Below are 144,179 nucleotides of genomic sequence, written 5' to 3'. Positions count from 1 at the left end.
GACCCTTGTTTAATCATATCCTCCCCTAATAAAGTGCATGTAAATTTGTGTTTACGTCCTGAAAAGATCTTTGATACACCATTCACAAGTATATATAAACATGTGAAAATTTCTCCCGTAGCTCTTTTTTGTTGCATTTAGTTTTCTACCCTGAAATTATTTTTTGCACATATGTCTCCCCCCACCGCCGCCGCCGCCACTGGGGTCGTGCTCTGTCACCAAAGCTGGAGTGCAGTGGCACAAACAGGGCTCATATCCTGGGCTCAAGCAATCCTCTGATGTCAGCCTCCCAAGTAACTGGAGCTACAGGCATGTGCCATGACACCCAGATAAGTTTTATATTTTTTGTGGTATTGGAACATTGCCATGTTACCCAGGCTGGTCTTGAACTCCTGGGCTCAAGTGATTTTCCCACCATGGCCTCTCAAAGTGCTGGAGTTACAAGCATGACCCACTACACCAGCCTGTGTGTCATTCTTTTTATTTTTTAAATTATTTTATTGTGCTTTATGTTCTGGGGTACATGTGCAGATCATGCAGGATTGTTGCATGGGTACACACATGGCAATGTGGTTTGCTGCCTCCATCCCCCTGTCACCTACATCTGGCATTTCTCCCCATGTTATCCCTCTCTGACCTCCCCCCCCGCTGTGCCTCCCTTGGCCCCCCCGCAACAGACCCCAGTGTGTGATGCTCCCCTCCCTGTGTCCATGTGTTCTCATTGTTCAACACCCGCCTATGAGTGAGAACATGCAGTGTTTGATTTTCTGTTCTTGTGTCAGTTTGCTGAGAATTATGGTTTCCAAATTCATCCATGCCCCTACAGAGGACACGAACTCATCATTTTTATGGCTGCATAGTATTCCATGATGTATATGTGCCACATTTTCTTTGTCCAGTCTATCATCAATGGGCATTTGGGTTGGTTCCATGTCTTTACTATTGTAAACAGTGCCACTATGAACATACGTGTGCATGCATCTTTATAATAGAATGATTTATAATCCTTTGGGTATGTACCCAGTAATGGGATTGCTGGGTCAAATGGAAATTCTATTTCTAGGTCCCTGAGGAAGCACCACACTGTCTTCCACAATAGTTGAACTAGTTTACACTCCCACTAGCAGTGTAAAAGTGTTCCCATTTCTCCACATCCTCTCCAGCATCTGTTGTCTCCAGATTTTTTAATGATTGCCATTCTAACTGGTGTGAGATGGTATCTCAATGTGATTTTGATTTGCATTTCTCTAATAATCAGTGATTATGAGCATTTTTTCATATGTTTGTTGGCATCATATATGTCTTCTTTGGAAAAGTGTCTGTTCATATCCTTCACCCACTTTTGGATGAGTTTGTTTGTTTTTTTCTTGTAAATCTGTTTTAATTCTTTGTAGATTCTGGATATTAGCCTTTTGTCAGATGGGTAGATTGCAAAAATTTTTTTCCATTCTGTTTGTTGCCAGTTCACTCTAATGATTGTTTCTTTTGCTGTACTGAAGCTCTGGAGTTTAATTAGATTCCATTTGTCTATTTTGGCTTTTGTTGCCAATGCTTTTGGTGTTTTAGTCATGAAGCCCTTGCTTTTGCCTATGTCCTCTGGTCTGTGGGCAGTGAAAATTTGTTTGCAAATTTGGTAGGCACTCAACCTCTGCATTGTTCTTGCTGGGAACTGCACTCTGGAGCTGTTGCTATTCAACCATCTTAGATGCTCCCTCCACATTTGTCATTCTTAATAAAACTTGAGCTCCCTAAATGCATTTGCTGTTCCTTAATTTTTGTTTGGTTAAATTTGTATAACCTGGTAGCTACTATTTATTAGATATTCAATAATGTATGTATATTGAATACATTATTCCAAGAGTAAATGTGAAGGAACTGGATTATTTTATTTTCTCAAACATAAAGTTTATAGAAAGTAGCTTACCCAATTTTATGGCAAAAAAACGACAACAGGCCGGGCGCGGTGGCTCAAGCCTGTAATCCCAGCACTTTGGGAGGCCGAGGCGGGTGGATCACGAGGTCGAGAGATCGAGACCATCCTGGTCAACATTGTGAAACCCCGTCTCTACTAATACAAAAAAATTAGCTGGGCACGGTGGCGCGTGCCTGTAATCCCAGCTACTCAGGAGGCTGAGGCAGGAGAATTGCCTGAACCCAGGAGGCGGAGGTTGCGGTGAGCCGAGATCGCGCCATTGCACTCCAGCCTGGGTAACAAGAGCGAGACTCCGTCTCAAAAAATAAAAAAATAAAAAAATAAAAAAAAAATAAAAAAAAAAATAAAAAAAAAAAAAACGACAACAAAAAAAACACAAGGTGAAAGAAAAGAAGACAAAACTTCACCAATTCTGATTTAATAATTTTTAGAGTTACTTTTCACTCATCTAAGAGCATTAATCCAAATACATGCTCAAAGTTACTTCGGTAAGTCCCCAACCTCTTATTTTTGTTAATTTTATTTATTTATGTTATTTTTTATTATATTGTCTTAGTCCACTTGTATTTCTATAAAGGAATACCTGAAACTGGGTAATTTATAAGGAATAAAAGGTTTATTTGGTTTTTGATTTTGTTGTCTGGAAAGTTCAAAATCTGGCATGTGGCAAAGGGAAGCCAGCTTGGGCAGCAAGGGAACAAGTGAGAAAAGGGACCAGATACCAAGTTCTTAACAACAAAGTCTCATGCAAACTAAAGAGACAGACCTCACTCACTCAACACTCCCCACTCAACAGGGAGGACATTAATCTATTCATGAAAGGTCCACCCTTGTGGCTCAAACACCTCCCATTAAACCCCACTTCCAACACTGGTGATCATGTTTCAGCATGAGATTGGAGGAAAGACACAAGCAAACTGTAGAATACATAGTATACTATGAATACTTCACAGTTTCAAAAGATAGGGTGTATTCTGAGAGGTGCCACATCTCTTTTCCCTATTCTTTCTCTACTTCTTCTACCCTATTCCACCAAATTCTAGTTCCTAATCCCTCTAGACAATTCATCTCATTCATTCTTTATTTATTCTCCTTGTGTGTGTGTATCTGTATATATGTATTTTCTCTTCTTGTTTACACAAAAAGAGCACTATACATATATATATACACACAATGTACAATGTACCTTATATTGTACTAATATATATTAATAATATATAATGTACTTTATATATATACATTGTATATACAATGTATATATATACACTGTATATATACATATACATAATGTACATTGTGTGTGTGTATATATATACACTGTGTATATGTGTATATATATATAAATGTACAAAAGAATACATATATACACACTGTGTATATGTGTATATATATATAATGTACAAAGGAATATTATATTCCTTTGTACGTTTTATATATATATATTTCTTTGAACATTTTATATATATATACACACATATACACAGTGTGTGTGTATATATATATATACATACAATGTAGCTACTATTTTATATATATATATATAGGTTTGTACATTTCTTTTTTTTCTTACTAATATAAGCTGGAAATCCCTCCATTCAGCTCATGAAAATATTATTCCTTATTTTACAATTTTACAGCTGGACAGTAATTCATTATGTGGATGAGCAAATCTTTTTCAACTATTCTTTTACATTTGGGCATTTAAGTCGTTTACAACATTCCAAAATTTACAACATTTTGGAAGCATAAACCTTATTTCTATAAATAATTTTGTTCAGATGTCTTTTTATATTATTGCAGTTGAATCTTCATGGCAAATTTCTAAATGTGGGTCAAAAGCTAAGCTTATCCATATGTTAGTTATACATCCTTTATATGGGTGTTCTAATTTACATTATTACTAGAATTATTTGAAAGTACTTGTTTTCCCATCCTTATCAACAATTGTAATATTTTTTATTATTTAAGCAATGTTAGAGATGAGAAATAGTATCTCATGTGTAATTGAAATTTTCAATTCTCCAATTATGGGATGGAATAACTTCATATGTTTAAGGGCTATTTTATATATTTTTCATGAATTGACTATTGACCCTTCTAATCTATTTTTCTACCATGAGCTCATTAATTTTTAAAGAATAAAATATTTAACCATCCAAATGACTTCCCATGGATTTTTTTAAAAAATCTCATTGTTACTTACATTTAATTTGCAAAGGTCTCTAATCTAGTAATCTCAATAAGCTTCCATTTGTAGATTCTGCAGGAGCTGTGTGAATTACTCAGTTTCATTTGCACTGCTGAGTACAGCCAAAGACCTCTTTATTAGTCAATGTATATTCAAATTTAGAGCTTTTCCAAATATGAAATATTTATATTGCAAACAAACACTCTTTGGGGAGACAAAACCATTAATACATTATCTATTTTAGATGGGCAATGAGACATCCATGTTCCAGTAATTCTGAATATGAATTAATAGGTATAAATATATTTATGTGAAATTTGAGTAATTCTGTGCATGTTAGAGTTCTGGCCACATCTGGAGTTAATCTTAGTTTAAGGTGTCAGGAATGGGTCCAGTTTCTGCTTTCTGCACATGGCTAGCCAGTTTTCCCAGCACCATTTATTAAACAGGGAATCCTTTCCCCGTTGCTTGTTATTGTCAGAGTTGTCAAAGTTCAGTGTAGATGTGTGGTGTTGCCCGCAAGGCCTCTGTTCTGTTCCATTGGTCTATATCTCTGTTTTGGTGCCAGTACCATGCTGTTTTGATTACTGCAGGCTTGTAGTATAGTTTGAAGTCAGGTAACATGATGCCTCCAGCTTTGTTCTTTGTGCTTAAGATTGACTTGGCTATGCAGGCTCTCTTTTGGTTCCATATGAAATTCAAGGTGGTTTTTTCCAGTTCTGTGAAGAAGGTCATTGGTAGCTTGATGGGGATAATGTTGAATCTATAACTTCCTTTAGGCAGCATGGCCATTTTCATGATATTGATTCTTCCTAACCATGAGCATGGAATGTTTCTCCATCTGTTTGTGTCCTCTCTTATTTCCTTGAGCAGTGGTTTGTAGTTCTCCTTGAAGAGGTCCTTTACATCCTTTGTTAGTTGTATTCCTAGGTGTTTTATTCTCTCTGTAGCAATTGTGAATGGACATTTGTTCTTGATTTGTCTCTCTTTAAATCTGTTATTGGTGTATAGGAATGCTTGTGATTTTTGCACATTGATTTTGTATCCTGAGACTTTTCTGAAGTTGCTTATCAGTTTCAGGAGATTTTGGGCTGAGAAAATGGAGTCTTCTAAATATACAATCATGTCATCTGCAAGTAGAGACAATTTGACTTCCTCCTTTCCTAGGTGAATACCCTTTATTTCTTTTTCTTACCTGATTGCTCTGGCTAGAACTTCCAATCCTATTATTAAATAGCAGTGGTGAGAGAGGGCATCCTTGTCTAGTGCCAGATTTCAAAGGGAATGCTTCCAGTTTTTGCCCATTCAGTATGATATTGGCTGTGGGTTTGTTGTAAATAGCTTTTATTATTTTGAGATACATTCCGTCGAAACCTAGTTTATTCAGTTTTTAGCATAAAGGGCTGTTGATTTTGTCGAAGGCCTTCTCTGCATCTATTGAGATAATCATGTCGTTTTTGTCTTTGGTTCTTTTTATGTGGTGAATTACGTTTATAGACTTGCGTATGTTGAACCAGCCTTGCATCCCCGGGATGAAGCCTACTTGATTGTGATGGATAAGCTTTTTGATGTGCTGTTGCAATCAGTTTGCCAGTATTTTATTGAAGATTTTTACATCTGTGTTCATCATGGATATTGGCCTGAAGTTTTCTTTTCTTGTTTAGTCTCTACCGGGTTTTGGTATCAGGGTAATGTTGGTCTCATAAGATGATTTGGAAAGGATTCCCTCTTTTTGTATTGTTTGGAATAGTTTCAGAAGGAGTGGTACCAGCTCATCTTTGTATGTCTGGTAGAATTTGGCTATGAACTCATCTGGAGCTGGGGTTTTCTTGGTTGGTAGGCTAATTGCTACCTCAACTTCAGCCCTTGTTATTGGTCTATTCAGGGTTTCGACTTTTCCTGGATTAGGCTTGGGATGGTGCAAGTGTCCAGGAATTTATCCATTTCTTCCAGGTTTGCTGGTTTGTGTGCACAGAGTTGTTTGTAGTAGTATCTGGTGGTGGTTTGTATTTCTGTGAAATCTGTGATGATATCTCCTTTATCATTTTTTATTGCATCTATTTGATTATTCTTTCTTTTCTTTTTTATTAATTTGTCTAGTGGTCTATTTTGTTGAGCTTTTCAAACAACCAGCTCCTGGATTCATTGACTTTTTGAAGGGTTTTTGTGTCTCTATCTCCTTCAGTTCTGCTCGGATCTTAGTTATTTCTTGTCTTCTGCTAGATTTTGAGTTTTTTTTATCTTGCCCCTCTAGCTGTTCCAATTTTGATGCTAGGATGTTGATTTTAGATCTTTCCTTGCTTGTCATATGGGCATTTGTTGCTATAAATTTTCCTCTACACAGTGCTTTAAATGTGTCCCAGAGATTTTGGCATGTTTTGTGTTCATTCTCATTGGTTTTGAAGAATATCTTTATTTCTGCCTTCGTTTCATTGTTTATCAAAGACCTAAACATAAGACCAAACACCATAAAAACCCTAGAAGAAAAGCTAGGCAAACCATTCAGGACATAGGCATAGGCAATGACTTCATGACTGAAACACCAAAAACATTGGCAACAAAAGCCAAAATAGACACATGGGATCTAATTAAACTTAATGGCTTCTGCACAGCAAAAGAAATTATCATTAGAGTGAACTGTCAACCAACAGAATGGGAAAAAATTTTTTGCAATCTACCCATCTGACAAAGGTTATATCCAGAATCTACAAAGAACTAAAACAGATTTACAAGAAAAAAACAAACAAACCCATCCAAATTGGGCGAAGGATATGAACAGATACTTCTCCAAAGAAGACATATATGAGGCCAACAAACATATGAAAAAATGCTCATCATCACTGGTCATTAGAGAAATGCAAATCAAAACTACATTGAGATACCATCTCATGCCAGTTAGAATGGCAATCATTAAAAAATCTGGAGATAACAGATGCCAGAGAGGATGTAGAGAAATAGGAACAGTTTTACATTGTTGGTAGGAGTGTAAATTAGTTCAACCATTGTGGAAGACAGCATGGCGATTCCTCATTGACCTAAAATAGAAATTCCATTTGACAGAGCAATCCCATTACTGGGTATATATCCAACAGATTATAAATTGTTCTATTATAAAGACATATGCACATGTATATTCATTGCAGCACTGTTTACAATAGCAAAGACTCAGATCCAACCCAAATGCCCATTGATAATAGACTGGACAAGGAAAATGTGGCACGTATACACCATGGAATACTGTGCAGCCATAATGATGAGTTCGTGTTCTTTGTAAGGACATGGATGAACCTGGAAGCCATCATTCTCAGCAAACTGACACAAGAACAGAAAATCAAACACCGCATGTTCTCACTCATAGGTGGGTGTCGAACAATGAGAACACATGGACACAGGGAGGGGAGCATCACACACTGAGGTCTGTCAGGGTGGGGGATTAGGGGAGGGACAGTGGGGTGTAGGGAGTTGGGGAGGGATAACATGGGGAGTAATGCCAGATATAGGTGATGGGGATGTAGGCAGCAAACCACATTGCCATGTATGTACCTATGCAACAATCCTGCATGTTCTTCACATGTACCCCAGAATCTAAAGTGCAATAATATATATATATATATGTATGAAAAAAAAAAAAAAGAAAAGTTTTGGCCACATAGCACAAATGAAATTTAGTATGTGATTAGGAAGTCCAATTAATCTTTTGAACTATATTCTTATGCTGTCATTCATAGCTTAACATTTTTAGTAGTAATTTCTGATTCTTTTTCATTGCATGTTCACAAAACTGATAGAATGATGTATATTTATTCTCTTAATCTAAGAAAATACTATATTTTCCCATATGACATCCTAAGGTAATTTTATATTTACCACATTTAAAATACAAAATCAAAAATATATGGTTTGGATTTGGAAATGTCTGATTCTTTACAATGTTACTAAAAATGTGTACCTACATTTTCTCTAAAATTGAAGTGTTTGAAATACCAGACTCATTTATAAAGACAAATGTAGAAACTGCCTCAAAATTTGAGCAAATAATACTTCCAGAGGATAAATAAAATGAATTTATCATAATTAGAGCAGAATTAGGCTTTTCTTTCTGTAGCTATATCGTGAGGGAAGCTATTTTTACTTTTGGAGAGGAACCTGTTTGTTTTTCTGGCTATTGACTCTTGTGGACAGTTGAACTTCAAGGAAAAATCACTGGTTAAAACTGTTAGCTCTGGATAGACTCATGATGCTGCTGATAAGATATTGTGTTGCTTATTAGTAGTTTGACACAGTCCTTAAGTTACACTATCTTTAGTTATTTTAATATGATTATATGTGCTTGCATTTGATTAATTCTATTAATTATGATTATAGATATTAGATAGTGTGATTTAAAATATAAGCTTCCGAGCTGAGTGCAGTGGTGCATGCCTGTAGTTGTAACTACTTGGGAGGCTGAGGATGGAGGATCGTTTGAGCCCAGGTGTTGGAATTTAGCCTAGGCAACACAGGGAGACCCTGTGTTTAAAAAATAGAATAAAATATTAGCTTTTGTAGGAAACCAAACTTAAGTGATGTTTTCTTTGTTAGCTACAAATATTATCACATACTTCCTGGAGTTTTGGATTGATTTAGATAATGTTTTCAACATGCTGGTCACATATGGACATAAATGGTAGGGATTATTATTGTAATCCTAAATATCAAGGTCATCATTGTAGTTTATAAGTTTTCAGGCACTGCTCTAGTAAAAATTTGGTCTCTAAAGAAAAGCAAGATGTATATGTGTAATATATATTTTATATAACAAATATTATCTTTAACATATCAAAAAATATATGTATTACACCATACCTGTTTTTATGCTAGAAGGAATGATTTTCAGATTTTGGTGGAATAGAAGAATAGCTGTAAATAATAGTTACAAATAGAAGTATGACTATAAGTAAATAATTAAATATAATAATTTGGCCACCATTTATAGCTCACAAATTTCAGGTTTTCACCCAAAAGATATCACTTGTTTTTCAAATTTTAATCATCTGAAATCCTCATATAGAGGATTATGAGAAAGCAGAGCTCATCCAAATGTGCTCCTGTGCTGTGAAATCAAGTGAAAGTAAATTTACTTCTCCACTGGCGGGCAAGAAGCCTGTGCTTTAACAGGTGATGCAGGCAGCTTTCTCTATGAATAGTCCTCTGGGCCAAGGTGGTCAGAGAGGTCTATTTGGCCTGCTAAGCAAATCTCTGAGGCACTGTTTTTCTGGCCCTGTTCAACTTTTTAAAAGAGTTCACTTTCATTTGATCCAAGTGAAGTTGCCTCTATGTAGAAGAAACATCCTGGGGGAAAGTCAGTACTGACTGAAATATCTTCAAAACTGCTTGCCTTCCTTGCTTTTTACTTTCCCTAGTCTCTTGTAAGGCTTTCCAAATTTCCACCCCATCTCCCTCAAACCCCTTTCATCCTCTGGCCCTGTTTCAGTTTAGCATCTTAGCTTGATAAACAGGTTTGTGACATTTCTGATTTAAATTTTTTCTTTCCTCTATGGTGTGGCATTGTTAAGACTTAATTATTCGTAAGAAACTCCTCCATTAAGCAAACGTTCAAGGTGATTATGGCAGCACATGAAGGAAGCCACAAACACAAGCAGGCATGTGTAGCCCTGTGGTGGACTACGGACACTACAAAAAGTGTGGAAGAGACAAGCTCTCCTATCAGACCTGTTAGTTGTGTGTCACTCATTAAATCCTCCCTTCTTCCTCTTTCAGTGATACAAAGGAAATACACATTTCTATAGAAAATATATGTTTAAAATCCTAGGCAATACCATTCATGACATAGGCATAGGGAAGGACTTCAGGACTAAAACACCAAAAGCAGTGGCAACAAAAAGCCAAAATAGATGTATGAGATCTAATTAAACTTAAGAGCTTTTGTACAGCAAAAGAAACTATCATTAGAGTGAACTGGCAACCAACAGAATGGGAAAAAAATTTTGCAATCTACCTATGTGTCAAAGGGCTAACTTCCAGACTCTACAAAGAACTTAAACAAATTTACAAGAAAAAAACAACCCCATCAAAAAGTGGGTGAAGGATATGAACAGACACTTTTCAAAAGAAGACATTTATGCAGCCAACAAACATATGCAAAAAGCTCATCATCACTGGTCATTAGAGAAATACAAATCAAAACCACATTGAGATACCGTCTCGCTCCAGTTAGAATGGCAATCAGTAAAACGTCAGAAGACAACAGATGCTGGAGAGGATGTGGAGATAGGAATGCTTTTACACTGTTGGTGGGAGTGTAAATTAGTTCAACCATTGTGGAAGACAGTGTGGCAATTCCTCAAGGATTTAGAAATAGAAATACCATTTGACCCAGCAATGTCATTACTAGCTATATTCTCAAAGGATTATAAATCATTATATTATAAAGACACATGCACATGTATGTTTATTATGGCACTGTTTACAATAACAAAGACTTGGAACCAACCCAAATGCCCATCAATGATAGACTGAATAAAGAAAATGTGGCAATATACACCATGGCATACTATGCAGCCATAAAAAAGGATGAGTTCATGTCCTTTGCAGGGAAATGGATGAAGCTGGAAACCATCATTCTCAGCAAACTGACACAAAAACAGAAAACCAAACACTGCATGTTCTCACTCATAGGCAGGTGTTGAACAATAATAACACATAGACACAGAGAGGGGATCATTACACACCAGTGCCTGTTGGCGGGTGGAGGGGTTAGGGGAGGGATAGCAAGGGGTGGGGAGATTGGGGAGTGATAATATTAAGAGAAATACCTAATGTAGATGCTGCACATGTACCCCAGAACTTACTTTAAGTATAATAAAAGTAAATAAATAAAAACAAAGTTAAATTTAAAAATATAAAAATTAGAGATCTATGTTAACTGTGTATGTGTGTGTGTGTGTGTGTGTGTGTGTGTGTGTGTTTCTTAGAGACAGGTTCTTGCTCTGTCAGCCAGGCTGGATTGCAGTGACACAATCATGGCTCACTGCAGCCTCAAACTTCTGTACTCAAGCATTTCTTCTGCCTCAACCTTCCGGTAGCTAAGTCTACAGGCCCATACCACCACTCATAGATACTTTATTTAATATTTGTCTAGAGACAGTATCTTGTTATGTTGCCCAGGATGTTATCAAACTCCTGGCCTCAAGTTATCCTTCCCTTGGCCTCCCAAAATACTGGGATTACAAGTGTCTCCTACCATGCACAGATAATATTGTAGCTTGTTTTGGGGGAGAATTTTTTACTGTCACAATACCAATATATGTAAAATAAAACTTAATTCACAAATTTTAAAGTGGCTTTTCTATAGATGAAGCTATTTCACAGGCTATTCTCATATGACTCCCATATGCTGTCTTTTGAGATACATATTCTCATTTTGGATTTCCTAGGGGGAAATCAAAATTCAGAGAGGTTCTGGAAAAAGACACGTTAACATCACATAAGAAGTAACTGGAGTAAGATTTAAGTTTTGGTTTCAGACACGAGAATAACTAACTTTGCCAGGCTCTCCCTTCATTTGTCCTGGCTTGCCTCCATGATTATACATATTGATCTAGAGTGGAATACCTAGCTACTACATCCTATCATTTTGGTAATGGCATCTACTCAAATTGCATATGAATATATCCTATTACTCTGGTGTTTTTAAATACAAATTAGTTTTCTTGGGTAACAGAACCATTGTCCAATTAGATCCTTTATCCCTGATTTCTAGTCATAGACTATTCCAACTAATATTTTGACTTAATATTTTACAGTCAAGTCAATGGCTTATATCAATATCAACATGCATTTTAAATATTTAATTATACAGTACATCACTTCTCTATGTAATGAATTTTAATTATATGTAGGCAGTATTCTGTTCCTAAAAAGAAATGTATACAATCATATTTGAAATAGACATTTTAAAGATCATTTGTTAATCTTATAATACAGTGTTTTAGCAAATCATCATATTGAAATTATATCCAAGAAGAGACAATTGAGTTTTCAGGCTAATTTTTGAATTAACATTTCAAACTGTGATACCATTTTTGAATATTCCTATGATTCATGTGTCAGCCAAGATGGCTTTGTTCAATTACTGAAGATTTATTTTGTTTAAAAGTTACCTAGGCTTTGAGAATTTTTAAAACCATTACATTTAAACCAGGAGTCAGCAAACTTTTTTTCTGTAAAAGGCCAGACAGCAAATATTTTAGGCTTTGCAGGTTGTAGGTATCTGTTATAACTACTGAAATCTACTGTTGTAGCTGGAAAGCAGCCAGCAAATTGGCTGTGTTTCCATAAAATTTTATTTATAAAAGCAGGTGGTGGGCAAGATTTACCAGGTTGCAGTTTGTGTACACATGATTTAAACAGTTCAGTGATCAGTGGAAAGTTGATTTCACTGGTATTAGGCAAATTAAAGCTGAGATGATATACTTAAAAACCCCAATTTTTAAGATATTTTAATCAGCAAATCAGCTTATTCCTATTACAAATTATTATTGTTATATGTGATACTTAAAATTGTTTTTTAAAAGCATGTAAATTTTGAATTTAACAATCATGATGAAATAATTTAAATTCCTCATACAGCTCAGGATTTGAGTCGGTCAGAGAATATCGTTCTCACACCTGTACCCAAAGGTGAGCATACAGAATAGCACTCATTCCTCTTCCATGCCCTGGAGTATAGCACAAAATCAAATCCGCCTCTCAAGATGATTTAGGGACAGGGAAAGCCTGAGAAGAATTGTAAAGTAACCGAATTTTCAGTCCACTTTTCCTTTCTATTCTCATCTCCCGACTTTTGGTGCATGAGTCTTTCCTCCCAGGTATATCTTCCCATTTGACAGCTATACCTCTACCATCCTGAGGCATTCTGATAGTGTCTGGGAAGCATCCCTTTCTATATTCTTTTTCTATGTCTTAAAAGTTTAACTTGCAACATCAATTTATGAAAGCGAGTTTTCCAAAAGAGCATTTAGTTATGCAATAATTATATAACGTGTTTGTGTTTTAACGAAGGGATTCCTTAAGTTGAAATTCTTGATCAAAGAAATTAGTCTATGTTCACTGATGTTTTATTACCAGTGAAAAGAAAAATCTGCAAGTGATTCATCACAAATCACACAATTTTGCTAGTATCTCATTTTATTTACGTTATATTACAGTCCCCTTAAGGGGACTGTTAGAAATCCAACCAATTTCCAAGATTCCCCTAACTACTCTTCCACTTCTCAGGGAGGAAAAAAAAGTTATAAACTACTAATCAGCCCAGAAATCAGTTTATTTATATGTTTATTAAACATTTTACTTTCTGATCATTTTCTAAACACGTGGGTCTAAACCTGTTGGTCATTTGCATAGACTCTCTGAGGGTTCCAGATTTATTTACCTTAATCTCCAGAAAGCACCTTTCTTTTCCATAAGAATGTTGCTGAAAGAACATCTGAATGACAAAGGAGGCCAAGGATAAGTGCAATTCTCAAGTCTTCTAAGAAATGTGTAGGAAAACGGCTCAGGAGATGGCACTGACATGCCTTCCTTTGCACAAGTCCCACACTTAGACTTGTGCAGAGCTTTTAGGAATAGTCACATGCTGCATAACAATGTTTCAGTCAACAGATATGAGTTTCAGTCAAGCTCTAAGAAATTATAATGGAGCTGAAAAATTCCTGTCTCCCAGTGACGTGGTTGCCATGACATTGTAGTCCAATGCATTACTTACTTGTTTGCAGCAATGCTGGTGTACATGAATCTACTGTGCTGCCAGCTGTATAAAAGTGTAGCACATACAGTTGTGTACAGTATATAATACTCGATAAGAAAAATAAATATGTTGCTGGCTTATATATTTATTATAATATACTTTTCTTGTTAGAGTATAATCCCTCTAGTTACAAGAAAAATAAAAATTAACTGTAAAACAGCTTCAGGCAAATCCTTAAAAAGGTATCACAAAAGAAGGCATTGTTATCATAGGTGATGACAGCTCCATGTGTGTTATTGTCTTTGAAGACCTTCCAACGGGTACAGATGCAGAAGACAAAGGCAATGATATTGATTATACTGACCCTGTACAGGCCTAGACTAGTGTGTGTGTGTTTGTGTCTTATTTTTTAATGAAAAAGTTTAAAAGCATAAATAAAGTTAAAAAGTTTTAAAAATAAAAAGGTTTGTAGAATAAGAATATAAAGAAAATCCTTTTGCACAGTAGCACAATGTGTTTCTATTTTAGGTGAAGTGTTACTACAAAATAGTCCAAAAGTTTTAAAAAATCAACTTTTATAAAGCAAAAAAGTTACAGTAAGCTGAGGTTAATTCATTATTGAAGAAATACATTTTTAAAATAAATGTAGTATAGCTTAAGTGGGCAGTGTTCATAAAGTTCACAGTAGTGTAATGTCGTAGGCCTTCACATTCACTCAGCACTCACTCACAAAGTCACTCAAATCAACTTCCAGTCTTGCAAGCTCCATTCGTGATAAGTGCCCCATGTTTTATAATATAATACTTTTTATACTATATTTTTATTGTACCTTTTCTATGTTTGGATTTGTTTAGATACACAAATACTTACCATTGTGTTACAGTTGTCGACAGTATTCAGTATAGTCACATACTACACAGGCCTGTAGCCTAGGAGCAATAAGCTATACCAGATATCCTAGATGTATAGTGGTCTATACCATCTAGGTTATGTAAGTACACTCTATGTACTTACAATGATGTTTTCACAATGATGCAATTGCCTACAGTGCATTTCTCAGATCGTGTGTCATCCTTAAAGGCATGACTTTATGAACACCAGAGGAGTAAACAGAAGTGTGAGCAATTGCTAGTGGAGAGATTGAGATCTCAGCACTTAATATATCTACACTTATTCCAGTTAGACTGACTGAATATAAGATTCATAACCTGAGAACATGGTCAGGCATTTGGCCCAAGGATACTGATAAGTTGATCTGGACTTGTCTCAGACAGGGGTCCCTACTCGACTTGCCTTTAGTTAAGGGCTGAACAGAACCCAAGAGTGAGAAATTTTAGGTAACATCAGTATCTCATTGTAATTCTAACTCCATTTTATCTAATTCTTATCACTTGCAAAACCCCTATCCTATGACATTGTGCTAGTTGATTTATATATATTGATGATGATTATTAACTATTCACTGACTACTTAAATAAAAATCACTGTGGGTTATGCTTAAAAGGAATATTCTTGCACACTGTTAAAATATTCTGAATTAGAATCTGTAGGAGCTGTAATCCATGTAATCTATATGTAAACTTGCTTGCCTCATGATTCTTATGAACACTACAGTTAAGAAATGACTGGTATATCTTTTATAAATCCTTTAAATAACTGTGTAAATAAGCTGTTATTTCCATTTTATAGATGAGAAGTTTAATGTTGTGAGTGGTAATATAATTACTTTAATGCCATTTCTTTAGTGAGAACCAATGCAGTTTAGAACATAGGACTGCTGTCTCAAAATATCAGGAACACTATGGCATAGTGGATGCTCAGTGTATTGTATGATACTTATGATACAAATGGTAAATTGCAAAGATATATACTTATTTTAATGTAGACATAAAAATTATGACTTTAAAAAGTTAATTTTATCTTTTTTTATATTTTCTGTTTATGTGTCACTTCAGAGTGTATATTCTTTATTACTAATCTTTTTGTTGACCTAATCAGTTTCAAGTTAAGTCTTCAATCAGATATTATTTATTAGAGATGAGATTCTTAAAAAGGTCCAACTGACAAGACATTTATCATCTGATGTGAAAGCACACATTTCTCATACAGGCAGGTCAGAAGTTGATACTTCAATGCATGTAAATCAACATAGAACAAAGCTATCCATCTACTTCTACCATCCTTAAAACTACTCAGGGAGAGAGGAAAGACAAATAATGTTTTGGAAAGACACGTAATTAGTCTCAGAACCAGCTGCTTTATGCAGCTTCTAGAATAAAACTGGCTGATAAAGCAGTGTTGGTGACAGTGGGTACTTCCTTGCCCTAATTGGATAGAATGCCAAGTGACTATTGCTACCACTTCAAAACTGTTTACCTTGAGACTAGGCAAGCGACGTTGAACAAGAAATGCAAATTATGTTAGAACAGAAGAAGTAACCTTTCCAAACATGGACTTAGGTTACAAAATATAAGGTTGAAGGTACTGAATTGGTAATTACCTGGAACCGAAGAAACATGTTCACTATGCTCCATACCCCAAATCTCCACTTCCCACACTGCAAAAGGCAGACGTTTCAGACAAGAGAATAATTTCCTTTGTGCATGGCTCTGCTCCAGGTTCACAGATAAACAATAATTATAGAACATTAAAGTTTCAGAATAAGATTTTCTTTTTAAGTTCCCTAGCTGAGAGTCAATAGTAATAATGGTTTAGCTTGGAATAAGTAAAATAATCTTTGATGAAGTCTTCTAGATGGCTTGCATCCATTTTGCTTGCTTTGTTTCCAGTTGTTGAGGCTGCCAAGAAAATACTTTTTGTTTGTTTGTTTGTTTGTTTTTGCAATATTAACTTCTTGATGACATGAAATGTAATTAGAGATAAAAGAATTATTTGGGCAAGTCTAATAATCACTGATCACAACATAAATTCAAGTTAAAAAGATCTGGCAAAGAAGGGAAACAGCCCTTTCATATTAGTAAACATCAGACGTTTGGAGTTGTGTTCATGTGAATGCTGATTACAGTAGTGAGCTTTTCTGCAATCACTAAAGAGAAGACAGCAAGGGTGCATCATTTTGATGTAGACGTTTCAGAAAATACACTATTTGTTCCTTCCTTCCTTTCTTTCCTCCTTCCTTTTATAAATCCTTCCTTCCCTCCCTTTCTTCCCTCCTTCATTCCCTCCCTTCCTTCCCTCCTTCCTTCGTTTTATTTTTCTTCTTTCTTTCTCTTTCTTTCTTTTTCTTTTATTGCATTTGTTAGAAATATTAACTTCATAACATCTAATGTTTATGCTTCATTGAATTTGTTTATTTTAAACCATGCTTCTTACTATTGTTAATGAGTGTTCTTGTGGAGACATCTGCCCACAACTCTGCGAGAAATACAGAGTGTAGGCAGAATATGAATAAATAAAATTTAAAAGGTAGATATAAACAAAATAACATAACTATCTCCACAGACCAGGAATTTGAAGTTAAAAAATACTAAAGTCATAATCGTGTCTTTATTCCATAATAGAGAGAGGCTGCCTTCTCCAGTATGGGACATCATAAAAATACAAGCAGAAATCTCTGATATTTTTGAGGCATCTATGAACAATTCCTGGAGACTCTTACAGGGTCCTATAGAATAAAAATCCCAAACTCTATACAGAAACCCTGGCCAGTCTTACTTCCTAAAATGGAGTTTAGACCTACAATTGGAAACAGGAATTAATGTAGCTTCAAAGCAATAGGTTGGGCTGTGGTGCCCCTTCTTGCAAATATTGGCTCTTTCTTAATTCAGCATCCAGGGTTGGTTATATAATTTGCAAGGCCTAATACAAAATGAAAGTGTGGAGTTCTACTTCAAAATATAAGAAAAAAGTTCTATTGTGTATATCAAAGTATAAAATTTTCCTTTATCTGTGATCTATTTTTCAACTTGTTATGTTTTTCAATTTGTCTGTGTTGTTTTTGTTTTGCTATTCAATGCCTTTCGATCTAAAAAAATTTAAAATTTAAATTACTGCAATAAATTTTCACATTCATTTTTATGTTGTGCAATATCAGTTTAAAATGCAAATATAAAAGCACTTAGCTTGTACATAGAATCACCAAAATTACATAATACTTCATAGTATTACATATCAAAATTATATAATATTTCATAGTATGTATATTTTGTTATTACCAACAGTAGAAACACTGCACAAAACTCACTCAACTTTTCTATTTAACATATCAATATACATATATTCTACCAATACTCTCTACCTAATGCTTGCAAATGGGTATATAAGGATCAAAAGGAAGAGAGACTATGAGTTGTTTTATGTTTCCCTTCTATTTTAGCATAAGTGGTTGGCTAACATAGGAAAGAAACTTCTGAGTAAGAAAAGATATGATACAACTTCTTGGTTGTTAATGTTTCTTAGAAATTTGTGGCCTTCAGTCCAGGAGCGATGACTCATTCCTGTAATCTCAGCACTTTGGGAGGTTGAGGCAGGCAGATCGCCTGAGGTTAGGAGTTTGAGACCAGCCTGACCAATATGATGAAACCCCGTCTTTACTAAAAATACAAAAATTAGCAGGGCATGGTGGCATGCTCCTGTAATCCCAACTACTTAGGAGGCTGAGACAGGAGAGTCGCTTGAACCTGGGAGGTGGAGGTTGCAGTGAGCTGACATTGCACCATTGCACTTCAGCATGGGGAACAGAAGTGAAACTCCATCTCAAAAAATAATGAAATCGGTTGCCTTCTTTTTGTGTTGGCAGTGAGTTTTGATTGGAACAGAAATTATGGCCTCTCAGTGCTATTAACAGCTCTGCTTAAACAGAACACATTTATCCTGTACTTTTGCAGAATTTTTTGGAACTACCACTTGCTTGGAGCACACAGGAACTCTGTGCTTAGGGGGCACCAGGAAGGCTGTATGTGCATGGGCATCAAGCAACAGAGACATGCGTATTGTACAAGGGTCCGCTCATATATGTGCTTCATTGTCCCTTCAGATTTCACTGACAAACACAAGTTCAAAGATAAAATTATTAAGAATATCAAGACTAAAATAGAAGAACATTAAACCAAGGAAAGGGCTCTTCTAAATAAGCAATACAGTGCAACATTTCATGTTGCTTGCCCGAGAATCTAGCCCAGCCACTATTGGATTAGGGTAGGATTTTGGAGCCATCTGCATAAGACCTGGTTTAGACGTGAGCTTCTGTAGGGACTGGGGAGAAAACTGAAAAAGGACTAGTAAAAAGGGAAGGCTAATAATCGAGATCAATACAGAGCCTAGGAACTAAAATTCTAAATACATAGGCGGACACAGGAAATTAACCTATATAATAATGTTCCGTAAATTTTCAAGATAAAAATAATAATAAAAATTTTGAATAATTTAAAAATAATTACATTTAGGTCCTCAAAAACATGGGGAACATTTATGTGCAGAAACAGGAAATTGCAAAATAAAAAATAACACAACAAAATAAAAACAGAAGGATGCAGAAACCTAAATTATTGGAAACTCTCAAAATACAAAATAAAATAATTTTTAAAAATCAACTGCAACATAAAAAATTGTAGAATGGGAATGATCCAAGCTAAATTAGGAGATTGGATGATAATAATATGAAGAAATACATAGACTGCAGTATTATGTACTTATACATACTGTATATGTATATATATCTCCAAAATATTAACAGAAATTATATTAATTCTGACTGATATTTTCAGTATAGATTTAGTATTTCCAGTTAAGTTTTTGACAATTTTATGTTATAAGGAAACTGAGTCTGTGTCATTGTGTAAAGAAATTAACCAGCAAAGTTATTACATGATATATTCATTTTGAAAAAACCCATATTGTATCTGGTAAAGTCTAATTTGTTATAGAGAAAAATAAAGACAATTGAAATGTCTGATTCTTGTTTTAGTTTCAATTTGTTACATGAAAGTAGATTTATTTAATTACCTCTATCCATAATTTACCTTAATCATGTCATTCTGAAGAGAGAATCTCATTGTGATAAATGTATTTTCATATATTTAATCTTCAGTATGCAATAAAATATTTGTTTTGGCTATCAACTGCTTTTACCAGCAAAATAACTCTTGTGATCCATAACTAGCAAATCTCTTCATTTTATTTGGCGTATGATATTTGTATGGACGAATAAAAACCAGCAGTAATGATGATGTACAATGTCTTCTGTACTTACAGAGCCATCTTTTTTTTTTTAATTCTCTTACTATTTGGAAATTAAATAAGTATAGAACATTGGTGTTCCAATCTCTTGAAAAATATCTACAATTTTAGAAAACAATCTATCAGGACAGAAAATGACACATCTCCTATTATTCATAAAATTTGCTGAAGGTTGATTCATTTTTGCTGATGAGACTCCAGGCAGGATATTACTGTAACAAACATACTTATCTCTAGAAACTTTAATCCCAACTCTACAAAAGACAGCACCACACAAAACTAGAGAGTAGTTTTTGTGGAGAAAAACTTGGAATGTAATGTTAAACTGACAATATGTTGGTAATATGTTTCTATGTTAGTTCAGAAGACAACCAAATAGTACTATTGTTTCCACCTGTGAAAAGTTTTACTTGCTATAATTTAAGAGCACATCATAATGATGCATAATTTCATTTTGTGTTACATTTTTAGTATAGCATTATTCTTATTCATTTATTTCTCTAGTTGTTGGGCCAGAATCTGTGAGCTTGTGTTACATGAACTTATGTCTGCTAGCAGTTATGATCTATAAACTCCAATTTTTGATGTGGATATTTTCATAAAATACCAAACCTTTTGCTGACATTTGAGAAGTCTTTTTAGAGTGTTTGCTCGTACCCATTTTTTTGCCTCAAGGAATCAAAATAATTTTTTAAATAAGATATATTGTTAAATTCTTATTTATTTTCAGATTTCTTATGACATATTTAGGGTAACATCAAGTGACAAATTGTATTACCCTAAAAGTATTTAAGGGTAAAAACAGAGAGAATGCCTCTAACCTGGTGTCCTGAAAGCACCTATGAAGACTTTAACCCTACCATGAAGAGTAGAAAGTGACATCCTAAAGGGAAGAGGGTGATTACTCATGACAGGAGGTCTCACTACGTTGCCCAAGCTAGTCTAGAACTCATGGGTTCAAGCCATCCTCCTGCCTCAGCTTCCCAAAGTGGTGATATTACATGCATGGGCCACCGCACCTGGCCTGGAAAATAACATTCTAACTGGATAATGTGGGATAGGTGATCAGTAGCCCATGATAGATGCTTTTATTTCTTCAAAGCATATTTGGGAAGAGTCTGCCATTGTTGTGCTTTTCCAGCTTGCATTATAAAACTCTACATCAGGTTTCTTTAATTACTTGATCAGATAAGGAAGACACAATCATGATCAAATCTGTCCTTTAGGAGCAGACTTCACACATGCTGGAAACCAGCATGGCTCTCCAATTTACACCAATGCCATAGCCTAATTATTTTCTGGACCTTTTAATAGAATTTTAATTTTAAGCTGCATTTTATTTGTTTATATTGTTTTTATTAGTGCTTATAAGAAACCTTTGATTTTCCACTTCCCTGTACATACATGATTATAAAACACACACCATATGCTAAGCATTATTTAAAATTGTTCTCTTGTGTGTGAATGCAAGGCATTAAGAATGAAAGAGCAGCTACTCAGTGAAGAGGAATAATTTTTACATGAATAAAAATCAGTGAATTCTTAAAATATCTCCCACTAAAATGATCAAATTCAATGGAATTGTTAAATGTTAAATATTTGAGCTCAGATCATTTCATCAAAGGCAAAATAGAATATGTCACTCTGAAAATCTAAGATTCTGGTAAAATAAATGCAACTTTTCAACTGTATTTATAAAAACTACTCATTATTATTGTTTTCTTTCAGTGATGTTGATGCTTAACATTGCAATAATCTTAATTATATTAAAGGGGCTCAATAGGTTATGTAATATTTTATAATTTCATCTGATTTTCTATTCCACTTAATATTTTAATTGAATGTGATATAGCATTGTACCTGTTATGGTGGATGTGTATCTTGCTCTTCTATATGTGTAGGTGCAGATTTGCCAAAAAGTTTTGTAGATTGAGACATCCAGCAGGCATCCTTGATATGCCTTTTTTCCTTAGTCCCTGGCTTTTCATCAGTCACCAAAGCATTGTAGTTCTGCCTCATAAAAACTCCTCACGTTTAGCAATTTATTTTGATTTCTACTTACCATATCTTTCTACAAGCCACAATTATTTCTCACCAGAACTACTGTAAGTTTCCAAACTAATTGCTGATGATGTGAACAATGGCCCCACTGGCAAATAGGCTGTGATAGAAGAACTTCTAATGGAATATAAATCACAACTTTAAAATATTACTGTGAGTCACAGAATAGAGAAACTATCAAACCCAAACATGCAAGGCACACTAAACAAAAACTTAAAAAATTTCTCATACATTAATGACAAGACATCAGACAAACCAATGTAACAGTAATTTGGCATGATTTCATGTGTTCTAAAGATAAGAACATTTACTATTCCAGCAAATCACTTAGCTTACAAATGATAACTAAAGCCCAACAAAACTGTGTGACTAACTGTAAACCCCAAATCCTCTAAGTTTACTTTTTAACACTTTCTTTTTGAGATGCTCGTAATTCTTCCAGGCTGCTTTCTATCTTGCAAGTCAGTAAAACTAACTTTTCTGCCAATATAACCCTGATGGTCTTTATTCAGTGGGATTTAATCAGTAGAGGTACCAACAGAATTTGGCAAGATCTTCAATGCTATGGAACAGAATCCATAACTTGGTTATGTATCAACTTGCCTGGGCTAAGGGATACTTAGGTAGTTGGTAAAACCTTATTTCTATGTGTGTCTGTGAGGCTGTGTCCAGAAGAGATTAGCATCTGAATCAGTAAAATGAGTACAGAAAATCTACCTTCATCAATGTGGGTCAGTATCACCCAACCTAGTGAGGGCCCAAATAGAACAAAGTCAGAGGAGGGGTGCATTCTCTTTTTTTGAGGTGGGACATCTGTCTTCTGCCCCCCAACGTCAGAGCTCATGGTTCTCAGACCATCAGACTCTGGGACTTATATCAGTTGTAGGGGGTGGGAGGTGGGGTACTAGAATTTTCAGGCCTTCAGCCTGGGTCAGGGAGTTATACCACCAGCTTCCTGGTTGTCCAGCTTATAGGTGGCCATGTCCTTGGGCTTCTGAGCTTCCATTATTATGTGAACCAATTCCCACAATAAATCTCCTCTCATATATTCTATAGGTTCTGTTTCTCTGAGAGTTCTAATAACATGGTAACAGTTTACACATCTGAGAGAACTTGAGTTTTTATTCATTGATGCCACTATGACGGTGACTATGAGGAGTGACTATGACTGACTTAGCTATTAATGCAAATTAAGGTAATAAAAATAAACGTTAACAATTATTGAACACCTGATACGGGGCAAACCCTGACCTAGGGACTTTACTGGTATAATACTATTTAACCTTCACAAGGACCCTATGAGGCAGAGACTACAACAACTATGTTTTACAAAAAAAAAAAAAAAAAAAAGAAACTGAGGCATAGATTAAGTAACATGCTGAAAGTCACAGATTTTCTTTTTTCAAGAGAAACATAATGATTTTGAGGATGGGATTTAGAGTCTTACAGACCTGGCTTTATGCCTTGCTTGTCCTCTAAGCACAGTAACTGTTATTTATCAAAGTGTGCCAAATGGCAGAGAAAACAGATTTAAAGAAGCACACAGGCCTTGTAAAATAAATAAGCAAGGTAGTCATTTATCCAATCTCTGAAAACACTCTAATGGAAGTTTAGAAAGTAATAGATGGATAGACACACAGACACATGGATGAATGAATGGAAAATAATGTTTTTTATTTTTTTCTTTTGGTCTCTCTTTAAAATACTATGCAAGTATTTTAAAGACTCATTCCTGGCACAAAATATTTGCAAGTATCTCTCCCAAATAATTATTAGCCTTTAATCCTGACCATTGACGATTACAAGGAAATTCTAAACATTCAAAATATAGTATAAAGACTGATTTTATTTCTAGTTCCCTGTTTTTCCTCTTTTTATTTCTTTTCAGTATACTTTTATTTTTCCCTTATGTACACTTTTCCAACAATTTCTACTATATTTTACTTTTTTACCCAAAAGCAACATGGAAAATTGAATATCACAAATATTTCTTATTCCTAAATATTTATAGGTTGGATTTCATTTGATATGTTTATTTTCAAAGGTGATTATTGAATTAAGATATATAATATATTGTATCCTTGCTTGAAATCAGTGTGCAAAACAAAGAAGTGAAATATTAATAATTGGCTTATCCTCTGCAGAACATGTCTAAGCCTACATTGTGCTGGTAATCCAACTATTATATACTTTTATTTATTTGTTCTTGAATAAAAATTGTCAATAGACTGATTAATGTGAGATTAACAAAAAAGTATAAACTATACTGGAGCTGGCAAAATTTATACTGAGAACATGGCCCTTCCTCTTGATATTATATATGTCCTGATTCTAAACATTCTGTCCTTTATAGACTCAAGGCTATTGCTTGGGGACTGAGTCTGCCCATTGCAGAGAGCTCATTTATTTCCCCCTCCAAAATAGATTTCATTTTTCTTTTGTGCATCATCAGCACATTTCTAAAGTCCTCATGGTAAATTTTATAGTGGCAATGTGCAGAAGGATTTCATTTAATTTTGAGTTCCCAGGTTGACTAGCAATGCTAGTGGAGTTTTATTATTATTATTTTATTTTCAAAAATGCATTACTATTTCAAAATAGAAAATATCCAAACACCAGTTTATTTCAGAGGAATGAAATTTAAGAGAGAGTGGAAAAGAAAGTAGAAAATAACAATTCAAAGTAATTTTTTCTGCATTTCTGAAGTATAGGGAGTGTTTGTAGATGTTTTAGATAAGTAGTATAGTAAAATGCAGTTAAGTCTCCATACTTTGTAAGTAAATCAGACCAAACTAATTTTTCTTAACTGTTTCCTTTGTCCTTTTACTGAAGAGAGTATATATACTATTCCTGCTTTCCAAAAAAAATTGAGAACTTTGTTTTAACCTAATGTTTAAGTTCTAATATTATTGGATGCGAGTTTAATAACAAGAACAAAAAGAAGCCTAAAAACAAACCTCCTCTAAAAAATAAACAAAGGACAAAAAAAATGAAAGGAGCATATAGTATCATGGGATCAAATTTCTCTTGACTGGGGAGAACCAAAAATATGTCTCCACTCCAAGGTAATAAAATCCCAGTATATACTTTTATTCTCACAAGAAAGTACAGAAAATCTTGTCTTAGAAATTGTCCCAGAAATACCAAGGAGCTTGATTAGTCCTGTATTCACAGGCAGCTGAGTATGTTGTATGAATTAATGACTACTCAAGGACCCTGTTGCTTGCAATCTTGGTTGCATGATTTTACCAAGGTTTGAACAATGCACACATTTTAAGTTATAACTTGGGATTGATACATTTCCTTTTGTTAGACAATTAATGTGTTTACTAGAGGAGGGAATATGAATTCCCACCCATTAGCTTAATAAATTATTCACTGTGCAGAAAGAGAGCCTTACTTAGAGTGTAGAGAGGTATAGACAAGATAAACACAAGTGAGAAATCTTCACAAACCACAGTGTTGAAAATCAGATCTATAGTTGGAAGGGACAACCCTGAAAATTCAAGAAATAGTACTTCTTTCTAATCTTGAGAGCTTGTGTCTGTGTTATATTATTGGCAAAAATGAATTTTAGTGTTGGAAATTAAAATGAAGGCATGGACCTTAAATGGGGAGATTATCTTGGATTATCCATGTCCTCCCAATATAATCACATGAGTTCTTAACAGTGTAAAGTGTAGGCAGAAGGGCTTGTCAGACAGATGGAACATGAGAAAGACTTGATTCTCCATTGCTTCTTTCAAAGTTGAATGAAAGGGCCCATGAGCCAAGAAATGCAGTGGCCTCTAGAAGCTAGAAATGGATCTCAATTTATGACTAGCCAAAAAATAGGGATCTAGTCTCTACAATCACAAGGGACTGAATTCTGCCAGTGATCTGAATAAGCAAGAAATAGTCCTATGGAGCCTCCAGAAAGGAATATAATCTGTTGACACCTTGATTTTAGCTTGGTGGACTTCTGACCTACAGAATTATAAAATGCAAATTTGTGTTGTTTTTTAAACCACTATTTGTGGGTATGTATTACTGCAACAATAGAAAACTAATACACAGGATGGCATATATTTGGCAGAGATGGGGTATGAATGAGGGAGATGACACAAAGAAAAAAATATGTCTCAAAATTATTTTGCATTTGATTTATCAGATGTCAAGCTAAATGCAAACATTCATCATGATGTATTTGGATGTTATTTGGGAAAAGACAGACTCTGTGATAACACTCAATTCCAATTGTTTACTTATTTTTATTAATTGCTTCTATACTTAAAGTCATGCCTATATGTTTGTGTATCACATAAAAGGTTCATAGGAAGGTTCTCATTTGGATAAATTGACAAAAGAGCTAGTGGCCTTTTAAGTTGTATTCTTTTTTTAAATTTAGCATGAATCAGCCTGGTCTTATTTCTTTCTTTTATTTTCTTTTTGTTTTTTTTTTTTTGGAGTCTCACTCTGTTGCCAGGCTGGAGTGTAGTGATGCGATCTTAGCTCACTGCAAATTCTGCCTCCTGGGTTCAAGTCCTGCCTCAGCCTCCAAAGTAGCTGGGACTACAGGCACCCACCAACACACCCAGATAATTTTTGTGTGTATATATATATACATTTTAGTAGAGATGGGGTTTCACCATGTGGGCCAGGTTGGTCTTGATATCATGACCTCGTGATCTACCCGCCTCTGCTGGGATTGCAGGCATGAGCCACTGCACCCGGCGGTCTGTAGGAATTGAGCCTGGTCCAGGAAAGCGTGTTATGCTGATAGTAAGACAGAATGCTTGTACAGCAAATTTCAGGATATTTCACTGCCCTCATTGGGTTCTTCATTTCATGGAAGTCAAACAGCATGGACCAAAGTTAAGCTGTATTGTGTGGTTTGGCTCTGTGTTCCCACCCAAATCTTATGTTGCGTTGTAATTCCCAATGTTGGAGGAGGAAGCCTGTGGGACGTGATTGGATAATGGGGTTGGTTTTCCCCTTGCTGTTCTCGTGATAATCAGTGAGTTCTCATGAGATCTGATGGTTTAAAAGTGTGTGGCACTTCCCCCTTCACTCGCTCGCTCTCTCTCCTGCTCCACCATGATAAGACGTGCTTTCTTCTCCTTTACCTTCTGCCCTGATTGTAAATTTCCTGAAGCCTTCTAGCCATGCTTCCTGTACCACCTGTGGAACTGTGAGCCAATTAAGCCTCTTTTATTCACAAATTACCCAGTCTCACCTAGTTCTTCATAGCAATGTGAGAACAAACTAATACATGTATTATAAAGGATTTTACTAAATTTTATAAGTAATACAATATCCTTCAAAGTCCTCAGTCACCAGTTATAGTCGATAGCTTACTGACAGTGCTAGTCAATGTCAGCAGGAAGTAAGGTGGGTGAGGTGAAGTAAAAGTATTATTCACCACAAGATAGAGCTTTCAATGTAACTTAAACATTTTGCTTTAAGTGGTCCTGTTTCGTTCTTGTGAGCTCTTTTATTTGATGGCATCCAAGTTCCCTCATAAGCAATAATAAATTCAGGGTTTACTAGAAAATTTAGCACCCCAATCCAAACTTTAGAAATAATATTGCATACATTATTCAATTTTTATGCCTATAGCTTTCTTCTAAGTAGGCAGCTTTTGTAGCAAGATCTGGAATATGATTTATCTGGTATAGTCCATCTAACCTGATGGGACAAAAAAAAAAAAAAAAGAACCCATTATAGAAATACAAGGTCTTCAGAGTTTTGGTACTCTATCAGATCATAATGGATTTTTAATATTTGACTTCTCTTTCATAATTCATATGAAAAGTAAGTCCCTAGAAAATAATTTATTTTGTGCTCCTAAGACAACTTTGGCTAAATAATAGGTAAAAATAGGTATAAAAGATAAACAATCACTTTATAGTATAAACATATTATATTACCATGAAACTTAAGAATTAAAGTTTCGTGTAAGCTTTTGAATCTGAATATAGCATTCTGTCCTATGACAAAGGATTTCTTTGTAATGATTTAATTTTACTGAAACTATTCAAGTATCATTTTTAAATAACCTTGTTAATCAGTTTCTATAACCTTGTTATCATTACCCTATGAACAGCACAAAACGTAAAGCAGCTTGCTTGCACATGAAAAATTTGATTTGAGTTGTATTTAAAAGAATTTATCTTCTTTACTTTTGAATAAATATTTTTTTCTGATCTGAGAGAATTTGAGGATGCTTTGTTAAGACTAATGGTGTACAGCTTGACTTTGTGGTGATGTAAATAAAAAAATAAAAATAGCAAACATAACATGTTTTTATTTAAATGTGAAAAAAGTTTCTACTTGCTTTTTGTAATTAGAGGTTTAAATAAAAGTGACTAATCTTTAAAAAAGACATTATGTCAGCATGATACTTAGATACAGGAGTGAAATTAATAAGCAGATACTAAAGCCATTGACAAATGCATTATTTATAATAATACTATGTAAAAAGTTAAAATTTTGCTTTTCTTACAAAGTATTTTTAAACTTAAACCCTCTCAGCAAAGGAAAATGACAAGCCAATTTTTTGACAAATTCTAGATAGCCTAGAAAAATAACTTAGTTATTTTCAAACAATGTACAACTTTTACTGAATTTTAGAATTTCAAAGAATAATGACAATAATGATGCATATAGACAAATTTAACATAGAAATACAAGGTGCTAAGAGCAGTTAAGATTAAAAAATCAGATATATTGCCAACTAACTTTAAGACAGTTCTTATTTGGTTTTGGAGAAGAAACAACACTGATGTGCTGAAAAGATAAATATCAGTAAAAAAATTAATGTAACGCATGTGACATTGGAGTATTCTATTTCAATTTGGGCCAGAATCATTTAAAAGAATACTAACAGTCCAAACTTTTTGTTTTTATTTACACAACATATTCAAAGTCTCATTTAAAGATCATGTGTTCCACATTCAGTACATCAGTTTTCTGCCAAAAACCTGCCTCCCAAACATGATTACAGTGAATAACTGCAGAGGCTTCGAGGGTTTTTTTGTCATTTCATTTTTTACCTACCCACCTTAGTACTCGACTCATGCTTATGACAATACCTATAAATTAATATCAGTTGTGGAGAAAATGGATGCCATGATTCTCTTTCATTCTTTTCATAACACAGATTCATACTTGCCATTTAGATTATATCCAGTTCATAAACGATATAGTACCATTAACCAAACTCCATGCTGCTTCATTCCGATTTTATTTTTTTTTTGGAATGACTTTTTTTTCCCTCTCTCCCAGAATCCTATCTAGGATACCACAGTATATTTAGTTGTGTCTTCTTAGGCTCCTCTTGACTGCGACAGTTTCTCAAAATTTTTTTGTTTTTGATGAATTTGACAATTTTAAAGATTGCTGGTAGATAATTCTAAATGTTATTTAATTTAAATTTATCAAATTTGTTTTTTCATCATAACACAGGAAACATAGATTTGGGGGAGGAAGACCACAGCAGTGAAGTGTCATCACATTAAATCACATCATCACATCACATCACATCACACCACGGATACATGCTACCAACATGATTTATCACTGGTGATGTTAGCCATGATCACTGGGCTAAGGTAGTGGTTGTTCACTACAAGGTTTGTTTGTTCGATTTTTTAAACTTCTTTTTGTTCTTTTATAAATTTAAGGGGTACAAGTGCATTTCTGTTACATGAATATATTGCATAGTGGTGAAGTCTGGGCTTTTAGCATCACCTGAATAATTAATTAATTTTTTGTCCCTCACTTTCCTCCCACCCTTCTCAGTCTCCAATGTCTATTATCACACACTAGATATTCATGTATGCCTGTTATTTAGCTTCCACTTATAAGTCATGTTGCTGCAAATACATAATTTCATTCTTCTTTATGGCTGAGAGTATTCCTCTGTGTGTGTGTGTGTTTGTGTCACATTTTCTTTATCCAATTATCTGTTGATAAACAGGTTGATTTCATTTCTTTGCTGTTATGAATACTGTTGCTATAAACATATTAGGGCAGGTATCTTGTATATATAATTATTTCTTTTCCTTAGGGTACTCAGTAGCAGGGTTGCTGAGTCAAATGGTAGTTCTAGTTTTAGTTCTTTGAGAAATCTCCATGCTGTTTTCCATAAAGGCTATACTAACTTTTATCCCCACCAAGAAGGTATAAGCATTACCCTTTCTCTACATTCTTTCCAGCTTTTGTTATTACTTGACTTTTTAATAACAGTCATTCTGACTGGTATAAGATGATATTTCATTATGAATTCAATTTGCATTTCTCTTATAATTAGTGATGTTGAACATTTTTTTGATATTCTTTTTGGCCATTTGTATGTCATCTTTTAAAACATGTTTATTCATGTCCTTTGCCTACTTTCTAATGGTGTTGTTTTGTTGATGTTGAGTTGTTTGAGTTCCTTGCAAATTTTGATATCAGTACCCTTTTGAATGTATAGCTTGCAAATATTTCCTCCTATTCTGCAGGTTGTCTGTTCACTCTGTTGGTCATTTCTTCTGCTGTGCAGAAGGTTTTTAGTTTAATTAAGTCTCACTTGTCTATTTTTGTTTTTGTGCTTGTGCTTTTGGGGACTTAGTCATGAATTCTTTGCTTGAATCAATGTCCAGAAGAGTTTCCCCTAGGTTTCCTTCCAGTATTTTTATAGTTTTAGATCTTACATTTAAGTCTTTCATAAATCTTGAGTTGGTTTTTGTATATGGTGAGAGATAGAAGTCCAGTTCCATTCTTCTGCATATGACAATCATTCTTTCTATAATCTATTCTTTAGTAATCATAATCTACCTTCAAGAGGTGGAGAGTTAAGTGCCATCTCCTTGTTGGATGGGGTTTCTACATAAATTCCAGCTCCATTAGCACCTGGTATTGTTTTTTCTTTTTTCTTTTGGCTATTCTAATAGGTATTTAGGAGTTATTTCCTATATATACTTATGCATTTACCTATCCTTGTTTGAATATAAATATTTATATAACAATTTACTTAATAACATAGAAATTATTATTAATTCCATATGGCTCTTTTAACAATCAATGTGTCATATTTAAAATTCATTTTCTTTAGAAAAATAAATGTATCAGAAAAAGTATGAACACATTTTGTTAACATGCTTCGTGGTACTTATTTGTCATTCTTTGGAAATTTTAGGTGTCTGGTAGATAGATTACATCTAATACCCCAATTCTTTAGCTCCTTTTATCCATATCCATTGTGAATGAGATTCTTGTGGCTTCCCACTGTGAAATTTATGCTAGCCACATGCCTTAATTTTGATGCTAAGATGTTCTAATGTATGACACAAAAAACACCACACAAAATTATTTGCAACTGTAATTTTTGTGGCAAGTAATTACTTGCAAATTTCAACCTCTGCTCCTGGTTCTCTGTCATGACCATAAGCACATGTCTGGGAAAGCCTTCTAGAGTCTTAAAAAACAGGTCTGGGTTCCCTTCCAGGATCTGTTAGAGCCTGCTACAGTGAAGCAGAGCCAAGCTACTCTAACCACACAAGCTGAGGGCATCCTAAGTTAGTTGTCAGCCGGGTGATTGCCAGATACGTGAGTGAGTCCCACTAAGACTGTTTGAATCCAGCCCAGGTCAGATGAATTTCACAAATACATGAGCGAATTCACGATTTGTTGTTGTAGCCCACTGGATTTTTAAAGTTTTTTTTTTTTTTCTGTTGCAAAGCATTATTGTCAGAATAGATAACTGGTATAAGACCTTATGTGTAATATATAACAGTGAGAAAATGTAGCTTTCAATGCCATTAAAATTTGTGTGTGTATGTGTGTGTATGTATGTGATTTCAAATATATCAATAAATGAACGTTAGCTGCACAGCATATTTTAGTTGAAAATGACCCGTGAATGTTGTGTTAACTCCCCACCAATGGAAAGCCACTCATGCAATAATCTTGTCAAGTGATCATCCAGACATTGATGTTCAAAATCCCCTAGCTGACTTGCTATCTCAGCAGAGAGAAAAAACACTGGTCGTTCATTAAGCTCAGATTTTCTTTTCTGGAGACTGTACCCCTTGGTCCCATTTCTTCCTCTCTAATAACATGGATAAAGACTATTCCTTCTTTTATGATCATATTTAAATTAACTCTCAAGTTCTCCTTTACCATTATATATGTTAGGGTTGCTTAGGCCACTATAGACCTTGCTTGCTTCAGTCTGTTTTGCCTGAACCTCCCTTTTGTGTTGGATCTTAGAAATGTGCTCTCTTTTCAAATTTTGTGCTTTGCCAAGGTTATTCCCCCAATCTACATTTATTTAAACACTCCAAGTGCAACCCATTTGAGTTTGCAGATATTTTCTCTCCTTATTTCCATTGGGGAAGTTTGTCACAGTATTCACAGACTCTAAAATCAGCGAAAGAGCATTGTGCTATTATACCTCGAAATTATTTTTCAAAATTTATTTTTTAATTTTAGAAGATATGACTATACCTTTGACCTTCTTCCTTTGCCATTGGCATTCTAAAAATAAGTCATGGTCATTTTGTCAATAATGTCATCATGTTTTTATATTTAAAAAAACTTTTTGAAAACATCAGAGCCATTTTCCTAAAAGTGCATTTTCCCTATATGGTGAAATAACGTATGTTGTGTTATAATACATAGCAAATTTTTGTGAACACATCTCTTATTGTAAACCATTTCTTTGCCTGTCTGCCATACAATATTTATGTGCGTTTTTTTTTTTTTTTTTTTTTTTTTTTTTTTTTTTTTTGGTGTGGTGAGGAAGATAGGTAGCAAAAAAATGACAACTGACTTAATTTTTTAATATTCCTATCTTTCCTAGTAATGTTACCAACATGTTCTCAGTCTGGAAAAACTATGTTTTAGTTTTCCAGAAGACTGATGTTATAAAAAGAACCACTTAGTTCCTCATTTATGTCTAGTCTTTACTTCTGAATGAGGCTTTAAAAACTCTTACCACAAAAAGTAATTTGAAAAGTAAACTTGATTTGCAAATGAGTTGTGTTAAAAGAACTTGTTACATAGAGTATGTACTATATAGGAAGTGTGAAAAGAAATAGACGGAGAACCAGACAACTTTACTCCTGAGGATACTAAATGAGGGTAACTTAGTCTTTCAATTGGGTGTTAAGGGATAATCTTGGAGAAGAGCAATGGATAAACTTACCTGCAATATTGTGGTCCTGGGGCAAAGGTATAAATGGAAGTGTACATATAATAGTTGTGTGTATTTAAACATTATATGCCAAGCAGGCAAACTAATTTATAAATATATTCTAATCTATTGTTTTCACAAATATACCTTCACAACCATGTGAATGTCCAGGCTCACCTTTATAATTCTCAGACATAGCATTTTTTTTGAAACAGGGACATGTTGGGATGATCAGGCTTCCACAGCCAGCCTGCAGAGAGTCTTGTTTCTCTTCTCACAATAACCTTTGTTCTGTGCTGCAGTGACCTTCCACACATGGTAGATACTCTGGCTTCTGTTCAATTTCCACCCACTCTTAAAGGAAATAGCCAACTCTTGGCCAACCTTCAGGCCTGAAAGGAGGCTCAAGCAGACACTGAAGACAGACTTAGGGTCAGTTGGGCAGGGGCATTTTTGGTTCTGGATATCTGGAGAAGGCAAGGAAGATAGCTCAAGCCCTGGGTTTGTCCCTAGGGACATACATGGCCAAAGCAGGGCCTAAGTATGACCCTCTAAAGCACAGGACACCTCTCTTTCTCCTCAACTCCCCTCTTCTCCCCTCCCCTCTCTTCCCCTCCCTTCTTTTCTCTTCTCCTCTTTTTATGTGTGTCTGTATGTGTGTTTGTGTTCCAAAAGCTGTACTCACAGAGGCTAGTACTATGGTTTAAATGTCTTTCAAATTTCATGTTTGGAAATTTAATCCCTAAGTCAATATGATGATTGGAGATGGGCCTTTGGGAGGCAATTAAGATTAGATAAGGATACCAGGGTTGGACCCCCATGATTGGATTAGTGGCTTTATAAGGAGAAGAAGAGAGACCTGAGCAAGCAAACTTGTTCTGTCTCATCATGTGATGCCTCCCACCATGTCATGATGTAGGAAAACCCTCACCAGATGCTGGCACAATGCTGTCAGACTTCTAGAACCATTAGCTATACAAACCTTGATTTTTAAAAAATTCTCAATCTGTAGTATTCAGTTATAACAGTGGAAAACAGACTAAGACAGCTAGAAAGGTGTGATATAAACTGTAGTGTTCCAGCAGCAGAGAATCCAGAGACAGTTTTTCCTAGCACTGGCAGAGGATCAATATTGGCTGCCCTTGCCACTGTCATTTTCATCAAGAAATGCTGTAAGTTGCCCATGAATTGTTCAGAAAGCATGAAGCATGTTTGCAGTCAGAGATTTAGCAACTCTGAAATCTGAAAGAAAAAAAAGTCACTGATTATTAGAGGGTTATTGTTAGTGAGATATGTAAACTAACACCCAAGATAACTTGGATTTCAGTTGCAAAAGGCAGTCATTGAAATCACATGCATAAACACACAAATACATATATGGTGCCAAAGTATCAGTTTTGTTATTTAATTATCTAGTTATGATGTCTGATTCTGAAAATAGTCATTAAAAATAGGTCAAAGCTTAACCTGTACATCTTCTTTTGTATTAGAAAGAGAAAGGTGAAAGTGTGGGTGATCTGGGAAAGACCATAAAGATCATTTAATTCAGAAATCCTCAGCTCTAAGGGTCTGGAGTACTGCAGATTTTATATAAAATATCACATCTATGTGACTATATAGATTGTTTTCTACTTCTCCAGAAGAGCTATAACCCCAAAAGGATAAAGGGTGATATCTTCATTGCACAGGTGAAGAGACTAAGATTGAGATAATACAGAGAATTGGCTGGAGTGGTGTATCCCCCATATCAGGGAGCAGCGAAGGTAATTTTAGTCACACCATAGCTGCTGTCTGGTTTTGCTTATTTGGGATCTAGATCTACAACACTTCAGTTTAACCCTCCTACTCATAGTGTATGCTCTAGTCTGCCTCACATCTGATTATTGGAGGCCTTTTATTTTTATTCCTTTATAACTAGGTGTTATCACATTGGCCATACATTTTACCATCTGGACCCTTTCCTATTCTTAGACTTTCAGAAAATTTTACAAGCAGCAAATCTGTTTTCTGAGTTGTCTGTATGGGGAACAGTTTTTATGAACCATTTTATTTAGCTGTTTTCTTGTGCTGTGTGTTTTATATGAACACTTTATGAGTATGTCAGCATCCATCATGGCCTAATAAATAATTTTAGTAAGCAGAGGACAAAGTGAAATTTTTGCGTTCATAGTCCTATATAGAAAATAGGATTTAAAAAAGTAGGCATTCAAAATGAATTTAACCTCAAGTGGTTATTTTTTTGTCATTTTTTTATTTTTGATAATAAAAAAATTTAGGTACAAATTATATTTGTATATGAAGGCATCGTGGTGTTATTCTCTTCATTTATAGAGGATATATGTATATACACACATATGAGAAGACTTCAAAAAGTACATGGAAAATTTTAATTAAAAGATAAAAACTATAAACTCTATTTCTTTTATTTATTTATTTATTTGAGACAGAGTCTTCTCTGTTGCCTAGGCTGGAGTGCAGTGGCAAGGTCTTGGCTCACTGTAACCTCCGCCTCCCAGGTTCAGGCAATTCTTTGCCTCAGCCTGCCAAGTAGCTGAGATTACAGGTGCCCACCACCATGCCTGGCCAATTTTTATTTTTATTTTTATTTTTAGTAGAGATGGGGTTTTACCATCTTGGTCAGGCTGGTCTCAAACTCCTTTCTCAGTATAAATCCTATCTTCAAGACACTTTGTAAGTGATGATACAAGCCATTTGATTCATTCCTAAAGGACTGATGATCTTAGGTGTCGATGAAATTGTTTACATTATTAACTAGAGAAAAATGGGTGCCCTTTACAGATTGTTTAAGATTAGGAAACAAAAAGAAGTCAGAGGATCCAAAACAGAACTGTAAGGTGGATGCCTAAGGATTTCTCATCAAAACTCTTACAAAACTGTCCTTGTTTGATGAGAGTAATGAGCAAGAGCATTGTCATGGTGAAGGACTCTCTGATGAAGCTTTTCTGGGTGTATTTCTGATAAAGCTTTGGCTAGCTTTCTCAAAACACTCTCATAATAAGCAGATGTTACTGTCTTCTGACCCTTCAGGAAGTCAGTAAGCAAAATGCCTTGAGTGCCCCCCAAAAGCTCTTGCCATTACCTTTGCTCTTGACTGGTCCTCTTTTGTTTTGAGTGAATCATGTCTAACTTGTGGTACCCATTGCTTTCATTGTGTTTTATCTTCAGGATCACACTGGTAAAACCGTGCTTCATCTCCTGTTACAGGTATTTGAAGAAATGCTTCAAGATCATGATCCCAATTTTTAAATATTTCCATTGAAATCTCTGCTCTTGTCTGTAGTTAATGTAGGTGCAATGGTTTTGGCAACCATTCTGTGAAAAGCTTGCTCAAGTTTAGTTTTTCAGTCAGAATTGTTAAGTTGAACCAGTCAAGATATATAAGGTGTTAGCTATTGTTTCTGCTTTTAGTTGTTGGTTCTCTTTAATTAGGGCATGAACCAGATTAATTTTTTCCTCACAAATTGATGTGGATGGTCTATCACTGTAGGCTTCATCTTCAACATCATCTTATCAGTTCTTAAAATGAGTCATTAATTATTAAACTGCTGGTTTCTTTGGGGCATTGTCCCTATAAACTTTATATGAAGCAGCAATGATTTCACCATTCTTTTACCCGAACTTCTTCGTAAATTTGATTTCTATTCTTGCTTCAGTTTTCGCAGAATTCATGTTTCTCTGATAGGGGCTTTTTACACTTATCCTACTTAGTTTCTCAAATTAGATTCTGTTCAAACATGTAATAATAATTTTTTGTAACATAAGTTGTAAACTCATAAAAAATTAATATAGTTTTTTCATAATATTCATTTTTTATTTTGAGGACTTCTTGTATAATATTAATTTCTAGATAATATATAGATACATTCATTTTCTTATATTTTATCTATAAATATTCTTTGAGAGAATGAGAATTTGTTTACAAATGCTATCTGGAAAATGATAGTATGAGCCTTATCAAAAAAACTTGTTAATAAAACTCAAAATGTTTGCATCTTTAGTGATTAATAATGAAAGTTTTGCACTCAATTTTAAGTCATGGTTCACGGTTTCATATCTGAATTATTTTAGCCATGTCACATAATTTCTCTTATTCTCAGCTTCTTCCTGTGTAAAATGCAGTGTCTTCCTCATGAAGTTGGCGGGAGTATTAAATAAGGTAGTCTTCATAAAGTAGCACCATGACAAAAATTGAAAATCTCCAGCCAAATTCATTATATTCCTTAATTAGCATTATTATGACCATTGAGTGACATTTTTCCTGCAAGAAAATGATGGTTCTTCTAACTCCATATGATCTCTGTGTTCATTAGTCCTTTGTGAAAGAAGCTGGAGTATATGATACCTAATCTTCAGTGCCAAGAGTACTGATTTTGACACATTACAGTCTCAGAATGAACTCATATTTTTCTAGTTTCGCCTTATTCTTCCATCTAGTTGGTAAAATCTAAAAGCAGAATAAAAGTTTAGGTTAAAATAGTCAAGGAACATCATTTATCTTATGTCGTTTCTGTCTATTAGGACTACATCTAGCCTAGACAAATTAAGACTGCTGGCATTCAAGAATCTGTCAGTTCACTTTTTCAGCTATATAATACAAATGTTAATTGGTCCTCATTTGGGTCAAGACCTACAATTTCTTTCACCAGGTAAATCAGTCACCATTAATAAATATGTGATAAAATGGTATGATAATCTCACTTGAGCTTATCAACATATTATATTTCTGTGCCATTAATACATTTTGTAATTTGAATTAAAATATCCAAATGTAGTTTCCATGAGGAAATCAAATCAAAAATTTTCTAATCATCACAGACAAATTTGTTAAAGGTCACTGATGATGAATGATCTTATAACTCTTAGTTTGGCTGTAAATGTCAATATTTTGAAAGAAACATTGCAAGGCACAGCTGTGATGTGCGGCATCTCTCGGGGTTATTCATACTCTTGCTAAAATGGGGACAGTAAACTTTCCATAATATTTTCCTATGGGCATATTTTTTCAGTATTTCATAAATGGCTTGTTATGTATATAATTCTGAGTTATTCACATAAGATTTCTGTCCTTTTGGCTAAAATTACTACTATTCAATGTGATTACAGTTTCTGTAATCAGCAAGTAAAGTAATCAGTAAGTAAACATTCTACTTTACTATTGTGTCAGTAGCTTAATTTTTTTTTTCCATTTGCAGGAAAGTAAATATTTTCAGTTTTGTGTTCTTAAATTTCCAACTAGACTGCTGTAAAGCTTACATATCTCAGAGAAGCAAACAATCTCGAATAAATGTAAAATGTACATTTAAAAATTGAAATTTGTAGAGCCATTTAGATTTCAATATATGTAGTACAGTACTTTTCAATTTACTTTTTATTTTAATAAAACTTATATATGTATGTACTTTAAAGTGTCAAATGGTTCTATTAGGTTTGCTACAAATACAGCAATTTCCTGTGTTCTTTTCCCAGCCCATTTCCTGTTGCACAGATGTAACCACTTTCAACTATATTTCCTGATTCTTTTAATATCTCACTATATCTCTAAATAACATAGTTAAACTGCTATGTCTTGGTGTTTTATTAATAGGCTTTATTTATTGGCTTCCCACTATGGAAGATGAGAATTTAGCTTTCATTTTCCAGCCCTTATCACACATATCCCCACTTTTGTGCTCTCATCGTCTTGAAAGAGAATATCATAATTTTGATCAAATGAATATTCATGTTTATTATATTATGACTAAATAATAGCATTGAGAGCTCAGTGATATACTCTACAAGGATTGCTTTATATTTCTTTCCAATATTAACCTCTAACATTAATAAAGGCATATTATCACTTGCTTAGGTGTTTTTTTTTTTTTGATCTATAACTAATTCAGTGCCTCCCAGTTGCATGTGTCTCTTAATAGTTTAAAGAATGTTATATAATTCATCGATTTTATTGTTTTCAAGAAATCTCTCTCAGAGCCCTCTGATAAAATCCCACCAACTGAAAGAACTGAGGGAGCTATATTATAACTCCAGTATTATTGGAAGTTTCTCCAATGAGAACGTTTTATTTTTAATTTTTTAATTTATTTTATTATACTTTAAGTTTCGGGGTACATGTGCAGAACATGCAAGTTTGTTACATAGGTATACATGTGCCATGGTGGTTTGCAGCGTCCATCACCCCGTCATCTACATTAGGTATTTCTCCTAATGCTATCCCTTCCATAACACCCACACCCTGCTCTCCCTCCCCTAACCCCCCACCCTCTGACAGGCCCTGGTGTGTGATGTTTCCCTCCCTATGTCCAAGTGTTCTCATTGTTCAACACCCACTTATGAGTGAAAACATGCGGTGTTTGGTTTTCTGTTCTTGTGTCAGTTTGCTGAGAACAATGGTTTCCAGCTTTATCCCTGTCCATGCAAAGGACATGAACTCATCCTTTTTTATGACTGCATAGCATTACATGGTGTATGTGCACCACATTTTCTTTGCCCAGTATATCACTGATGGGCATGTGGTTTGGTTCCAAGTCTTTGCTATTGTGAACAGTGCTGCAATAAACATACGTGTGCATGTGTCTTTATAACAGAATAGTTTATAATACTTTGAGTATATACCCAGTAATGGGACTGCTGTGTCCAATGGTATTTCCAGTTCTAGATCCTTGAGGAATCGCCACACTGTATATTACACAATGGTTGAACTAATTTACACTGCCACCAACAGTGTAAAGTGTTTCTATTTCTCCACATCCTCTCCAGCATCTGTTGTCTCCTGAGTTTTTAATGATTGCCATTCTAACTGGCGTGAGATGGTATCTCCATGTGGTTTTGATTTGCATTTCTCTAATGACCAGTGATGATGAGCTTTTTTTCTTATGTTTGTTGGCTGCATAAATGTCTTCTTTTGAGAAGTGTCTAGGCAATACCATTCGAGACATAGGCATAGGCAAGGACTTCATGACTAAAACACCAAAAGCAATGGCAACAAAAGCCAAAATAGACAAATGGAATCTAATTAAACTAAAGTTCTTCTGCACAGCAAAAGAAACTATCATTAGAGTGAACCAGCAACCAACAGAATGAGGAAAAAAAATTTGCAATCTACCCATCTGATAAAGGGCTAGAATCCAGAATGCACAAAGAACTGAAACAAATTTATGAGACGAAAACAAACAACCCCGTCAAAAAGTGGGTGAAGGATATGTCCAATAGGAACTTTAAAAGCTTGCTTGTTATGTGCTCCCGGAAGTAAAGGGCATCTGTGGACTAGTTTCTTACACTTGAGAAAGCAAAAACAGCCTCTTCAGGAGGACTGCTGGGGTATTAAGTGTCCACCCTGCAATGGCAGGATGAGGAACGCAAGTCACATGTTGGCCAAATGTGGGTCATGCAAGAAGAAGCAATCTTCAAGTATTATTTCTCCAAGGGTCTTTTGTAATCCAAAATATTATGGCTTGTGTAACGTGGTATGATAGATATTAAGGAAGGGTGTTTGTTTGCTTTATTTTAATTTTGTATGATTATTTTAAAGTAGCAGATCTGAAGTATAAGTAGCAGGTCTGAGAGATAATAATCCACCTGTCCCCTGCTTACTTCTAAGTCTGTGTTACAAATGGCAGCTCTGTTCTCACAATCCACAGGAAAAAGATTCATTCTCTCAGGACAATTTGAATCTTAGTCAAAAGAAGTCTTGACTGAGTCATTTGCCCCCACTCCCATTCTTTGCATCTGTATTTCTACTGTATATGGGGAAGATTGAAGTCACTGACCATGTAAGACTGTGTTGTATAAGAATACCTGAGTTTCATTTCCAAAGATCATTTTAACATTTACTTAGGGGGATTAATTCTTTTCCTGATAGTGGATGAAGCTTTGGTAGGACCATGTCTCTTAAGCTCTCATTGGAAAGATTTCATCACTGTCCCCGAAAGCCTCCTTCATCAACATTTTTTGAATGTTGTATTTCCTGAGTTGACTCTGATTTTTTAATCTTTGCTTTCCTGATTTGCATGTCCCTTTGGTTTTATATTTTGGGTGAGTAGCTCACATTTGTCCTCCGACTCTTCAATTTACTTTTGCATTTGTGCTTTATCATTAAATGCCAAGAATTCCTTTTATAATTGATGTACTTTTAAGCTGGTTAGTTCTTATAAAAATATTTTTAGAAACTTCTTCTTGGAGAATCTGTACTTTAGATGATTATAACATATCATTAATAATTTTCTAATTTTTTATGCTTGTATTGGCCTTATAGAAGATAATGTCTATGTTGTAGAAAATACAAATTGAGTGTTCAGGAATAAAGGCCTAACACATCTTCCATATTCTAGAAATGGTTCAGTAAAAATAATATTCTGTTCTTACAACTTTTCTGTAAATTTGAAATTATTTTAAAGAAAAAATAGACAGCAAAAGAGATGCATACCTTACAGCAAGCAATAGGTCACAAGAAGCTGGGATCTGCAGTAAAATTTTTAGTTTTATAAAATAAAATACAATAAAAATTTTAATTTTTATTTATTTAATTTTGGTTTTTGCTTCAATAACTAAATTTCTATGAAATAGAAAGAGAGAGAGAGTATTCTTAGTAGAGCTTTCTGGGAGTTGCTGTTTCTTTGCATTTTATTATTTCACAGTGGGTTAAAAAATGTAAAGGAGGTAGCATTATAGAGAAACTCCTTCCATTAGTCATTTGAATATGAAAGCTGGAGTTAATCATCACTATTAGGGTAAAGCATCAGCTTTTTTAGTGTTATTGTTATTAAAAGATAATATCAACATACTCAAATTATTAGTAAATATGCTCTATAATGAAATGTTTAATTGGATTAGAAAAATCAAATTTAATACATAAAGTTGAATCATGATTTTTTTCAATTAACTTACAGAATAAAGTAGGAACTCAACTATTATCTTTGTGGCAATGACTTTTCCTTATTCAATTGCTTTCCATCATAGAACTGAGGATTGTGCCTGGCATATTAAAGATACTCAATAGATATTTATTAAATAAAGAATTGCAATGTAAAGAGGTGTGTGCTTGTGTGTGTGTGTGTGAGTGTGTATGTGAGCAGTACTTATCTACCCAGGAGGATACAAAGCCTGAGAAAAAGTCTTATAAACTCTTTTAAATCCCGTAATCTGAAGTCACGTCTTTAACTGAAATATATTACTAAACTACTTAAACATTTTAAGTATCTTTTACAGTCACTAGGCACCTAGAACCCAACCTTATCAATATTGTTTATATTAATAGATGACCAAAGAGAATTTGAATCATTTTACTAAGATTTGAATAATCTAAAACAGACAAAGTCACTGATAATAAGGTGCTTAGATCCTCTAGATTATTGCCATGCAATGTTTGATTCTCCTTTAGTTTGGGTATTTATTTTGGAGATTACTAATACATAAGGGTTTGCAGATTTCAGACAGTGTTGTTGACAATGTCCTTCTAGTAGTTCAGTTCATGACCAACAAAAGCAATGGACTTGCCACTGTTGAGCTCTGAGAATATCAGAGAGCCTGTGATGAGTTTTCAGCAATGACCTTGTATGTTCTGTTGAGTTTACAGGATAGACTGAACTAAGGAGGCAGCAGACAAGTCTGTTGATCCCATAGGGTGATATTTCACTTGCCATTTGTTTCATTTCCTTCTGTTAAAATTACTATTCATTTATTTATTTGTTTTTTCTTTCTAAAATATCTCCAGGGCTAGAGAGAACCCAAAGCAATCAAGTTAATAAACAATCATTTTATTTTTCATTATTTCATCTGAATTGAATTTGTTAGAATATTCCTGCAAGCAATTAGCACTGACAGTTGGCTTTACTCCTTTCACTTGGACACATTGTGTAAAAGCTTTTCTGAAAAGACCTGGTTGTGGTTGATCGTTTGCAGTTTTAAGGACAGAATTACTTAGCTGGATTGTTTAGAACTAGGGCAAATTATAGGCTTGAGAATACTGTCCATTTATGACAGTTCTTTATGGTACCTTGTGATACACTTTATTCAGGGCATTTTGGTATTTCTTTTTTTTTATTTTAAAGATACTTTTTTATTGCATTTTAGGTTTTGGGGTACATGTGAAGAGCATGCAGGATTGTTGCATAGGTACACACATGACAGTGTGATTTGCTGCCTTCCTCCCATCGCCTATATCTGGCATTTCTCCCGATGCTGTCTCTCCCCAACTCCCCACTCCCCGCTGTCCCTCCCCTATTTCCCCCCGACAGACCCCAGTGTGTGATGCTCCCCTCCCTGTGTCCATGTGTTCTCATTGTTCAACACCCACCTATGAGTGAGAACATGCAGTGTTTGGTTTTGTGTTCTTGTGTCAGTTTGCTGAGAATGATGGTTTCCTGGTTCATCCATGTCCCTACAAAGGACATGAACTCATTAGTTTTTATGGCTGCATAGTATTCCATGGTGTATATGTGCCATATTTTCCCTGTCCAGTCTATCATTGATGGGCATTTGGGTTAGTTCCAAGTCTTTGCTATTGTAAACAGTGCTTCAATGAACATTCATGTTCATGTGTCCTTATAGTAGAATGATTTACAATCCTTTGGATATATACCCAGTAATGGGATTGCTGGGTCAAATGGTATTTCTATAAAATATTCATTTTGGTAAGATAACATAGCAGCTTTTCAAATTTCCAGTTATGTGTATGAAAATCAGTAAATCTCAAACCCTCTTTTTTTTGCATATTTGCTTTTATTTTTGCGTGAAGATATGCAGATTATAAAAGAAATATAAATCCATATTCTTGCAATATAACAACAGAAAGGGGTCCAACTATCATAAGCTGTTTTCTCTCTTGATTTCATTTTTTGTATATAATTTTTTCCTGCATTTTAACATGTCTCTTCTCAACTCATATTGATGCTAAATGAATAAATTAAAAGCTATATAAAAGTTCTTTTTTCCATAAGGAAAATAAACACCTAAAAATAAATACATAAACCAAATGCTAGATTTTGCTGTAGTTATTTTTCAAAATGAAGTGGTTATACTAACTTAATGGCTTTCATAAATTAGTTTTTTTGAGGGCTGTTTCTACATTTAATCATAGAATCTAGTCTGAGTTCTTCCCACTTGAAAAATACCAATCCTCTTGACTCCCATTTTTCTCTCTTTATGGAGACATTTGATGCTTATGAAATGAAATACAAGCATCTTTTAAATGGAGGAAATGCTGTCTATTCATTCAGAAAGTCTGAGTGAGAAGAAGAGGCTAATACACTTTTCCAGGCTATCTACCCGAGTCTAATTTCACAATCCATCAACACTGAAAGGGGAAATTAATTTGAATGTCTGTCTTATTCTAGAAAGTGGGATGAAGAATTGATAAATAGTGTTGTGTTGCCTTAGAAACAATATTGGTGAAAAATGAATTTATATTGTTGTTTTAAAGAAAGAATATCTGGGGAAAGATGACAATGTTTTACAATATTCATAAACAATTTTAATTTTTTTCCAGTTGTCCTTGAGAAATGACTAGGCCACATTTCTCAAAGCAACATAGTTATACAGCAAGCTCTTTAATGAACTAAGAGATCAGTTAGAATATGTACAAAATGCAGAATGAGATACATGCAACTTAGATTAAGTATAGAGAGGTACATAATTGTAAAATTAGTGCCAGTGATGCTAACACACAGAAGGCTATGCTCTTCCTTGGGTACAAGCTAGACTCTTAAATGTATCCACCAAACGAAAGAACTTCTCAATGTGTGATAATTAGTCAATAAATGATAAAGATAAAATGTAAATTGTGAAAATAAATTTTGATTCTTTTTTCTATTCTATTCTTTTTTAAGAATAAGAAGACTATTACAAAATGGGCACACAGAATGTTTACATCAGAAGCAACAAACGTAGATTTTGTCTAGGAGTTAAACTATGAAATCAGACAGTGAATTCAGGGATCAATTAATGAGAGATTAACAGGAATCTGTTCTAAACAGACCAATTGCTATTTGAAAATAGTTATAATAATACGAGTAATAATAATAGTAACATTGACATGTTATTACTACTAATAAAATTAGTAACAGCTTATGAACACATAGACAATTAGAGTTGGTGCCACAATATTAAATTATCTGCCAGTCTCCAAAACCATATCAATAATGATGGCAGAGAAGGCAAAACTTGAAGCAGGCTCAGTGATTTGCCTGGGCCAGAGAAACCTCAATGCTTGGTCAGAGTCTGGTACTTCCTCCTTAGGGCAGTCTCTTGTTTTATATTCATGCCCTTTGTAAGTGCCTGTTTTAACATTTCTGGTGGCCAACCTTGTAGGGCATGACTAGGTTAGAAGAACTCCTAGACTGCCAATCATACGATCTGTTACTGAGGAAAATAGGTCTCATATTTAATATGTAAAAATAAATAGATATATATAGTTCATTTTTGTGCCACAAAAATTTTAAATCGTCATGGTTCCTCATAAGCTAAGCATAAAAACAATAACCAAAAATAAAAAAGCTATATTACTCTTTCAGAATGTAGGGCATTTTTTCATTAAATATCTAAAAACTATGAGTTGTTATCTGAAAATTATGAGTTGGTACCTGAAAATTAGGAGTTGGTTTCTGAAACTAAACAACTACAAGTGCCAGATGTTGTGCCCTAGACATTATAAATATATTTCTGAGTCATCTTTATAATTAATGATTACTCTTGCTATTGAAACAAAATTAATATTATTAGGTATTGTATTGGTTCATTTTCACACTGCTATAAAGAAATACCTGAGACTAGGTAATTTATAAGAAAGAGGCTTAATTGACTCACAGTTCCACATGGCTTGGGAGGCCTCAGGAAGCTTACAATCATGGCAGAAGGGGAAGCAGGCACGTCTTATGTGGCAGCAGGAGAGCAAGCATAAATGCGTGTAGGAGGAAATGTCAAACACTCATAAAACCATCAGATCTTGTGAGAACTCATTCACTATCAGAGAACAGCATGGGGAAAACTGCCCCCATGATCTAATCACCTCCCACCAGGTCCCGCCCTTGACACATGGGGATTATGGGGATTACAATTTGAGATTGTATTTGGGTGGGGACACAGCCAAACCATATCAAGTATGAAGAGTTTTTCCTTTATGTTCATGTTTTTGGTGATACAATCCTCCCTTGCTTTATTTTCCAATTGAGGAATCCAAAGGAAAGCAGGTTCTGATAGAATATTCATATTGTACTGCTGAACATTATGTCCTAATTGGACCATTGTTAGTAAATAGGATGCCTAACACTATGTAGAGCTTGCTTGGCTCATTAATCTTAATAAGGATAGTTAACGCCCTCTCTGCCGTCACTTACCAAATTCTAGATAATATTCAAAATTTACCTGTATTGACTTATTTAATCCTGACAACAACCTTAAAAAGCTTCATTATCATCCCTATTTTAAACATGATAAAACTAAAGTACAGAGATACTAATAACTTGCCTAATATTTCAAGATAGCACAGCTATTAAATAGCAGAGCTATGATTCAAATCTGGGCATTCTGGCTCCAAGATCTGTACCATTAATCATTACTCTGTAGTTCGTCTAGTAAAGTAAATCAGTTTTATTATAATCTAAGTATAAAGACAAATGCAATTGACTATTTTCAATATTGCTTTTATATTAAAAGATCTGGAGGTCATAGGAAAGTCTCTATGCCACATAAAAATTGTGTTAAATCATCCAAATTGTATAATCAAATGTATCCTCCTAGTGAGGAAAAAAGCAAATTTTAAATGTTGTTGCTTTGAAATTTTCTGTGTCTTTAAAAATGTCCACTGATGGTCTATGAGACTCCTAGTTAGAAATAAGTGTACTTATTCCCGAAACACTTTGCTTTTGCAATGATTTTTAAGGAGGTTCAAGAAAAGTAAATATCTGAAAATGGCATAATATTTATAAAGAATGCTTTATTTTGAATATGTGAAATATCCCTGAATTCTGATAAAGTACCAAAGTAAGCAATTTTTCTCTAATAACTTGGTTTGGATGGGATGGTTATCAGAAATTTCTTATTCTCTAGAAGCTTTAAAATGTAAACTAGTTACAAACTTCCCTTTGTAAGAGGCAAGCACTATATAATCTCAAATGCTAGTGGCAAGTCCAAATCATACTGAAAGAAGAAAATGCATGAAATTGAAAGAAGAAAAACCCAGAAATATAATTTCAGGATCAGCAGCAGTCTCTTGCCTCTTTTCCTCAAACCAGCTCTCTCCCAACCCTTGTCATAGACTGAAAGGTAACAATCAATCTGTACAACTGATTCCTCATAGTTCGGAATTGGCTTGAAAGTTTTCCCATTGGTTGTTTTTATAGTGTCACATAAATAGAAATATATCTTTTGTGGCTTTATTGAAGCAAATGCTCAATATTTTCAAGATAAGAAGGAAGGTAAAGGAATAAAATGTAGCTGTCTATAAATTCACAAATAAAAATATTTACAGAAAGTCAGAAGTCCAGACAGTTTTGACTTTTAGGTTATGCCTAAACTGAGAGCCTAATTCTTTTGGAAGGCTTGTTGTTTAGTTATGAATAGGAGGAACTCGCTTCTGTCAGAAAGGAGAAGAGGCTATGATTAGCTTAATCTGTAGAACTAAATTTGTCTCCCTTCTCACTAATATCTTCTCTGTTGGCTTACTATCACCTTGAATTTGCTACTATGAGAGATTTTCTCCAGAAAATGAGTGGCACAATGCAAATATGTTATCAAATGTTCTAGGGACACCAATCATCTCACTAGCAAACAATGTTAACTTTTCATATATATATCCCTTCTGTCTCTACATACATAGCCAGTTCGTTAACCAAATAAGGCACTCACACCTACACTTAGCTTTCATTCTACTTTTCAGAATGTTTTTGATTTTGATTCTATGAATGCTCATATTTGCATGACATGATTTGACAAGGCACCAAAAGAGAATGCTTCCCTCCAGAGAAGGTTTGCTTACTGTCCAGTATAATATGGATAGAGTTTCTATCTGGAGCAAAGCTTATCCAAGTTTACTTGTAGGCAATTATGAAATATTTGGATTCTCTAAACTCTGAGTTCCTGAAGTATATGCTACAAACCTGTTGGTCATGCAGCATCCACCTGAAACTTGTCATGTCATCTTCTTGAAACTTAGAAGACAAAGGAAACTGACCCAAACATGAAGGTTGGTTGTTCTTGCTTTGTCTTTACTGAAGCAAGCAGAAGTGTTGGCTGTGAACTATGAGAATTTTATTTTATTCCATAAAATTAAGACTTTTCTATTCTCAGAAGAAACCAAGTTTGGCTATTAAGCTATGACCTATATGGACAAAGCCCTGCTACAACAGGACTTTAGTTTTCTTTTTATCAGTTATCACATCTATCTGAGTGAATCAAGTTATATGACACAAAATCACTTTCCAGGAGTGTCCAAGTGAATGAAAAATGTCATAGGTTCTTAGCGTCTGTTTCTGGTTGGTTGGATCAGTAAGACCCTTTCCTCATCCTTTTTCGCACTTATCGCTAGAGATAGAAACTAAAAACCATGGCTTCATTATGCTTAAAACCTAAAACAAAACAAAATAACAACAAATTAAGGTGGGTTGGACAAGTTTCCTAGGCTATAGTATATCTTACATAGTCAAAATCAAAGTCCAAACCCAGTTTCCTTTGCACATTGATTTTTTTTCTGAGTCACCTAAGGGTGACAGAACTGAGCCAAGGACTTCTAAGTATTGATTTTGGTGGTCTTCTCATAGTACTAAACTGCAGGTCAGATGTTAATTTAGCTAATTTTCACTTGAATTTAATAAATTTATTGAGAATATGATGTATATTGGAGTATAAACCCAATTGTTATTTTCAGTGAACTCGGAGTCTCTTTAGGAGTTCCCTAAACAACATTCAAAGCGCTGGTTTTATTTTATTTTATTTTTTAATTTTACAACTCTTAAGATAATGCTACAATATCACAGAAGATAAAAAATATGCATAATGAATTATGCATATTGTTGACTGGGAATGATAGTTTGAGTTAAATTTTGGTAAGAGGAAAGTCAATTAGGCCAAGAGAATAACCACAAACATATTGGGTTGGTGCAAAAGTAATTGCAGTTTTCCTGGCAAAACTGTAATTACTTCTTTACCAGCTTAATAAAAACAAAGCTATGGAAATGCTCACCCAATTAGAAAATGGTACAGAGTCTGGTATAGTGTAAGTTTCATAAAGGAAGAGTGGGAGTATAAGATGTAAATGTATATTCAATTTGGATTTGGTAGGCCTTGTATATCATGCCAATTAGTTTGACTGTTACATTGTGGTTAGTGGAAAATTCTTGATGTATTTAAATCAGATTAATGACAAGATAGGTTGTGTGTTAAAGATTATTTTTACAACAGTGTTTAGAGATGACTGAAGGAGGATATTGTAAAGACTTTCCGAGAAGAAGCCACTGGAAGAGAGATAACATGCTATGTATGCTCCTAACATAAAAGACAGCAAGTGCACAAAATCCTAAGGAATGGCCTTACCATGTTCAGGGAACAGGGAGAAAGAAGTTCCATATAAATAGAGAGAATGGGGTGAGTGGAGAAGGTATGATAAGAAATAAGGTCTGTGAAGTGGGCTAAGATCATATGGGGCTTTCTAGAGCACAGTAAAACATTTAGATCATTTTCTAGGTGGGAGAGAAAGCCATGGGAAGGGTCACTTCAGGAAATCACATGATGTGATTGACATTTATGAAATACCACTCTTGCTGTTTTGTGCATAGGAGACAAGAACTCAAAGCATGGTTCATTGGCAAGTTAGTAATATAGGAGTCCAACAAGACAAATGAAGCAGATGGACCAGAAAACTGGAAAACACATGTTTTATCTGAGAGGATCCAGTATTATTCAGTTACAGCCATAGCTATCATGGGGGACTGTTGCAGGGTGGCCCCATCTTCAGATATTTTAAGAACAGTTAGAAATATGAACACAGGCTGTATGTGAAAGCTCCTGATTTTTTTCTTTTTTTAAATATAGGCAGGTCAACTGAAACACGTTTGCGGGCAAGATTGAGCCTGTGACGTTCAGATTAGACATCACTGCATTAGATGACTTGGACAGCTGCCCATCTTATTCATGAGGTGCCCCCCACCCCCATGCAAGAGAAAGCATAGGTACACACTAGCCTGCAAATTTCAGCAGATACCATCTCAATGATCAAAAAGGGACAAACAACATTTAACCTAAATAAAAAAGAGGTTAAAATCTTAATAATTTCTCTCCTTAATGGAAATAACTGAACCTCTCTTTGCAAAACTTCCATATTTTATAGAGAAAGTGTTATGAGAATAGAATCACTTTTGTTAAGCTAATACGTGCCTTGTTAAATTATAATATACAAATAAAAACATTGAAAGGAAAAACAAAATAAATTACAATAGAAACCCCAAGACAATGAAAGCTAAGTATTGGTACAAGGAGAGCCTTATTTGGATGAAGCACTGGCTATCTCTATGTTCTGTTATATATATATACATATATATACATATATATATGTATATATATGTATATATATATACATCCTTGAAAATAATTTCTGTAAGAAAAGGCTGGTTCATGGCTCTGCTCTCAGGAGATGCAGAAATGATAAAGACTGATGAAGAATTATTTCACAAATATAAATAATTAGGAAATATTTGTTTAATCAATGGAGTATTGAAAGGGAAGTATGTAAGCCGGATATAGTCATAATGACTATCTTCATGTTCTTAATGCTTCAAATGCAGGCAGAATGTGGTTGGAATACTGCTCAAATGAACTGACCTTTTTCACAGTACTTTAGTAAATAATTTACAAATCATAAGTTTTATCCTAGCAAAAAAAGGTATAAATCATTCTTAAAATACTCTCAGTGATTTATCAAATAGTCTTCCCAGGGCTAGCCTGAAGTCAACCTACTTGGATTCTCATGTTATAGACTCTTTACAAGGGTTTTCTCTGGGTTCCAGAATCCCATAACCTGGGGATACTTAAGATTTCTTTTCTCAAAAGAGTAACTACTGTCCCATAAGTTTTAACTAATGTGGCTTCAGGTGTGACTACTCTCGAAGTTTTATGACTGTATTACTTTAAAAGCAAAAGAAATAAAAGAAACGTTGAAGACACAAGGCAGAAACAATATATTACAGAGATATTTAGTCTTGAGATGTAAGTCTTAAGGACCACAATGATCCATTACATTTCTAAAATGTACATCATTTAAATGGCAATATATTTTATATACATGTAAATAAAACATTGTAAGTCTTAGGAATCATCTGTATGTGCCCAAAAGGCTTTATAGATATATCCAATAATTGGAATTGAACTTTTTTGTTATTTAAGTGATTAATAAGTCCATATTTTAAAATATGAGTCAAGACACTACTTCTCTTCAGTACTGTGAGCTGCTATGGTTGAATAGAATTCCCATTGTGACATAATGCCTTTAAAAGTTTAAATGATGGGCTTATTGTCCCCATCTTCCCCAGTAACTCCTCATTGTAAAAAAAAAAAAATACTTTCATAGAAAAGCAAATTATAAGCATAGACAAAGGAAAAATGACTCCATTGTTATAAACCACTGATATGTGAACCAAGTTTAAAACTTTTTATATGTCTTGGGTACAGTGTAAGAAAATGTGCACTATAAATCTTATTCTAATGATTTCTGGTGAGATTTATAAAACTGTTTTTTCTCCAGACAAGTAAAAATTGCTGAAATTCACTCTTTATCTACTTTAATCTTTATATTTTTATAGATGGTTAAAAAATAAAAAACAGAAGTCAAGGTAGGGGCAGGATGGTTGACTAGATGCAGCCAGGTGAAACAGCTCCCAATGAGGGACTGAGACAATTGGCATACTGCTGACAGATCTTCAGAGGGAAGGCACTAAAAGTGGATGGAGAGATGACACAGAGGCTGGGCTGATGGGGGAGGAAGCTGGGAACACTGCACAGGGCTACTGCACATGGGGACCTGCTCCTGGTCTGTCACAGCTCTGGAGGAATGAGTGAGTTGAATTGAGAAGGGGCAACCTGCTTTTTCCTTGGGCCTCTGAAACACCAGCAGGAGGAGACCTCTCGATCACCATGGATACTTGAGTTGGTAGGGAGAGCTTCTTGGAGAAGTGGTAAGGGCAACAAGCCAGTTCATGTAGAGCCAAGAGGGTTTGGTGCAGGAACATCTGTAGTGGAGCATGGCGAGGGTCACACATATCCTTTGACTCAACTTGCTCCCACAGGAGACTTTAGCCCAAGGGAACTGTTGGACCTGATCTCTGCAAGGCAGTTTCACCCGGGACTAGTTTGATCTGAGTATCCTTTGGTCTACTGGTCTCCCCAAGGGCCCCAGCCTGGCCATGCTTACTTGCAGGGTAGTGTTGAGTGCCCTGAGGGCCCACACCATAGCTTCAGGCTTGCAGACCTTGCCTGACCAGCAGAGAGTTCCAGAGAGCTGGCCCCTTTGGCTGTGTACCAGCCTGGCTACTTTTTCCCCATGCTGCTGCTTATTCCAGGCCCACAGCAACTCCTAACATCACTTTGATAGCACCTGTCTGCATGGGTAGGATTGGATTTCCTCACCAGCATGCAGAAGTACAGTCCTGTTCTCTCTCCCCACCAACCAACATTGCAGATAGAGCCTTGGCAGGCATAGAACCAGTCAGCCTTTCCCCAGCTGGCACCCTGCCCTTGTGCAGAGAACAGCAGATCCTACCCTACTCTGAGTGACCACTCCTGCTTGTAGAGCAAAGAGAAGGCACCCAGACCTACACCTGCCAGCACTTTGCCCCAGAGCCAGTACCACTTCCAGTGTGATCGCATGCACAGTCGCCAGCAGGCCACCCTCCCAGACTACATTACCTTCACCATTGTGGTGAATGCCTGAAGGGAGGCAGGCACCCAGGCTCTGCTAGCACTCTGCTGCAGCAGATGCACTTCAGCCCCTCCAGTGCAGTAGATTTTTAAACTTGAGGAGACAGAGAACAAAAGTGGTTCCCAATCCAAGTCCCCAAGAGTTAGAGCATGCAATCCAGGATTGACCTCCTAAAATCTTCCAGAAACAAAGCCAGATGGCTGAATGCACCTTATACCATGATCAAACTCTCAAAATTAATAGGCTAAAATGGGAATCAAAACCATCCAAATGTTGGAAACCTCAAATCTTAAAGGTAGATAATCCCGCAAAGATGAGATTGAATCAGCCCAAGGACCCTGAAAACTCAAAAAGCCAGAGTGCCACCTTTTCTCCAAATGACCGCATCACCTCTCCAGCAAGTGTCCTGAAAAGGGATGAGATGACTGAAATGACAGAAATAGAATTCAGGATATGGATAGGAATGAAGATAATTGAGCCACAGAAGGATATTGAAACTCAATCCAAGAAAGCTAAAAATCATAAAACAAATGCAGGAACTGACACATAAAATAGCCACTATAGAAAAGAATGTTACTGACATGATAGAAAAATACACTACAAGTTTTCATAATGCAATCACAGGTATTAATAGCAGAATAGACCAAATGGAGGAAGGAATCTAGAGCTTGAAGACTGGATTTCTGAAGTAAAATAGTCACATAAAAGAATGCAAAGGAATGAACCAAACCTCCAAGAAATATGGAAGTATGCAAAGAGGCCAAATCTATGACTCATTTATGTCCCTGAAAGAAATGGGAGAATGGAACTAATTTGGAAACCATATTCCAAGATATCATCCATGAGAACTTTCCCAACCTAGCTAGAGGGGCCAATATTCAAATTCAGAGAATGAAAAGAACCCCAATAAGATACTCTGTGAGAATATCATCCCAAGACACATAATCATTAGATTCTCCAAGGTCGAAATGAAACAAAGAATGTTAAAGGCATCTAGAATGAGAGGTCAGATTACCTTCAAAGGGAAGCCAATTAGACTAACAGCAGATCTCTCAACAGAAACCCTACAGGCTAGAAGAGATTGGGGGCCAATATTCAACATTCTCAAAGAAAATAATTTTCAACTCAAAATTTCATATCCAGCCAGACAAAGCTTTATAAGCAAAGGATAAATAAGATCCTTTACAGACAAGCGAATGCTGAGGGAATTTGTTACCACCAGGCCTGCCTCACAAGAGCTCCTGAAGGAAGCCCTAAATATGGAAAGCAAAAAACATTACCAGCCACTACAAAAACACTGATGTACACAGAAAAAGGAAACTATAAAACAACCACATAAGCAAGTCTGCAAAACATCATAATAACAGAATCACATCCACACATATAAATACTATCTTTAAATGTAAATGGGATAAATGCCCTAATAAAAAGGCACAGAGTAGTAAGCTGGATAAAGAAACAAAACCCAATGGTATGTAATCTTCAAGAGACCCGTCTCACATGCAGTGACACACACAGGCTCAAAACAATGGGATGGAGATAATCTACGAAGCAAATGCTAAACAGAAAAAAAGCAGTGGTTGCAGTCCTAAGTTCAGACAACACAGACTTTAAACCACAAATATTTTTTAAAAGACAAAAAAGGATATTATATAAATGTAAATGGTTCAATTCAACAAGAAGATCTAACTATACTAAATACATATGCACCCCAACATAAGAGCAACCCAGAAAATCAAATACAGCATGTCCTCACCTATAACTAGGAGCGAAATGATGAGAACACATGGACACATACAGAGAAACACCACACATTAGAGCCTATTGCAGGATGGAGGGTAAAATGAGGAAGAGGATCAGGAAAAATAACAAATGGGTTATAAACTTAATACCTGAGTGGCAAAATTATCTGTACAATGAACCCCATGACACAAGTTTACCTATCTATTTAACAGACCTGCAGATGTACCCATGAACTTAAAATAAAGTTAAAAAAGTAATACAAATACAGAGTAGAACTACTTCGATAAAGATTTAAATCATATAAAAATAAATTATTAGGATTGGAAACAATGTTATGTAACAACAGTAATTTTTAAATTAAACAGTATGTAATTTCGGCTAATTGTAAAAGTTTCACAGTAAGTAGTGAAGATTGATTAAGCTTTTACAACATTATTTATTTTCATATTTCTAACAGATCTCAACTGAAACTTTGAAAAAATTTTGGATATTTATAAATTGCAAACATAGAAAAATACCTAAACCTGGATATTCTTAATCAAATTTATTGAATTATAACTTACAATAAAATGATTACGTTTTAAACATGTTATTAGTTTAATTTGAAAAACATATGTCCTGAATTCTTTCTTGACCATGACCAAAGACCAGGATATATACCCCAGACAACAGAGCCATTTTATTTTAGTAGCTCATCCAGGATTGGAATCAGAATGGAAGATAGAAACATTGGATTGGTGATTATGGAGTGAACCTTAAATCTATCCTTTAATCTCAAGGCTCTCTTCAACCAGTTTCCTTTTATGGAATTCCTAACCCTTTTTTGAGGCTGCAAGAAGTCCTTAGGCAAATGAGAATTTGTGGCCAGGGCACACCCTGGTGTTATTCAAAGGCTTCTGGACTGAAACCGCCTCTGGCAGCCCATCCGGATGTTGGTAATTGATCTCCAGCTATCCTGTCACAAAATTTTCCTTCCTTTTCTCTCTGTGGTCATGTGTCTCCTATTCTCTCTGTGTGTGCAATGTGTGGAAGTTTTTACAGTTCAGGGAAACAGTTCTTTTAGGAAAGATTGGCAATGGCCAAAGGCAGTAACCCAATAAACATCTCTCTCCATCCTTGCCCTTGTGAGCACATGGTATTTCTAAGCCAACATCACCACCTAGTGGAAATAGGAAGTCTCTTCACAAGGCACATTGTCGGTCTGGTAACACTACAGTTTTCCAATCCTCTCTTTTTGCACTGCTAGAAAAGCTACTTCTGTAAACAGGAAAGTTCTGCCATAAACCATTAGGAGTAAAATGTCCCCCATCGCCAAATTTTACTTCTAATTACTGTCCCATCAGTAGGAAGATTGTCATTAGGTCCCTACATTCATTTCTGTCTCCAATTGGAAAAGTACTTAATTAGCAAGAGGTTTTTAAGTTCGGAAGGTAACTGGAACCCTTTTGCTAAGGGTAAATGTTTTAGCATGGGCTGTAATAGCAGGCAATATAGCACATTCCCTCCATCAAAGGAGCCTGGCCAAAGACAACATTGTCTCTCCAGAGATCCATTTTTCAGGGAGCAGGCACATCACACAAGCTTAGGAGGTCAAAGGGGATCACACAGGCAGATAAACTAAAGTTGTGTGGGTAAAGCATGGTTAATCCCATTTAATTCATCCAGTTCCATGGCTTGGAGGGCCACATCTGCAACCATGGGTGGCATATTTAACACAGTGCTGGGACTTAGGAACTGAAGAGGGAAAATAGTTGGGGGGATGCTCCCACTGTCTTCCCCTACACCACCATCCTGGATCACACTGGAAGAAGGGAGGACTAAAAGGATGCTTTTATTGTCAGTTCTTTTGCTAGATGGGTAACAGACCATCTTCAGCTTGTACCCCTCTGGAGTGCAATCTGAAACACTGGAACCTATTTAACCTCAGGACTTTATAGAGAAAAGCAATTAATTTTCTTTTGCACAAGGGCATGGCATTTTTACTAACCTTGGCAAGTGTTGTAAGATCAACCTCATTTTTTAACAGGCATGTCAGATAGTCCTATAGAAAATAATCCCCCAGAATAAGAAAGGCAGTTTCCAGAGGAACCATTTGAGAATTCTTATTTGGGGCCACCTTAGATTTTCTTCTCATTACAGGACCTTAGGCAAATAAAGGAAGACCTAGATCAATTCTCTGACAACCCCATTATGTATATAAAAGCTTTTTAGAATTTAACTCAGGTGTTTCACCTCACATGAAAGGATGTTATGCTGCTTCTAACCCGAACCCTAACTACAGGAGGCAGCACTGCAGGCAGGAGATAATTTCAGAGATGAGCAATAGATCTTCTATAGTAAACCAAAAGGAAAGAAAATATATAGGGAAAGGGAAAAATAGCAGAAACACCATTCCTAATAGGAAGGGAAGCAGTTTCTCTTGATAACTCTGATTGGAACCCCAATAGCTCTGCAGATGATTGGAAAAGAAAACACTTTTTAATGTGTATTTTAGAGGGTCTATGAAGAACTAGGGCAAAATCTATTAATTACTCTAAACTGTCCATGATAGACCAAAAGCCAAATGAGAATCCTGCAACCTTTGTTGAAAGGTTGAGAGAGGCACTAAAAGAGTATACCTCCTTATCCCGATTCAGTTGAAGGACAGTTCATTCTAAAACAAAAGTTTATTACACAGGCAACTCCTGGTATTAGAAACTACAGAAGTAAGCTATAGGACCAGATAGCATTTGGAAAAACCTCCTGAAGGTGGCCTCTCTGGTCTTTTATAACAGGAACCAGGAGGAGGCCCAAAAGATAGAGAGGAAGCTCAGGAGAATGGCAAAGGCTAATAGCTGCTTTGCAAGTTTGCAAAGTCCAGGATCTCCAGCATGCATCTGCTAGTTGCAATTGGTATGGCAAGCCAGGGTATTTTAAGAAGGAGTGCCCAGACAGCAAGAAGAAGCCACCTTGACCCACTCTGGCTTGTGGTGGAGACCACTGGAGATCAAACTGCCCCACAGGCAGAGGTCACTGGGTTCAGAACCAGTCTCACTGATGGTCCAGCAGGACTGATGGGTCCTGGGGCTCAAACCCCGGCTCCAGTGGCTCAAACTGCCAAATCTCTTAGTTGCAGTTAGGAGGACCTATTATTTACACATGCTTCCAAGCCACTGCCACAGTAGCTCTACTAGTCAGAAAAGCCTCCAAATTAACCCTAGGAAATAATATAACTGTTTATATCCCACATAATGTGGCAGGATTACTGTCCTCTAGCGGGGAGCCCGTAGCTAACAGATGGCCGGTAAAGCAAGAAATATATAAGGGAGAATAAGCAGTACTCTGAATAATGTCTCCCCCCAGACACAAGCACTCAATTAGCTGAACTACAAGTTCTTATAAGACCACTTAAATTAAGCAAGGGAAAGGTAGCTAACTTTTATACTAACTTCAAGTATGCTTTCTTAGTTCTTCATGCTCATGATGCCTTTTAAAAGGAAAGTCATTTTCTTATCACTAATGGATCTCCTATAAAATATTAGCAGGAAATTAGTAGGTTATTATCCTCAGTTTTCCTTCCACAAGAAATAGCAGGGATGCATTGTAAAGAATATCAGAAAAGAACAGATAAAGTAGCCAAAAGAAATAGGTTAGCTGATCACGCAGCTAAGTCAGTGGCAAGGAAGCTTCAAGGGATTAACACACTTCAAGCCATCCTAATCAAGGAAGACTCCATAAGAGAAATTAAACCTCAGTATTCCCCTGCAGAAATAGAATGAGCCATTTCTCAAGAGTATACTTCTCATCCCTCAGGACAGCTACAGTCAAAGGATGGCAAACTCCATTTGCCAGCCTCTGGCCAATGGAAAGTCCTTAAAAATCCTTCACCGGCATTTCACTTAGGAAAGAATAAAACTTATCAATATGCTCAGAGATTGTTTTCAGGTAGAAAGCCTCTAATTGGTTAAGCATGTAATCTCTCTATCTCACTTTCAATAGGAATTGACACAGCTAGCAAAAACCCAACCCCAAGAAATAGGACCACCTTTACTTAATCTAGGAAATTTGGTATTAGTGAAAACTCATCTCTCCCTCCCCTTCTTTAAGCAAAGCTGGGAAGGGCCCTACACAGTTCTTCTTTCATCCCCCTCAGCAGTAAAAGTTACAGGGGTATCAACTTCTGAATACATCACACTCAAGTCAGTTCCTGAAGAGCTGAGGGAGCAACCTGTAACATCCCAGAGGAACATCTTCAAAATCAATGTGGAGAAATAGAGATCTTAAGCTGAAAATCACAGAAGTAACTGAGTGAGGGACAATCATCTTACTCAGCCTCACTCCTTTACCTCAACAAATACATTTTATTATTTCCACCTTTTCTCTCAGAGTTCACCACCAAAATTAGAACTTTTTTAATGCATATTTGCAGGGAGAGTTTAATTATACATGTAATTGCATTTGTAACTTTATAAATTCCTAAAGGGGAATGTTATATCTCAGCAAGTGAAGTTTTAAACAAAAATAATTTACTAAGCCACTTTTGTGGGAATTATTATAGTCACACTATTATGTCAATAAAGCTCTACACTGTGTCACCCACAATATGGAATTTTAGTTTTAAAATTCTAATGACTATAATATTTTACCTAATTATCATCTTTATAGCAGGATTAATACTTGCAGGAAGGATTTAGTCAAATTTGTTTTGCTTATAGCAGGAGTAATAGTTAAAGTAAAGACATAAGCAGAAAAGTTTTACTATCATTAAGTTTGACAGGACTTTTTATTGAAGATTGGTAATATGGTACACTCTAAGCTATGGAAGGAAGGTTATAGAAAAGAGATCTTATATAAGAAAGGATGTTGTATGGTAAATTCTTGTCCTAAAAAGAAATGACTTGTTGTTTTAAGGAAGAATGTTATCCTTTAATGGCAAGTCAAGAGAGAAATATATGTTTTTCTCAAGGAAAATGTTACTTTTGTATTAACATTTCTTGTAGTGTACTGTGACATCTAGTGGAGGCAAACCAGTATTCCAAACCATTGGTGTAACTAATGGCTATCAAACTCCACTGTCATAGTTTAGGTTTACAGTACCCCCACTAACAATGGGAATCTTAATACTCACATTCAAACTCTATAAACCTTCTTGTAAAAATTTATCTCTTTTTGCCTAGAAGCAATCAAATGGTGCTGCAGACAGAGTCACACATGGACATGCCATTCTTCTGAGAACCCTTAGACCAACCTCAGGGGGAGCCCCAACTGCTGTCCCCCACACACGATACCCCTTTTTAGCAGAAATTAGCAAGAAAGAATTATCATTCAACACCTCCAACAGCAGTTAAGGTTACATTTCCTGAGGGGGGAAATAATACAGGAGATATTAAATTATTTTTATCGTAAAGATAACACATTTAGAAAATTGATTCAGGAAGAAAATTGTATTTCAATTCTGATTATCCACCACACACACACACACACACACACACACACACACAAACACATACTAGCAATCTTCTTCAGACAAAACACTAGGGACAATGGCAAACTTAAAAATACATTTTTTATTTTCTTAATATCATAAAAATAATTTATTTTTATGTAATATTTCAGTGTGGAATATTTCTAATCAAAATTCTATAATGTATATGATTGAGTCACTAACGTCTCAAGCTCTAATAAAAATAAGATTTTTTCTTTCCTAATGTTATGCATTAATATTTGTGTTTTAATCAAAGCCAGCAACTTATTTGAATATTTTATTTTCATAAGGAAAAGCTATATTTATAAAAATATAAAAGCCTTTATATAAATAGGTAACTGCTAAAATATATGTCAATTTCCATAAAATATAATTTTTAAAAGTATTTCAACAAATAAGAAATATAATTGGCTCTATATATTCTATACCATTTTATTTTCTCTATAGTGATTTACTATAAGGCATTTGATAGAGACTTGAGATAGCTGCATTAATTCCTGGCTCTATGTGACCTTAGTCAATTCCATAAGCTTTTCTCTTATTTAGCTTAGTAATCTGTAATTGGAAGGGTTATTTGACTACATAACATTTAACTTTACATTTCTCTTCAAAAATTTTTGACTACCCCTTTTGTTTATGATAGCTGCCATTTTTGTAGAGTCATGGTTCTCAACCTGGGTGATTTTTCTCAGGGAATATTTAGTATGTGGAGAAATTTTGTTGTCATAACTCATGTGTGTGTGTTTGTGTGGGCATGTGTGTGTGTGCTGGGGGAAGAGTATTACATTAATATATAGTGGCTTGAATTTAGGGAATCTACTAAATAAAATACAATGCACAGCACAACCCATATAATAATTATCCAGCCCCAATAGTGCCAAGCTTGAGAAACCCTGTTTTAGAGCAAGAAGTTATTCAATATTTGTTGCAGAAAGGGAGGTATTTTACTCCTGATGTGATTCCAAATACAATTGAATTTAATGCAAACTAATGAATGTCTCTCTGGCAACTAGAAGAGTGATGGTTCAAAGTATTTTACTCTGCAGTCTTAATTACCTAAAGTAATTTAGCACACAGAAAACAAAACAAAACAAAACAAAACAAAACAAAACACAGTCATTATGTTTCTGGATCTTTTTGAAATCAATAAAGACTCAAGATTCCATTAAGAAATCCCAGAGCCTAGTGTGAATTTGAATGAATCTTGGTACTACCTATTATATATTACTGAGTTGTTCGCTGAAATTGTTTATCATTGTATTCAGAACTAATACAAGTCAAATTACATCACTCAGAATCTGTTATCACAAAGTTAAGCCTGTGAGGGACTGGTTTGTAATAACAGTATTTTACAGTATTTCTCATATTTTGCTTTGCCAATAAAGTGGATTGTAGAGGCTAACATTTCAGAATTTACAGGTAACTAAGCATATAGTTTTTTGTTTTTATTTTTTTTGAGGCAGAGTCTCACTCTGTCGCCAGGCGCCATGCTGGAGTGCAGTGGCACAATCTTGGCTCACTGCAACCTCCACCTCCTGGGTTCAAGCAATTCTCCTGCCTCAGCCTCCCGAGTAGCTGGGATTACAGGCACTCGCCACCACACCCAGCTAACTTTTGTAATTTTAGTAGAGACAGGGTTTCACCACGTTGGCCAGGATGGTCTCGATCTCTTGACCTTGTGATCCATCCGCCTCGGCCTCCCAAAGTGCTGGGATTACAGGCTTGAGCCACCGCGCCCGGCCTAAGCATATAGTTTTTTATGAGTCATAAAGACATGCTATAAAACAGCAAATAATTCAATATTTTGCCTTTTGACTTTAATCTTCAGGCTTGTTAAATAAACAAACTCCTGAAACTGACAAACTAGCTATTCATACTTATTTTCAATCTAAACTTCTAGTTATTAGCTCAGCATTACTCTGATTTAGCTCTTCTTTTCAGATATACAGAGACAAACCAGAAAAAAACAGGAACAGAAGTTTGTGGAGACAGAAGTAGGCTATTCAGAGAAGTTGTTTTCCACAGCCCTCTATTGCCTAAGGCAAATTCTACAGAATATATTCCCAACTTTCCCTATTCAAAGTCAATGTGCCTAATTGTAATCATGCCACAGAACTGAATGCAGAGAGCATATATCCACCTAGGGTCACATCCAAAAAATTATTAACACTCATATTCTAAGAACACCATGCTCTAAAATCATTTTATTGAAAGACAACTATCCAGGAATGTCCATGAAAGGGCAAATTACTGAATATTTCTAGAGTCCCCTTTATTTAAGTCTCTTTCTCTGAATCAACCACATAACCATTAGCCTTGGCCCTTTCATAGCCCATCAACGGGTATAAAAGGATTCAATGTGATCTCAGCAACTCATTAACAGGTACAATTTCACTTACAGGATATGAATTTGGAGTATTTTTTCAAAGAATTCTGTATCTTTTCCCCAAAGAATTCAATGCTACACTATTTAGGTCTTTATTGTAGGTATAGAGAGTGCTTTTCTGAGTACTTGTTGGAAACTATAGGAAGAGGAGTAGTGCTATTTATGTTTACACTCTAAACTGAGCGCTCCTCTTACATAGTTGTGCATGTGATTTTAGAAAGAACCTGGACACACAAGATTATGCAATGGTGTGGCATAAGGAAGATATCTAGTCAGTCAAACATATAAAGAATCAGAACCCTAGAGATTAAGGGGTTTACAACCAAAATGACATTCTTGTAAAAAGAAAGACAACAGGTTTTGAAACCAGAAGATACGTATGATTTTACTCCATTTACTAGGCATTAAAGTAGGGGTAGATATTTATTTGTTCTCATCGGCATCCCTTTCTTTGTGGAAAGAAGTCGACCCAATCCAATGTGGTTCTGGTGGACTATCAATCTAAGCCTCTCACCTGAAATACAGAAGTTATAATGAATTCTAGACTTTTCAAATTGTAGCATTATATCTTACTCACAATAATGAGTGTTTTAGGGGTTGACAAATGATGAAACAAAGCTGGTTGAGTTTCTTTAATTGTATTGGCATATCACTGGGGGAAATATATTTTTAACTGGGGTTGTTAAACTGGTAGCAAAGGCTGCAAGTAGCCATCTTAAAGATTTATGGAGCAATGCAAATAGCACAAGCAGAGAATAGTGTCATCACAGTGAAGAAAACAGGAAAAAAAAAACAAAATTGCTGACATAATTTGAGCCCCTGGATCCAGCTCAGCATGATATATCTAAGTTCCATGAGCCCAAAATCTATTTCAAATTAAGTGTATGTTTCTTTATATTAAATATATAAAACTAATTTTAAAATTCTATGGAGCCCTTCATAACTTGGCTACAATTAACATGCTGTCCTTCATTTCTATGATTGTCTTCTAATGTGCTTTTTTCTTTCCATGCTTACTTTTTTTGTGAGATGAAGTCTCGCTCTGTTGCCCAGGCTGGAATGCAGTAGTGCAATCTTGATTCACTGCAACCTCTGTCTCCCTGGTTCAGGTGATTCTCCTGTCTCAGCCTCCCAAGTAGCTGGGACTACAGGCGCATGCCACCACGCCAAGCTAGTTTTTGTATTTTTAGTAGAACAGGGTTTAACCATGTTGGCCAGGATGGTCTCAATCTCTTAACCTCATGATCTGCCCACCTCAGCCTCCGAAAGTGCTGGGATTACAGACGTGAGCCACCACACCCCGCCCATGCTTACTTTTTAGTGTTCCTTGAAAAACCATCACACTCTAGCCTAAGGGTCAATACGTAGACTGTTCAGTTGTTTGCTCTTCCTCAAGATGCCTTCAGATACCTATACACCACTCCATCTCATCCTCAAATCTTCGCTCACATTCTAGAATTTCTCTGATGGTTTTTCTGACCACTCTTTATGACCTTGCAGCTTGCCTGCACACCTAATTTCCCTTACCTTGTTCTAGTACTTACTACTTTCTAAAATACTATAAGCTCATACATATTTTATATGTATTGATATATGCAAAACATGTATACAAACATATTTTTACATGTATTTACTGCTCTCCTCCTCCACACACTAACAGTAGACTTACCACCCACAAGGTAACTTTCATTAGTTTTTTTCCACAGTTATGTCCTCTGTGGTGAGAATAGTGCTTGACACATACAGTGATCTTAATAAATATGTAATGAATGAATTAGATGAATCATACAAACATGTAGCTAAGTTTGATTTTAAGGAAGTCACATAAATTGAGCATTTTTATCTGTTTGTAAAACATCAATGACATATGCTACCCACTTTCCATATTTTATAGGTCTACATTAGTCTGTTCTCACATTGCTATAAAGAAATACCTGAAACTGTATAATTTATTTTAAAAATAGGATTAATTGGCTCACTGTTCTAAAGTCTATACCAGAAGCATAGAAGCTTCTGCTTCTGAGGAAGCCTTAGGAAACTTCTAGGCATGGAGGAAGGCAAAGGGGAAGCAGGCACATCTTACATGGCCAAAGCAGAAGCAAGATAGAGAGGGGCAAGATGTTATACACTTTTGAAACAACCAGATCTCATGATAACTCACTCACTTTCTATCATGAGAACAACACATAGGAAATGGTGCAAAACCATTCATGAGAACTCTGTCCCCATGATCCAACCACCTCCCATCAGGCGTCCCACCTCCAACACTAGGTATTACAACTTGACATGGGATTTTGGTGAGGACACAGATCCAAATGATATCAGTCTATAATGTATACATCTTATTTCACCAAGTTTATAAAAATGGTTGGACATATGTAAAATGCTCAAATGATATGAGGCAACATTTTCAGATACTATTTTAATAAGTAAATATAGAGTTAGAACTAGATACATGTGTTCCTTTAACTGTGGCCTAACTCAATTCTTTTTTCCAGTGGAAATATCAAGGGTATAACAAAGATCCCTCAAAATCAAACAATAATTCTGACTAATGTTATAAACTATTAGTTCTCTGAAATTGCTTTTATAATAGTAAAATTGGTAATAAATATATTGTGTTATTTTCTCATAATGTACAGATTATAAACTATGTGTACATTATGAGGAAATAAAGTATTAAAACTAATATGGATTTTATTTTATAGTAAACTTAATGTCATTAAAGAAAACTTAGCTGATGATTCTTATATCAGCCACCTTATTCAGCAAAGAGTAACAGGAGAACCACATGTTATTATACAAAAGAGATTCTGGTGGGAAGTGGAGATTTGAATCAGGTTATGGCCATGTCCTGGTTGTGATGCAAGGAAAAATATTTATGCTTTTATATTTCCTTTTATTTATTAAATGGGATTAATGATATTGTCTGCAAAAATATTTTTAGAATCATGAGTCAATGGATTGAAAAAAAATTAACACACCACACGCGCGTGCACACACACACACACACACACACACATGAGCATTTTAAAGGAAGCATTGGTGGTTTACAATAAAAACAAAGGAAAACTCAGAGAGCAGGCAAAGTTAGTAATTGATTTTCTGCCACTCAATTTTTGAGTGAAATGGAGCAAGTTATTATCCCTGCCCATAATTCCATAGCTCCCTTCTCAAGCCATGTTTTTTTGTTTGTTTGTTTGTTTGAGACAGAGATTTGTTCTTGTTGCCCAGGCTGGAGTGCAATGGTACAATCTTGGCTCACTGTAACCTCTGCCTCCCAAGTTCAAGAGATTCTCCTGCCTCAGCCTCTGGGGTAGCTGATATTACAGGGGCATGCCACCAGGCCCCTCTAATTTTTTTTTTTTTAATAGAAACAGGGTTTCACCATGTTAGTCAGGCTGGTCTTGAACTCCTGACCTCAGGTGATCCAGCCTCCCAAAGTGCTGGAATTACAGGCGTGAGCCACTGTGCCCGGCCTCAAGCCATGTTTCTTATTCACTAGTATATTGTTTGTGATCACCCATCTACTTTATGCATCCTTGAGTCCTCGCCAGAGCCTAGTGTGTCTACAGCCTTGACTGTACATAGACATCAAGGCAGAAACTGCAGAGTAAAATATTGACAGATTTTATTTCTAAAACAATTGGAAAAATTAAACCAAAGAGTGGATAAAATAATTTAATAGATATGATAGCAAAGGGTTAGCATCATCTATATAAATAGGTCTTATGCATTTATAGAAAAGATGTGAATATTCTAAGAGAAAATGAAAAAGGCATGGTAATTTACAAGATAATAAACCCAGATGTCCAAAAGACAGGAATATGTTAAAAATGTTGGAACTTGCTAATCAATAAAAACTACATGTTAAATACTGGTGTACTTATTTCCATTATGTTGTCGGTTATTTCAAATAATTCTATTGTTTTATGTAGACAATTATGTATGGAAAAAGTGAAAAGAAATATTTGTACAGTCCAGGAAGGATACCAAGCAAAAAAAAATATCAAAATATGTATATTTTGAAATCCAAAATCACAGTACTCATAGTCTTTTTAAGAACATATTTTTTTCTAAAAAAAGAAAATGACTTCTATTCAAGCAGGTTTTTTGTAGCATATTAAATGTTATAAACAATACTAGAAACCAATTAGATGTCTAAAACAAGAAGTGTGGTTAAATAATTTTGTATGAAATACTATATGTATATATCATTACCTAGTTTTGACACTGAAAGAGACCAGCAGAAGTGTTAACTAAAAAGCAGTCTATAAGCTATATGTATAGTAAAATGCCATTTTTGTTGCATACATTCCATCATTCAAACCTGTTTCTGATCACACTCAGCTCTTTTTCATCTGCTGATAGGCTATGAAGGAGCCAAAGCTCATGGTTATATGGTTAATTCAGAGAAGGAGTCTTAAATAAATGGCGCTCTGAAGGAAGCCTGTAGTAATTTGTCCTTCCAAGGACGTGCCTGGACACTCTGGTCTTTAAATAAGATGATTTTAGAGTATGGGCATCAGGAATTCAAAAATTTGATTTCCTCTTCTTATTTCATTTCTTGACAATCATAGAAACATAGGTTGATATTCATAGCTTCAGATATTTTCTCATAGATTATCAGTTTAAATAGAATAAAATGCTAAGCATTTATAGAGTGAAGAGCTGTCTTTACATGACTATGTTAACAATATTAATTCTTTAAAGTCTTTTAGTACTAACAAACCAGAGCTTCTTGGGCCTTACCAAATTGTGGGATAAAATAAATTGTCACATATATAGGAATTACCCTAATATCACTCCTCATAGGATCTCAGCACTTCCACTTCTTCCCATGATTTCCATCCAAGATTATTGAGAAGTTCTGCTCATATCATAGTGGATCATATCATGTGTTATCTGCCTCAAATAACTACTACTGGCACTAGAAACCACATGCCTAAGATGCACCATTGCTTCTTCTCTTGGTAATTAGTATTTCTGCTATACATTCAATGTGTATGGAATGTACAGAACAAATTACGGCAAGTGCAAAGGTTTAAGAAGAGAATTTAAAGAACAAATAATGTGCATATGGGAAATGAATGTGGTGGGTTGCATTATGGCTCACAAGTACTCATTGTTCTACATGGAGGGAGGATTATACTCCCCTATTGCATTTTCATCACACTTGGGACATATGAGTTGTGTCAATGAAATAACAGATGTGTGTGGTATCACTTTCAAGCAGAAGCTTTAAGAGCCAGTTTGCTGGTAGTTTGATGTATCTCTTTTCCTTCTTTATAGGAATAATTATGTTCTAGAAAGAAATTGCTCTATTATTCTGGGTCCCAAATTTAAATAATGTTGAACAGAGCTGAACCAACTTATGAAGGATATCCCTAATGCAATTAAGATGTAACCTTACTGGTTATAAGCCACAGGAATTTCATATTTCTGTTTGCTTGATTTTGGGGGAAAATGTTTTGCTTATTATTGCAGCATAATTTAACCTACCCTGATTATTGCAGAAGGTTTTAGAATTAGTCAGAACTAAATTCAGGTTTTGTCTCAGATACATGATAAATGTGTTACCTTGGAAATATTTATTCTCAATCAGTCTCAGTTTGTCTTCAATAAAGGGATAATAAATATCGAAATTATAGATATTCATCTGAGAGAATGTGATGAGTGATCATGTATCAAGTAGCTATTAAGTAATATGGCCTCATAAATGTTAGCATCTTTTATTTTACTTCCCAAGAATATTCATCAGGACTTTTCTGAATCATCAGATTATAGGACATTATGTCCTTATACATGGGTATGAAGTATATGGATGACATATTGCAAGCTGCAAAATATTTTTCTGGAGACAGCAGAGATGTGGGAAAGAACAAATAAGCTCGATATAGTACCACAATAATTCAGAAGTTTTTAGGAGATTTAGAGTGTTCTTAATGGAGATTTGTCTTTTTCCCTTATCTAAGACACAACGGGAATACTGAGAAAAAAATCCGTTTCAGTACCTCCTAGTAAAAATGTAAAATAGATATTCAGAGAGTAGTTATACCCATTTTATCCTCTAATGTTCATATGCTGATTATAGTGTAATTGATTGATGCATTTAAATAAGATGGTACACTTGTTGATGGATATAGAAAGCATTCATTGTTAAGTACATTTTATGAGATTGAATAAATGTGAGATTTGTGAGGTTGGATGGAGGAAAGAGAGTAAAGATGACACAAATATGTTTTCAACTTTCCCTAGAGAGATGATATTTATTTACCCTAATGCATGACCAGAGTATGGCATAAGTAATTCCATGTCAATTCCAGCTCTAACCTTTAAAAAGAAGGGCATTTTCTGCTTTCTATCACTGATGATAGCTGCTGGAGCTCTGATTTACCAGTTGAAAAGTCAAACTACTATACTAGAAAGACCATGGAGAGACACCCTGAAGCTACATGAAGAACCAAAGGAGCTCTTCAGAATCTAGTGTTCTAGTTGTCCCCACCAGGGTACCAGACGTATACATAATGAAGCCATTTTGCAACTAACTTCTGCATCCTCAGTTGCTTCAATTCACAGCATGTGGGTGAGAGACAGATGTCCCAGCCAAGCCCTTCCCAAACCTTTGGTTAACAAAATCATGAATAGCATAAAATGATATGTTAAGACGCTAAAGTTTGAAATAATTTGTTATGTAGCAATGGATAACCAAACGTGCTGAAATCTGCTTCTCAGGTATAAAATGATTAAAAACAATATCTTTTTTTTTTAACAAAATCCTACTTGTCTACACTTCTAAAATTGATTTATTACTGTATTTCTGCCGACTTTGGTATGTACAGCTGCCATACCCTTATCGTACCCTTAAGTGTTTTTTTCTATTTTCTCCATAGAGGTCTTTTCCCATAGGCATGAAAGAAGAATCATAAGTTGATCAAAAAATAGCAATTCTAGAAATTATAAACACAACTATATTTAATTGTGTCACTAGAAGTACAGTTAACCCTTGAACAAGATGGGTTTAAACTGTGTAGGTCCGTTTATACATGGCTGTTCTTCTGTCTCTGCCATCCTGAGACAGCAAGAACAACCCTTCTATTCCTCTCCTCATCAAGCTCTTATCCTGAAGACGATAAGGATGAAGACATTTATTATGATCCATTTCTACTTAATGATTAGTAAACATATTTTCTCTGCCTTATGATTTTCTTTTCCCTCATTTACTTTACCATAAGAATACACTATGTTATACACATAACATACGAAGTGTATGTTAACTAACTGTGTTATCAGTAAGGCTTCTGGTCAACAGTAGGGTATTAGTAGTTATGTTTTATGGAGTCAGAAGTTACACATGAAGTTTTAATTGCATGGGAGTTGGCACTCATAACTCCTGCATTTTTAAGTGTCAACTAATTTAAAATTAACTAAAAAGCACTTGTAAGTGTTCTGATTAGATATATGTCATATTCAAAATAATTTCTAGATACCTATTAAAAAGAGAATGAACTATGAAATATTTATACATATACTTAATTTCCAACAATTATATGAAAGAGGAAAAAAGTAAAAGGCAATTTGAACTCCATAAGCAATTTGAAATCTTGAACATCATTAAACTCAAACTAACATGAGATCACTTAAATTATTCATCTGTGATTACTTTCTTCACAGTTAATCACTCTTTTGGATTTTCCAAAATGGTCAGCACTCTAAGGTGTTTATCATACTAAAAATGTCAAATCATAGAGTTGTTCCAGCCTCAGAATACAGACTCTATTAAAGCAGTTTCTCATTTGAAAAAGAAAGAATGGTGTACTGGGGCAAATCTCTCTTTAAGTTCAGGAAATAAAAAACATTCATTTAATTCTCCCTCTTCCATTTAAAATAAAGCTTTAGTCATTCAATCAGCTATGGTTTTTGAGACTTTGAAACATTCCAGGCCAATTCCATATTTAAGTTATTTCTATAAAAGTACCACTTTTGTTTACATGCAAGAGAAAAGCTAGTCTAACCCTGAATATCCATTTTTAATATAAAGAGAACTATAGTCAAGAGAATGAGAATGTAAAAAGCTTTTTTTTCCAGACTTTTTTTTTCAGAGACTAAATATGAAAGCTAACTTATCTTGAGGCCCTGGTACAGTTAGCTCTTCTTGATTTCTGTGTTTTATTAGTAATTATTCTAATTTTAGTTTGAGCATCAAATTATGATGATTGTAAAATTAGATACAAACTCAAGGATAAATTTTTCTTTTTCTGTCTTGAGCAATCTTTTTCAAAGTTTCAAGATATTTTATTCTGATACTATATGTTGTAATTAACTATATACTGGCAATAACACAGATACAGTGATTTACAACTTAAGTTTTGCTAAATAATACATAGACAATATTTTCAGTATGATTGAGTAGATTTTGTTCTATAAAAATCTCCAACTTTTGCTGTCTTATATTTCATGGGGGCCTTGGAAGGAAGTAGCAACATTTATCATCGCCTTTTGTTCAGATGCCTTAAGTTTGGGAGTACATCTGCAGATCTTGGTTTGCTGCATCCATCACCTCATCATCTACATTAGGTATTTCTCCTAATACTCTCCCTCTCCTAGCCTCCCAAACCCCAACAGGCCTCGGTATGTGATATTCCCCTCCCTGTGTCCATGTGTTCTCATTGTTCAACATCCACTTATGAGTGAGGACATGTGGTATTTGGTTTTCTGTTCTTGTATCAGTTTGCTGAGAATGATGGTTTCCAGCTTCGTCCATGTCCCTGCAAAGGATGTGAACTCATCCTTTTTTATGGCTGCATCATATTTCATGGTGTATGTGTGCCACATTTTCTTTATCCAGTCTATTATTGATGGACATTTGGGTCAGTTCCAGCTCTTTGCTATTGTAAACAGTGCTGTAATAAACATACGTGTGCATGTTTCCTTATACTAGAATGATTTATAATCCTTTGGGTGTATACCTAGTAATGGGATTGCTGGGTCAAGTGATATTTGTATTTCTAGATCCTTGAGGAATCGCCACACTGTCATGCACAATGGTTGACGTAATTTACACTCCCAGCAACAGTGTAAAAGTGTTCCTATTTCTCCACATCCTCTCCAGCATCTGTTGTCTCCAGATTTTTTAATGATCGCCATTCTAACTGGCATGAGATGGTATCTCCATATGGTTTTGATTTGCATTTCTCTAATGACAAGAGATGATGAGCTTTTTTTCATATGTTTGTTGGCTGCCTAAATGTTTTCTTTTGAAAAGTGTCTGTCCATGTCGTTCGCCAACTTTTTGATTGGGTTTTTTGTTTTTTTCTTATAAATTTGTTTAAATTCTTTGTAGATTCTTGGTATTAGCCCTTTGTCAGATGGGTAGATTGCAAAAAGTTTTCCAATTCTGTTTGCTGGTTCGCTGTAATGATAGTTTATTTTGCTGTGCAGAAGCTTTTTAGTTTAATTAGATCTCATTTGTCAATTTTGGCTTTTATTGCCATTGCTTTGGTGTTTTAGTCATGAAGTCCTTGCCCTTGCCTATGTCCTGAATGGTATTGTCTAGGTTTTCTTCTAGGGTTTTTATGGTGTTAGGTCCTACATTTAAATCTTTAATCCACCTTGAGTTAATTTTTGTATAAGATATAAAGAAGGGATCCAGTTTCAGCTTTCTGCATATGGCTAGCCAGTTTTCTCAACACCATTTATTAAATAGGGAATCATTTCCTCATTGCTTGTTTTTGTCAAGTGTGTCAATGCTCAGGTGGTTGTAGATGTGTGGCATTATGTCTGAGGCCTCTGTTCTGTTCCATTGGTCTCTATCTCTCTTTTGTACCAGTACCATGCTTTTTTAAAAAAATTACAGACTACTATACCTGGCTACGGGAAAAGTATTCTTTGAAGTAAACAGCTAATATGGCTAAATGCAGTGTCATGTTTTCTGAGAGTTAATCCAGGGATTAAACTCTCACCCAAATAAGTGGAGTATAATTATTAGACTAATTCTCCTGCGAAATATACAACAGGTGGAAATAGAAGGAACAAAGAAAGATAAGGAGAGAGAGAGAGAGGAAGGAGAAGGAGGAAGAGGAAGGAAGAGGAAGAAAGAAGAAGAGAGGAGGAGGAGGAAGAGGAGGAGAAGGAACTGGGAGCAGGATAGGAAGGGGAGAAGGAGAAAGACTGAAACAATAAGAACAAGAAGAACATGAACAACAGTAAGAAGAAAAAGAAAAAAGAGGAGGAGGAAAAAGAAATAGATGAAGAGAGACAAGGAAAGAAGCAGGGGGAGGGTAGAGGAGGCATGGAAGAGAGGAGAAGGGGCAAAGAAATGAAAGGCAAAGAGATGCAGTGAAAGAATGATGGAAAAATAAAAGTCTAAAAACACTTACAGAAAAAACAAAATTTACCCTGATTAATCAAACTTCAAATCATTGAGTTATTTAATAAACAGTTATATAAAACTCTGTTCAATTGCCTACCAGACCCTTTTCCTCCAGACTATTGGAAAGCCTATCTTCAATAAGCCTTAGCCAACCAAGTCAACCATGAATCTTGGTTCTCATTTCCCTCCAAATCTCCTCCTGTGTTTTCCTCAAGACCAAGCATGATGGAATTGAAGAAAACTGCATGATTGACACAAAAGGAGAAAACATATAGTCAATGCCGTAATTATCCTTAGAATAAGAGGTAAATAATATCCATGAGCATTAACATTTTAATAATTTTCATTTTATAAAACTTTTCTTTGCTCAAAATTCTATGATTCTTCAGAGACTCCTTTTATTTACAGTCTTATATCAGTAGTTATTTGTCTTATTTTCTTATTTTTAGGGTGTTCATGATTCTTCTTAGATTCTCGCATACCACTTTTCACATTCTATTTCCACAGAAATAAATTATTAAGAGCATAACATATTTACTGGTGATGTATATGTTTCTCTGTGTGTGTGTGTGTGTTTGTTTGTGTGCGTTTAAGGGGTAAATAATTAGTATATTTTTACTATATTTTAAAATAATAACACCAAAATATAGTTTGAACTTAAGAATATCACATTTAGGTAAATCAGCTTTCCTCTTGATTGCTTAATATGAAGTATGCTTAATATGAAATATTCTTTATAGTTGTATCTAAATAAAACCCATGGATTATCACCTGAGAAAAATGCAAGAAAATATCCATTAAAAAAAGTATTAAGAGACTATGACTAAATTATTCAGATTCTGAGGGCATGTAATGCTTTATAATCCATCCAGATGTTTTTCCAGTGTATACCCACAGCCTTTGAGTAGTGAGAAAGATTTTATTACTTAATCTATATGTACATATCACAAGATGTGGAATGAATGGGTTTAGGACAGTGAAACAGGATTCTTGGCACTTTTAGATCCTTATAGGCAGGTGTGGCAGATGTAACACGTATTCTCAATGTCATATTAAAATGTACAAATCAACCTGATTCCAACAGTTATAAGTTATAGAAATTAACAAATATTGAAGGGTAGTAACTCAGGTCCTGCATTGGAATTAATGAGACCATACAAGAAACTAACCATAGGGGAAATATTGCTAAAATTTGATCTAAAATTGCTAAATTGATCTAAAAGCTTATATTATCTCATCTCTTTCTGAACCAAAAGATTTCACTCATTTGTTGACATCAGAAAAATTTGAGGGTTTTTGAAAAACAAATGAGGAACTAGTGAAGATAATTTTTCTCTATACTATCAGCTGTTGGATGGTCCAGTATCTTTACTTGAGTGGTAATCAGGAAAATAGTTTAGAACAGATTAGGATTGCCCACATTAAGGATTTTACATATAGGCAAAAGGGAGGTATCAAATATTTTTTCAGTGAGTACTAATATGAAGAGATCTGAAGAGGGGATAAATGCCTTTAACACAAGACAGTAATGAAGAGGATGTGGGGAATGATAGAGCAAAAGTAGCAAGGAGGACTTCATAATTGTGGAGATCAATTATGCTGATGATGCTCACTTAGGACAGAAGTATCCAAATTTATAATGAGGTGGTGAAAGAATCCACCACTTAATATGGTGAGTGACATGGAGAAGGAGAAGGATACTGGTAGGATGGCTTCGCAGCTGCTGGCTTTGATAACTGAGTAGAATCCACTGAGAGAGAATGTAAGCAGAGAAGCAGGTTTAGAGAAATGGCAACAGGAGGAATTCAGTTCAGACTCACTGCAACTAACATTCCCATGGAATACTCAGAACTCAGGCCACTGGAGAATTTGAATATTTTGCACAAAGGAAAGGCATAAGTAAATTAGCATGTTTAAGGTCACTTGCCAAAGCTATAAAGAAATGCATTCTGTAAAAGCAAAAATAGTCTTGTTTTGGTTCCATGATCATTAGGGAGAGCCCAGGCCCCTTTAATTGTTCTCTTGGTTTACATACAGATCAGAAATCTTACCACAGTTGCAGGGAAAAAAAATGCTCTTTTACTCATAAAGGTAGCATTTTATAAAAATTGTCTGCACATCAGGGACTCAAATGTGTCACAGTGTTTGTGAAATAGACTCAAAATGTGTCTTTCAAATTGCCAGTTGAACTTAATTTTTCTTTTCCTGGGGTATATAACGGGAAGTACGTGTCTTGACAACAATAAGTGTACTACATATCTCTTGAAATACCCAGGGGTCTCTCAAGATATGAATCAAAGAATAAAACATTTCATCAATGTTGCCACCTCTCTGCCTCCTCTAGGATGAAGGAGAAGCATTGCAGAATAAAAGAAGAAGAAAATATCTGTTGGTTGTTCTCTCCATTTCTTTGGCCTAGAATTATTTAGATCTAAGAACAACATGAATGGCTTAACAATTCCTTATTTATCCTGATATCCAAGCTATACCTCTGACTTGATTTTTCACTTTTGGTCTCTAAAATTCCTCAGGAACATATGCTGTGTCAATGAGAAACTCTAGCCTTTCACTGCATATTATATGTAGGCAAAAATATCAATTTTAACCTGGATATCTGCCAGTCCCCAATAATAGAATTGTATATTGAAAAACTCATAAGTTTCTGCATAGTCTCTTACACCTTTAATGGTCCCTTTGATATGCCAGTAATCAAATTTAATGAGTACAACCAAGGTTTTGGACAACTGCCAAATAGTGCATGCCAGAGAGAACAAGGAATGGTAAATCAGCTTGGTACAGTGAGTCTGGGCAGAAGGCAAGGAATACACAGAAAAATAGGGAGAAGTACATGCATTGTAACACAGGAGGCTCTATTCAGATTCAGGCTTTGCTTTTTTGATGACCTGTCATGATATAGACAGGATATTCTGAGTAAAAGCAGCATAGAAAAGTCTTTTATTGGTTATTGCAGAGAAGTATCATAGAGAAGTGAATTCCGGAGAGGCTAGTCACTTTACACACTCTGTCAGCCCTAAGACACATAGCCAATTATGATTGCTGTTTCTATAATGGAGGCCACTTTCCTTCTGCCTAGTCTGAGAGGTATTTCTGTTTTAGGCAGATACATTAGTTTGCTAGGTCTATGTACCACAGACTGGGTAACTTAACAAAAACTGATTTTCTCATGATTCTGGAGACCAAAATTCACGATCAAGGTGTTAGCAGGTTTGGTTTCTCCTGATGCTTCTATCCTTGGCTTTCAGATACACTTCTTGCTGTGTCTTCACATAGCCTTGTCATTCTGTGTACACATCCCTGGTGTCGCTCTTGAGTTACAAGGACACTAGTCAGAATTGATTAAGGCCCACCCATATGAGCACTTTAAAGCCTCTCTTCTATCTATCTATCTCTAAATACGGTCACTTTGTGAGGTACTTGATGTTAGTACTTCACAAAGAGAGGTATGTATTTTGGGGGAACACAATTCAGTTGATAACAGTAGACCAGGCTGGCCAGGGTACAGCAGAGAGGAGGCAGGCTTAACTTCTTTCCTGTTATGGAAGTAAATGGTGGCAAAATCTTGACAATGCCAAAATATTAAATAAACTGAGTTTTTATTATTATTTTTTGTTGTAATATATTTACATGTTTATTTTGAAAATAGAATTATAAGAGGCATAGGTAGATAATTTTATCTCACTTTGAAAGATTGTTTTTAGTTTTTAAAATTAAATTTGATTTTTCTTCTTGTACAATTATGAGTTGAACTGAAAACACTGAAGAAAGAGACATCTAGAGAAGACAAGGAAAATTGATGAAACTGGGACAAATAAATTGAGCATATCTGCATCATTATAAAATACACATTTGTCCTGAAATTTTAACTTTTAAATGGTAGACAGCTTGCTTTGTGTATTTTAAAATGAATATTGACTATTTAAGTAGAAATCTAATACACTTTGAAGGATCATGCAATTTATTAAGCATTGTGTCAACTAATGTTATGGCTCTTATTTATTTATTTATAAATTTATTGATATATTTACTATTTCATCACAAAGTAGGAGGGGACATTGGATCATAAGTTAGGAGTCTTGTGTTTATTTGTACCTAACACTGGCAATATTTATGTAAGGTATTTCACCTCTAATTTTTTAATCCTGAACTTCATTGGCTGAAAAGATTTAACTGTGTAAAAGTTTTTGCAAGTACACAGTGCTTTGCAAATACAATATTAGTATTATAGTGATTATTTTACTTTTTATAAGATTAATTTCCCTTAGCTTTATTGTACTTCAGTCTCATTAGTTTAAACAAAATAATTTTGTATGATTCTATTTTCAGGCTATATGTCAGCATAACCAGTATTAAAATAAATTTTTGTTGTCTGATTCAGGGAATAAGTACTGTGAAGAAACTATCATAGTATTTCATTTTTAGTATATTCTAATACCCTAGTTCCTCTTAAAATTAAATTCATGAAATCTCAACTGCATACGGCATTCTTAAATATCAAAATCTGAAAACTATTCTAGTTTGAATGTTTCTGTATTTGGGAAGACTGAAATTCTGGAGTTATATAGAGATAAATTCCTTATAAAAATATCTATATTCATAATATGGTTGTATTTTATTGAAGTCTATGGCAATCCTGCACTAGCATTGATTCCTTATGTAATTCCTTTCACCTTATATGTGCTAGCCTTCCACAGATTCCTGCCAGATAAGCCAAGCACCCATATCTAAGTCACAGACCTCATGCTGTCTCTCAGGTCACCTTTCTTCTGTTCTCTTATTAGCTTTTCAGACAAGTGATGGTGTGAACAAAATCATCAGCATAGTCCCAGAAATGTTGAATTTCTTGCAAGGTTCTTGTCCAGTTTCTGTGATATAAGTTATAAATTACTGTTATGCATTTTAATATTATTACTAGTTATTGGGATTGTGAGTAGATGGCAGATATATAAGCCTTAACAAGAACCTTCATGTTTGTAAAACTATAAGGAAAATTTTTCCTACAGTTTTCTTATTTTGTGTTTTAAAATTTTTATTTCAAAAATTCATTAAGTGCCTACCATGTGTAAAGCATAATGTCAGACCATGGCAACACTATGTTAAAAAAATTAAGTCTCTATTCTGTTTATAGTCTAGAGGGAGTAATAAACAATAATCCAGCAAACATCAAACTGGTGAAACACATTTGATATGTGGTATAAAGCAAATAAACAGGGTGTTCTCTTAGCAATAACAGTCTGTGTAGTGAACTGAAGAAATGGCCACGATTCTCCATCCTTTCTGTTTCTGAACATTTTGTAATGTGACTATAGCTTTTCTCATCAAGCACTGCAGTCTATATCTTCTTCCCTTGATTCTAGGCTTTGTAGTGACTTGTACTAATCTGAGAACTGTGTTAGAAGTGATAATGTAACTGCTCTGAGTATTAAGATCTCTCTCTCCCCATTGCCTTTTGACTATGTGAACAAATTGGCTTAACATTCTAGAATGTGAGAAACTGCATGGACCAGAGACTGGTCTTCCTAATTGAAGTTACCCTAGAGAAGTGAACTGCCAATGACATGCAGTTGACAGGGGCTGAATGAATGATCCTGCAGATACCAGGAGAGTTGCCTTGGTTAGTACAGACAAAATTTTTCACAAAGAAAAATGAGCAACAAAATGGTTATTGTTTCAAACCATGAATGGGTGGCTATGATGAAGTAAATCCAACTGATCCAGTTAAAAGTAGGATACTTAAAGAAATCCCTTACAAGGTGGATTTAAGCTCATATCTAGAGAGGATGAGCATCTTTCACAGTGAGAGTGGTTCAAAGAACACACCCTCAGAGGGAATAGCAGGTGTTAAAGAATATCAACTGGATTAGCTTGCTGCATTTTAGAATCATGTCCTTAAAATATATTGAATGAAGAAAAGAATGGGATATAGTAAGTTTACAGATATAAACAAAAGCCATATTATGCAAGGCCTTGTATGTCATGAACAGAAGGTGGCCTTTGTCTCATTAAGGGAAACTAATGAATAATTTAAAGAAGTGAAGTAATTCAAAAAAAGACATATATGAAGTAATTCAAAAGAAGCCTTTGTCTCATTAGGGGAAACTAATGAATAATTTAAAGAAGCGAAGTAATTCAAAAGAAGACATATATGAGGCCAACAAACATATGAAAAAATGCTCATCATCACTGGTCATTAAAGAAATGCAAATTATAACCACATTGAGATACCATCTCACGCCAGTTAGAATGGCAATCATTAAAAAATCTGGAGACAACAGACGCTGGAGAGGATGTGGAGAAATAGAAACCTTTTACACTGTTGGTGGGAGTGTAAATTAGTTCAACCATTGTGGAAGACAGTGTGGCAATTCCTCAAGGACCTAGAAATATAAATTCCATTTGATCCAGCAATCCCATTACTGGGTATATACCCAAAGGATTATAAATCGTTCTATTATAAAGACACATGCACACGTATGTTCATTGCAGCACTGTTTACAATAGCAAAGACCTGGAACCAACTCAAATGCCCATTGATGATAGACTAGACAAGGAAAATGTGGCCCATATACACCATGGAATACTATGCAGCCATAAAAAATGATGAATTAGTGTCCTTTTTAGGAACATGGATGAATCTAGAAACCATCATTCTCAGCAAAGTGACACAAGAACAGAAAATCAAACACTGCATGTTCTCACTCATAGGCAGGTGTTGAGCAATGAGAACACATGAGCACAGGGAGGGGAGCATCACAAACTAGGGTCTGTTCAGGGTGGTTTAGAGGAGGGACAGCAGGGGGTGAGGAGGTTGGGGAGAGATAAAACGGGGAGATATTCGAGATATAGGTGACCGGGGGTTGGAGGCAGCAAACCACCTTGCCATGTATGTACCTCTGCAACAATCCTGCATGTTCTGCACATGTACCCCAGAACTTAAAGTACAATTTAAAAAAAAAGATAAATTCACACGGCAAAGACTATGTAGGAGGCTTTGTAGTAGCACAGAAAAGAGATGGTAGTTATTTATAAATACCTCTCATTTTTTCTCCTTCAGTAGACATGGGAATTATTTGGGGTTTCTTCAAATTGTTTTGGTAATAAACTCGGAGTCTGTCTACTTCTAGAACTCTCCCTAAATAACTCCAGAAGTTTTTCATATTCTCATATGTCTATATACATTCACATAGATGTTGTCAGGGGCTGCAGAAGCCTTTTCTAAACACAAACTTGAACTTTGGGTTATGCAAAAGAGTCACATTTTTAAATAGCAAGAAAATGCTTTTCTTGACTTTTTATGTTATATTTTCAATTAGGCTTTCTCTTGAAATTTGCTTTCATGGATCTGATTTTCAATTTTAACCCCGTATTATTTTTTTCTTCAATAATTTTTATTCACTAATATTTTTTCTTTTAATTATACTTTTGAAACGTAAAAACAACATCTGTTGAAATACTAATACAATCCCTTTTCTTTGACTCTAAAAACTTTTCTGGTTGTCTTTGATGCAATCTGAAGTAGTGTCCTTCAATATTTCCAAGTACGTTGTTTCTTGATTCATATAAATTATGTCTTACTATTCATTTGTTCTAGTATTTCACTAGGAAAATTATATTTCAATAATATATTATGTATAATATATTATTTAATAAGATAAATAAAATTCATCTTACAGTAGCAATTAAAACTCACAGAATTAGAGCTAAAAGAAAATTTAGGAATTAATTTTTTTTCAACTCATCTTTATAAAGAAAATCTAGCTTGTGAACAATAAAGTTTGGAATTAGCAAAATTGTCACATCTTCTGGTATTGTGAGCTGTCTACCCAGGAAATATAAGAGCTATACAGTTTATATATATCTCAGAAAATTAAATGAAAGTTTGGTTGTTTGATTCTGAATTGAACATCTTGTGCAATAATGGAGTTTCTTGTTGAAGAAATGATGAAGTAGAAACATCTTTATAGAAAATTCCAGCTGAGTTTGGAATAGAGGTTTACTAATTTCTACATATTACTTTTGATTTTTCCCCTTATCCTGGCTAAATATGAATCTAAAGATTGTTCGTGTTCTTTTGAGATGATAATGATGATGACAAAAATAACAGCAACAGAAAGTTTAAATAATTCACCTGTAGTGACATTATTACTCAAAGCAAGATTCAAAATCCCCTCCTCCAATTATAAACTGTGTCTATTGAAATAGACATAAAGATTTATGAAATAGACATAAAGATTTATTGAAATAGACATAAAGATTTCCATGCTGTCAATGTAATTCTAATAACTAATAAATATTACTCACATTAATAAATTATAACTACATTGATGAGAGTCTTAAGAGTTTAAAAAATATATAGGTACTATAAAAGAACATGTAAAGAAGTCACAAGAGAAAAGTGAATGTATTTTTTTTCTTTTTTTATTATACTTTAAGTTTTGGGGTACATGTGCAGATTATGCAGGATTGTTATGTAGGTATACACATGCCGTGGTGGTTTGCTGCATCCATCCCCCTGTCACGTACATTAGGTATTTCTCCTAATGTTATCCCTCCCCCATCCCCCAACCCCCTGCTATCCTTCTCCTGGCACCCCTACACCCAACTGGCCCCAGCTATGTTCCCCTCCCTGTATCCATGTGTTCTCATTTTTCAACGCTAACTTATGAGTGAGAACATGCAGTGTTTCGTTTTCTGTTCTTGTGTCAGTTTGCTGAGAATGGTGATTTCCAGCTTCATCCATGTCCCTGCAAAGGACATGAACTCACCGTTTTTTGTTGATTTTAAAAAATGTTCTTTCAAGATTTTGCTTTTATATAGATAGTGGAATCAAAACAATTGGAAATTTATGTTTTAGGTTTTAATTTACATAAAAGGTTTTAATTTTTTATTCCTAAAAGCACACAGAAATGATAGCAATAGAATGACAGTAACGGAATCATCCAGCTGGCTCTAAAATTGTTTATTTCTTTTCATTTTAAATCAATGAACTCAAAATAGCAAACTAAGATTCATGAGACATGTAGTGGTTATGGAATAAAAAGTGTCTAAAAATAAATATGACTATAATACAAGACAAAAAGCATTTCTCTATTGCACAGTCTGACCTTGGAAAGATGACTAACATGTTTCTAAAGTTTGCATGAAACTCTTCTGTGCTGCTTTACATTTAATTCACTTGTACTTAATTAAGAGCTTTTATAACCTAAGAGAAAAATATTTGACACCAAATTATGCCTATAGTTTAGGAAAGTATGACTACCCATTTCCTTTCCGTTTTAATTAAATGCATGATTTAAACACATCTGTTTAATGCAGTGAGAAAAATTACTCATCCAAAATAGCTTACTTATTTGTACTAAAATAGTGCAAAATATTTCCCTGAAGTGTGTCTTTGCAACTTAGCCAGGCATTTGTTATTATTTGTATGCAGTATAACCTTGTAAAGGCTTTTTCTATTATTAATTGAACATGTCACAAAATGTTATACTCAGTCACCCTAACTAGACTATAATCTTGAAGAAAATGATTATAGCTAGTGTTCTCCATAGTTCTTAGTAAAGTCTTAGCATGAAACATTAGTCACTAATTCAACAAAATTCATTATATTTCTATATAGAAGGCTAACCATTTAAAAAATTTAAAATGTCTTTGCTTTCCTTGAAAGGTCAAAACAAGAAGAAGCAAAATCAACAAATACTTTAAAAATCCTGTGTTTATTATTTATGTTGTTGCCAATCATATTTTACATTGGGAATGAAAGATACTACAAAAGCTTGAATTTACCAGTTTGGTGAATTTTCTTTTGACTCAGAGTTTATTAATTCCATAGATAAATAGTTCCATTGTGCATACAACTGTCAATGAGTTTTTTTGTCCTTAATATACACAAAGTGCCGGTAAATGAAAGAGATAGGAACTTGGTTCTTGTGAATTACCTTCTCTTTTGTATGTATTTGGATTAGTAGTAGCAAAAAATACATATTTAAAGAAACACCTATACATGTATATATATATATTTATATAAACATATGTATGATTATAAATTATAATAAATTATGTTAATGAGTAGAAATATACCATAGACATTAATAAAAAATCAACTTTCGATAAGATGTCAGAGAAAGGTGATAGTTAAATTGTAGCTGAAAGCCCATTGACATGATTTATGCAGATGCATGTCATAATTATGGTTGCATATTTAATAGATCATTCAGCTCTATAGATAGAGAATGGATTGGTGTAAAGCCAAATTATAAAACATAATTATAATTTTGGAAATCATTGTAATCACCCATTGACACAGCCAGGTAAAATGTAAAACAAAAATGGATTTATAGTAGTTTTGGAGGCAGACTTGTTTTGAAGATCTAAGGGATCAAGATAACCACAAAATTATTATTCCTTCTGGCTTCTCAGTATCTTTGAAATTCTTTAAATACTCATCTGTAAATGTATAATACAAATCAAATAAATAAAATTTACTAATTTAAAGCATTGGTTAAAACCAAACTGTAATAGCTTGGCCTATGTATACCAGAAAACTTTAGTAAAATATGTAATTAAAAGTCAATAATTTAGGTAACTGGACCTCACTAGGTCAAATAATACTGACATTTGAATTCTCATGTTACGGATAGCTACAACTATTTCAATTGAAAATCTAACCTTGAATATCTTTTCTTTCTTCTGATTTTCTTCCAGTCTACAACATCTTTATGTTTGTAATAGCTATCTCAGAAACATTTTCTATTTCTGGTTGTCTGATAAACACTATACAGAATAATACTGCATTATCCTAAGAGAACAACAGTTTATACTGGCCTATTGAACCTAAAATTCTCCTGAAAGGCACAAAGAAAAATAAGCAGGTAGATTATATTTTCACCCAGAACACCAAGTCAGCTCCCTTTTGCAGACTCAGTTTGTGGTCCTCCTATAATCTTTGCATTTTAGTTGCATCTGTATTCAATAGTAGGCAAAAGAAAGTAAGATAACCCCTAGATCACACAGTTATTTTGGAAAAGAAACATTAACGGTGTCATCTCAGGTTACTAGAATTTTTTTTTCTGAAATATAAGGGCCAAACCAAATAATGTTAAACATTTCTTATTATTTCATACTACTGATAACAGAATAAATTTCTTCTTAAGTTTCTATATAAAAGCCATGATAACCCATGGAGAAGAGAGCAAAGAAGTTACACAGTTGTGAGAAAGTTGATTTCTTTTTTCTCCAAACCCCAATCTTGATGGAGATTTTCTTTTTTCACATCTCTAATAATATGAATAAATGTGCTGAGGGATTATGCTTGAATGTCCCTTCTGAGACCAATGGTTTTTTTTTTTTTTTTTTTGAGATAGAGTCTTGCTCCGTTCGTTGCCAGGCGCCAGGCCGGAGTGCAGTGGCGCGATATCGGCTCATTGCAACCTCCGCCGCCTGGGTTCAAGCAGTTCTCTTGCCTCAGCCTCCCGAGTAGCTGGGTTACAGGCACCACCACACCCAGCTAATTTTTGTATTTTTAGTAGAGATGAGGTTTCACCGTGTTGGCCAGAATGGTCTCTATCTCTTGACCTCGTGATCCACCCACCTCGGCCTCCCAAAGTGCTGGGATTACAGGCGTGAGCCACCGCATCCGGCCCAATGGGTTATTTTAAATAAAGACTGCCTTAACCCCAAAGACATAATATGTGACATTACAATCTGAAGATTTAAAGAGACCTTTAAATCTTTATTTTTGGTCATTTGTGTTTATCATAAAAAATCATCTATGCTTATCATAAAAGGTCACTTTCCAAACTCTCCTTCTAGAAGTGATATTGTATATTGTTTTTAGATCAGATCCATAGAGCTTGTCTAATATTATTTTCTTACTTTAAAAAATGTAAGGGGCAACTTACAACATACTTGTTTTAAAAAATTAGACTTTGGACATAATGGGAGCAAAATATCCTATCAAAACAATGTTGAATAAATCTTATTACACAATCATCTTTCATACTGGATGCATTTATTACTTTGATATTAAGATTGTCAGACATGAATAGGTGGTAAGTCACTCAGATTGTAGAGCTATCAGCTCATAAAATATAAAAAAAGTAAGTAGAATTAAAAAAACACTCAATTGGAATGGGCAGACAGCTTACAGATAATTTTGATTCTCAGTAATCTTTATAGCATTTTTTATGCACTGTTACTGTTCTGCATTGGCAGAAGTATTCTGTTACTGTTCAAACAGCTTTGAGCATATAATATGCAATGACTATGTTATGTAGCCCGTCCTAGAGGCATTTAGACGATAATATATTCTTGATTAATGCACTATCCCTTCCTACTCTACCTATCACTATAAAATATTCATAATGTGTCTTGAAGCATACATAAGTTCACTTTATAAAATACAGATGTGCTCATTTGAAAATGGTCTTTAAAGCAGTTGGTTAGACTTTTTTTATAACACCCAAATGCCCACCGTTGAAGTGCGTATTTTACCTTCCAAGGTAGACTATTCTTTGCATTTTTAAATTATCACATTAAAAATCTATCTTAGAATTGTATTTTATTTTTTTAATGCAAAATATAAGTCACCCTACAGGAGGATTCTATAATATAAAGCCTTGCCCATATATATATATAGATAGATAGATAGATAGATAGATAGATACACACACACACACACACACATACATATACATATATATAATATATCAAATGGCAAATGAAAGAATAAGCTTGGCATATATTGGAATTTGAGAAGATTCTCTTCATTTCAAATATATACTAAGGTTTCTCTAGAACACAAAGAACAATAAGAATTATGTGTACCAAACTAGCCACAGTTGATTCATCCTTAGAGATGGTATGTTCTATGGCAATTTCCTGCAGAAGTCTTTGGAGAACATCTCTAAAATGTCTTTATGCTATGTGAGGTTGATGGTTTGGGTAAATTGAGAGAGGTTGACATGATTTATATATGTGTGTCTGCCCAAATCTCGTGTCAAATTATAATCCCCAGTGTTGGAGGTGGGACCTGGTAGGAGGTGATTGGATCATGAAGGTGGTTTCTCATGAGTGGTTTGGTGCCATTCTGCTAATGCTGTTCTAATGATACAGTTTTTATGAGATCTAGTTATTTCAGAATGTGTAGTGTAGCCCCTCTCCCACCTCTCTCAGTCCTGTTTCTGCCATGTAAGACATTTATTCCTGCTTTGCCTTCTGCCATGAGTAAAAGCTCCCTGAGGCCTCCAAGAAGTAGAAGATGCTATAGTTTCTATATAGCCTGCAGAACCACTAGCCAATTAAAATTCTCTTTTTTATAAATTTACAGTCTCAGGTATTTCTTTATAGCAGTGTGAGAACTGACTAATACAGAGGCAAACTGTGAATAAAACTTTTACACCAATTTTAGATTTGTGAAAACTGATAGAGACCCATAAGAGGCCAAGGGATTAGTGCTGGCATCAACTAGTAAAAAATATTAAAACAGAGCATTTTCTTTTCTTTTCAATAATACATGGTGATATCTATAAAAAATATTTCACAGCTCTTTATATATAAATATCTTTTTGGTCTTACAAATACATCCATAGAGTGGAAAGGATGAAAAACACTACCAAGATTTGTTGAGATAAACCTTTAGGGTCAAGTAATTAATTTGTCTCTGATTTTATAAACTCCAAATCTGGTTATTATTTGACTAGTCTTTGAAGCTCTTCTACCAGGAAAGATTAGCAATCTACTTCATTTTATAATTAACATTTCTCATTGTAAATTAATACATTGGCATTCTAAGATGCACATAAACCAAAAGAAGCTCTCAACATCAACACTTATGGGAAAAAGGTAGAGAGTAAGGTAGAGCTCTGAGCAATACATGCACAAAAAAAAAACCATGAAAAGATTTGAAAGTAGGATAGCTTTGCAGATATGTTCTGGACTGGTGTATATGAACCAAGTCTTTATGCTCCTTCTTAGATGTTTCACTGGATGTGGGATTTGCTTGAGAAGGGAATGGCCTCAGTGTAGGCAACTCTGTTCCAGCTTTCTGCAGTCAGTGGACTCAGGGTGTGGAAAATAGGGGACTGCCCTCAGACTCCTTGGTTTGTTTGTTGGTTGCTGTTAACAACAAAGATGTTAACTTCTATTAACTAGCTTCATAACTCTATATGTCGGGCTCCCCTGGCTACCACTGTGACCGTGTCTCTCATTACAGTAATTACACCTGCTGGATTTTTGATGATTATGCCCCACCACCTGGTCTCTATATTCCAGGGTCCTCCCTTTCATTACTGAATTCAATGAGTATATTGACATGACAGCACCTGCTACTGTTAGTCCTGGCGTAAAAGAAAACAGACATCACTGAACTTGATATTGAAGCACCTCTCAGCTGTGCATTTCTTATTACTTTGAGAAACATACCTTCTGAACCCTTTTGTGGAACAAAATGAACATCTCCGCACCCTATTTTGCTCCATTATCCACTCACTGCCAGGAGAGGTATTGCACTTCCTCTTTGATGTGAGCCAATACATTTCCTGTTTCTAAAATTATCTTAGTAGCATTTTGGAATCACCTTCTGGAGTTTTTGCCAAAGTATTAAATCTTTTCTTTTAAGAGAGTTCTCTCATCTCAATAAAGTCTTTCTTTAACAGTGTTATGTATCATCCTCCTTTGCTTCAGCATATTCAAGATTCACTTACATTATATATGTTTCTAGTTCTTACAGTTCCTTCAAATTATAGTTCTTAAATATTGGTCTGATGGTCAGGAGGGAAGGTAGGGGCAAATCTATAGGGAGTTCTTGCTCACTGGAAGGCAAGAGGTGTCTGCATCACCTTCAAGAGCGCTAGCCCTTAACAAGGAAAAATAGCCACTTTTTCAGGCTCAGGTAAGGTGAATCTGAGGACTCAAGGTTCTCGCTCATCAATCCAACCCATAGGCAACTGCCCCATGTTTTCCTGAACAGGGCCCTGATGTCATCATAACAGTCCTACCTAGATTGAGAATTTAACTTTCTCCTGAGTTCTGTTCCTTTTAAGATAAAAATTCTGGACATGATATTCAGCTTTCTTTGCCCATCTGCTACTGAGAGGCTTTTTATCTGCTGTAAAGAAGCATGATTTGTTCACATTTAGCTTTTAATTAATGACTTATCACCTCTAGTCTTTCATTACATTTCTCCACAGTGTTGCTTGCCCCTACAGCCAGACAATTTCATTGCCTTTATAGTAACTATGTTTTTATATTTCTTAAAATCTTGCTACCTTTCACCTACTAGTTGCATTGTTTTTTCTGCTGGTACACCACTAAGTTAAACACCAGATGAACTTTTAAATTATACTGTTATGTTGGTACAGAGTGTATTCATAGTCTACCTACTGCTTACAGGATGTTCTTTATTGTCAGCTAGCCAACAGGTGATCCAGCTCAACCTCAAAAATCCCGTGTTAGCATCTACTTTCATTGACTCCACCTGGTACAAATTCAAAGAGGTTGATTTATTCAGAAAGTAAACTCAGATAAAGAAATCTGGGCCCAGCACCGTGGCTCACACCTGTAATCCCAGCACTTTGGGAGGCTGAGGCAGATGGATCACTTGGGCTCAGGAGTTTGAGACCAGCCTGGTCAACATGGTGAGACCTAGTATCTACCAAAAATACCAAAATTAGCTGGGCATGGTGGCAGGTGCCTGTAATCCCAGGTACTTGAGTGGCTGAGGCAGGAGAATCTCTTGAACCCGGAAGGCAGAGGTTGCAGTGAGCTGAGATCATGCCACTGCACTCCAGCTTTGGTGACAGAGCAAGACTCCATCTCGAAAACAACAACAACAACAAAATAGAAATCTGCATAGAGGTAAGTCATTAGAAAGTGAAGCCAGGTAACAAACCTCTTGAACACTGAACTGAGGAAGGAAGTGGCTTTTTATTCTCTGGGAGCTGCGGGGGTGGGGGGAGGGTACAGCCTCATTCACTGAGCTCTCCAAGAAACAGCTTCTTTCCCCTTTTATAGGCTTACAATGCTAAAGGGGAAACTGAGGCAAAACTATATCATTGTCCATTTCCTGGATGTCTGACCTTACAATCTTTCGGCTTCATTGATTTACTAATTCATATGCAGTGTGAGTGGGAGCAGGCAGGGGAGGGGGCTTACAGAGACAAGGCAAAGGCAGTAATTATTAGTTGGTAGAGGTATTTCTAGAAAGGAGCCTGGGTCATGCAAACATTCACTTGCAAGTCTTTCAAGACTTACAGATAGCAGAGACTCTGGGAACCGAAAAGGGAGTCGCCTTCCCAGTCCTTGGGCCTCTTTATGGTCTGTTCAGTGGTGTTAGCAAGTCTCCTGACCAGGGATTCAAGCTCTTTGGTATTTTATTTCTTTTTTTTCACCCTCCTATCCATCTGGAAGGGAGGGGAGTGAGGAGGTGTATACCGGGAAGCGGAAGGAGGCGAGGGGGTCTCCCCTCTCAAAAGTACTCTCAGGATTTATAACAGTAAAGAAAGGAAAGGAAGCAACATTGGGAGGAGGAGGAATTGGCTGCAATGCAGTCACAACAAATGCCTCAACTAATTCCATAGGGTCATGGGAAGTCAGAAAGACGCTATAGACTGCCCATGTTGGGATGGTAATCACACTCCTGCAATGCCCAGCACTCACCCTAACTGGATGTTTACTTCATTAAGGCAGAGGACAGGACTCTCTTCCCATCATCTTATCTACCATTTAGATTAATACATTTATCTCTAAATTTTCTAATGACTAAAATTTTATGTTCCCATAAAGTGAAAGCAATATTAATGTCAGGGAAAAGACATGATTTTCTTTTTGCTAAAACAAAACAAAACAAACAAACATATATATCTAAAATTTTTAAGGATGATACATTGAGATATACCGGTCTAAAACAAGAGATTGCCTTTAAGATTTTTCTTCATTAAAATTAAGATAAATTAATACTATAGTAGCTAAAGAAGTTATACATTATAATTATATAATTATACATTATTAATAAAAAGCAGATGGTAGAAATATGAAAGGTTAAAATAGGTTAGGGAAAGCTCATTAACTGCTGCTTATTATTTATTTGGAGATTTTGATGAGAAAGTCTAACCCTTAGAGAACATAACTGAAAAAAGCTATCTTACATTATTAATGAAAATAGACAGTATTGTGTTTTAATTTTCAAAAAAAGGTCTCAAAAATGTTTTACTATATATTTTATTGAAATAATATAAAGTTGTTCTAAAAGCTGCTGATCTTTTAAAATTTATAGTAACAAACATACTTTTCTCAAAATAGAAATTGAATTTCAAACACAAGCATATTTCATAATACCAAAATGTACATCCAGAGTTGAAGGCAAGCTGTTGTTAGATTTTCGTTATTGTTGTTGTAGATAATAATGGCCAACTATGTGTTAAACTGTTTTAGATCATGGATAAATGAGGATAAGATGATTAAACTTTCATTAAAGTTATTACTATTTGGTGTTGAGACTAATCACCTTAAAGTAGAACAGAACATTTTCTGAAGTAAAATGGATACTTATTTATACTTAGAGGCATCTCGGGATCTCAACTTTTTAGTAACAGAAAAATATATTTACTACTAATGACTATTTTAGGTTATTTTCTGTCAGGGAAGATTTCAATAACATCTCTATTTATAATTTATTATGGTAATAACTGTCAAAATACTGTTGAATTCAACATTCCTATTAACATTAGGTTCAAATTCTGCCACCACTTGCCTTAACTGAGAAATTCAAATTCTTATGAGGCTCCATGACATAACTTATCCTTTACTCACCAAAATGTGTCATTTACAATTTTAAAAAGTATTCTGTTATTTAAAGTTGTTACTCTACCACAGTCTGTTGCTTTCATTCTGTCAAATCAATATATCGAGATATTTAAAAACTAAAAAGACAAAACTGTGGTCTAGAAAAAATTTCCTTCAGTCATTGTATTAGAGAAGTTCTACCTTTAAATCTGCCAAAAGAATTCAATCTAATCACACAAGTTTAAGACCATTGTAATTTTTTTAATTGCATTTTAGGTTTTGGGGTACATGTGAAAAACATGCAAGAGTTTTGCATAGGTGCATACGTGGCAGTGTGATTTGCTGCCTTCCTCCCCTTCACCTATATGTGGCATTTCTCCCCATGCTCTCTCTCCCCAACTCCCCACCCCCCGCTGTCCCCCCCCCACTCCCCCCCTATATTATATCAGTTTAAGACACCAGACATCCTGGCATTTACTAACACATTAAATGCTAAATGTTATCTCTTTAGGGAAATAGCTTCAAACCAGGCATTGACATCCTATGCTGGCATTTCGTTAAATGGAGGTCACCTATCCCAATCCAAAATATATTCATTATTTTTGTCAAGATAACTATCAGATTGAAAATCTAAGTGCAATATTTCTTTTAAGATTTGAAGAATCCTGAAGCAATCTGTTGTCCCTTTTATTGCGTCAATTTTAGAAGCGTTACACAAAGTTAAAAAAAAAAAAATGAAATGCCCTAAGAGAGATGACACTTGGGAGAATGACTTTTATCCCAATTCAGGAAAAGATAATTGCCTAAGAGTGTTCCAAAGTCTTTATAAATCACAAAATAAAAGTTTTTGCATTTAATCCAACTGCGGAAGGAAAAGAGAGCCAATTCCAAGGAGAGTCTGGAGGGCACAGCATAAACTCCCAACAGCACTGTTGTGTTCCATCTTGAGTAACAAGGTGGCCAGGTTGACTTATATTAAAAAAGAAAATAATGTTTTTTTAAAGTCCTGTCTTCCTTGAATTAAAGGCAGGAAGCATAAAATTTTTCAGAAGGGAAATTTATAACAAAAAACACTAAAAGAATAAGAGCCCCAAAAGAATAAAAGAGCAGTTTGCCTAGTGTGATTTTATGAAATATGTATTTAGTCTTCATCCTTGTTTCCTGACATAGAACTCCTAAAATCCTTGGCATCTCTAAAATGATGTCATTTTGTATGCCAATAATTGACTGATGACTGATGACTGATGGCTGGCAGCTTCTAGGCAACTTCAGGATGGGGAAGACCAAGGCATAATGGAAGGATTGGGACTGAGGGGAGAGGAGCTAAAGGTTAAGTTAATCACTGATGGCCAATAGGTCAATCAATCATGCCTACATAATGAGGCCTCCCTAAAAACCCCCAAACCAGGGTTCAGAGAGCTTTCACATAGCTGAACATGGGGAGATTCCTGAGGAGCTGTGAGGCCAGGGTAGCATGAAAGTTTCGCACCCCTTATCTCGTACCTCACCCTATGTATCTCTTCATTTGTATTCTTTGTAGTATCCTTTTTAATTAGCTGGTAAATGTAAGTACATGTTTCCCTGGGTTCTGAGAGTCACTTAACAACATAATCAAACCGAAAGAGGGTATCGTGGCAACCCCAACTTGAAGCTGGTTGGTCAGATATTCTTGATGCCCAGACTTACGACTTATATCTGAAGTGGAGTGGGAGGTGGTCATGGGGACTGAGCTTTCAACTGGTGAGATCTGATGCAATCCTTTGGGAGATAGTGCCAGAATTGAGTTGGACACTCAGCTTCTGTCCATTGCAGAACTGAGTGTTTGCTTAGTGTGTGAGAGAAAAAATCCCCACATATTTGGTCACAAAAGTCCCCTATGTTGTCGAGTGGGAAAATAGAAAACATACTTTGAGTTTGTGTGTGTGTGTGTGTGTGTGTGTGTGTGTGTTTTACTCACACAGTATAAAGAGAATGAGTTGTTTTTCAAACAAAGGAAGTTTTGGAATTTTATTCTTATTTACAGTATGTTATAAATCTGTTAATGAAACTTCCATGTACTTTGCCCTGGTAGTAGTTGTAACAGAAATAGAAGACATAATAGTTTCTATTAGCACACACTAGGAACCAAGAAATGAATAATCTTCTTCAGGACTCAATAATGTTGCTGATATTATGTTATGGATATTTTACAGTTGAGGAGGTTGGTGCTTAAAGAGGTCATTAGTAGCCAGTGGTCAAATCTAGAAGGAGTTTAATGTGAATTAAAATCTAATTTCCAGTGTAATTCACCTTAGACAAGTTCATGCTTGTCTACCTTGTCCCCTGTTTACAAAGTGTTTCAAATGAATTTCAACCTTTACTTGACAATGTTTTAATCATAAACATATCTACAATATTGATTATTGTTTTTTGATAACACTGAAGACAATTTATCTCCTAACTAGTCAAAGATATTATACTTTGATTTTTTTAAATTTTCTTGGACAGTTCAGAATTACTTCCTTTTATCTTTAGGGCACCTCACAATGTTGTCGGTGGACCTATCTTCTTGAGGCAGTTCCCTTATTCTTCCATTTCCACAAAACTGACAATTTTTGTTTCTGTGAGTTAAGAGATTATAATGTGATGTTACTTGTACTTGTCTAAATAGCCCACCTAAGAATAAAGTATAACCATTACTTTCTTTTTTTGTAAAAGTAGATTGTAGTATTTTATTTCACTATTTGGAGACATTTATTAATCTCTTGTTGTCATTTTGTCGTGAAGGATGAAGTTTCCAGAGAAGTGAACTCTGGAAAATGAAAATATTTAAATGGGTTTTTGAAATGTATTATTTTTTATCTCATGTATGTCATCATAGTACAAACAAAATTATTAAAAACATCATGTGTTTTATAAGAACTTGAAATTGTGTTTTCTAAATTAGCAAGAATAGAAACAAAGTAACATCAAATCCCAAGTAATAGAGATAGTCACTGACCCTGGAAGATTGACATCTTAAAATTTGCTGTTGTCTATTGAGATAATAATGTGTTTTTTGTCTTTAGTTCTGTTTATGTGATGAATCGCAGTGGTTGATTTGTGTGTATTGAATCAGCCTTGCATTCTGGGGATGGAGCCTAGTTGATTATGGTGGATAAGGTTTTTGATGTGCTGCTGGATTCCGTTTTTGAAGATTTTTGTATCTATGTTCATCCAGGACATTGGCTTTAAGTTTTCTAATTTGTGGCATCTCTGCCAGGTTTTGGTATCAGGAGGATGCTGACCTCAAAGAATGAATTAGAGAGGAGTGTGCAGGAACATGGATGGAGGCAGAGGCCATTATTCTTAGCAAACTAATGCAGGGAAAGAAAACCAAGTATTGCATGTTCTCATTTATAAGTGGAAGATAAATGATGAGAACACATGGATACATGGGAGGGTACAACACACACTGGAGCCTGTGGAAGGGTGGGTGGTGGGAGGAAGGAGAGGATCAGAAAGAGTAGCCAACGGATGCCGGGCTTAATACCTGGGTGACAGGATGATCTGTGCAATAAACCACCATGGCACACCTTTACCTATGTAACAAACCTGCACATCCTGCACATGTACCCTTGAACTTTTAAAATAAAAATTGGAAATTAAAAAGTTTCTGTGAAAAATAACCCTCTGGAACTCTTCACACATATTATTTCCCCGAGATTTTCAATGCAGTATGGCTTTTAAAGACTCTGAACTGTCCTATGAAAAGTAAACCTGGTTCAACTGATTAAACCTGGTATTTTCCAAAACAGATATATAGATGCACACAGACAGATACATATACACACACATATATGTACATAAATATGTATGTCAATGAAAATAAATGAAAAAGTAACCATATATGCAGATATGTCACATATACAGATATGCATATGTGACTACTACTTTTTTGTTTGATTCTCTTTCACCCTATCTTTCTCTTTTCTATGTATCAGGTATGTAACAGATATGCAGTTGCATGTTAGGAGATGCTTTTCTCATATATTGGCTTTACCCATTGTTTAATCCTAAAGCCAGGGAAACACTCAAAATTTAACAATTGAAATTAAGCTTATGAATTATATTTACCAAAAAGGCAAATATTATCCTAACACTGCATTTTAATTTATGACATCCAATATATCTGGAGAGTAAGGAGGAAAAAGATGTTAAAATTTTTATTTTAAAGTAAATCATTTTTCAGTTTTCTGAAAACTATAGCTTACAAATTGGTTTTGTCTCAAAGATAATTTAGAGTGACAAGTCATTTCTTTTGGGGGCCATACATGCAAGAAAAGATTTACTTCATCTGTTTATTACCCTGGAAGCCTCTAAACAAAATTCTAGTTCAACTTGCATTTGTGCTTTTCCTAGACTTTCCTTTATTTACCAGTGCTCTGTATGGACAAGATCATTTAATGAAAAAAAAAACCTTTGAATTATAAAATTACAAAGTAGAATTGAAGGAAACTTACGGAGTGTTTCACTGAACCTTATCATTTCTCTTTGTGTGTGTGTGTGTGTGTGTGTGTGTGTGTGTGTGTGTCTGTGAAAGAGAGAGACAAAGCACCGTGAATTAAATTGGCCATTTTGTCTCCCTATATTGGACAATCAGTGTCTTGAACACTGATTTTGCTAAGTCAACATTTCTACTGGGAAACACAGAGGCCACTTGGTAAAGACAAATATAAATCTACTTGAAAAACACATTTTTGTTTAAATTTTCCTCATAAATTTATTAGAATAAAATCCACATAAAAAAACATGGTACAAAATATAAACTTTTATTTTTATATTGATTCACAATTTGCTTTATATATATTTTTTATTTTGTAAATAAAATGGCCTTATGTAATTGCAATGGCATACCTGAATTTTTTTTCCAGGTATTGTTTGTCTTTAATAAGCTGATTAGTGACTTTCCACTAAGTAAATCTGAGGGACTGAGCATTATACTGCAGAGATGCAAACACAACTCCAGGCCTTTGTCAACAAGCTCCCTTTATGCTCCAGTATAAAATAAAAGTGTTGTTTCCTTCTTCACATCTCATATCACTTTTCCATTTTGTACTGTGTAGAATTTGAACTTTTGTTTTGCATTTAAGGAAATATCTGTCACATCTTTTTTTTTCTTTTGTAACTTTCATGCTAATAAAGAATTGGCTGTCTTCACCTAGCAAAATGTTTTCATGCACAAATTACAATGACACGGTTGCCAACCTAGTTTAATGGTTTGAACTAAGAATGACCATTTATTTATGTTAATAGAAATGCTCTCAATAAATCAGTACAGGACACTATATGCCATAAGTAGACTTGCTAAATTGAAAGGACAGAGCCTGGTAAAAAGAAATCAACTCCTGATCAAACAAAGAAGAATAAAGATTGAAATAACAGATGAATTCATTTTGATAAAATATTTTTAAACTCTTTTGAGGGAGATATTGTCTGCTCTCTGCAAATGCAAACCAACTAGTTTCTGCTTTCTAACCATTGAAGAATATTGCTCACAAAATTGTTACAGAAGGCTGTTTGATTGTGAAGCTCTCATGCAACTCGTTTCAGAGTCTTTCTCTTGACTTTTTCCTCCCTACTCCATCAGAAAACCATGATTCCTTATTCCAAACATCACAAGCTCAATGACACAAAAGCCAGGCATTTAATAAAGATGTGAAGACAACTCTGTGTGTGTGTGTGTGTGTGTGTGTGTGTGAAGCATGAGTTTCACAGATGTTTGAGTGCATGTGTTCATGTGCTTTTGAAGCAGGAACTATTTCTCAGGTACTACTAATTGTTGCTAGAATTAATTGCAGGCTGTAAAAATAACATAGATACCTGAATTTTTATTTGGAATTCATTAATTTCTACATGTTGATCTCTGTTAGGAGCTGAATTATGTCCCCTTCCAAATTCATATATTGTAGCTCTAACCTGTAATAATTCAGAATATGTCTATGGTTGGAGACAGGGCTGCTAAAGAAGTAATTAAGGTAAAAATTCGGTCATATTGGTGTGCCCTAAGCTAATTTGACTGGTGTTTTTATAAGAAGAGATTAGGACAGACAACACAGAGATGAAGAGAGGGCCACGTGAACACCATCTGCAAATGAAGGTGAGAAGCCTCTGTAGAAACCAAACATTCTGACATCTTGTTCTTGGGCTTCTAACCTGCAGAACTATGAGAAAGTTAATTTCTATTGTTTAAACCACCCAGTTTGTGGTATTTTGTTATGGAAGCCTTAGTAAATGAATGCAGTCTTCTTTTTAATAATATTTCCGTAGTCAAACGAAAAGTGAAAAGTTCAAATTTCACATCTTGCCAAAAGTCTGCTAAAGTTTACCAGTGCTTTATTTATTAATGGAATCATATTTTATCAAATAGACCCTATAATTTAGTGTGAGTTGGCCAAAGCATGCAATTTCAACTCATTATCTGTTTTTTTTCCTTTGAATCACATATTTTATTTAAAAATAACTGTAGATTCACATGTAGGTGTAAGAAATAATGCAGAGAAATGCAGGGTATAATCTCCTGGGTTTCCTCCAATGATGACAACCAGGATATTGATATTGTTACACTCACTCTACAGAATATTTCCATCACGTTTCCATCCATAATGTTCTTAGTAGCCACACTAACTTCTCTCTCACTTTCACTTCCTCCATAAACCCTCACAACCATAATCTGTTCTCAATTTCTATAATTTTGCTATTTTAAGAATATTATGGGTGGGGCGTGATGGCTCACACCTGTACTCCAGCACTTTGGGAGGCCGAGGTGGGCAGATCACAAGGTCTACAGATTGATACCATCCTGGCCAACTCTGTCTCTACTAAAAATAAAAAATTAGCTGGGCATTGTGGCACGCTCCTGTAATACCAGCTACTCAGGAGACGAGGCAGTCTCCTGAATAGCTGAATAGCTGAGTTCATGAGAATAGACGAGTTCATGATTCTCATGAACTCAGGAGGCAGAGGTTATAGTGAGCCAAGGTCGCACCACTGCCCTCCAGCCTGATGACAGAGCAAGACTCTGTCTCAAAATAAAAAAAGTATATAACAGGAATTATGCAACATGTAACGGTAACTTTTTGTGATTGGCTTCTTTACAATTCAGCATAACTTCCTAGTTCCTCACATTTTTATGTATATCAAAAGCTTATTCCTTTATACCTTGGGGTAGCGTTTCATGATATGGATACATCATAATTTTTTTTTAATTTTACTTTAAGTTCTGGGGTACATGTACAGATCTTGCAGGACAGTTACATAGGTATAGACATGCCATGGTGGTTTGTTGCCTCCATCCCCCCTGCCACCTATGCTGGGGTATTTCTCCTAATGTTATCCCTCCCCAATATCTCCATCCCCTGCTATCTCTCCCCTAGTCCGCCAACCCCAACAGACCCCACTGTGTGATGTTCCCCTTCCTGTGTCCATGTGTTCTCATTGTTCAACACCCACTTACAGGTGAGAACATGCAGTGTTTGATTTTCTGTTCTTGGGTCAGTTTGCTGAGAATGATTGTTTCTAGTTTCATCCGTGTCCCTGCGAAGGACATGAACTCATCGTTTTTTATGGCTGCATAGTATTCCATGGTGTATGTGTGCCACATTTTCTTGATCCAGTCTATCATTGATGGGCATTTGGGTTGGTTCCAGGTCTTTGCTATTGTAAACAGTGCTGCGATGAGCATACGTGTGCATGTGTCTTTATAATATAATGATTATAATCCTTTGGGTATATACCCAGAAATGGGATTGCTGGGTCAGATGGTATTTCTATTTCTAGATCCTTGAGGAATTGCCAAACTGTCTTCCTCAATGCTAGAACTAATTTACACTCCCACCAACAGTATAAAAACGTACCTATTTCTCCACATTCTCCCCAGCATCTATTGTCTCCAGATTTTTTAATGATCGCCAATTTGCTTAACCATTCAGCTACTGAAGGACAACTAGGTCATTTGCAATTTTGAGTTATTACAAATTGAGCTTCTATAAACATTCATGTATAGGTTTTTGTGTGAATAAGTCTTAATTTCTCACTATAAATGCCCCAGGATGCAATTTATGGGTTGTATGGTAGTTAGATTTTTAGTTATTTATCAAACTTTTTTTTCTTTCTTTCTTTATTTATTTTTTCTTTTTTTTTTTGAAAGAAAGAAAAAAAAGAATGAAGAAGAGGAAAAAAAAGCAAGAGAAAGAGAGAGAGAGAATGGGAGTATTGCTTTCTTGCCCAGGCTAGAATGCAATTTAGTAATGGGTATTGAAAACCACTTTTATACCAATAATTATACTTAATGATGTAGACAGGAAGGAATAAGGGAAGAAAATAACGAACAAGCAGCTAACCAATATTTCATTTAAACCTATGAAATGCTATGCGATTACTGAGGAGTGATTTACTTCCGATTATGTAGTCACTTTTGGAATAGGTGTGAGATGGTAATATATGTTTTGTGTATTTGAAGTGGAGAGTTCTATAAATGTTTATTAAGTTTACTTGTTTTGGGTCTGAGTTCAAGTTCTGGATGTCCTTGTTAATTTTCCATCTGGTTGATCTATAGAATCGTTAGTGCTTCTTGTTACATTGATCCTTTTGCCATTATGTAATGTCCTTCTTTGCCTCTTTTGATCTTTGTTGCTTTAAAGTCTACTTTATCAGAGGCGAGAATTGCATCTCCTGCTTTTTGTTTATTTGTTTATTTTTACTCTCTGTTTGGATGGTAAATCTTCCTCCTTCTCTTTGTTTTTAGTCTTTGTGTATTGTTGCATGTGAGATGGGTCTGGATGCAGCATACCGATGGGTTTTGGCTTTTTATCCAATTAGAATATATATAAGTTTAATACTGCCATTTGATGCTAGCTGGCTGTTTTGCCCATTAGTTAGTGTACATTTTTCATTGTGTTAATGCTCTTTGCTTTTTGATATATTTTTGGAAAGGCTGATATTGGTTGTTCCTTTATATGTATAGTGCTTCTTTCAGAAGCTCTTGTAAAGCAGGTCTGGTGGTGGTGAAGTCTCTAAGTACTTGTTTGTTCGCAAAAGATTTAATTTTTCCTTCGCTCATAAAGCTTAGTTTGGCTGGATAGGAAATTCTGGGTTAAAAGTTCTTTTCTTTAAGGATATTAAATATTGGTCCCCACTCTTTTCTGGCTTGCAGGGTTTCTGCTGAGAGATCTGCTGTAGGTCTGATAGGTTTCCCTTTATGGGTAACCTGACCTTTCTCTCTGGCTGCCCTTAGTATTTTCTCCTTCATTTCAACCCTAATAAATCTGGCAATTATGTGCCTTGGGGTTGGTCTTCTTGAAGAATATCTTTGTGGTGTTCTCTGTATTACCTGGAGTTGAATATTACCCTGCCTTGCTAGGTTGGGAAAGTTTTCCTGAATGATCTCCTGAAGAGTATTTTCCAACTTGGATTCATTCTCTTCGTCACATTCGGTACACCTATCAAACGTAAATTAGGTCTTTTCACATAGTCCCATATTTCCTGGAGACTTTGCTCATTCCTTTTTATCCTTTTTTCTCCAATCTTTTCTTCTTGTTTCATTTCACTGAGCTGGTCCTCGACTTCTGATATCCTTTCTTCTGCTTGATCAATTCGACTGTTTAAACTTGTGCATACTTCGCGAAGTTCTCGTGTTGTTTTTTTCAGCTCCATCAATTCACTTATATTCCTCTCTAAATTGTCCATTCTCATTAGCATTTCGTCAAACCTTTTTTCAAGGTTCTTAGTTTCTTTGCATTGGGTTAGAACAAGTTCTTTTAATTCACGGAAGTTTCTTATCACCCACATTTTGAAGCCTGCTTCTGTTATTGGAACACACTCGTTCTCCATTAAGCCTTGTTCCGTTACTGATGAGGAATTGCGATCCCCTGTAGAGGGAGAGGCACTGTGATTTTGAGTATTCTCTGCCTTTTTAGGCTGGTTTCTTCTCTTCATTATATATTTATCCCTCTGTCGTCTTTGTAATTACCGACTTTCTGACTAGGTCTCTGAGTGGACGTCCAACTTTTGATTCCCAGCGCCGAAATCTGAGCAAACCACTGCACCGGCCAAAATAGCGGTATTAAGATTGATGGTGCTTTTCTGCCCGGGAATGTCCGGACTCTGCACCTAGAACTGCTGCGCTAAGGCGCCAGCAAAACCGCTGTGCCGGCCACAAGAGTCGCTCTGGCGACCCGTGGGGCTCCTCCACTGGGAATCTCCTGGTCCGTGAGCAAGAAATATTCGTCTGAAAGTATGGCGTCCTCTCGTTCTCTACACTTTCACTGGGAGCTACGTGCCCGAGCTGCTAGTGATCAGCCATCTTGCATCTCTCTCCTTATCAAACTTTTTAATAACGTCTATACCATTTTACATTTCCATCAACAATGTATGAGTCATCTCATTTCATCTTGTCAGTGTTTTAGTCATTATTTTTTATTTTAGACATTTTGATAAGTTACATCACAATGTGGTTTCATTTTGCATTTCCCTATTGTCTAATGTTGGACATTTTTTCATGGGCTTATATGCCATCTGTATGTATTCTTTGGTGACATGTCTTTTGCTCATTTTCTAAGTGGGCAGTTTGCTGTTTTCACTGTTGAATTTTAAAAGTTCTTAATATACTATAGGCATTAGTCCTTTGCCAGATAGTTTGCAAACATTTTTAAAATCTTAATAGGATCTTTCACAAAGTAAATGTTTTTGTTCTTTTACATTTTGATGAAGTATATTATATCCAAAAAAAATTTAATATCTTACACTTGAAGCTAAGTCTGGGAGCTCTTTGCAAGCCATTGATTCAAGATTTTCTTTTATGTCTTTTCTCAAAAGTATAGTAATTTTACATTTTCCATTCAAGTCCTTGATCCATTTTGGGTTTTTACAAAATGTGTGAGATTGAGGTTGAGGGTTTTTATTTATTTATTGCCTGTAAAGGCAATTGCTGCAGCACTGTATGTTAAAAAGGCTGTCTTTCCTTCACTGAATTAATTTTGCATCATCATTAAAAGTCATTTGGGTATAGTTGCATGGATCTATTTCTGAGTTCTCTGTTCAGTTCCATTGATCTGCCTGTGTATTCCTCTGCTAGTATCACAAAGTCTTGAATTCTATACCATATAATAAATTTTGAAATTGGATGGTGACATCCAAGTTCTGATTTAGGCAGTGAATGTTCAGTTTTTCCTGATATTAGGCAGAAATATTCAATTTTTCATGATTAAGTATAATATTGGGTGAAGGTTTTTTGTAGAACCTACTTCACCATGGAATTGGTTAAAAAGAGAGAATGGGAAATTGTGATGGAGAGCTACAGATTAATCAGTAGACCCATTTTCCTAACAACAAACAATTTTAATGACTAATACAGACTGTAAGCCAGAAAAAAGCAACTTCTTTCTCGAATGAATTATTATGAAAACAACCATGTTAATATAAATGAGAGAATTACATATTTTTACTCAAACTTTAATAACTTTCTTATATAAATTTTTTACCATGTTTAGTCCAACTACCAGTCTTTTAAAAACTGTCCTTTAATAAGATTTAACATTATATCTCAATTTTTGCAATTATGGTATGTGTACTCTAATTTATCATAAAGACAATTTTTAATATATAAGAATTATAAAAACAATGAAGTTGAGAAGTATATGTAAAAATGTTCTTGAATCCTAGATTATCATGTAAAAAATGAATTTACTTTTTTAATATTTATTTGTCACTACTTGATTTTAAAATTTTGAGACTCTTTGTGCTCTTAGCCATAAAAGCATTGAAATAGATAATATTTAGTTCCAAATATCTGAGCAGTTCAAATTTTTGTTCTTATTTGTATCCATTCAGTTAAAAATTGATTCAAAATTTATTCTATTTTAATTTATTCTGCACTTAAAATTTATTTTTAATTTATTCTACATTTAAAATTTGTTCTATTTTTATCTTTGTTTTATATTTCTTTATGAAAGATACTCAGCAATTCAAATTGTTCATTGTTAATTTTTGTTAAGCTGGAAATTAATCTAATTCTCAATTAATCTCAAATGACTTTCTATAAAGAGTTTTAAATTAGGTATTTAATCTTCAATATAACGAAATGCATTAGTTGGAAGGGGAAGCAAAAAAAAGTATCAAGGTTTAAAACAAGTCAATTTAGAACAGATGAGTCCTACTATTTTTCAGAAAGATTAAATCTAATTGCTCTAACAAACAACTCTCAAATTTAGGGACTTAGCATAATGAAAGTTTTTTTTTTTTCTGCTGAAACCATCAGATTAGTGCTGGACCATTTTCTTTGGACCATCCTTCAATCACTGAGTCAAAGAGTCAGGTCTGTTTCATCTACTGACATTTACATCTTAAATACAGGTTCTGTGATGTAAAGATAGATAAGAAAGAAAGGATTAAATAATTGTACAGAATATTTTGAGAACCAGTCTGAGTTTTACATAACTTTTAACAGTTTGCAGAAAATATTTATTGTCCAGGACTCAGTCATTTTGCCCCAACCTCCCTGCAAGTGGGGCTGGAAAAAGAGTTTTGTGACCAGAAGGAGGAAATGGTTTGCAGAAAACATGGTATTTGTTGTCCCTGCCACACTTTCTTCTTTTTGTAATAGAATGAGAAACATAGATTTAAACACTGTTATGTAGTGAGGGCTAGTTAGACTAGACGACTAAACCTGGGGCTTCAATTCTTGTGGTCACACACTTTCACTTTGGAAAAGTCATCTCCCTAGGTGAACATTAAGTCATCGTGTATGTGTGTGTAAATTAAAGCTTAATTATATTTATATTTTTGTTATAGTTATTCACAGTAGTATTACTTTCATTCTTTGAAAACATATAATCCTTTCCAAAATAAAGTGACTCACTTTGCCTAAGCCATGTCTTTTCCCTTTTTGCTATTTTATTAGGTTTGATTTGTCTTAATAAGAGTCATCGTTTTACTGGGAACATTTCAGTTAAAAGGTAAAGGTAGCCAAAACTAATATGCTCATTCTGTGAAAAATTTCAACATGAGAAAAAATAGGGAATAGCACCTACTTTGCATAAATGTAGTAGTAAATACTAAGATAGAAAAATAACTGATCATCTATAAAAATTAGTGCAAGGCTAACAATTATTTATTTAAGCTAATATTTCCAAAATATGTTCTGAATAGCATAAAGCAATTTCTTAGTAGATGTTCAGAAAAAGAATGCCATGTTTAAATAAATTTGAAATACTCTAAGCTGAATAAAATTGAATAAATTTCTTTATTTTGTGATGTCACTGAACCTTTAATAACTTTGAATATGCTGATGTCGATTGTGAAATTTTATGTAGAATTTTCCAAAATCATTAAAAAGCAAAGACTTTTTAAATGTCCTTATTCACAGGTTTATTGTTATGGTCAGATAATTTTAGAAAATGCTAATTTAAACCCATCACTGTTCTAAATATGAGTAAACGTTTTACATATTCTATCCAGTTGAATCAAAAATAAATGAAATAATATCCCAGCATAATGAAACAGAACTATTCCTCTATTGCAAAACAATAGGTGATTAGTAAATTATTTTTAAAACTTATGAGTACTTCATCTGACCTAGTTTAAAATTTGATGATAAATTATATAGTAATGACATTTGATAGAAATTAGTACTAGCTATTAGTAAAATTTCGCTAGGAATAATAGGATACTTCCTTAACATGATATAGAACTCTTTATTTTACTATAAGCCTAATCATCAACTTACTAGTGAAGCACAGATCTATACCATTATGATTAGGAATACAAAACAGATTCTAATTTTCACCTGGTAAAGTGATGTGAAAGTTTCTAGTCATTGCAATAAGAAAAAAATAGTTAAATAATTTTAATTGTTAGAAAAGAGGAAATATAGCTAGGCGCAGTGGCTTACATCTGTAATCCCAGCACTTTGGGAGGCCCAGGTGGGAAGATCAACTGAGCCCAGTAGTTTGAGACCAGCCTGGGAAACATATTGAGACCCTGTCTGTACTTAAAAAAAATTTTTTTAAACAAAAGAAGAAATATTTTTATTAGCACGAAATACAATATTCCTAATAAGCCCATGAAAATCAACCCAAAGTTGATATTTTACATAGTCATTAAGATGTCTAAATAAATGTTTAGTGTATTGGAATATCCTAAAGTGTAATAAATATATATTATAAGGATAGAAATAGCTATATAATAATGTTAAACATAAAGTAACAACATATAAATTTATAGTTATATATTAATATATAGTAATTGAGTAAGAATATATACATTTTGTATACATGGCTCATAAAGATTAAAAATCCCAATTTGTAGTAATATACACAAACATCTGTATATTCAATATACATATAATATATTTATAAACTTCATCAGAATATATGTATTTCATATAAATATTTTATAGAAAATATTTAAAATCCAAATTATCATTAATATTTATCATTGTTCTGTTGAATTTGTGGATGTTTTGTTTATCTGATTGTTTTACATTTTAGTATTTCTCAAATTATCTACAGGGACCATGAATTACTTCCATGATCAGAAATAGTTTATTTTTTAAGCTTATAATACAAAAGAGACAAGTGATTTTCCATGTAAATGTCATGTATTAATGGAACCTTTCCACATGTTCATTTATTCTCAAAAGCATAACTGCTTTCTCAGTTCAGCCATACACAGTTTGTGTTTCACGGCAAAACAGCCTGCCTGAGGACATCTGTAATGAGCCCACAAAGTGAAACAACATGTACCCTATAGTTGTCTTTCTTTAAGGTATTCTGACACTATTTCTAAAGAATCACTGTGATGTTCTTTTATTTGTTCCCAAGATTGTTTTGATGTTAAAAAACAAATATTTTGATGAGTACTTTTATAATTTTGAGGTTTAAATGTCAGCAGTTAGATTCTGCCACATTCTTTAAAATTTTCTTTAATGAATGTAATATCCCTTTATGCTGTGATAAAAATTTTGTAAATACTATCATAGCACAAAGGGATATTACATTTATTCAACACGTTCTTTTTATACCCAAATTCCTTAAGCGGAGCTGTTAGTAAAAAGGAAAGTATTAGGTATGTGACAAACTTAAACATTATTAATATAAAGCTGCCAAATACCTTTGAGACAGGAAAGATTATTTTCATAACATAAAAAATCCTTAAAGATCTTCATATATTAGATGTTGTAAGTTCTTTTCCTAGAGTTATTTGAATATTATTTAGCTTCACCTATAAGTCAATGTTGAATCATAGTTTTAGGCACCCTATAAAATAATTCTTGATTTTAATTGAAATACTTTTTCTAATGTCAGTCGATGTTTGGTAATATTGGTTAATATTTATAATTTTTGATAAAGACAATTTTATTATATGAAATTATTTCTGTTTCTATTTCACTGGGAGTTTTTGTTGGTAATGACTACAAAACATTACTAAATCTCATTTTTAGTATCTATTATTTAATAATATCTTACATTCTGTTGTTTATGATGTAACTGTTTACATTGATAGATTTGGTATTTTATCACTGAATTTAACCAAATTTGGTCATAAATTATTTAAACTTATTCTTGTTTTGTAATAGCTAATATATATCTTATTTAGAGTTTTGGTATCTGTATTTATTAAGAAGTTTATAATTTCTCTTTTTGGTAGCACATATATCAATATTGGATAATCAATTCTGATTTTACAAATTAATTGAGGAACTTCTTATCTTTTCTATGAACTTATTATATAACATCAAAGTTATGTATTTTTTAGAGAATCTGATGCTGTAAACGTGTATCTTATTTGGTCTAGAACAAGTTCACAATAATACAGAAGATGACGTACCTGTTACATAGTTACTATACTCATAAGAGATAGAGCTAAAGAGTTATGAGTAGCAGATGACAGTAGAATTTAGTTTTAACAATACATGAATCATTCACATATTGTACATTTGCTTCTAAATAAATGCTGATTGCTAACCATTTTAGGCTGTATGACAGGAAAAATATGGTGACGTGAGCACAGGGAAGATTGCCCTTGGCCTATTTTTGGTTTGAAATTGATCTGTATCATTGCTGTATCTCTCTCTGCCAAATTTTTGTTCTCTAATGTGCACCCTGTCACTAGTGGCTCAGGGTCAAACCCACTTAGTTAGAAACAAAGAAAATGGACAGCATCTAAATATATTGCTCTTGCATGATTTGTTTAAGCAGAACTGAAACCAAGAGAATTTACTGCCAACTGGAAATTGGCCACAAAGATTCTCAAATGTGCTAAATCCCAGCATTAATTAAATTTTAAGTAAGGAAATTGCATTAACTGTTTTAGTTCACAAGGGCACTGTTTAATCCAACCTAAAGCAGTAATTTTCTGACTTTGACCCAAGTGACCCGTTAGAATTAATGACATTTTCAAAAATTGCTTATTTTTCCCCTGCAAGTTCAAAGAAATATTGGTTGGGTAATTATCTAAATTATATCAGACGGCACTAATAACATAAGGGAGGAAAGTTCAAGGAGAGAGAAATAATAAATTGTAGATTAGATATCTGAATTTATCTTTTTGAAAGATCACCTTGATGTAAGCTCTACCAAAACCATTTATCCCAGATCACATAAACTCCGATACCACAGCTAGTTAAATGAAATAATTTTATTTTGTTTCATCATCTTTAATGAAATAGTTTTAAGAGAAGAGGATTGACTTAAAGTTATCATATAATACAATAGAACAATTTAAAATATAATTTCAAGGAAAATAGCAAGAATAAGGTTAAACTGTACTTATTACAGACTGTTTCCATGCTCATATATTAAACAACACTGAATATATATTAACCAAGATAAAAGAAAATAATAAACAACATTTGAAAGGGTTAAATAGCTAATACTAGAAATAAAATATTCAAATCCCCCATTACTGTACTTACTGTCACCTACACATAACCAAAGGAAACATTTCTTTCTAGTATTTTTGTAAATAAGCCCACCTGGGAATAATGCATAGATTATAAAACAACCAAATAGAAAAACAATTATATGATATATCCCAAAGAATGAAGTTAGGAAAAAAAATGTCTTCACACTCACAAATAAAAAGGTTCCAAAGAAGAGAATTCCTGTCAAAAGCTGATGAAAAATAATTTGTAATTGTTTTTATAAATTTTTAAAAAAGTGCCTCCTATTCTTCTCTGGCTTTTTGGGGGGAGTATTTGAGTGAAAAGAGAAAAAAAATGAATTGCCAGAGGACTTCTGATTACCATTTAATAAATACAAATATATATGTGTATATATATATGAAACTATACAGAATAATACACAGCACCATTGCTATATTAGAAGTAAGTATAGAAAAATCTCAAAAGCACAAAAGTGAAACTGTATTAGAGCAAATATATTTAGAAAGTCAGATTGCATCACAAACCTTTTATCTTATGATATATGTGAATAATTTATTTGCTCATTGATCAGATATATTACTGCAAATTCTTTGGGACTATTTTCGTCAAGGAATGGTGTCTATGCTCCTTCCTTTTAATCTGAAACAACTTTAACCAATAGAATGCAGAGGTCATTTCTGTAACTTCTAGGCAAGGATAGACAAGGTCATGTAGCTTCCCATAGTTCTTCGGGATTTCTGATCTCTAGAGGAAGTTATCTACTGCATAAGAAATATAAACAATTCTAAAACAACAATTTTACAGAGGTCATATGTAGATGTTCTGGTAGATCATTCAGATTAACTCCCAGCAGTTAACTGCTAAGCATCTGAGAGAGCCGTTCTGGACATCAAATAGACAGCAGCCCCTGCCAACACCTGCCTGTAACCACATGCAGACTCCGGGCAGAATGGCCCTATTGATTATTTCCAAATTATTGACCCACAAAATTGTATGCAAAATAAAATAGTTATTTAAATTTGTTAATTTTGGGGTGCTTTATTATGCAGCAATAATAAACAGAACAAAATTCAGTACCCACAGGTGGGATGCTTCCATTTAAAAAACAAACAAACAAAACCTTAAAACATGTGGCAGAATCCGGACTTGGTGGAAGATGGGAGCTGAAAAAACCTTGAGAAACTTGATAGCAGAAACCTCAAGCACGTAGAAAGACTATTGTTGAAAATTTAAAGAAACTGAAGAAAATATTTTTGGAATTTGGATAATGGAGAATTCTTCTTATGCTATGGTAGAGAGTTTGACAATGCCGTTGGCTGCAATAGCATGGAAAATAGTAATTTAACTTAATGAACTCCATGATCTGGCTAAGATTTTCATGAAGAGTGATGGAAATGCTAAAGAGGCATTTGATTATGTGCCTATTTATTTACTTATTTTGAGGGAGAATCTTGCTCTGTTGTCTGGGCTGGAGCAGTGGCATGATCACAACTCACTGTAGCCTCATCCTCCAGGTCTCAAGTGACCCTTCCACCTCAGCCTCTGAAGTAACCGGGACTGCAGGTATGTGCCACCATGCTAAGTGCCATTTGAGTTTGATAAAAAGAGATGAACGAAAACTCAAATGTCCCAGTTTTCAAAAACAATTTGGAAGAGCATAAAAAGCCAGGACTTGCAGAGCTCCAACATAAAACTATTATTTGCCTACAATCTGTCCAAATAGAATACCTCCAAATTAAAAATGAGATTCACTGAAAGTTTCAAGTCTATGCCATTGTCACATTAACATTGTCTCATGGAAAAGAGACATGATTTCCTGTGAGTGTGATGGTGATTATAAAATTATTTAAGAACTAACAAGATTTAAAACAGTCCCTTATTGACCCTTTCAAACATTTAAACAATCTTAGCATTCCTGCCTTTTAAGTCTAAGAAAATTAAATCAGCACCTCATTAGAGATATCTGCACTCCCATGTTAACTACATTATTCATCATAGCCAAGATATAGAAACAAGCTAAGTTCATTGACCAATGAGCAAATAAATTATCCACATATATCTATTATTTTGTGTCTGGATTCTTGTTATTCATTTCGAGATTCATTTGTATTGTTGCAGGTATTGGTAGTTTGCTATTTCAGTTACTGAGTGATATTCCATTCTATGACTATGTTACTATATGTTTCATCCATTTTGCTCAAGAGACTTTTGTTACAAAGATCAGAACTCCTAAGAAGAATATTATTTATAAATATATGTTTATATGCTTGCATTTGTTTAGTAAATACCTAAGAATTGTTGAATAGTATGATAGGGATAAGTTTGATTTTGTAAGAGACTAACAAAATTTTCCTTAAGTGATTGTTCATGTTATGCTGCTAGAAGCACTGTATGATAATTTCAGGAGCTCCATTTGTTAACATTCAGGATAATGAATGTTATCCATTCTTAATAACATTTGGATTTGTTATTCACTTTAAATTTTGCTCTTCTGGTAGGTGTATAGTAGTATCTAAATTTAAATTTAATTTGCATTTTTGATGCTCATGTGTTTGCTGTCTTTTCAATTCATTTTCTGAGACATGCCTCCTTATAGCTGCAGAAATAATGCCAGTTTTTTTTCACTGATCTGTACACATACTTACAACTATGTCTAAATAGTTATATGTTGAATGACCAATTGAACATTTAAAATAAAATTGCTAGAAGTGTTCTTAGTTTTTAAGAAGCTCATTCTGGACTCAGATATCTTATTGTCAAATTCTAGTTTTACCAGTTTGCCAATATGAAATATTAGTCAAGCACTCATCTTACCTGGAATCAATTTCCTCATATTTACAACTGGATAAAGAATATTACTGTCTTATTCTGTTGCAGTAAGAAAGAAATATACTGTTTCCTTAAAACTGTACCTGAGATTTCTTTGGCATTCAACAAAGGTTAGCTATTGTTTAAAAAAATGTGTATTTATATTTCCTGTATCTCTGGGGTTTTAAAAAATACATAAAGAAGAAATGAGTGAACAAGGAACACTTAATTTTAGGTATCTCTAGGCTCAGAATTAAGTACAATGCCAGCTTTCGTTCTCTCAGCTACCACTGGAAAGCACAAGCACTGCACCTCTCAATCCTGTCACCGTAACTGCTGCCAGGATTCTCATTTTCCACTCACCCATATTCACAGTAGTTCTCATATAGCCTTGGAGCATTTTCTCCCCCTGACCCTCTGATAGTCATTCTTTCTTCATCAGCTCAGTACACAGTAATTGCAGCAGGACCCTAATTTTGATCACAACATCTACCTCAACAAATTACTACCATTAGTGGGAGCAAATTTTTACGCAAAAGTGCATACAGAAGTACGTTTTTGTTTAGCAAAAAAGATGTATGTATCTTATTTTACCAAAGCTAAATATTAAATTTATTCTCAAATACATTTAAACCTCAATATAAATTTTTAGCTTCTGGCTACTAACACCATTACCCTTGCTTTTCTATGCTTTATTACCTTTTAATGAAGCAAAATGTATTCTCTAGGTCGGCTTATATTTAAAATAATGCATGGGTGAGAAAACTGAAAGAAACTTAGAAGTGAAAAATCTATGAACATAATTATACTATTATCAACATTTTAGATATTTCCTTTCAATGCTTAGGGTCCTGACAAGGCCAGCCTACTATTTTCTTCAACAGATCTTCTTACCCATCTCTATGAATTGCTTCAGTTCAAAAGAAGCCTCCATTGTCAAGGCTAGCTCTCAAAAATGTTAGCTCTCTTTTATTCTACATCTTGCAAACAATTCTGTCTACAGTCAATTATCTATTTCACCCTCAGACCAGTAAGAGATATCATTAGGATGCATTTAGAACTCAGTTGGAGGCAAGAAAGAAGTCCCTAACTAGGGACCCCACTCTAGGGTCACTCCCTAGAGTCACCAAAATGAAGCTGCAGAGGTGCATTTTAATTTCCTTCCTGAGCTCATTGCAACAGGCTTAATAGGTGATCTAAAAATCTTCCTACATACATAGAACCAGAAGTGTCTATTCAATGTAGATAAATTTGGTGAACAAATTGCTGCATCACAAATGTAATGCTACATAATCCTTAAACTGAATATTGAAAATCCATGCTTATTTTGTCTAGTTCCTTTTGTTTGATTACAGCTTATTAAAAATAAAATTTCCAGAGTCTTGAATGGTTATATTAAAAATTCTGTCAATTTTATCATTGCCTTTGGTAAGAGGATTTGCTGGTTTCTCATTAAATCACTCCAATGATCCCAGCTAATCTGTTTACTTTTAAAGTAATTACTGAATTATTTGAGACTAGATATGCTATTTTGCATTTACTTTCTACTTGTGTTTCTCTTCTGTTTTGCCTTTTTAAAATTATTTATGTATTTTGTACTCAATTAGCTCATTAGTTACATATTTTTTCACTGTTGGTTTATGGGTTACTCTAGAAAATAAAACCTTTGTTCTTGTGTCTAATATAAATTAATTATTTTATAACTTACTTTACATAGCATTAATCTGAATACTTTACTTGTATTTATGCCTTTCTGCCTTATGTACTACAATTGTCACTTGTTTAAGTAGATACATAAGTGATAAATGGATATAGAGAAATAAAGATATGTTTCTGTTCATGAGATATCACTGTTCTTTTATAAAACCACATATTAAAGCAATCATCTATTTAATCTTTCTGCATAGCAGAACATTTATTTGTAATTATTATTTTTCTACCAAAAAATTTAGTATATCTTTGAGTAAGTTCTTCTGGTGACCACCTATATGATTTCCAATTGTCTTTTATTTTACCTTTACTCTTAAAGAATATTTTTTGCTGATTATAAAATTCTGGTTTGGTAGTTATTGTTTTCAATTTTTTTTTATTGCATTTTAGGTTTTGGGGTACACGTGAAAAACATGCAAGGTTGTTACAAAGGTGCATACGTGGCAGTATGATTTGCTGCCTCCCTCCCCCTTCACCTATATCTGGCATTTGTTTTCAATATTTTAAAAGGGCCATTTTCTTCTATTCTGTCTTCCAGTTTATCTATATTCTGTTCAGTTGCATCTAATTCAATTTTGAATACATTAGGTTTGTAATTTTAGTTATTCCATTTTCAATTTTCAGTTGCAGAATTTCAAAATGTTTCTTCTATGTAGTTGCCAGTGCTGTTCAAAAAATATTTTCCGTAGCATATTAATCATAGTTATTTCATAGTTCATGTTGCATAATTTCATAGTCTGGATGACTTATGGGCTTATATTTTAATTGTCTTTTTCCTCTTTTGGTTTCCCATGTTGTCATGTCTTTATCAATCTCCAGATAGTTTAGCTTGGTTTCTTAAGCAAACTAAAAATAATGTAGATAATTTGAGGCTCTGAATAATACTGTCTTTAGCTTTGTCTTGCTTGTTGCCTAGTGAAAGATTATCTTGATCCATTAAATATTTGAACTTATTCAAATGTGGTCTTCATTCCTTCAACAGGCTGATCTGTATCTAGAAAAACTTAAAACAGTGGGCAATCTTATGAATTTGGCAATAAATTGCTTTTTATTAGCCATAATTACCGACTTACGCTGTGGTGGTTGTGTCTATGCCAACTGTTTTTACATATTGGAATTCTGTTTTCTCAAACATAAATATTTTTTAAAGTAAGTTGCTGTGAACAGTGATATTTTAGATCATCCTTTCAAAAAATGGCTTTCCCACACTACAATTTGATGATGGCATGCAAGATAAAACAATGTAAGTTAGTCTATTTCCATTTTCCAATTTCCATAGTTTTCAACTTCTGCCCTAAGTTGTTCTGTTATCCTCCACCAAAATCCTCCCCCTTAAAATATTTTAGTCATATATTTTTGTATTATTTCACTTATTCATTGGGTCAACATAAAAAAATCACAAGTGATTCAAACTTTTCCAATTGTACAATTTTAAAATATCTTGTTTAATTTTTCCTGTAGCATGTTTTTGACTTTTAGAAAACATGATTTAATGTTCTTACATTTAGCATCACATGATTGTGTGTTACTTGGCTTCTCTTTTACTCCTGCATTTGTGGATAATTAATAATCAACTCTTGACCTCAGGTGATTCATCCACCTTAGCCTCTCAAAGTGCTGGGATTAGCAGGCATGAGCCACCACACATGGCCAATATTCTTTTTAAGCTTTTAACTTATCAATTGGCCTTTTCTGATATGTCAAAATGATGATACAGGCTCTTAATGTTCTTTTTAAATATTTTTTACAATAAACCTCATTTTTTCTATTTTTTAATCTCAATATGAAAAGATATTATTTCATGCATCTATATTTTATAGATTATGTATAATTATATTATAATGTAATATATAATTTTAAATATAATTATATATAATAAATACATGATATATAATAAATACATGATATATAATACACATATATAATGTATTATAATGTACTAATATGTATATACTATTTACTAATATAAAAGTAATATAACATTTTAATGAAATTAAAATTTTAGAGAAGTGTTATGGATATACTCCAGAGAAGATACTACACAGGAATGTATCTCCTCTATACTCCTGCTGTTTTATTGCTCTATTGGTTATTATTGCTGTTATTTATTTGAAAAAGCTGAATACAGATGGATATGCAGAAATGAAAATACTACTAATAGAACATTTCCTACAATGATAAATTTAAATGCATTTTTTAAAGTTTTTCTAATAGAAGTCATCATATTCACTTTCCACAGTAATGGTACAGTGAAGAAAATCACTCCTGCCTTCCCTTCTGCAATGTCTTTACATAGTCTTTTCATGTATTGGTATATCAAATTATTTATTTCATTCTGAAAGGAATAAGAGTCTTCTAGGTGGTAGTGTTCCTTCCAAAAATCTCTCTTTTAAGAATGGATTGGCAAATAGAGATTATAATATGGATTCATAGTTAGTAAAACCTATTTTGAGAAATTATACATAAATAAATAAAGATGTCACAGGAGTGTTGTGAGTTAGTTGAAGTTGGCAACTCTCTACTAGGTCCTGTGCTGCCACTAGAATATAATAGTTATCAAAACAGATACTGTCTTTATTTTGCCCCTGTCGTCGAAAAGCTTAGTGCCACATGAGCAAGACATAAATATAACAAAATTTAAATGTCTTTGTAAAAATAGCAGTAAATATTCTTCCCTAAAAGATATTTTCTATATTTAGTATGAGCACATTTAGTCATTTAATAGCTTAAACTAGCCTCATCTATTACACATATTCTAGATCCTGCCCTGGGATAATTTTAGAAATTAAAATTTAAATGTCTAAAACAGGGTTTCTTAATATTTTGCATTGGGTAATACTTTATTGTGGGGAGTTGACCCATATATTTGGGTATTTAGCAGTATCCCTGGCTTATAACCAGTGAATATCAGTAGCAAACCCCTCATTTGTGCACTCAAAATGTCCCAAAATTATCTTACATTAATATTTGTTTCAATGCATTAATTTGGCATAAGCTGAATTAGGAATAGGCTAATTCAGCATAGGCTTTATGATTAATATCTATATATTCAAAACTATAAAATGTTTCAAATCCTCAAGATGAGAAAAAATTCCCTACTATATCTTCTTTTCCTTCCCATGTTATTTATGCAAGTATGGCCTGATAGCAGGTGGCACAATCTGATTATTAGCATTTGATGGCAAGGGTAAGAAGTGGGGAATTGTAGGGGTCATTAAGCACCATAAGGGAATTTTCATATGGCACATGGGCAATTAGCATGTAGCATCATTAACTTTAACAGGAGTTGTGTGGCTAATCTGGAAATTTTTACAATGGATCAGCACAAACTTATGTAGTACAGGTGTTCAATTGTTGATGCAATTAAAATCAGAGCTGAATTAATTAAAAGATCAAAGAATAAAACCCTATCACTTGCTTCCAAGGGTAAGGAGGTCTGGAAAACAAAAATGTAGGTTACTTGGTACAGAAGAACAAATTTTATTTAAAGACTTGGAGAAATCTATTAAGAAATCTTTTAAAGCTCCATGGTTTGGTATTTTGGAATGTGTAATATAATATCTCTATATACATATTCATTTGTATTTGTGTAAATTCTATGGAGCAATAACAAAGTGTTTCCAGATCTCATTTTCAAGTAGCTAAACACTAATCCTTCCTGATTCATACCTTCTTAATATAGAATATACCTGGGACTGAAGATGTCTCAGTGAGAGTCAGAAACACAACTTTCTATATTTAAACTAGCTTTCCTAATTACTCTTATTCATAAATTCTTTGCCACTATGAAAAAAATAAGTAAATATCCATGTATCACCAAGTCACCTAATACTACATTCGGCTTCTTCAGATACACACTTTTAGTCAATTGCCATTTTACAATCTACTGTTGAGGTACCCCATAGTGAATATTGTTTCTGAATGCATTGTCCATATTATCATTTGATAAGAATGGCTGTTCTTTGTTTTTAGCATTTTAGAGTTTATTTTCTTACTTTTATAGAAATTTATAGTCACGTTGATTTGTTAATAAAAACACATTATCATTTTTAAGAAGGCCTTTGTAGATTATACAAACTTTGTTGAGAACGAGTGATTTCATTTGGTGTCACAAAGCTACTCTGGTCATTCAATCAGATGCCTGCACATGAAAATTTCTCTAAGTATGCATTGAGTAGAAATTAATCTCTGTAATAAATTCTTGGTAGATTTTTTAAAAATGTAACATATCCTTATGTAAATTACATAATCTTAAACTCTCCAAATCTCTAGTTCCTATAAGGTGGTAATATTATGTATAATAACAACAGTTTTCAGTATAAAGGAAGATTAAGAGTGGATTGTGTTTCCCATTTAAAGCAAATTAATAAATACTGTACCATCTTCTCCATTTTCTCATACTGTAGCAAAATAATAACTTCAACAGAATGAGGCATTGGTAAACAAAAACGCTTTAGTGTCTTTAACATAAAGATTCTGATTTAGCAAACTTGGGGTGTTGCACATGGTTCCCGGACCACAATTTAAGAAATGTTACCCTGGAAGTGAGATGCCATTTATATTGAAAGATACAGCAGATTACTAGCTTTGTATAGCAGTTATATACATAAGCAAAAGCATAATACTCTGTTCTGTTAAGACAAATTAAAATAAATATTTTTAAATATATTTTACAAGTGCCTATTGTTTTGGGCAAAAATATTCACTCTACCTTTATTTTACTGAGTCAGTTTTTCTATGTCTTTGTTTCTAGCTCCAGTTCAAGTAAAACCAAATCAGTTCTGTACAGAACCTTATGTATATCAGATATATATATTTTTAAAAATTATGTAAATATTAGGAAAGAAAAACATATTTCTATATTTTCATATGCAGCAGGTTCTAATTATTTGTTTTCAAAAATCTAAATAAATAAAATATTTACTGCTCTTCATATGTATATATATATCTTTTTAATTGCACTTTAGGATCTGGGGTACATGTGCAGAACATGCAGGATTGTTGCATAGGTACATACATGGCAATGTGGTTTGCTATCTCCATCCCCCTGTCACCTATATCTGGCATTTCTCTCTCTGTTATCCCTCCCCAACCTCCCTACCCTCCACTGTTTCTTCCTTATTCCCCCCCAACAGACCCCGGCATATGATGCTCCCCTCTCTGTGTCCATGTGTTCTCGTTGTTCAATACCTACCTATAAGTGAGAACATGTGGTGTTTGATCTTTTGTTCTTGGGTCAGTTTGCTGAGAATGATGGTTTCCAGATTCATCCATGTCCCTACAAAGAACACAAACTCATCGTTTTTTATGGCTGCATAGCATTCCATGGTGTATATGTGCTGCATTTTCCCTGTCCAGTCTATTATCAATGGGCATTTGGGTTGGTTCCAGGTTTTTGCTATTGGAAACAGTGCCACAATGAACATACATGTGCATGGGTCTTTATAATAGAATGATTTATAATCCTTTGGATATATACCCAGTAATGGGATTGCTGGGTCAACTGGAATTTCTGTTTCTAGGTCCTTGAGAAATCACCACACTGTCTTCCACAATGGTTGAACTAATTTACACTCCCACCAACGGTGTAAAAGTGTTCCTATTTCTCCACATCCTCTCCAGCATCTGTTGTCTCCTGATTTTTTTAGTGATTGCCATTCTAACTGGCATGAGATGGTATCTCAATGTGATTTTGATTTGCATTTCTCTGATGACCAGTGATGGTGAGCATTTTTTCATATGTTTGTTGGCATGATATATGTCTTCTTTTGAAAAGTGTCTGTTCATTTCCTTTGTCCACTATTGAATATATTTGTTTTTTTCTTGTAAATCTGTTTTAGTACTTTGTAGATTCTGGATATTAGCCCTTTGTCAGATGGGTAGATCGCAAACATTTTTTCCCATTCTGTTGGTTGCCAATTCAGTCTAATGATTGTTGCTTTTGCTGTATAGAAGCTCTGGAGTTTAATTAGATCCCATTTGTCTATTTTGGCTTTTGTTGCCAATGCTTTTGGTGTTTTGGTCATGAAGTCCTCGCCTATGCCTATGTCCTGAATGGTATTGCCTAGGTTTTCTTCTAGAGTTTTACAGTGTTAGGTCTTATGTTTAAATCTTTAACTCATCTGGAGTTAATTTTAGTGTTAGGTGTCAGGAAGGGGTCCAGTTTTGCTTTCTGCACATGGCTAGCCAGTTTTCCCAACACCATTTATTAAACAGGGAATCCTCTCCCCATTGCTTGTTTTTGTCAGGTTTGTCAAAGATCAGATGGTTGTAGATGTGTGGAATTGCCTCCGAGGCCTCTATTCTGTTCCATTGGTCTATATCTCTGTTTTTGTACCAGTATTATGCTTTTTTGATTACTGTAGCCTTGTAGTATAGTTTGAAGTCAGGTAGCTTGATGCCTCCAGCTTTGTTCTTTTTGCTTAGGATTGTCTTGACTATGCAGGCTCTCATTTGGTTCCATATGAAGTTTAAGGTCATTTTTATCCAGTTCTGTGAAGAGGGTCATAGGTAGCTTGATGGGGATAGCATTGAATCTATAAATTACATTGGGCAATATGGCCATTTTCACAATATTGATTCTTCCTAACCATGAGCATGGAATGTTTTTCCATCTGTTTGTGTCCTCTCTTATTTCCTTGAGCTGTGGTTTATAGTTCTCCTTGAAGAGGTTCTTTACATCCTTTGTTAGTTGTATTCATAGGTATTTTATTCCCTTTGTAGCAATTGTAAATGACAGTTCGTTCTTGATTTGGCTCTCTTTAAGTCTGTTATTGGTGTATAGGAATGCTTGTGATTCTGCACATTGATTTTGTATCCTGAGACTTTGCTGAAGTTGCTTATCAGTTTAAGGAGATTTTCAGTGGAAAGGTGAGGTCTGCAATAGAGAAAATTTGACATCTTCCTTTCCTAGTTGAATATATTTTATTACTTTTTCTTACCTGATTGTTCTGGCTAGAACATCCAGTATTATATTGAATAGGAGTGGTGAGAGAGGGCATCCTTGTCTAATGCCAGCTTTCAAAGGGAATGCTTCCAGTTTTTGCCCATTCAGTATGATATTGGCTGTGGGTTTGTTGTAAATAGCTTTTATTATTTTGATATATGTTCCATCAATACCTGGTTCATTGAGAGTTTTTACTATAAAGAGCTGTTGAATTTTGTCAAAGGCCTTCTCTGCATCTATTGAGATAATCATGTGGTTTTTGTCTTTGGTTCTGTTTATGTGGTGAATTACATTTATAGACTTGTGTTTGTTTAACTAGCCTTGCATCCCCAGGAGGAAGCCTACTTGATCGTGAGGGATAAGCTTTTTAATGTGCTGTTGCAATCTGTTTGCCAGTATTTTATTGAAGATTTTTGCATCTATGTTCATCATGGATATTGGCCTGAAGTTTTCTTTTTTGTTGAGTCTCTGCTGGGTTTTGGTATCAGGATGATGTTGGTCTCATAAAATGATTTAGGAAGGATTCTCTCTTTTTAGATTGTTTGGAATAGTTTCAGAAGGAGTGGTGTCAGCTCCTCTTCGTATGTCTGGTAGAATCTGGCTGTGAACCCATCTGGACCTGGGCTTTTTTTGGTTAGTAGGCTATTAATTGCTGCCTCAACTTCAGCCCTTGATATTGATCTGTTCAGGGTTTCAACTTCTTCCTGGTTTAGGCTTGGGAGGGTTCAAGTGTCCAGGAATGCATCCATTTTTTCCTGGTTTACTGGTTTATGTGCATAGATTTTTTTGTAGTAATCTCTGATGGTAGTTTGTATTTCTGTGGAATCGGTGGTGATATCTCCTTTATCTTTTTTTATTGCATCTATTTGATTCTTCTCTCTTTTCTTTTTTATTAATCTGGCTATCAGTCTGTCTATTTTATTGCTCTTTTCAGAAAACCAGCTCCTGAATTTATTGATTTTTTTTGAAGGGTTTTTTGTGTCTGTATCTCCTTCAGTTCTGCTCTGATCTAGCTCTTTCAGTTTTGATGATAGGGTGTCGATTTTAGCTCTTTCCTTGCTTCTCATGTGGGCATTTATTGCTATAAATTTCCCTCTAGACACTGCTTTAAATGTGTCCCAGAGATTCTGGTATGTTGTGTCTTTGTTCCTGTTGGTTTCAAAGAACATCTTTTTTTCTGTTTTCATTTCATTGTTTATCCAGTCAACATTCAAGAGCCAGTAGTTCAGTTTCCATGAAGTTGTGCTTATAGTACCTTTACGTTATTCAAAATCAAGTTTCTATGCAAAGCAGTATGTCTATTAGATATTACTAAAGAAATCATGCAAAATCAAACAAATGTTTCAGTCACACTGTAATTATGACTCTTTGTAATTATTAGAGTTATAATTACAATGTGAGATCTTTCCATTTTTTTCTGTCCTGTTCAATTTTTTCATCAGTGATTTTCAGATTTCTTTGTAGAAATCTTTCACCTCCTTGGATAAATTCATTCCTAGGTAATTTTTTATGTTAGTTATGATATATTCCATGTGTTCAGGACTATATCTATTTTATCTAGGTTTTCTAATTTGTTAGTGCACAGTTATTCTTAATAGACTCTATTGGTCCTTTGTATTTCTGTGGTTTCAGTTATAATGTCCTTTTTTTTGGTTCTGATTTTATTTATGAGTCATTTCTCTTATTTTCTTAGTATATTGTTAAATAGGGTTATCACTTCCATAGAAAAATAGTAGCTTATAATAATGAATCTATCAATAGTTATTTATTGGTCAGGCAGTTGAACTATTTAGTAACTGTAAAACAACCTAGAAGAAAGGATGATACAAGAAAATTTTATAATTGGACAACTACATAAGATATTTTATGAGGTGAGTGTTATTGGCTTCACTGTGTAACACTTCACCAAATATCTCATATTTCTCTGCAGTTAACTCTTTCTAGGTATGATTAATATAAAACTGGTCAATGGACCTTTTTAAACTGATAAAATAAATTGTATGTCATACAGAAGTATATTCAACTATACGGCTGAATGGACCATCTTTCTCAATTTAAAAATGCATAATTTTTTGCCACATTTATTCCTGGACATATACATGAGAAATATATTTTGTAATTAAATTTGGGTAAAATGTACAGTTTTACTTCCATTTATACACGCAGTAAAATTCCAGGTCCTAAAAAGTATGTTCTTCTAAACTACTCTGTGTGCTCTATAACATTAGTAGGGCCTAAAGTTGTTCTACAGGTTCCTAGTTTACCCCTATAAACTCACTTATGCACTGAGAAAAACAAATAAATTCGTACTCATCTACATTTAATTAGCCAATTATATGTTAGAAAAATGAGAATACATAAATACAAGAGTAAATAAATTCTTTAAAATAAATATAGATAAATATGCAAATTAATGAATAAATAACCTAGAATAATTCCAAAGCAAATAAATCTGTCTTGCTGCATACCTTGAAGGTCAAAGTGAAAAGTGGCATCATTAGGAATAACAGAATAAAGACTTCCAAAAATCTTCGTCTCTATGACAACAATAAGAACACCAGCAAAGTCATCAAATTCAACTCGTAGAACTCTGGAAATTAGCCAAAGCTTTTCATATCTGACAAGAATTTAATCAATGTAAATTTCTGAAGGACCTTAAGAATAGCAATAAACACTTATGTAGCATTTTAACTTGACCTAGTCCAATCCCCCTCATCCAAGCTATTTGGCACTCTTAAAACCAAAAGCCTTCAATCACAGTGACCCAACAGGTAAATGGTCATTGCAGGGTCAAAATGGGGTTTGAGAAGTTTCAAAGCTTAATTTTCAGATAATTGTCATCATTTTATCTATGTATCATTTTCCTAGAGAAAAAAAAAAAAAAAAAAAACACCTACAAAGTTTGTCTTTACTTAAGTGGGAATGTAGATTAGTACAGATATTATGAAAAACAGTATGGAAGTTCCTCAAAAAACTAGCAATATAACTATCATAAGTAATTTCATTACTGGGTATATATCCAAAAGAAAGAAAATCAGTATATCAAAGAGATATCTGCACCATCATGTTTATTACAACACTATTCACAGTAGCCCATATACACCATCAACCTAAAGGTCTATCAACAAATGAATTAAAAAATGGTGCATAAATGCAACAGACTACCATGTAGCCATAGAAAAAAAATAAAATCCTGTCATTTGCAGCAACATGGATGAACCTGGAAGACATTAAGCTAAGTGAAATAAGTCAGTCACAGAAAGAAAAATACTGCATATTCTCACTCGTGTGTGGAAGTTAAAAAACTTGATCTCATAGAAGTAGAGGGTAGAACAGTGGTTATTAAAAGCTGGGAAGAATAGGAAAGCAGTTAGAGAAAGGTTGGTTAAAGGACAAAAATTTATAGCTAGACAGGAAGAATAAGTTACAGTGTTCTACAGCATTGTAGGGTAACTATAGTTAGTAATTTATTGTACACTTTTTAATAGAACAGATTTGGAATGTTCCTAACACAAAAAAATAATAAACTCCTGAAGTAATGTATATCCCAATTACTCTGATATAATCATTACGTTGTGTACATGAATTGTAATATCACATTATACCCTATAAATATGTATACTTATTATGCTCATTTAAAATATTAAAAATGAACTAATGTCCCAGTTTGTCATAATGGCAATTAGAATTTAAGATAGAAACCATTAAATGAGAATGTTATTTTTAATAGACTGCTTCACAAAGAGAATTTTTCTAGGTACAGGCTCAGTACAGCATAATCAGTACATATTATTGAAATGCTCCAAATTGTCTGTTCTGCTTTTATTTTCTGACTCCCTTCTCAGCTCATCCATCTCTCAGAATACATTACCTATATTGCCACTGGTACTTATCTTTCTTTGGCTATAGTGAAATACAAAGAATAGTAAAACTTGAATGTTTTGTAATAAATTGTAATAAATAATTTTTACTGTTTTATCCATAAAGCGTTTGACTGTCTCTACACTGCCCCAACAGGCTTCTCAAATGGGATTCTTTCCATAAATGGGATTTTAGTCCATTTGGTTTTAGAATTTTCTCCCATTTCTGGTAAAATGTCTACCTGAGCTGGAGGACTCCAGCCTCTTCTATGAGAAGAACTGAGTAGATCAAAATTTCAGATATAAAATATTTTGAAAAAGGAGAAGAAAATTACATTTAAGAATTGTTAGCAAAATTAGAGGGTTCTTTGCATGCTAGCCGTACCTAAAAGATGTTCTAAATTTATGATCTTGATAGGGGAAGGGATTGATGTGAAGAAAAATCAGAAAGAGAAATAAAATAAGAAACAATGAGATTTGAGTAATAGTTGGAAATCACAGTAGGAGTTTCCACCCACAATATGGACTGTTTCTGGCCTTTTAATATGCAATTAATTTTTTATTCTGAAAGTTTTTTAGTTAACGATATACTAGATTACAAACTAGTGATATTCAGATTATATTGAAGAAATAGTCAATTTTATTTAAGAAGAGCTGGAAAGAGAGTTCCTTATGGGGACTTTGATTTGCCTTTTAACATAAATAGCTGTAATACTGGGAAAAATTTTTTTAGGCATTTGACACTAGTAACATGAACCCTGAAATAAGGGAGGAAGGCAAGATAAGACCCTTTATTTCTTAAGCTTAATATAAGAAAAGTGAGCAATAAAGTAACATTGTTGAGTGAATTGAATTTCAAGGTGTAAAACAATGTATACTTACATATACATTTACATAAAGAAAATGTGTTTGTATAATATATACTGTATATACTCTCAGAATACATATTAAACATTTTTTACCTCTAGGGATGGAGTAAGAATGAGTTAATTGTGATGTCTGTCAATACACATGGCAACTGCTTAAACTATTTGTAGTGGTGTGTTTGTATATTATCTTTGTAAATTTTTAAAGAAAAATGTTATGAAAACAACATAAAGCCTCCATAATGAATTTGAGAGCTGGGAAACCATGGCCTTTGCTCATTAACATATTAAAGCTGTAAGAATGCATATTTTTCCCAGTAAGCTTCAATTAAGCTTTTGTATTTCAAATGAAAAAGATGTATGGATAAATGTATTCATTTTTTTTTTCTGAATTCTTTTTCTATAGGAAACACGAAGCAAAATTAGATTTAAAAATACACATGCATAAAGCCCAGCTTAGCAGTTGTTTCAGTAAATGGTATGAATTGCCTAGGCAGGGCTTTTTAGGTCTGGATCCAAGTTAACTTGAATGCCATGTAGGCTATGGTTCACTTTTACCAGATTGTTTCTTATCTCCTGTAATGTATTGCACTCATTCACCCATTTAGTTTTACTTCTTATTTGTCTCATTTTGGAATTTACTTCACCATTTCTACCTGCTGAAATGCTAATCAGATATTGAGTGCCAGCTCAGGTGTTACTTCCGTAATTATTTTTTGACTTACTGACCCTCTGGCAATTGCTGTCTCCCTTGTATATTCACACACTGTTTTCTATTACAGATAATTGTGCATATTTTAGTCTCCATTGCTAGACCCCATCTTCTTTAGGGCAGAGGTTATGTCTTAATTAATATTAAATCTCTATCTGCATAAGATCTTATACATAACAGATGTTGGATTGACCTGAATGTAATTGTGAGATGTTCTCATTTCACCCTGTCTCACAGCACTGATCTTAAAAGAAGGTTGGTAATAATCAGGGGTGATTTTCTGAAATTTTGCAATGCCATATTGTCACAGATAAAAGCTGTGAATAGCTTTTATAAAATATCTCAAAGAGTGTTTTAAAATAATATGTGAATGAGTATCATTTCCAATGTAGACTTGTAAGTGATTAATTAACTCTAAAATATTTTCTGATAACATTCTTTCTAGAGCTTACTCAACTACATACTAAACTTAATATTCTGTTTTACTCAACCTGCTATGTATCATTTCTCAGCTTTCTTTATTTTCTGATACTGATTTTCATGTTTATATAACTATTTTAAATTATGCCATGGGAAAAAATCCTTACACGTTGTTTTAAAACAAGGCCTCATAAAATTCAGATTAAATGCTGTATCTTCCATTTTAAAGCAGAAACAACTGTTTCCTAAATGTCCAAAAAGAAAGATAATTGTCCCGTGAAGAATGGGAAGTTACTTTTTCCTTTATGGCATAGGGAAGGAAAAAGATGTTTCCCTGGAGAATATAGGCTGCAGGTCAAAGTAGCAATATATTTTGTCAGTGCAGAAGATGAGACCTAGAACAACGACGTTAACTCAGTAAGAGGAAAGGAGTGGTCCAAGACATGGGGTAAGAAATGGAAAGAATTTCAGATTTTACAGGCAAGGTACATACCTTTTGACAAATTAAGGATGATATTAATATATTCTACCCTAAATTGATTCATTATAAAAAGAATTAATTGAAAATTGATCATGTACCAGGCTTTCTAAAGACAAAAATATAAACCTGAACTAAATCTAGAATTAACAAGAATATAGGCTCTTCTAAGTCTTCTTGGTGGTGGCTTCTGTTGAGCAGGTAATATGCTGGAGGTCAAAGGAGGAGACATGAAACAATATTAGATGGTGAGTTTATTTGTTTTCCCCAAGGATTTTAAATATGTTTTCAACTTGTGGAGTAATCTTTAGAAATCACAGTCATGTACAATCACCTTACAATAACATGATAATCTCTGTTGTCCTGAATTTAGTAAAGGAGGGATTTGAATAAAGTATTTAGTGGTCTACTCTCCCTTCAGCAATCATGGTTTCTCGATGTCAAAAGTAGACAGTTATGTCATTTTACCAGCTTGGTATTAGTAAACTAGTCTCAGAACAAAACAGAGGAGAACACTGTCTAAGTAATGCAAAGTCATAAAAAAACGTGAGCCAGAGATGCTGCATAGAACCAAACTTGACGTCCACTGAAACCTGGGACTTCTAATTATGACTTATTTATCCTAGTTTGAAGCTGGGTCTCTTTATAGATAATGGGACTAACTTAAACCACTTTGCAAACTCAACTCCAATCCTAAATTGATAACTTACTTTTTCATAGTAACTCCCTGAAACCTGTGTATACCATATATTTGACCATCAGAAATTTTTCTCAGGTGTTTAGACCATTATGTATGAAGAACAAATTAAGGGCTTGAAGTTGGATTTAATAATCGTGAACAAATTTGGGGCTATAAAGATTATATCTTTTTGCTTAAGTTTATGACAACAGTGAAATTTAAATTGCACATGTCATTAAGTTCACTGAAAGATAAAACAATTTATAAAATATATTCGATAATGTTAAAGAAGATATTTTGAAAGTCTATTCTCACAAAAGATACAAAAGGGCAAATGCTAAATACGATATAAAGTTCAAAATCTTCACCATTCTTTCCTTCTAAAATACCCAAGAAATATTTCACTATAACTAAGATATCTCATTAGATATAGTCTATGCCTATTTTCTCTTGCCAGTTATTGATAAACAAGATTGAGAAACTCCAGATATGATGAAAGAACATAATATCTCATAGTAAAACTACACGTAGAAAAGGAACATGGTAGAAGGATGTGAACAGTTCAGCACAACTTTATCACCAATGTTTTAAAAAACAAATCAAAATATGTCATGTGGCAATGTTGAGTTAGTCACATTATTTTCACATGAAGTGGATTATAGATCTATGTAATTTATTACTTGGAGAATGAGGATATACATTTACAAGTTTGTCAAAAATTTACCTCTAATGAAACTATACATGGTCTGTTAGTTAAGGGAGTATTTTTCTACAATAAAGCTGCCTTGGTTAAACTCAAAGATCTACTGCAGATTATCAAGTAATAAACTATACTTGTATCTTTTGACCTCTCTCAAAATCACACTTCAAACATGCATAGACTAAGGATAACTGCAAATGTATACAATAATGCTTTGAATGAATAAATTTATACGTAATTATCCATATATATATATATACAGTCAAAAACAAGATTTAAAGATTTAATTTAAAGATCTATTTGTCTTTTTTTAGAGATTCACCAATTAGGAAGTATTTCATCTATGAAATTAAAAGGCACACTGAGGAGCCTATAAAGGCAGAAAAGTGCTGAAGAGGTATAAAAAGAGAACAAAAATAAATTGGTTGTTTCAAAATTACTTTGCTTATAGAATTAAAATAAAAAGACTTTCTTCTTTTTAATTTTAAATTTTTATGGGTTCACTATAGTTGTACATATTGATGGGGTATACATGATATTTTGATATAAACATGCAATATGTAAAAACCAAATATGGGTCATTGGAATATATATTACTTAAGATTTATTATTTCTTTTTATTTATAACATTGCAAATTTTTTTCTAGCTATTATAAAATATACAATAAATTATTGTTAACTATGGTCTCTCTAGTATGCCGTAAAACACTAGCACTTATTGCTTCAATCTAACTGTGTTTTGTACCCATTAACAAGTCCTTATTTATTCTCCCCTCCCTACTACCATTCCCACCATCTGGAAACCACCATTCTATTCATTGGTGTAGAGTTAAACAAATTGATCACATGAGATCAAATGAGAGACACCAACAAGACATCACTTCTAACCAAATTGATCTCTATTTCCATGAGATCAATTTTTTTAGCTCCCACGTATGAGTGAGAACATGCAACTTTCTTTTTATTCTATTTCAAATTGGGCTCCTTTTGAATGGTTTCCGTGAATCTCTTGTTTTTTGGAAAACTGTCCTTTTTTAAAGTTCAGTTTGATTGCATGGTGCCTAGCAGGACTCATTTCTTTCTGGTTTAGTCAGATCTGCTGGGGCCTAGTGCAGGAGCTCAGTCCAAAATAATGTCCTTTCATACATTTTATTTAACAGCATATATATAATAAATTTATATGACTAAGTAATCAAGATTTTAAAATGTTCAATAAATATTAACTGAAAAAATAGAAAACAAATTAATGAGGTTATTATGTATTTACACTTTAACATGTTTAAAATTAAACAAATTAGGCCAAGCTTGGTGGCTCATGCCTATAATCCCTGCACTTTGGGAGGCCGAGGTGGGTGGATCACTTGAGGTCAAGAGTTAGAGATCAGCTTGGCGAGCATAGTAAAACCCGGTCTGTAATAAAAATGCAAAAGTTATCTTCAAGTGGTGGTGCGCCTAGCTACTTGGGAGGCTGAGGCAGGAGAATCGCTTGAACCCAGGAGGCAGAGGTTGCAGTGAAACGAGATTGTGCCACTGCACTCCAGCCTGGGCCGCAGAGCTAGTCTCCATATCAAATAATAATAATAGCAATAATTTAATTAAACAATTTCTATACTGGAGTCTATAATAACACAATTTGTTTAATTTAACAGCCTCTGTGTTATTTTTGGTAGTGAGATAATAGAATACACATATGTTTATTTCATAAGTTTTTATTTTACTAGCTGTTTGGTGCTTATCACAGGGATAGTCTCATTTACAGGAGGATTTTTCCTCAGGAATTTAAAAATATTACTCTAAAAAATAAAATCTAAGTTAATTTATATACAATGCCCAATTATATGTATTTATAAGAACCATAATTTTGTATGATATATTTGAAATTGTTTCAATATAAAATATGATTGAAAGGGGAACACTCTTTGGAGAAAATGCTAAAGATGAAAGAAAATCAAATAGAAAGCAGATAATTCCACTAAGAAAAGACAAATATTACCATTTTATTCTGTAGAAGGGAAGCTGAGAATAGGACAAATAGTATCATCACTTATGTTGTATAATATATTTAGCTGACTTGATGTACTAGAACTTTCAAATATATATTTGCATATATTCCCATATTACTACTGGAAGTTGAAAATTAAAGAATTCAGAGGCTTCTGTTTATAAACTAGACAAGAGACTACATTATGTGACTATGATAATATTCAAGTATAGTCTAGTGATTTTACTATCTTTTCATTTTCCTTTTCGGGCAGCCTTCAAGCTGGGTCCTGAGATGTTTCTTTTCTCATTCTGCACTCTTCACTTGAGTGAACTTGTTCAGTTCTGTAACTTTAAATATTACTACTCCAATGACAAATTTATATTTAGCCCTTATCTATAAACTAGAGACATGGGGAGTAAACAGCTAACTTGACATCTCCACCTTGATATTTCTAGGGCATTTTACATTTAACTCTACCAAAGCAGAATTCTTGATCCCTAGCTTTCTTATTAAGCTGTTTCTCTCTAGTCTTTTCCATCTCAGTAAATTACCAATCATATATCCCACTGTTGGAGTGAAAATTATTTTCTTCATCTCCTCCTTCCCATCTATCAGCAAACCTATTAGTTTAACTTCAAAATGTAAATCAGATCTCTTCCTACCTCACCATCCTTTGAGCAGCTATTCATCCTATTCCAGGTCATTATAATCTCTCATTTGGAATATTTGCCTCTAAAGGAGTCTGCATCTGACCACTTCTTACTCCTAACCTAGGCACTACAATAGCCTTCTAGCTCTTTCCTGGCTTCTACTCTTCTTTCCATATTCTCTGTATTTTTTCAATAGTCTGAGTAACCAGCCACTTCCTACCTCTACCTTTATCACCTGCACTCTGTGGTTGCTTACCGTATTCATCATGGTTTCTTTTCTGTTCTTTGAACATAAGTTCTTTCCTATTTAAACTTGGCAAATGATGTTACCTTTGTTGATTCTTAATTGACATAACATTTCTCATTCTTTAGGTGTCAACACGAACCTTAGCTGCTCTCAAAGTCCTTGCCCTACCATCGTCTATAAAGTGGCTCCTTTGCCACCCTTCCCCAGCTCACTGGGTTACTATGTTATAGTACTGTACTGAATTTATTTCGTTTTCCCCTTCAGATCTGTTCTCCATTTTCTCTAGCTTGCTTTCTGCTAGGGGAGAATGATAAAAACCTTTGGTTCTGATTTGCTTCCACCTGTAAGGAGCTCTGGCAGGAGGTCCAAGGTATAAAACAAAAGCCAGGAAACAAACCTGTTATTCTATCTCCCCAACCTGTGATGTATTCATGGGCTATATGTCCCTAAAACAAGATCGCTGAGTCCTGAGTGCTGGGCCACTTCATACAGCTCATATCTTTAGGTCTAGGATGATAATAGCTCAGATGTTTATAGCAGCACATCATTGCACTATCTCTCATGGTTCCATTAGGCTCAAACCTTTGTAAAAAAAATTCCTTCTTGAAAACAAAACAAATAAGCGTGCAAATAAATACAATATCTGATTATTACAGTGTGAGTCAGATTATCCAATTGAGTGTGCTTTCAGTTTGTTAGTAGGATTCTGACTAATACAGTTATTTTCTTGATTTCCATCATAGCATGATAATAACATGAAATAAATTTTGAATTTATTGGTTTACAATTTATTGTGCTCTTCTCTCAGTATAAACTCAATAAGGGCAAGGAAAGTCCCTATATTGTTCATTTCTATTTTTGTTGGTTTCTAAGATAATGTTTAGTATGAAGCAAAGCAGGCACCAAATAAATATTTTTGAATAAATAACTTAAGATCTAAAATAAGAGTAGATAAGTATTAGTATGTTGGCATATGAAAAAATATAAATTGAAGAGCTGAGGTTAATATTAAAGCCAGTATATCCTGCAAGTTTTATCTTCTTTGTATTAAAACTAATATATCCATCAGGTTTTCTTCTTGAGTATATCCAGCAAGCTTCATCTCCTTTGAACATTTTAGTGTGAAAGGATAGGCTAGTGACTCTAGATCTGTACAAATCTTCTCAAAGTTGGAGATAAATTGACTAATGGAGAAAACAAAACCAGATGTTTAAACTTTTGTTATGCCATAGAAGCAAGTGGCTTAAAAGAAATGTAAAGTTTTAGCAGCAAATTTGAATTTTATGTAGATGTTTAGCATTGTACAAGCTTGTAATTTAATCATATGTGATTGCTAGCCAACTCTTCTATTCTCTGTTCTCATACTAGCTAAGGTAATAGGTAACACATAGCCACTAACTCTAATCCAATTGACTGGTGTACTTATGGCAGAAGAATAAAGCAAACAGATGCTCAAATACATAGTTTGCGCTTATCAGGAAGGAGACTTGTTGCAAAGATTGAGACAAGAAGTGTCTTAAAAAATAGAGATAGGTTCAGTGAGAAGATGTACTGAGTTTTCATATTTTAAATCTTTTTTTGTGTGTTACTAGAGCGAAACTTTTCTGACAAGTGGTACATTTTCTATACTTTGACTGACAACCTAATCTCTAGGGAGGACTGAGCTTTTCAGTGGATCAAAGCCATGTCTTTCATACTCACTCACTGCTGAGCCCAAGACAGAAAAGAGGCTGCCACAGTGAGATAGTGCAGAAGCCAGAGTGAGGAGGGTGGAGATAAAAGCACAAAGCCTTGTTATGACATTATTGGAGTCAGTTCCTCATTGTTGACCTTTCTGAATAAAAGTCTTCCATTTTGAATGAGATTAAATTCTCATATCTTGAATCCTAAGTATTGAATTCATTGAACCAGTGTCTCTTCATTTCAATATAATCATTACTATGTAACTTCATTTAAACATGGGAACATTTAAATGGGGCTTCATTTTTTTAAGAAATAAAAAGCCTTATTACTTAGCACACAAAATCTATTGTTTTAAATGAATATTTATTGGCATAGATCGTGTTTACATTTTTTCACCAAGAAAAATAGACTATAAAATAATTAGAGCTTGATATAGATATTCAGTATACATTAATACACATTACATTATACACACGTACTACAAATAAAGGTGGTGAGGAAATAATTATTTTAAAGTTATCAGATTATATATATTTTGATTTTTTACTATTCTTTCTTCATCTATAATTTCTATTTCCTACTATATTTTCATATATTAATTATATATAATATACTATATAGTATACATTTATTACATACTATAAATTACATGGCTTATGCTATATAATATACAGTGTATTTTCTATTATACTATATATTATATGTAATAAGAAAAACACCTGATTATAATTTTTTAAAGTGCTCATGCATATGGAATAGGCTTGTGGATATAAGTAAAATAATTTTTACTTGGTAAAGTTGAGCAGCAAAGACTTAAAAGCAATCTTTAGGAAGCAATCTTTAGTCACTTGTTTATCTCTTTACAGAGGCCTAGAATAGGACAATCTTGAAAGTGTACAACATGTTGGCTAAATAAATAAACCAAGATAGAATTCACAAACAACTTGCCAGTTTCAAAAAAGAAAATTGATGGAACAGCAGTAGAATTTAAGTGTACCTGAAGTAGAATTGTAGATGAGAGAAAACATATAAAGCATAAAAATCGTAGGTTTGGCAAGAAGGAGAATGCCTTATAGCAGAAAGGGTTGGAGATAAGCATTTAGTATTTATCAACATGTAGGTATGTTGCTTCTCACATTCTTGCTGTCTGTGTAAGAAAATCCAGAAAGAGCAAAGAAAAGAGAAGAGAGGAAGAATAGATAATAACCATGGAAAAGAAACCTGCACATGGCAGAGAAGGAAATCCTTTTAAAAAGACACTTAGAAGGAATGACTAGGAAAGTAGAAGTTAAGGAGAGAGCACTGTCACAGTGGCCAGGAAGGAAAGAAGCACAAGTAGAAGAGTTCGGTACATGGTGGAACATAGAACTATGTTGAGATTACAAAAGACATGTCTGTTGATGGAAAAAGAGAAATCATCATGTTTGGCATCTTGAATTTCAGTGATAATCTAAGCTAGAACCTATGCAGTAAAGATGTAAAGAAAAATTCAGATTATATGAGATTTAGAGATAAATAAAATGTGATGGGGAAGAGTATAGATTTAACTTCTAAGAAGCTTGACAATTAAAGGGAATAGTTACAAGGAAATAAAGGAAAACAGGAATTTGAGAATTAGGCAACTTCATTTTATTTTTGAAGCCAAGTAAAATTTTAATCAATGGAGACAAAGACATTGAAAATAATAAAAATGTATCATTGATGGCACAAGGTTTCTGAGGAAGTAGGATGTTGTTAGTTTATTTAAATTGCAATGGATATAATTCAACTGAAATTTTAAAAAAATTTTAAAAAAGATTAGCAATGATTCGCCATTTCTGACTTAAGAAGACTTGGATATTGCTGTTTAAAAGTACAGGAGAACAACAAAGCTTCTAAAGACTTGGGAGTGTCTGCAAAGGAATAGTAGTAAGAGTTGGGTCTAAATTTTAGAACATATTGGTTGGAATCACTAAGTCATTTTCACTGTGGTCTAATATTTCAGCCTATAAATTAAAACCATAACAACTGTGGTAATCATTAAGACGTTGTGGTATATTTAAACTGGTTGGTAAATTGACTGATGTTCGAAGTCATCAAGTACTGCTTTGCACATTCACTGCTCTATACTCTTCCCAAGATTTTCCATGTAGCTAAAGGGTAAATACTTTACATGAGCTGCTACTTTGTTTTTCAATATTTTAAATATCACCTTCAATTTCACCAAGGCAGAGGGAAAGTTATGCAAGGACCATGAATCAGAAACATTAACACATCAGCAGGAGGGACTGTGACTCACAAAATCATGTACAAGGGTTGAGTAAAGGTGAAGTTTGATAAGTCACCATGATTAGAGAGAATATAGAGAATTAGGAATCAGAGAGGGTAGAGTAAGGCAGATACAGGGAGCATAGCACATGAGAAGGAGGCTGCAGATTAGTTGTTGGTTAAAATGTTTTACTTAGTTTTTTTGTGTGTATGCATATACACACACAGCCCTCTCTACATATATATATAGAATATTGAAATAATTATATATATAAATTATATTGAGATGATTATATTTATATAGAAATGATTATATATGTGTATATATATACACACACACACGCATATATATACATATATATAGAGAGAGAGAGAGAGAGAGAGAGAGACATTTTTTTTTTCCTGAGGAGATAATTTCATTAGAAAAGGCAAATATACTGAACAATGGTTTGCAAAATAGAGTGTGATTAGGTTCATAGAGACACATGTAGGAAGTTCATATAAGGTTTTAAAAACAGAGTAAGAGAGAGAGAGAGAAGTGAGCACACAGGAATGCTCAAGAATGCAGCATTACCAGGCATGTAGTAATGGCACACTGAAGATGTTTTACTTTAAAGTTTTGAAACGTTCATCCCCAAAGCCTGATTTGCTTATCATTAGATCACATTATATTTTTCAGAATGTGTAGGCAAATATTGTCTACTATCTTCATTTTCCAGTCTCATAGAACTCTGAGGCAACAGGGAAAGTCACACGTAAGGACCTGTTAAAGAGGTTTTGTGATTGGTTGGACCTGGCCCCTGTGTATAGCTAAACATTTCTCTGTGAGTATAGACAATAGAAGAGAGACCTACCAACCACTATTTTTTTTTTTTCGCCTCTCTAATCCAGATTTACAACACTCTCTTCTGATATTTATAATCAATATATTTTAAAAAACAAATGTTTACTCAAAGCAAATGTTCAGATAGCTTTCCTTTTTGAACTTGAAAATTTACTCTGAAAATTTACAGAATATGAATGTGCTTTGGAAGAAAATTAAAGAACCAAATATATTATTTTAATTAGGATTACATTAAAATTTTAAAAGTTAAAGGAAATGTATGCCAAGTTTATAGCCTTAGTAAGACTATATTTTAGGTTATCTTGGAATATATGAATAAAGCTTCATCGACATATATAGAAAAGATACACAAAGACTGACAAGGAGTTCTCTTTTTGTGTTTCTTAATATGTGTGTGTATGGTTGTACATAGATAAGTTCTTCAAGTAATTTTTAAATAGTCATTATCCTATGATCTACAATCATGTATACTCTTAAGAATGTAAACTTAGTTATAATTTCATGAGTAGAATTTTCAAAAGCCTTAAAATTTCTATGAGTCATTTAACAATTTGCTACATGACAACATTGGCGGTGTTTCCATAAACATTGAAATCACCACACTTACTTTTTGAAAAGTCCTTAACAATCTTTTTTATTCACCTTGAATTTAAAGATACGACTAATGAAAGTAGCAATATATTATAACCTCTCCTACATAGGTTTGTGTTCCTGAGTGCCAACTGGTGACACCGTGATGAAACGTAGCAGTAATAATTGATTAAAGTGACTTATCTCCTCGCCCCAGTGCTCACTGATATGTGACACCTGGCAATATATTATTAAGCCCCATTGTCTCACTGATGCACCGGGACAGAATGTCACTAATGAGTCCTTTCCTGAGTGATGTATTTCTCCTTCACAGGTTTGGGAAAATCTTAGAATGCACATTCAAATCCAGTTCATGTGTCTATTTAGAGAATAAAGTCAACTTACAAAAATCTTAATATATCAAAGATTGCAATTTATGTATTATGGCGGGAAGCCCAGGGAGTTCAAACTCATGAATAATGCATTTTGGTTGCATTGTGCATTTATTAAAGGAGGAGTCTTCCTCCTGAGGAAAGACTCGGAAAGTAAAAGGCAGACACACTGAAGGATGGCTTACAAAATGAAGTGTGACTCTGGGCCTGGAGATTTACACAGAAAGCTCCTACAAAGTTTTATTTTTTTTTCCACAATAAGGTTATAGAATCATTAAAGAAATACAAATAATAAAGCCAAATACCTGTGGTTTCAGACCCATATAGTTAAATGTCTGACTATCCACAGTACAGGAAAAGTAAAGACAAGTCAGTTTCAGAGAACAAAACTGCCTGAGATCAAAAGATGCAGATAATAGGTAATATTTATTTGCATGTTACAAAAAATGATATTAGATCTACACCAAAGAACTTGCCAAAAAGTAAACTAAAATGATAATTTATATTTTCATCCTCATCAGCTCTTCCAGTCCTTAGAAAAGGTTAGTGACTCATTAAAATAATTTTAAATTAAATTTTAGTCATTGAGAGCCACAGGGAAGGATGAAAGGGTGTTTTCTCTTTCCCAGTTCATATCAGATATTTCCATGAGAACCAGTATAGAAATTAGGATTGCCTGCAAAAGGTGGGAGAGACATGACATGCAGAAATGTGAAGCTCAGAGGCTGCCATGAGTAGAACAAGAGCATATGGGGAGAATTGACCTATGTGTCCTAGATTAGAAACAAAGCCAAATACCTTCAACCAACTGATCTTTGACAAAGCAAACCAAAACATAAAGTGGGGAAAGGACACCCTGTTCAACAAACGTGCTGGGATAATTGGCAAGCCACATGTAGAATGGAACTGGATCCTCATCTCTCACCTTATCCAAAAAATTAATTCAGTATGGATCAAAGTCTTAAATCTAAGACCAGAAACCATAAAAATTCAAGAAGATAACATTGGAAAAAAACCTTCTAGACATTGGCTTAGGCAAAGACTTCATGATCAAGAACCCAAGAGCAAATGCATCAAAACCACAATGAACAGAAGGTACTTAAACTAAAAAGCTTCTCTACAGCAGAATAAGAAATTAACAGAGAGACAGACAACCCACAGACTGGGATAAAAATCTTCTCAATCTATATATCCAACAAAGGACTAATACCCAGAATCTAAAAGGAACTCAAATAAATTAGCAAGAAACAAACAAACAAACAATCCCATCAAAACATGGGCTAAGGGCATGAATAGACACTTCTCAAAATAGAAGATATACAAATGGCCAACAAACATGAAAAAATGTTCAACATCAATAATGATCAGGGAAATGCAAATCAAAATTACAATGCAATATCACCTTACTCATGCAAGAATGGTCATAATAAACAAAATGAGAAAAATAATAGTTGTTGGTGTGGATATGGTGAAAAGAGAACATGCTGCTGGTGGGAATGTAAACTACTACAACTACTATGTGGATATTTCTTAAAGAACTAAGAATATATCTAGCATTTGACCCAGCAATCCCACTACTGGGTATCTACCCAGCGGAAAAGAAATAATTTTACACAAAAGGTACTGGCATACGCGTATATATCCATATGCGCTATGGAGTACTACTTAGCCATATAAAGGAATGGAATAATGACATTCACAGCAACCTGGATAGAATTGGAGACCATTATTCTAAGTGAAGTTTGTAGGAATGGAAAACCAAACATCATATTTCTGACTTATAAGTGGGAGCTAAGTTATGAGGATGCAAACGTATAAAAATGATACAATGAACTTTGGGGACTTGGGGGAAAGGGTGGGAGGGGTTCAGGGATGAAAGACTTCACACTGGATATAGTGTACACTGCTTGAGAGATGGGTGCACCAAAATCTCAGAAATCACCACTAAAGAACTTATTCCTGTAACCAAATACCACCTGTTCTCCAAAAGCCTATTGAAATAGAAAAAAGATACATGCAACTACCATACAACCCCCTAAAAAATCAGTTTCACATTAAATAAGCACAAACAGGAATTCAATAATAAATCAGTCATCAAAAAAGGGAATTGATGTTGGAGTCTTTAAAACCTTATTTTTATACATTTGTTCTATTATTCTCAAAAGAAGACCTATATGACCATTAACTGCAACAATATTTCATTAAATGTTCAACATACAGTCAGCCCTCCCTATCTACATTTTCCACATAAGTAGATTCAACCAACTGTGGACGGGAAATATTCAGAAGAAAAGGAAACAATAGAAAACAATATAACAACAGAAATAATTTAAATAAAACCAATATGGCATAACAACTATTTGCACAGCATTTACATTGTATTATGTAGTATTAGTAATCTAGAAATGATGTAAGCATATGGGAAGATGTGCGTGGGTTATATTCAAGTTCTATGACATTTTATATAAGGGGCTTGAGCATTTCTGGGTTTTCGTATCAACAGGGGTTCTGGAACCAATCCCCTATGGATACAGAGGGAAGACTGTATTCCTAAGGTGCAAGCAGGTAGAGGAAAAGGAAAAATGTGTGTGTGTGTGTGTGTGTGTGTGTGTGTCGTTTTCCATTTAAATTAATAGTACAAACAATTTTCAAATATTCAGTAAAGGTGAAAGAAATTTACAGTATAAACCCATATATTTACATTTAACTTTTTACATTTTTAGTTTATTTTCATTTTACAAATAAAAATTGTATATATTTATAATGCATATAATTAAATTGATCATTAACACTACTATATTTTACATATATATATATAAATATATACACTTATGGGTTTTCTTACATATTTTAAATTAAATTTTAAATATCTATTCTATTAGCCAAAGAACACAACTGTAATTTAATCAGTTAGGTTTATTCATGCAACACAGTGAGGGAGACTTACTATGGGAAACCACAGGGCTACTCATAGGATGTTGGAAAGGGCTTATATTAAATGAATCTGTGTAGCCTTGAAGGAATTGGAGCTTTTTTATGGATTAAATGGTGTCCAGAAGTGAGGAAAATTTCCTAACTGGGAATCTTAATAATTTTTATCTAGAAGGCAGGAGGAAATAAGGACAAAGCTGCGGTTGGTGAAGAATCAGTAGTCGTATTAGCTGGAAGACGGGAGTGTTTGATATTTTCTGATTTAATGATGACCTTGTTTGTCTGTGCTCAGATGAGATAATGAAATGGTCTTGTTTGTTTGTTTCTCTCACATCATCATGGGCACATGATAACAGAGTGACCTTGTCTGATGGAGGTGTTCTGAGATTATTTATGTTTCACTGGAGGACACTACAATTTAGTTGTGAATGCCAGGCCAGTTTCTAACAACACTGAGACTAATCTTTAGTGTCAGGTCAGTTTCCAGATGTCAGGAGATACTTTTTTCTTTCTCAGTACACATTTCCTAAATGTGAAGCTAATGGTCCAGATATCTCAAGCCAATTTCTAACTGTCGTTTTCATGAAGCAGTGATCAGACTATCAAAGTATGCACCTTCAACAAAGCCACTCAGATTAAGTAAAAGCAATTTGGGCCAACCCTCGTTTGTTGCATCTATAATGGGTATGCAGAGTGAATTAAACAATGGTAGCAATTCAAATGTATCTAATTCTCTGTAACTGATTCATTGTGTCCACTGGCATGTGCAAGGTGTACAATTGTGCCTACTTCCTGCATGCCTACATCCCTTATATAAGGAAATTTGGAGATGAGGAGACATTGTCAGAGTTTTCTGGGTTAAACAAACACACATGTATGTCCTTTTGTTCTCTTGTGTACTTCCACTTTTATTTCACTGTTTCCTATATAGACAGCTGTATACAAAAGAGGCCCTGTCGTGTGTGATCATTGTTGGTAGTTAAAAATCAGAAAGCTATCATTTTCCACTATCTTTGAGAAATGATTCTTGCCTGTCTATTCTCTATAACTGCTGACTCTTCTGAGATTTTCAAATACTCATTGACTTTAATCAGACATTATATATCATTTTATAATAGTAACACACACAGAACATCATCTTTTAAAATATCTTAATCTGATTAGTTGTCAAGATACATCTATAAACTGAAATTCATTTTAACCTGATATTTGTGTGGAAAACTGTCACATCTGACTAAAATTTAGAAATTGCTTTAGAAAAAAACTGTAGATGCAGGGATAGAATTTGTGGAAGGAGAGTGGGAACATGGAGGTAATATACCAAAAGGAAAATCAAGATATGAGAATCAGAGCTGTGTATTTTCCTCCTTTAGCTGGCTTTGATAAAATGCATGGTTTTCTACATTAAAAGCACTTATAAATAATAAATAAAGTAGTTAATTGTTATTAGACACCTCTCAGTTCTGTTTTGATGCTTGAATTATTTTCAAGCTTCTTTTTCTTAATGGTATGAAATGAGGGGAAGGAAATAGGGAAGGGTACTCAGATTCCAGCATAGAGTAGTTTTTATAGCATGCACACTGGAACAAGAGACAAATTGGGTTTGATTTCCAAAATTCTGTAATAACTGGATACCTCGTATTTAGTATCTTTCCTAACATGTTTATGGTTTAGTGTCTTCATTTGTAAAGTTCAAATTATTTTAGCATCTATTTTATAGTGTTCTTATAAATATGTAATTATATAATTTCTGTAAAGTATATAAAAGAGTATATGGGACATAGAAACACCATGTGAGTGTGCATTCCCTAGTTAAATTAAATCTTGAGAAATTTTTTAATCCATTCTCTGTTTATGAATTGATGGCCAAGGTTGTAGCTGAAACTGCATAAGTCCTAGTTTTCCTTCTCTTTGTACCAAATAATACAATACTCTTTGGTAACCATGTTCCCCTACAAGGTATCCAGCAACATCCTCTCCCTGAGTTTCTTCTCACACGGAGACATTTCCACTTTTAGCATCCTCATCAGAAATGCGAAGTACAGAGGATCTCACAGGCTAGATCAGAATTTGAACATGAAGGAAGTTCCCATGTCTCCTATTTTCATAGCAAACATAAAGGAAACAAATAAGAATAATTAAAATTTCAGTTGCATTTCTGTATAAATTTGCCTTATTTGTTATAGATTTCTATCATATTTAACATTAAATACATCAATAGTAACATATGGAAACTCCCCTAGAAATGGGGGTTATTAGTGATTGGAACTTTACTCACTGAAAATATAAGATAAAGATATAAACCAAAGATAGCACCTGTAAACTAAAAACTCATTTGATATCTTCCATGCTGAAGAAAGACTAAAGATGGCTGTAGCATAAAAAAAAAAAACTGTATCAATTCAGAGCCCCAAGACAACATAGACTTGATATAAAATATTTGTTAAATACCTTATTCAGTGAGAAAAACCCAGAATCACATTTTTTAAAAAAACCTTCCTTCAAACAGAGCAAGCTGGGATACCAAAAAATGACCTGGACAAATCCAATTTGATAAGTAGATGAGTTTATTATGTATTATATATGAGAAACTCCTGGATGGTAGCAGGAGGGCTTTAGAGATCCCTGTTACCCCTTGTCTCTAAACTACTTTTATGCTAATTTTTTGGCTCTTTGCCTGCTGTGTTTAGGTGATGAGATTGTTTTCCTGTAGGTTCTCAGACACTTTCTGGGATGTTTAAGTTCTTAGGAACACCTGCCCCTTTGCTGAACCCCATACCTTTGGCTCACTGCCTGGCTGTGAGCATATTCCTTTGCTTAGCCAGATGGGGGACTTGTCACACTATACCTCTCTTTTCCATCAGTTGTTGCCTATGTTCTAAGAACAAGGACAATTTATCTTATATCATGTGAAATTTCTCTACACCCAACACTTATAACAACACACAAATCCCCTTTCCATCTTATTGATTAAAAGAAAGAAATGGAAAAAAGTTAAAATCCATTGATATTAAGATTTCTCTAGGTGTACTGGATGACATGGTGTGCCACACAAAACCCCCTTTTGGACTAAGCCATACAGTCTCCTGTGTTCTGAACATGTTGGCTGCTCACAGCAGTTCTTTCCTCAGAAATTTGCATTTCTAAAAGAGAGCTGTCTTTTTTTTAAGTTCGTGCTGTCTCCCCAGTAGTAGCTTGCATTCAATAACTGGTTGATTCAGGAGTATAAACGTCTGTTCCCCTTGACACAATGTGGTTTAACTGAACTGTCACACTATCTTCCATGATTCTTCTGGAATCCACTATGGTGTCTGCTACCACTGCACTGCAATTCAAATTCTTCTGCCCAATTCTACCAGCTTCCTCCCCTTAAGATGGTTGTTTCTGAGAGCATGCCCCAATAAACGTGTGCATGAAAATCTCTATCTCACATTCTGTTTCCAGGGGATTACACTAAAAGGCTAAATTACAATTATTTGGAGATAAAAGAGACCTAGTTTTTGCCTTCAAAGAATTTAGGTTCTAGCATTTCCTAATGTTTAATTGCCACATGTTTATTCTCTCATTTATTTTTTCAATAAAGAATTGGTAAGTGTCTACTGTGTGACAGCATTCTACTACTCAGGGCCTCTTTCCATACCACCAGATTAGGTAGCAGTTAATATAGGCATTCTTCAGTTTTTATCTAATACTTACTCAGAAGAACATCTACAGAAGTCAAAGAAAAATTTCTAAGCTTCTAAAAATACCATAAACACTTGTTAATAAGGATTTAATACTGCCTGACACAAAGCATTATCTTCAGAAAATGTTAAAAGCTACCCTAAACCAACTAACCACCTTTGGTTTAATGGGAAATCATTTTACTTGAGAAAATTCTTAAATTCTTTTTTTTTTTTTCAGTTCAAACTGAAGAAATGACTAGAAAAAGTGAAGAGAGGTAAGCTTTCACTTTTGGTTCCTTCCTTCCCTAGTTATGTGAAGTTAAAAATAAATTTTGCCTCTATCTTTGTTCTTTAAAGGTATGATGGACAAGGATAATCTCTAATGATCCAAACAAAATATTTTATTTTTATAAAAGAGCAAACCATCTTTTCTGAATATGTTTATAATTTCCTATGTTCACAAATGCTTTTGTATTAGCAATGTTTCTGCATCAAAATATTATTAATATTTAAATCCTTTAATAAGTACATTTTAAACTACACTTTCTATTTTGATCACTCATCTATTAGACATTAGTTTTTAGACATATGTTATTGTGTTGGATACACTTAATTTGTAATTAATTTGCTACCATTCTCCATTTTCTCGACTTGAAGTAATCTACTTTAAAGCAGTAGTAAATATTTATATATATGTTCTATTTCAAGAATAATTAGAAGAGATATCCATAACACTGCAGATTTATTTGTAAGAAAAATGTCTGTTTTCCTAGTTATTAAGTATCACATCCTGAGAAGTGAATTTGTTTGCTGTGGGGGCAGATAAATATAAAGACAATATTCTTAATTTTATATTGTGCCGCATAATTATATAAAGATATGTATTCTATGATTGTATAACTGATGTCAAAATAGAAAAATAGATCAAATACAGTGATCTCTACTAAGCCTCAAAATGCTGATATTTTATGATATTGTGTTTGCTGTCACTTAGTATCAATATAATTTTTCCTGTTGTACTGTGAAGAATACTTGGAGAGGATGTATACTTTCTGAAGTGAATGAAAGAATGAATGAGTGAACCCATGTGTACTTTCAGAACGGAATGAAAAAATGAATGTGTGAGTTGATGCAAATGAAAGTACTGAAGGACAAGAGAGGTCATCTTTCTGATGATAGAATTGTCTAGAACACTAGGTCCACACAAAGTGTAAATAATATATATCAAAATGATGGTTATAATGATGATAACAAAGCACAAGAAAATTGTGCATTGTTTTATATTGTTTAATGTTTACAGTAAAGGGATGTAATTTCTTCTGCATAGATTTATTGTGGCTGAGTGCAATGTTGTTCAAATTGATACATATGGAATTATATTATTTGAATCTCATTTATTATTTGCAAGATTTTAAAATTTTTGAGCTTTTTTCCTGTGATATCCTTAGAAATAATAAAACAGAAAATTTTCCTTGACCCTTTTGCAGGCCTCCCGAAAGGGATACCTTGCTTACTTTGCCTGAAGTTCTCAACCCTTCGTGGGAGGGGGAGCAGGTGGGCGAGTGGGTACCGGAGCTCGAGTGAGTGCTTCTGGGCATTGGCAAGCACAAAACTCCTCCTTTTGTGTGCCGTCCTGTGGTAGCTTGTGGGGATACTTGCAACCCCTGAAGCCCCACAGAGTGTGTGTAACAGTGTGCTCTTTTAGCTTTGCTGTCTGCTGATGGCTTAAGTGTTAACAGCTCAGTGGAGAGTCAGTGTGACAGCCTTTTGCACTTGCATCTGAGTCCTTGTCCAGTGTTCAAGAGGAATGAGGTCACACAAACAAATTGAAGGGTAGTAAATGCAGAGGATTTTATTGCTGATGAGAGTGGCACTCAGCAGGTAGGAGAACTGGGAGGGGGATGGAGCAGGAAGGTGATCTT

This window comes from Aotus nancymaae, unplaced genomic scaffold (assembly GCF_030222135.1).
Source record: "Aotus nancymaae isolate 86718 unplaced genomic scaffold, 86718_ANA_hifiasm-v0.15.2.pri h1tg000010l, whole genome shotgun sequence".
In the NCBI taxonomy this organism is placed as follows: domain Eukaryota; kingdom Metazoa; phylum Chordata; class Mammalia; order Primates; family Aotidae; genus Aotus; species Aotus nancymaae.
This window is presented reverse-complemented; position numbering follows the sequence as displayed.